This window comes from Lithobates pipiens, unplaced genomic scaffold (genome assembly GCF_037356315.1).
Source record: "Lithobates pipiens isolate NorthernLeopardFrog02 unplaced genomic scaffold, aLitPip1_a1.2 Scaffold_8, whole genome shotgun sequence".
Taxonomy (NCBI): Eukaryota; Metazoa; Chordata; class Amphibia; order Anura; family Ranidae; genus Lithobates; species Lithobates pipiens.
The window spans coordinates 615,250,783-615,372,678 of NW_027507903.1; the positions used below are offsets into that span (position 1 = coordinate 615,250,783).

At 47.2% G+C, this 121,896-nt stretch overlaps 1 protein-coding gene across 1 annotated transcript; it reads right to left on the reverse strand.

Moving 5' to 3' along the window:
- Positions 1 to 61,927: 61,927 nt before the first annotated feature.
- On the reverse strand, positions 61,928 to 120,916 carry LOC143961396 (protein mono-ADP-ribosyltransferase TIPARP-like). The gene is made up of 6 exons (XM_077470663.1): positions 120,854 to 120,916; positions 93,312 to 94,168; positions 88,944 to 89,115; positions 85,390 to 85,577; positions 65,528 to 65,782; positions 61,928 to 63,286 (listed from the first exon to the last, which is right to left on the reverse strand). The coding sequence occupies exons 2-6, from the start codon at positions 93,731 to 93,733 to the stop codon at positions 62,836 to 62,838; spliced, it is 1,488 nt and encodes a 495-aa protein (XP_077326789.1). The 5' UTR covers positions 93,734 to 94,168; positions 120,854 to 120,916; the 3' UTR covers positions 61,928 to 62,835.
- Positions 120,917 to 121,896: the final 980 nt, after the last annotated feature.

Below are 121,896 nucleotides of genomic sequence, written 5' to 3' on the forward strand. Positions count from 1 at the left end.
ACTTTCTGCTATTGGGTTAGAGGCTTAGTCCCCACATGGAACGAGAATGCGATCCACCCTACTTACATCTTTTTCCATTTCAGCATTATTGCTTCTCGGCCTTTTGACCATGATTAAGTGTCACATCGACTTTAGCCCTTAGGGGTGTCCCTGTTTCCCAGCTGGGACGTTGATAGGCATTTTGATCTACCCAAGTCACTTGGTCCCTGTGGGGTACCCTCTGCTCGGCCTTGTAGGATCGTCGATTCAATTCGGCTTCACCTACTTGCTGCTATTGGGTTAGAGGCTTAGTCCCCATATGGAACGAGAATGCGATCCACCCTACTTAAATCTTTTTCCATTTCAGCATTATTGCTTCTCGGCCTTTTGACCATGATCAAGTGTCACATCGACTTTAGCCCTTAGGGGTGTCCCTGTTTCCCAGCTGGGACGTTGATAGGCATTTTGATCTACCCAAGTCACTTGGTCCCTGTGGGGTACCCTCTGCTCGGCCTTGTAGGATCGTCGATTTAATTCGGCTTCACCTACTTGCTGCTATTGGGTTAGAGGCTTAATCCCCACATGGAACGAGAATGCGATCCACCCTACTTAAATCTTTTTCCATTTCAGCATTATTGCTTCTCGGCCTTTTGACCATGATCAAGTGTCACATCGACTTTAGCCCTTAGGGGTGTCCCTGTTTCCCAGCTGGGACGTTGATAGACATTTTGATCTACCCAAGTCACTTGGTCCCTGTGGGGTACCCTCTGCTCGGCCTTGTAGGATCGTCGATTCAATTCGGCTTCACCTACTTTCTGCTATTGGGTTAGAGGCTTAGTCCCCACATGGAACGAGAATGCGATCCACCCTACTTACATCTTTTTCCATTTCAGCATTATTGCTTCTCGGCCTTTTGACCATGATCAAGTGTCACATCGACTTTAGCCCTTAGGGGTGTCCCTGTTTCCCAGCTGGGACGTTGATAGGCATTTTGATCTACCCAAGTCACTTGGTCCCTGTGGGGTACCCTCTGCTCGGCCTTGTAGGATCGTCGATTCAATTCGGCTTCACCTACTTGCTGCTATTGGGTCAGAGGCTTAGTCCCCACATGGAACGAGAATGCGATCCACCCTACTTAAATCTTTTTCCATTTCAGCATTATTGCTTCTCGGCCTTTTGACCATGATCAAGTGTCACATCGACTTTAGCGCTTAGGGGTGTCCCTTTTTCCCAGCTGGGACGTTGATAGGCATTTTGATCTACCCAAGTCACTTGGTCCCTGTGGGGTACCCTCTGCTCGGCCTTGTAGGATCGTCGATTCAATTCGGCTTCACCTACTTGCTGCTATTGGGTTAGAGGCTTAGTCCCCACATGGAACGAGAATGCGATCCACCCTACTTACATCTTTTTCCATTTCAGCATTATTGCTTCTCGGCCTTTTGACCATGATCAAGTGTCACATCGACTTTAGCCCTTAGGGGTGTCCCTCTTTCCCAGCTGGGACGTTGATATGCATTTTGATCTACCCAAGCCACTTGATCGTCGATTCAATTCGGCTTCACCTACTTGCTGCTATTGGGTTAGAGGCTTAGTCCCCACATGGAACGAGAATGCGATCCACCCTACTTAAATCTTTTTCCATTTCAGCATTATTGCTTCTCGGCCTTTTGACCATGATCAAGTGTCACATCGACTTTAGCCCTTAGGGGTGTCCCTGTTTCCCAGCTGGGACGTTGATAGGCATTTTGATCTACCCAAGTCACTTGGTCCCTGTGGGGTACCCTCTGCTCGGCCTGGTAGGATCGTCGATTCAATTGGGCTTCACCTACTTGCTGCTATTGGGTTAGAGGCTTAGTCCCCACATGGAACGAGAATGCGATCCACCCTACTTAAATCTTTTTCCATTTCAGCATTATTGCTTCTCGGCCTTTTGACCATGATCAAGTGTCACATCGACTTTAGCCCTTAGGGGTGTCCCTGTTTCCCAGCTAGGACGTTGATAGACATTTTGATCTACCCAAGTCACTTGGTCCCTGTGGGGTACCCTCTGCTCGGCCTTGTAGGATCGTCGATTCAATTCGGCTTCACCTACTTGCTGCTATTGGGTTAGAGGCTTAGTCCCCACATGGAACGAGAATGCGATCCACCCTACTTAAATCTTTTTCCATTTCAGCATTATTGCTTCTCGGCCTTTTGACCATGATCAAGTGTCACATCGACTTTAACCCTTAGGGGTGTCCCTGTTTCCCAGCTGGGACGTTGATAGGCATTTTGATCTACCCAAGTCACTTGGTCCCTGTGGGGTACCCCCTGCTCGACCTTGTAGGATCGTCAATTCAATTCGGCTTCACCTACTTGCTGCTATTGGGTTAGAGGCTTAGTCCCCACATGGAACGAGAATGCGATCCACCCTACTTAAATCTTTTTCCATTTCAGCATTATTGCTTCTCGGCCTTTTGACCATGATCAAGTGTCACATCGACTTTAGCCCTTAGGGGTGTCCCTGTTTCCCATCTGGGACGTTGATAGGCATTTTGATCTACCCAAGTCACTTGGTCCCTGTGGGATACCCTCTGCTCGGCCTTGTAGGATCGTCGATTCAATTCGGCTTCACCTACTTGCTGCTATTGGGTTAGAGGCTTAGTCCCCACATGGAACGAGAATGCGATCCACCCTACTTAAATCTTTTTCCATTTCAGCATTATTGCTTCTCGGCCTTTTGACCATGATCAAGTGTCACATCGACTTTAGCCCTTAGGGGTGTCCCTGTTTCCCAGCTGGGACGTTGATAGGCATTTTGATCTACCCAAGTCACTTGGTCCCTGTGGGGGTACCCTCTGCTCGGCCTGGTAGGATCGTCGATTCAATTGGGCTTCACCTACTTGCTGCTATTGGGTTAGAGGCTTAGTCCCCAAATGGAACGAGAATGCGATCCACCCTACTTAAATCTTTTTCCATTTCAGCATTATTGCTTCTCGGCCTTTTGACCATGATCAAGTGTCACATCGACTTTAGCCCTTAGGGGTGTCCCTGTTTCCCAGCTAGGACGTTGATAGACATTTTGATCTACCCAAGTCACTTGGTCCCTGTGGGGTACCCTCTGCTCGGCCTTGTAGGATCGTCGATTCAATTCGGCTTCACCTACTTGCTGCTATTGGGTTAGAGGCTTAGTCCCCACATGGAACGAGAATACGATCCACCCTACTTACATCTTTTTCCATTTCAGCATTATTGCTTCTCGGCCTTTTGACCATGATCAAGTGTCACATCGACTTTAGCCCTTAGGGGTGTCCCTGTTTCCCAGCTGGGACGTTGATAGGCATTTTGATCTACCCAAGTCACTTGGTCCCTGTGGGGTACCCTCTGCTCGGCCTTGTAGGATCGTCGATTCAATTCGGCTTCACCTACTTGCTGCTATTGGGTTAGAGGCTTAGTCCCCACATGGAACGAAAATGCGATCCACCCTACTTAAATCTTTTTCCATTTCAGCATTATTGCTTCTCGGCCTTTTGACCATGATCAAGTGTCACATCGACTTTAGCCCTTAGGGGTGTCCCTGTTTCCCAGCTGGGACGTTGATAGGCATTTTGATCTACCCAAGCCACTTGGTCCCTGTGGGGTACCCTCTGCTCGGCCTTATGGGATCGTCGATTCAATTCGGCTTCACCTACTTGCTGCTATTGGGATAGAGGCTTAGTCCCCACATGGAACGAGAATGCGATCCACCCTACTTACATCTTTTTCCATTTCAGCATTATTGCTTCTCGGCCTTTTGACCATGATCAAGTGTCACATCGACTTTAGCCCTTAGGGGTGTCCCTGTTTCCCAGCTGGGACGTTGATAGGCAATTTGATCTACCCAAGTCACTTGGTCCCTGTGGGGTACCCTCTGCTCGGCCTTGTAGGATCGTCGATTCAATTCGGCTTCACCTACTTGCTGCTATTGGGTTAGAGGCTTAGTCCCCATATGGAACGAGAATGCGATCCACCCTACTTAAATCTTTTTCCATTTCAGCATTATTGCTTCTCGGCCTTTTGACCATGATCAAGTGTCACATCGACTTTAGCCCTTAGGGGTGTCCCTGTTTCCCAGCTGGGACGTTGATAGGCATTTTGATCTACCCAAGTCACTTGGTCCCTGTGGGGTACCCTCTGCTCGGCCTTGTAGGATCGTTGATTCAATTCGGCTTCACCTACTTGCTGCTATTGGGTTAGAGGCTTAGTCCCCACATGGAACGAGAATGCGATCCACCCTACTTAAATCTTTTTCCATTTCAGCATTATTGCTTCTCGGCCTTTTGACCATGATCAAGTGTCACATCGACTTTAGCCCTTAGGGGTGTCCCTGTTTCCCTGCTAGGACGTTGATAGACATTTTGATCTACCCAAGTCACTTGGTCCCTGTGGGGTACCCTCTGCTCGGCCTTGTAGGATCGTCGATTCAATTCGGCTTCACCTACTTTCTGCTATTGGGTTAGAGGCTTAGTCCCCACATGGAACGAGAATGCGATCCACCCTACTTACATCTTTTTCCATTTCAGCATTATTGCTTCTCGGCCTTTTGACCATGATTAAGTGTCACATCGACTTTAGCCCTTAGGGGTGTCCCTGTTTCCCAGCTGGGACGTTGATAGGCATTTTGATCTACCCAAGTCACTTGGTCCCTGTGGGGTACCCTCTGCTCGGCCTTGTAGGATCGTCGATTCAATTCGGCTTCACCTACTTGCTGCTATTGGGTTAGAGGCTTAGTCCCCATATGGAACGAGAATGCGATCCACCCTACTTAAATCTTTTTCCATTTCAGCATTATTGCTTCTCGGCCTTTTGACCATGATCAAGTGTCACATCGACTTTAGCCCTTAGGGGTGTCCCTGTTTCCCAGCTGGGACGTTGATAGGCATTTTGATCTACCCAAGTCACTTGGTCCCTGTGGGGTACCCTCTGCTCGGCCTTGTAGGATCGTTGATTCAATTCGGCTTCACCTACTTGCTGCTATTGGGTTAGAGGCTTAGTCCCCACATGGAACGAGAATGCGATCCACCCTACTTAAATCTTTTTCCATTTCAGCATTATTGCTTCTCGGCCTTTTGACCATGATCAAGTGTCACATCGACTTTAGCCCTTAGGGGTGTCCCTGTTTCCCTGCTAGGACGTTGATAGACATTTTGATCTACCCAAGTCACTTGGTCCCTGTGGGGTACCCTCTGCTCGGCCTTGTAGGATCGTCGATTCAATTCGGCTTCACCTACTTTCTGCTATTGGGTTAGAGGCTTAGTCCCCACATGGAACGAGAATGCGATCCACCCTACTTACATCTTTTTCCATTTCAGCATTATTGCTTCTCGGCCTTTTGACCATGATCAAGTGTCACATCGACTTTAGCCCTTAGGGGTGTCCCTGTTTCCCAGCTGGGACGTTGATAGGCATTTTGATCTACCCAAGTCACTTGGTCCCTGTGGGGTACCCTCTGCTCGGCCTTGTAGGATCGTCGATTCAATTCGGCTTCACCTACTTGCTGCTATTGGGTTAGAGGCTTAGTCCCCACATGGAACGAGAATGCGATCCACCCTACTTAAATCTTTTTCCATTTCAGCATTATTGCTTCTCGGCCTTTTGACCATGATCGAGTGTCACATCGACTTTAGCGCTTAGGGGTGTCCCTTTTTCCCAGCTGGGACGTTGATAGGCATTTTGATCTACCCAAGTCACTTGGTCCCTGTGGGGTACCCTCTGCTCGGCCTTGTAGGATCGTCGATTCAATTCGGCTTCACCTACTTGCTGCTATTGGGTTAGAGGCTTAGTCCCCACATGGAACGAGAATGCGATCCACCCTACTTACATTTTTTTCCATTTCAGCATTATTGCTTCTCGGCCTTTTGACCATGATCAAGTGTCACATCGACTTTAGCCCTTAGGGGTGTCCCTCTTTCCCAGCTGGGACGTTGATATGCATTTTGATCTACCCAAGCCACTTGATCGTCGATTCAATTCGGCTTCACCTACTTGCTGCTATTGGGTTAGAGGCTTAGTCCCCACATGGAACGAGAATGCGATCCACCCTACTTAAATCTTTTTCCATTTCAGCATTATTGCTTCTCGGCCTTTTGACCATGATCAAGTGTCACATCGACTTTAGCCCTTAGGGGTGTCCCTGTTTCCCAGCTAGGACGTTGATAGACATTTTGATCTACCCAAGTCACTTGGTCCCTGTGGGGTACCCTCTGCTCGGCCTTGTAGGATCGTCGATTCAATTCGGCTTCACCTACTTGCTGCTATTGGGTTAGAGGCTTAGTCCCCACATGGAACGAGAATGCGATCCACCCTACTTAAATCTTTTTCCATTTCAGCATTATTGCTTCTCGGCCTTTTGACCATGATCAAGTGTCACATCGACTTTAGCCCTTAGGGGTGTCCCTGTTTCCCATCTGGGACGTTGATAGGCATTTTGATCTACCCAAGTCACTTGGTCCCTGTGGGGTACCCTCTGCTCGGCCTTGTAGGATCGTCGATTCAATTCGGCTTCACCTACTTGCTGCTATTGGGTTAGAGGCTTAGTCCCCACATGGAACGAGAATGCGATCCACCCTACTTAAATCTTTTTCCATTTCAGCATTATTGCTTCTCGGCCTTTTGACCATGATCAAGTGTCACATCGACTTTAGCCCTTAGGGGTGTCCCTGTTTCCCAGCTGGGACGTTGATAGGCATTTTGATCTACCCAAGTCACTTGGTCCCTGTGGGGGTACCCTCTGCTCGGCCTGGTAGGATCGTCGATTCAATTGGGCTTCACCTACTTGCTGCTATTGGGTTAGAGGCTTAGTCCCCAAATGGAACGAGAATGCGATCCACCCTACTTAAATCTTTTTCCATTTCAGCATTATTGCTTCTCGGCCTTTTGACCATGATCAAGTGTCACATCGACTTTAGCCCTTAGGGGTGTCCCTGTTTCCCAGCTAGGACGTTGATAGACATTTTGATCTACCCAAGTCACTTGGTCCCTGTGGGGTACCCTCTGCTCGGCCTTGTAGGATCGTCGATTCAATTCGGCTTCACCTACTTGCTGCTATTGGGTTAGAGGCTTAGTCCCCACATGGAACGAGAATACGATCCACCCTACTTACATCTTTTTCCATTTCAGCATTATTGCTTCTCGGCCTTTTGACCATGATCAAGTGTCACATCGACTTTAGCCCTTAGGGGTGTCCCTGTTTCCCAGCTGGGACGTTGATAGGCATTTTGATCTACCCAAGTCACTTGGTCCCTGTGGGGTACCCTCTGCTCGGCCTTGTAGGATCGTCGATTCAATTCGGCTTCACCTACTTGCTGCTATTGGGTTAGAGGCTTAGTCCCCACATGGAACGAAAATGCGATCCACCCTACTTAAATCTTTTTCCATTTCAGCATTATTGCTTCTCGGCCTTTTGACCATGATCAAGTGTCACATCGACTTTAGCCCTTAGGGGTGTCCCTGTTTCCCAGCTGGGACGTTGATAGGCATTTTGATCTACCCAAGCCACTTGGTCCCTGTGGGGTACCCTCTGCTCGGCCTTATGGGATCGTCGATTCAATTCGGCTTCACCTACTTGCTGCTATTGGGATAGAGGCTTAGTCCCCACATGGAACGAGAATGCGATCCACCCTACTTACATCTTTTTCCATTTCAGCATTATTGCTTCTCGGCCTTTTGACCATGATCAAGTGTCACATCGACTTTAGCCCTTAGGGGTGTCCCTGTTTCCCAGCTGGGACGTTGATAGGCAATTTGATCTACCCAAGTCACTTGGTCCCTGTGGGGTACCCTCTGCTCGGCCTTGTAGGATCGTCGATTCAATTCAGCTTCACCTACTTGCTGCTATTGGGTTAGAGGCTTAGTCCCCATATGGAACGAGAATGCGATCCACCCTACTTAAATCTTTTTCCATTTCAGCATTATTGCTTCTCGGCCTTTTGACCATGATCAAGTGTCACATCGACTTTAGCCCTTAGGGGTGTCCCTGTTTCCCAGCTGGGACGTTGATAGGCATTTTGATCTACCCAAGTCACTTGGTCCCTGTGGGGTACCCTCTGCTCGGCCTTATGGGATCGTCGATTCAATTCGGCTTCACCTACTTGCTGCTATTGGGATAGAGGCTTAGTCCCCACATGGAACGAGAATGCGATCCACCCTACTTACATCTTTTTCCATTTCAGCATTATTGCTTCTCGGCCTTTTGACCATGATCAAGTGTCACATCGACTTTAGCCCTTAGGGGTGTCCCTGTTTCCCAGCTGGGACGTTGATAGGCAATTTGATCTACCCAAGTCACTTGGTCCCTGTGGGGTACCCTCTGCTCGGCCTTGTAGGATCGTCGATTCAATTCGGCTTCACCTACTTGCTGCTATTGGGTTAGAGGCTTAGTCCCCATATGGAACGAGAATGCGATCCACCCTACTTAAATCTTTTTCCATTTCAGCATTATTGCTTCTCGGCCTTTTGACCATGATCAAGTGTCACATCGACTTTAGCCCTTAGGGGTGTCCCTGTTTCCCAGCTGGGACGTTGATAGGCATTTTGATCTACCCAAGTCACTTGGTCCCTGTGGGGTACCCTCTGCTCGGCCTTGTAGGATCGTTGATTCAATTCGGCTTCACCTACTTGCTGCTATTGGGTTAGAGGCTTAGTCCCCACATGGAACGAGAATGCGATCCACCCTACTTAAATCTTTTTCCATTTCAGCATTATTGCTTCTCGGCCTTTTGACCATGATCAAGTGTCACATCGACTTTAGCCCTTAGGGGTGTCCCTGTTTCCCAGCTGGGACGTTGATAGGCATTTTGATCTACCCAAGTCACTTGGTCCCTGTGGGGTACCCTCTGCTCGGCCTTGTAGGATCGTTGATTCAATTCGGCTTCACCTACTTGCTGCTATTGGGTTAGAGGCTTAGTCCCCACATGGAACGAGAATGCGATCCACCCTACTTAAATCTTTTTCCATTTCAGCATTATTGCTTCTCGGCCTTTTGACCATGATCAAGTGTCACATCGACTTTAGCCCTTAGGGGTGTCCCTGTTTCCCAGCTGGGACGTTGATAGGCATTTTGATCTACCCAAGTCACTTGGTCCCTGTGGGGTACCCTCTGCTCGGCCTGGTAGGATCGTCGATTCAATTGGGCTTCACCTACTTGCTGCTATTGGGTTAGAGGCTTAGTCCCCACATGGAACGAGAATGCGATCCACCCTACTTAAATCTTTTTCCATTTCAGCATTATTGCTTCTCGGCCTTTTGACCATGATCAAGTGTCACATCGACTTTAGCCCTTAGGGGTGTCCCTGTTTCCCAGCTAGGACGTTGATAGACATTTTGATCTACCCAAGTCACTTGGTCCCTGTGGGGTACCCTCTGCTCGGCCTTGTAGGATCGTCGATTCAATTCGGCTTCACCTACTTGCTGCTATTGGGTTAGAGGCTTAGTCCCCACATGGAACGAGAATGCGATCCACCCTACTTAAATCTTTTTCCATTTCAGCATTATTGCTTCTCGGCCTTTTGACCATGATCAAGTGTCACATCGACTTTAACCCTTAGGGGTGTCCCTGTTTCCCAGCTGGGACGTTGATAGGCATTTTGATCTACCCAAGTCACTTGGTCCCTGTGGGGTACCCCCTGCTCGACCTTGTAGGATCGTCAATTCAATTCGGCTTCACCTACTTGCTGCTATTGGGTTAGAGGCTTAGTCCCCACATGGAACGAGAATGCGATCCACCCTACTTAAATCTTTTTCCATTTCAGCATTATTGCTTCTCGGCCTTTTGACCATGATCAAGTGTCACATCGACTTTAGCCCTTAGGGGTGTCCCTGTTTCCCATCTGGGACGTTGATAGGCATTTTGATCTACCCAAGTCACTTGGTCCCTGTGGGGTACCCTCTGCTCGGCCTTGTAGGATCGTCGATTCAATTCGGCTTCACCTACTTGCTGCTATTGGGTTAGAGGCTTAGTCCCCACATGGAACGAGAATGCGATCCACCCTACTTAAATCTTTTTCCATTTCAGCATTATTGCTTCTCGGCCTTTTGACCATGATCAAGTGTCACATCGACTTTAGCCCTTAGGGGTGTCCCTGTTTCCCAGCTGGGACGTTGATAGACATTTTGATCTACCCAAGTCACTTGGTCCCTGTGGGGGTACCCTCTGCTCGGCCTGGTAGGATCGTCGATTCAATTGGGCTTCACCTACTTGCTGCTATTGGGTTAGAGGCTTAGTCCCCAAATGGAACGAGAATGCGATCCACCCTACTTAAATCTTTTTCCATTTCAGCATTATTGCTTCTCGGCCTTTTGACCATGATCAAGTGTCACATCGACTTTAGCCCTTAGGGGTGTCCCTGTTTCCCAGCTAGGACGTTGATAGACATTTTGATCTACCCAAGTCACTTGGTCCCTGTGGGGTACCCTCTGCTCGGCCTTGTAGGATCGTCGATTCAATTCGGCTTCACCTACTTGCTGCTATTGGGTTAGAGGCTTAGTCCCCACATGGAACGAGAATACGATCCACCCTACTTACATCTTTTTCCATTTCAGCATTATTGCTTCTCGGCCTTTTGACCATGATCAAGTGTCACATCGACTTTAGCCCTTAGGGGTGTCCCTGTTTCCCAGCTGGGACGTTGATAGGCATTTTGATCTACCCAAGTCACTTGGTCCCTGTGGGGTACCCTCTGCTCGGCCTTATGGGATCGTCGATTCAATTCGGCTTCACCTACTTGCTGCTATTGGGATAGAGGCTTAGTCCCCACATGGAACGAGAATGCGATCCACCCTACTTACATCTTTTTCCATTTCAGCATTATTGCTTCTCGGCCTTTTGACCATGATCAAGTGTCACATCGACTTTAGCCCTTAGGGGTGTCCCTGTTTCCCAGCTGGGACGTTGATAGGCAATTTGATCTACCCAAGTCACTTGGTCCCTGTGGGGTACCCTCTGCTCGGCCTTGTAGGATCGTCGATTCAATTCGGCTTCACCTACTTGCTGCTATTGGGTTAGAGGCTTAGTCCCCATATGGAACGAGAATGCGATCCACCCTACTTAAATCTTTTTCCATTTCAGCATTATTGCTTCTCGGCCTTTTGACCATGATCAAGTGTCACATCGACTTTAGCCCTTAGGGGTGTCCCTGTTTCCCAGCTGGGACGTTGATAGGCATTTTGATCTACCCAAGTCACTTGGTCCCTGTGGGGTACCCTCTGCTCGGCCTTGTAGGATCGTTGATTCAATTCGGCTTCACCTACTTGCTGCTATTGGGTTAGAGGCTTAGTCCCCACATGGAACGAGAATGCGATCCACCCTACTTAAATCTTTTTCCATTTCAGCATTATTGCTTCTCGGCCTTTTGACCATGATCAAGTGTCACATCGACTTTAGCCCTTAGGGGTGTCCCTGTTTCCCTGCTAGGACGTTGATAGACATTTTGATCTACCCAAGTCACTTGGTCCCTGTGGGGTACCCTCTGCTCGGCCTTGTAGGATCGTCGATTCAATTCGGCTTCACCTACTTTCTGCTATTGGGTTAGAGGCTTAGTCCCCACATGGAACGAGAATGCGATCCACCCTACTTACATCTTTTTCCATTTCAGCATTATTGCTTCTCGGCCTTTTGACCATGATTAAGTGTCACATCGACTTTAGCCCTTAGGGGTGTCCCTGTTTCCCAGCTGGGACGTTGATAGGCATTTTGATCTACCCAAGTCACTTGGTCCCTGTGGGGTACCCTCTGCTCGGCCTTGTAGGATCGTCGATTCAATTCGGCTTCACCTACTTGCTGCTATTGGGTTAGAGGCTTAGTCCCCATATGGAACGAGAATGCGATCCACCCTACTTAAATCTTTTTCCATTTCAGCATTATTGCTTCTCGGCCTTTTGACCATGATCAAGTGTCACATCGACTTTAGCCCTTAGGGGTGTCCCTGTTTCCCAGCTGGGACGTTGATAGGCATTTTGATCTACCCAAGTCACTTGGTCCCTGTGGGGTACCCTCTGCTCGGCCTTGTAGGATCGTTGATTCAATTCGGCTTCACCTACTTGCTGCTATTGGGTTAGAGGCTTAGTCCCCACATGGAACGAGAATGCGATCCACCCTACTTAAATCTTTTTCCATTTCAGCATTATTGCTTCTCGGCCTTTTGACCATGATCAAGTGTCACATCGACTTTAGCCCTTAGGGGTGTCCCTGTTTCCCAGCTGGGACGTTGATAGGCATTTTGATCTACCCAAGTCACTTGGTCCCTGTGGGGTACCCTCTGCTCGGCCTGGTAGGATCGTCGATTCAATTGGGCTTCACCTACTTGCTGCTATTGGGTTAGAGGCTTAGTCCCCACATGGAACGAGAATGCGATCCACCCTACTTAAATCTTTTTCCATTTCAGCATTATTGCTTCTCGGCCTTTTGACCATGATCAAGTGTCACATCGACTTTAGCCCTTAGGGGTGTCCCTGTTTCCCAGCTAGGACGTTGATAGACATTTTGATCTACCCAAGTCACTTGGTCCCTGTGGGGTACCCTCTGCTCGGCCTTGTAGGATCGTCGATTCAATTCGGCTTCACCTACTTGCTGCTATTGGGTTAGAGGCTTAGTCCCCACATGGAACGAGAATGCGATCCACCCTACTTAAATCTTTTTCCATTTCAGCATTATTGCTTCTCGGCCTTTTGACCATGATCAAGTGTCACATCGACTTTAACCCTTAGGGGTGTCCCTGTTTCCCAGCTGGGACGTTGATAGGCATTTTGATCTACCCAAGTCACTTGGTCCCTGTGGGGTACCCCCTGCTCGACCTTGTAGGATCGTCAATTCAATTCGGCTTCACCTACTTGCTTTTATTGGGTTAGAGGCTTAGTCCCCACATGGAACGAGAATGCGATCCACCCTACTTAAATCTTTTTCCATTTCAGCATTATTGCTTCTCGGCCTTTTGACCATGATCAAGTGTCACATCGACTTTAGCCCTTAGGGGTGTCCCTGTTTCCCATCTGGGACGTTGATAGGCATTTTGATCTACCCAAGTCACTTGGTCCCTGTGGGGTACCCTCTGCTCGGCCTTGTAGGATCGTCGATTCAATTCGGCTTCACCTACTTGCTGCTATTGGGTTAGAGGCTTAGTCCCCACATGGAACGAGAATGCGATCCACCCTACTTAAATCTTTTTCCATTTCAGCATTATTGCTTCTCGGCCTTTTGACCATGATCAAGTGTCACATCGACTTTAGCCCTTAGGGGTGTCCCTGTTTCCCAGCTGGGACGTTGATAGGCATTTTGATCTACCCAAGTCACTTGGTCCCTGTGGGGGTACCCTCTGCTCGACCTGGTAGGATCGTCGATTCAATTGGGCTTCACCTACTTGCTGCTATTGGGTTAGAGGCTTAGTCCCCAAATGGAACGAGAATGCGATCCACCCTACTTAAATCTTTTTCCATTTCAGCATTATTGCTTCTCGGCCTTTTGACCATGATCAAGTGTCACATCGACTTTAGCCCTTAGGGGTGTCCCTGTTTCCCAGCTAGGACGTTGATAGACATTTTGATCTACCCAAGTCACTTGGTCCCTGTGGGGTACCCTCTGCTCGGCCTTGTAGGATCGTCGATTCAATTCGGCTTCACCTACTTGCTGCTATTGGGTTAGAGGCTTAGTCCCCACATGGAACGAGAATACGATCCACCCTACTTACATCTTTTTCCATTTCAGCATTATTGCTTCTCGGCCTTTTGACCATGATCAAGTGTCACATCGACTTTAGCCCTTAGGGGTGTCCCTGTTTCCCAGCTGGGACGTTGATAGGCATTTTGATCTACCCAAGTCACTTGGTCCCTGTGGGGTACCCTCTGCTCGGCCTTGTAGGATCGTCGATTCAATTCGGCTTCACCTACTTGCTGCTATTGGGTTAGAGGCTTAGTCCCCACATGGAACGAAAATGCGATCCACCCTACTTAAATCTTTTTCCATTTCAGCATTATTGCTTCTCGGCCTTTTGACCATGATCAAGTGTCACATCGACTTTAGCCCTTAGGGGTGTCCCTGTTTCCCAGCTGGGACGTTGATAGGCATTTTGATCTACCCAAGCCACTTGGTCCCTGTGGGGTACCCTCTGCTCGGCCTTATGGGATCGTCGATTCAATTCGGCTTCACCTACTTGCTGCTATTGGGATAGAGGCTTAGTCCCCACATGGAACGAGAATGCGATCCACCCTACTTACATCTTTTTCCATTTCAGCATTATTGCTTCTCGGCCTTTTGACCATGATCAAGTGTCACATCGACTTTAGCCCTTAGGGGTGTCCCTGTTTCCCAGCTGGGACGTTGATAGGCAATTTGATCTACCCAAGTCACTTGGTCCCTGTGGGGTACCCTCTGCTCGGCCTTGTAGGATCGTCGATTCAATTCGGCTTCACCTACTTGCTGCTATTGGGTTAGAGGCTTAGTCCCCATATGGAACGAGAATGCGATCCACCCTACTTAAATCTTTTTCCATTTCAGCATTATTGCTTCTCGGCCTTTTGACCATGATCAAGTGTCACATCGACTTTAGCCCTTAGGGGTGTCCCTGTTTCCCAGCTGGGACGTTGATAGGCATTTTGATCTACCCAAGTCACTTGGTCCCTGTGGGGTACCCTCTGCTCGGCCTTGTAGGATCGTTGATTCAATTCGGCTTCACCTACTTGCTGCTATTGGGTTAGAGGCTTAGTCCCCACATGGAACGAGAATGCGATCCACCCTACTTAAATCTTTTTCCATTTCAGCATTATTGCTTCTCGGCCTTTTGACCATGATCAAGTGTCACATCGACTTTAGCCCTTAGGGGTGTCCCTGTTTCCCTGCTAGGACGTTGATAGACATTTTGATCTACCCAAGTCACTTGGTCCCTGTGGGGTACCCTCTGCTCGGCCTTGTAGGATCGTCGATTCAATTCGGCTTCACCTACTTTCTGCTATTGGGTTAGAGGCTTAGTCCCCACATGGAACGAGAATGCGATCCACCCTACTTACATCTTTTTCCATTTCAGCATTATTGCTTCTCGGCCTTTTGACCATGATTAAGTGTTACATCGACTTTAGCCCTTAGGGGTGTCCCTGTTTCCCAGCTGGGACGTTGATAGGCATTTTGATCTACCCAAGTCACTTGGTCCCTGTGGGGTACCCTCTGCTCGGCCTTGTAGGATCGTCGATTCAATTCGGCTTCACCTACTTGCTGCTATTGGGTTAGAGGCTTAGTCCCCATATGGAACGAGAATGCGATCCACCCTACTTAAATCTTTTTCCATTTCAGCATTATTGCTTCTCGGCCTTTTGACCATGATCAAGTGTCACATCGACTTTAGCCCTTAGGGGTGTCCCTGTTTCCCAGCTGGGACGTTGATAGGCATTTTGATCTACCCAAGTCACTTGGTCCCTGTGGGGTACCCTCTGCTCGGCCTTGTAGGATCGTTGATTCAATTCGGCTTCACCTACTTGCTGCTATTGGGTTAGAGGCTTAGTCCCCACATGGAACGAGAATGCGATCCACCCTACTTAAATCTTTTTCCATTTCAGCATTATTGCTTCTCGGCCTTTTGACCATGATCAAGTGTCACATCGACTTTAGCCCTTAGGGGTGTCCCTGTTTCCCTGCTAGGACGTTGATAGACATTTTGATCTACCCAAGTCACTTGGTCCCTGTGGGGTACCCTCTGCTCGGCCTTGTAGGATCGTCGATTCAATTCGGCTTCACCTACTTTCTGCTATTGGGTTAGAGGCTTAGTCCCCACATGGAACGAGAATGCGATCCACCCTACTTACATCTTTTTCCATTTCAGCATTATTGCTTCTCGGCCTTTTGACCATGATCAAGTGTCACATCGACTTTAGCCCTTAGGGGTGTCCCTGTTTCCCAGCTGGGACGTTGATAGGCATTTTGATCTACCCAAGTCACTTGGTCCCTGTGGGGTACCCTCTGCTCGGCCTTGTAGGATCGTCGATTCAATTCGGCTTCACCTACTTGCTGCTATTGGGTTAGAGGCTTAGTCCCCACATGGAACGAGAATGCGATCCACCCTACTTAAATCTTTTTCCATTTCAGCATTATTGCTTCTCGGCCTTTTGACCATGATCAAGTGTCACATCGACTTTAGCGCTTAGGGGTGTCCCTTTTTCCCAGCTGGGACGTTGATAGGCATTTTGATCTACCCAAGTCACTTGGTCCCTGTGGGGTACCCTCTGCTCGGCCTTGTAGGATCGTCGATTCAATTCGGCTTCACCTACTTGCTGCTATTGGGTTAGAGGCTTAGTCCCCACATGGAACGAGAATGCGATCCACCCTACTTACATCTTTTTCCATTTCAGCATTATTGCTTCTCGGCCTTTTGACCATGATCAAGTGTCACATCGACTTTAGCCCTTAGGGGTGTCCCTCTTTCCCAGCTGGGACGTTGATATGCATTTTGATCTACCCAAGCCACTTGATCGTCGATTCAATTCGGCTTCACCTACTTGCTGCTATTGGGTTAGAGGCTTAGTCCCCACATGGAACGAGAATGCGATCCACCCTACTTAAATCTTTTTCCATTTCAGCATTATTGCTTCTCGGCCTTTTGACCATGATCAAGTGTCACATCGACTTTAGCCCTTAGGGGTGTCCCTGTTTCCCAGCTGGGACGTTGATAGGCATTTTGATCTACCCAAGTCACTTGGTCCCTGTGGGGTACCCTCTGCTCGGCCTGGTAGGATCGTCGATTCAATTGGGCTTCACCTACTTGCTGCTATTGGGTTAGAGGCTTAGTCCCCACATGGAACGAGAATGCGATCCACCCTACTTAAATCTTTTTCCATTTCAGCATTATTGCTTCTCGGCCTTTTGACCATGATCAAGTGTCACATCGACTTTAGCCCTTAGGGGTGTCCCTGTTTCCCTGCTAGGACGTTGATAGACATTTTGATCTACCCAAGTCACTTGGTCCCTGTGGGGTACCCTCTGCTCGGCCTTGTAGGATCGTCGATTCAATTCGGCTTCACCTACTTGCTCCTATTGGGTTAGAGGCTTAGTCCCCATATGGAACGAGAATGCGATCCACCCTACTTAAATCTTTTTAAATTTCAGCATTATTGCTTCTCGGCCTTTTGACCATGATCAAGTGTCACATCGACTTTAGCCCTTAGGGGTGTCCCTGTTTCCCAGCTGGGACGTTGATAGGCATTTTGATCTACCCAAGTCACTTGGTCCCTGTGGGGTACCCTCTGCTCGGCCTTCTGGGATCGTCGATTCAATTCGGCTTCACCTACTTGCTGCTATTGGGTTAGAGGCTTAGTCCCCACATGGAACGAGAATGCGATCCACCCTACTTACATCTTTTTCCATTTCAGCATTATTGCTTCTCGGCCTTTTGACCATGATCAAGTGTCACATCGACTTTAGCCCTTAGGGGTGTCCCTGTTTCCCAGCTGGGACGTTGATAGGCAATTTTATCTACCCAAGCCACTTGGTCCCTGTGGGGTACCCTCTGCTCGGCCTTGTAGGATCGTCGATTCAATTCGGCTTCACCTACTTGCTGCTATTGGGTTAGAGGCTTAGTCCCCACATGGAACGAAAATGCGATCCACCCTACTTAAATCTTTTTCCATTTCAGCATTATTGCTTCTCGGCCTTTTGACTATGATCAAGTGTCACATCGACTTTAGCCCTTAGGGGTGTCCCTATTTCCCAGCTGGGACGTTGATAGGCAATTTGATCTACCCAAGTCACTTGGTCCCTGTGGGGTACCCTCTGCTCTGCCTTGTAGGATCGTCGATTCAATTCGGCTTCACCTACTTGCTCCTATTGGGTTAGAGGCTTAGTCCCCATATGGAACGAGAATGCGATCCACCCTACTTAAATCTTTTTAAATTTCAGCATTATTGCTTCTCGGCCTTTTGACCATGATCAAGTGTCACATCGACTTTAGCCCTTAGAGGTGTCCCTGTTTCCCATCTGGGACGTTGATAGGCATTTTGATCTACCCAAGTCACTTGGTCCCTGTGGGGTAGCCTCTGCTCGGCCTTGTAGGATCGTAGATTCAATTCGGCTTCACCTACTTGCTGCTATTGGGTTAGAGGCTTAGTCCCCACATGGAACGAGAATGCGATCCACCCTACTTAAAACTTTTTCCATTTCATCATTATTGCTTCTCTGCCTTTTGACCATGATAAAGTGTCACTTCGACTTTAGTCCTTAGGGGTGTCCCTGTTTCCCAGCTTGGATGTTGATAGGGATTTTGATCTACCCAAGTCACTTGGTCCCTGTGGGGTACCCTCTGCTCGGCCTTGTAGGATCGTCGATTCAATTCGGCTTCACCTACTTGCTGCTATTGGTTTAGAGGCTTAGTCCCCACATGGAACGAGAATGCGATCCACCCTACTTAAATCTTTTTCCATTTCAGCATTATTGCTTCTCGGTCTTTTGACCATGATCAAGTGTCACTTCGACTTTAGTCCTTAGGGGTGTCCCTGTTTCCCAGCTTGGATGTTGATAGGCATTTTGATCTACCCAAGTCACTTGGTCCCTGTGGGGTACCCTCTGCTCGGCCTTGTAGGATCGTCGATTCAATTCGGCTTCACCTACTTGCTGCTATTTGGTTAGAGGCTTAGTCCCCACATGGAACGAGAATGCGATCCACCCCACTTAAATCTTTTTCCATTTCAGCATTATTGCTTCTCGGCCTTTTGACCATGATCAAGTGTCACATCGACTTTAACCCTTAGGGGTGTCCCTGTTTCCCAGCTGGGACGTTGATAGGCATTTTGATCTACCCAAGTCACTTGGTCCCTGTGGGGTACCCTCTGCTCGACCTTGTAGGATCGTCGATTCAATTCGGCTTCACCTACTTGCTGCTATTGGGTTAGAGGCTTAGTCCCCACATGGAACGAGAATGCGATCCACCCTACTTAAAACTTTTTCCATTTCAGCATTATTGCTTCTTGGCCTTTTGACCATGATCAAGTGTCACATCGACATAAGCCTTTAGGGGTGTCCCTGTTTCCCAGCTGGGACGTTGATAGGCATTTTGATCTACACAAGCCACTTGGTCCCTGTGGGGTACCCTCTGCTCGGCCTTGTAGGATCGTCGATTCAATTCGGCTTCACCTACTTGCTGCTATTGGTTTAGAGGCTTAGTCCCCACATGGAACGAGAATGCGATCCACCCTACTTAAATCTTTTTCCATTTCAGCATTATTGCTTCTCGGCCTTTTAACCATGATCAAGTGTCACTTCGACTTTAGTCCTTAGGGGTGTCCTTGTTTCCCAGCTTGGATGTTGATAGGCATTTTGATCTACCCAAGTCACTTGGTCCCTGTGGGGTACCCTCTGCTCGGCCTTGTAGGATCGTCGATTCAATTCGGCTTCACCTACTTGCTGCTATTTGGTTAGAGGCTTAGTCCCCACATGAAACGAGAATGCGATCCACCCCACTTAAATCTTTTTCCATTTCAGCATTATTGCTTCTCGGCCTTTTGACCATGATCAAGTGTCACATCGACTTTAGCCCTTAGAGGTGTCCCTGTTTCCCAGCTGGGACGTTGATAGGCATTTTGATCTACCCAAGTCACTTTGTCCCTGTGGGGTACCCTCTGCTCGACCTTGTAGGATCGTCGATTCAATTCGGCTTCACCTACTTGCTGCTATTTGGTTAGAGGCTTAGTCCCCACATGAAACGAGAATGCGATCCACCCCACTTAAATCTTTTTCCATTTCAGCATTATTGCTTCTCGGCCTTTTGACCATGATCAAGTGTTACATCGACTTTAACCCTTAGGGGTGTCCCTGTTTCCCAGCTGGGACGTTGATAGGCATTTTGATCTACCCAAGTCACTTGGTCCCTGTGGGGTACCCTCTGCTCGACCTTGTAGGATCGTCGATTCAATTCGGCTTCACCTACTTGCTGCTATTGGGTTAGAGGCTTAGTCCCCACATGGAACGAGAATGCGATCCACCCTACTTAAATCTTTTTCCATTTCAGCATTATTGCTTCTCGGCCTTTTGACCATGATCAAGTGTCACATCGACTTTAGCCCTTAGGGGTGTCACTGTTTCCCAGCTGGGACGTTGATAGGCATTTTGATCTACACAAGCCACTTGGTCCCTGTGGGGTACCCTCTGCTCGGCCTTGTAGGATCGTCGATTCAATTCGGCTTCACCTACTTGCTGCTATTGGGTTAGAGGCTTAGTCCCCATATGGAACGAGAATGCGATCCACCCTACTTAAATCTTTTTCCATTTCAGCATTATTGCTTCTCGGCCTTTTGACCATGATCAAGTGTCACATCGACTTTAGCCCTTAGGGGTGTCCCTGTTTCCCAGCTGGGACATTGATAGGCATTTTGATCTACCCAAGCCACTTGGTCCCTGTGGGGTACCCTCTGCTCGGCCTTGTAGGATCGTCGATTCAATTCGGCTTCACCTACTTGCTGCTATTGGGTTAGAGGCTTAGTCCCCATATGGAACGAGAATGCGATCCACCCTACTTAAATCTTTTTCCATTTCAGCATTATTGCTTCTCGGCCTTTTGACCATGATCAAGTGTCACATCGACTTTAGCCCTTGGGGGTGTCCCTGTTTCCCATCTGGGACGTTGATAGGCATTTTGATCTACCCAAGTCACTTGGTCCCTGTGGGGTACCCTCTGCTCGGCCTTATGGGATCGTCGATTCATTTCGGCTTCACCTACTTGCTGCTATTGGGTTAGAGGCTTAGTCCCCACATGGAACGAGAATGCGATCCACCCTACTTAAATCTTTTTCCATTTCAGCATTATTGCTTCTCGGCCTTTTGACCATGATCAAGTGTCACATCGACTTTAGCCCTAAGGGGTGTCCCTGTTTCCCAGCTGGGACGTTGATAGGCATTTTGATCTACCCAAGTCACTTAGTCCCTGTGGGGTACCCTCTGCTCGGCCTTATGGGATCGTCGATTCAATTCGGCTTCACCTACTTGCTGCTATTGGGTTAGAGGCTTAGTCCCCACATGGAACGAGAATGCGATCCACCCTACTTACATCTTTTTCCATTTCAGCATTATTGCTTCTCGGCCTTTTGACCATGATCAAGTGTCACATCGACTTTAGCCCTTGGGGGTGTCCCTGTTTCCCATCTGGGACGTTGATAGGCATTTTGATCTACCCAAGTCACTTGGTCCCTGTGGGGTACCCTCTGCTCGACCTTGTAGGATCGTCGATTCAATTCGGCTCCACCTACTTGCTGCTATTGGGTTAGAGGCTTAGTCCCCACATGGAACGAGAATGCGATCCACCCTACTTACACCTTTTTCCATTTCAGCATTATTGCTTCTCGGCCTTTTGACCATGATCAAGTGTCACATCGACTTTAACCCTTAGGGGTGTCCCTGTTTCCCAGCTGGGACGTTGATAGGCATTTTGATCTACCCAAGTCACTTGGTCCCTGTGGGGTACACCCTGCTCGACCTTGTAGGATCGTCGATTCAATTCGGCTTCACCTACTTGCTGCTATTGGGTTAGAGGCTTAGTCCCCACATGGAACGAGAATGCGATCCATCCTACTTAAATCTTTTTCCATTTCAGCATTATTGCTTCTCGGCCTTTTGACCATGATCAAGTGTCACATCGACTTTAGCCCTTAGTGGTGTCCCTGTTTCCCAGCTAGGACGTTGATAGACATTTTGATCTACCCAAGTCACTTGGTCCCTGTGGGGTACCCTCTGCTCGGCCTTGTAGGATCGTCGATTCAATTCGGCTTCACCTACTTGCTGCTATTGGGTTAGAGGCTTAGTCCCCACATGGAACGAGAATGCGATCCACCCTACTTACATCTTTTTCCATTTCAGCATTATTGCTTCTCGGCCTTTTGACCATGATCAAGTGTCACATCGACTTTAGCCCTTAGGGGTGTCCCTGTTTCCCAGCTGGGACGTTGATAGGCATTTTGATCTACCCAAGTCACTTGGTCCCTGTGGGGTACCCTCTGCTCGGCCTTGTAGGATCGTTGATTCAATTCGGCTTCACCTACTTGCTGCTATTGGGTTAGAGGCTTAGTCCCCATATGGAACGAGAATGCGATCCACCCTACTTAAATCTTTTTCCATTTCAGCATTATTGCTTCTCGGCCTTTTGACCATGATCAAGTGTCACATCGACTTTAGCCCTTAGGGGTGTCCCTGTTTCCCAGCTGGGACATTGATAGGCATTTTGATCTACCCAAGCCACTTGGTCCCTGTGGGGTACCCTCTGCTCGGCCTTGTAGGATCGTCGATTCAATTCGGCTTCACCTACTTGCTGCTATTGGGTTAGAGGCTTAGTCCCCATATGGAACGAGAATGCGATCCACCCTACTTAAATCTTTTTCCATTTCAGCATTATTGCTTCTCGGCCTTTTGACCATGATCAAGTGTCACATCGACTTTAGCCCTTGGGGGTGTCCCTGTTTCCCATCTGGGACGTTGATAGGCATTTTGATCTACCCAAGTCACTTGGTCCCTGTGGGGTACCCTCTGCTCGGCCTTATGGGATCGTCGATTCATTTCGGCTTCACCTACTTGCTGCTATTGGGTTAGAGGCTTAGTCCCCACATGGAACGAGAATGCGATCCACCCTACTTAAATCTTTTTCCATTTCAGCATTATTGCTTCTCGGCCTTTTGACCATGATCAAGTGTCACATCGACTTTAGCCCTAAGGGGTGTCCCTGTTTCCCAGCTGGGACGTTGATAGGCATTTTGATCTACCCAAGTCACTTAGTCCCTGTGGGGTACCCTCTGCTCGGCCTTATGGGATCGTCGATTCAATTCGGCTTCACCTACTTGCTGCTATTGGGTTAGAGGCTTAGTCCCCACATGGAACGAGAATGCGATCCACCCTACTTACATCTTTTTCCATTTCAGCATTATTGCTTCTCGGCCTTTTGACCATGATCAAGTGTCACATCGACTTTAGCCCTTGGGGGTGTCCCTGTTTCCCATCTGGGACGTTGATAGGCATTTTGATCTACCCAAGTCACTTGGTCCCTGTGGGGTACCCTCTGCTCGACCTTGTAGGATCGTCGATTCAATTCGGCTCCACCTACTTGCTGCTATTGGGTTAGAGGCTTAGTCCCCACATGGAACGAGAATGCGATCCACCCTACTTACACCTTTTTCCATTTCAGCATTATTGCTTCTCGGCCTTTTGACCATGATCAAGTGTCACATCGACTTTAACCCTTAGGGGTGTCCCTGTTTCCCAGCTGGGACGTTGATAGGCATTTTGATCTACCCAAGTCACTTGGTCCCTGTGGGGTACACCCTGCTCGACCTTGTAGGATCGTCGATTCAATTCGGCTTCACCTACTTGCTGCTATTGGGTTAGAGGCTTAGTCCCCACATGGAACGAGAATGCGATCCATCCTACTTAAATCTTTTTCCATTTCAGCATTATTGCTTCTCGGCCTTTTGACCATGATCAAGTGTCACATCGACTTTAGCCCTTAGTGGTGTCCCTGTTTCCCAGCTAGGACGTTGATAGACATTTTGATCTACCCAAGTCACTTGGTCCCTGTGGGGTACCCTCTGCTCGGCCTTGTAGGATCGTCGATTCAATTCGGCTTCACCTACTTGCTGCTATTGGGTTAGAGGCTTAGTCCCCACATGGAACGAGAATGCGATCCACCCTACTTACATCTTTTTCCATTTCAGCATTATTGCTTCTCGGCCTTTTGACCATGATCAAGTGTCACATCGACTTTAGCCCTTAGGGGTGTCCCTGTTTCCCAGCTGGGACGTTGATAGGCATTTTGATCTACCCAAGTCACTTGGTCCCTGTGGGGTACCCTCTGCTCGGCCTTGTAGGATCGTTGATTCAATTCGGCTTCACCTACTTGCTGCTATTGGGTTAGAGGCTTAGTCCCCACATGGAACGAGAATGCGATCCACCCTACTTAAATCTTTTTCCATTTCAGCATTATTGCTTCTCGGCCTTTTGACCATGATCAAGTGTCACATCGACTTTAGCCCTTAGAGGTGTCCCTTTTTCCCATCTGGGACATTGATAGGCATTTTGATCTACCCAAGTCACTTTGTCCCTGTGGGGTACCCTCTGCTCGGCCTTGTAGGATCGTCGATTCAATTTGGCTTCACCTACTTGCTGCTAGTGGGTTAGAGGCTTAGTCCCCACATGGAACGAGAATGCGATCCACCCTACTTACATCTTTTTCCATTTCAGCATTATTGCTTCTCGGCCTTTTGACCATGATCAAGTGTCACATCGACTTTAGCCCTTAGGGGTGTCCCTGTTTCCCAGCTGGGACATTGATAGGCATTTCGATCTACCCAAGTCACTTGGTCCCTGTGGGGTACCCTCTGCTCGGCCTTATGGCATCGTCGATTCAATTCGGCTTCACCTACTTGCTGCTATTGGGTTAGAGGCTTAGTCCCCACATGGAACGAGAATGCGATCCACCCTACTTACATCTTTTTCCATTTCAGCATTATTGCTTCTCGGCCTTTTGACCATGATCAAGTGTCACATCGACTTTAGCCCTTAGAGGTGTCCCTGTTTCCCAGCTGGGACGTTGATAGGCAATTTTATCTACCCAAGCCACTTGGTCCCTGTGGGGTACCCTCTGCTCGGCCTTGTAGGATCGTCGATTCAATTCGGCTTCACCTACTTGCTGCTATTGGGTTAGAGGCTTAGTCCCCACATGGAACGAAAATGCGATCCACCCTACTTAAATCTTTTTCCATTTCAGCATTATTGCTTCTCGGCCTTTTGACTATGATCAAGTGTCACATCGACTTTAGCCCTTAGGGGTGTCCCTATTTCCCAGCTGGGACGTTGATAGGCAATTTGATCTACCCAAGTCACTTGGTCCCTGTGGGGTACCCTCTGCTCTGCCTTGTAGGATCGTCGATTCAATTCGGCTTCACCTACTTGCTCCTATTGGGTTAGAGGCTTAGTCCCCATATGGAACGAGAATGCGATCCACCCTACTTAAATCTTTTTAAATTTCAGCATTATTGCTTCTCGGCCTTTTGACCATGATCAAGTGTCACATCGACTTTAGCCCTTAGAGGTGTCCCTGTTTCCCATCTGGGACGTTGATAGGCATTTTGATCTACCCAAGTCACTTGGTCCCTGTGGGGTAGCCTCTGCTCGGCCTTGTAGGATCGTAGATTCAATTCGGCTTCACCTACTTGCTGCTATTGGGTTAGAGGCTTAGTCCCCACATGGAACGAGAATGCGATCCACCCTACTTAAAACTTTTTCCATTTCATCATTATTGCTTCTCTGCCTTTTGACCATGATCAAGTGTCACTTCGACTTTAGTCCTTAGGGGTGTCCCTGTTTCCCAGCTTGGATGTTGATAGGGATTTTGATCTACCCAAGTCACTTGGTCCCTGTGGGGTACCCTCTGCTCGGCCTTGTAGGATCGTCGATTCAATTCGGCTTCACCTACTTGCTGCTATTGGTTTAGAGGCTTAGTCCCCACATGGAACGAGAATGCGATCCACCCTACTTAAATATTTTTCCATTTCAGCATTATTGCTTCTCGGTCTTTTGACCATGATCAAGTGTCACTTCGACTTTAGTCCTTAGGGGTGTCCCTGTTTCCCAGCTTGGATGTAGATAGGCATTTTGATCTACCCAAGTCACTTGGTCCCTGTGGGGTACCCTCTGCTCGGCCTTGTAGGATCGTCGATTCAATTCGGCTTCACCTACTTGCTGCTATTTGGTTAGAGGCTTAGTCCCCACATGGAACGAGAATGCGATCCACCCCACTTAAATCTTTTTCCATTTCAGCATTATTGCTTCTCGGCCTTTTGACCATGATCAAGTGTCACATCGACTTTAACCCTTAGGGGTGTCCCTGTTTCCCAGCTGGGACGTTGATAGGCATTTTGATCTACCCAAGTCACTTGGTCCCTGTGGGGTACCCTCTGCTCGACCTTGTAGGATCGTCGATTCAATTCGGCTTCACCTACTTGCTGCTATTGGGTTAGAGGCTTAGTCCCCACATGGAACGAGAATGCGATCCACCCTACTTAAATCTTTTTCCATTTCAGCATTATTGCTTCTCGGCCTTTTGACCATGATCAAGTGTCACATCGACTTTAGCCCTTAGGGGTGTCCCTGTTTCCCAGCTGGGACGTTGATAGGCATTTTGATCTACCCAAGTCACTTGGTCCCTTTTTGGTACCCTCTGCTCGGCCTTGTGGGATCGTCGATTTAATTCGGCTTCACCTACTTGCTGCAATTGGGTTAGAGGCTTAATCCCCACATGGAACGAGAATGCGATCCACCCTACTTAAATCTTTTTCCATTTCAGCATTATTGCTTCTCGGCCTTTTGACCATGATCAAGTGTCACATCGACTTTAGCCCTTAGGGGTGTCCCTGTTTCCCAGCTGGGACGTTGATAGGCATTTTGATCTACCCAAGCCACTTGGTCCCTGTGGGGTACCCTCTGCTCGGCCTTGTAGGATCGTCGATTCAATTCGGCTTCACCTACTTGCTGCTATTGGGTTAGAGGCTTAGTCCCCATATGGAACGAGAATGCAATCCACCCTACTTAAATCTTTTTCCATTTCAGCATTATTGCTTCTCGGCCTTTTGACCATGATCAAGTGTCACATCGACTTTAGCCCTTAGGGGTGTCCCAGTTTCCCATCTGGGACATTGATAGGCATTTTGATCTACCCAAGTCACTTTGTCCCTGTGGGGTACCCTCTGCTCGGCCTTGTAGGATCGTCGATTCAATTTGGCTTCACCTACTTGCTGCTAGTGGGTTAGAGGCTTAGTCCCCACATGGAACGAGAATGCGATCCACCCTACTTAAATCTTTTTCCATTTTAGCATTATTGCTTCTCGGCCTTTTGACCATGATCAAGTGTCACATCGACTTTAGCCCTTAGGGGTGTCCCTGTTTCCCAGCTGGGACATTGATAGGCATTTTGATCTACCCAAGTCACTTGGTCCCTGTGGGGTACCCTCTGCTCGGCCTTATGGGATCGTCGATTCAATTCGGCTTCACCTACTTGCTGCTATTGGGTTAGAGGCTTAGTCCCCACATGGAACGAGAATGCGATCCACCCTACTTACATCTTTTTCCATTTCAGCATTATTGCTTCTCGGCCTTTTGACCATAATCAAGTGTCACATCGACTTTAGCCCTTAGGGGTGTCCCTGTTTCCCAGCTGGGACGTTGATAGGCAATTTTATCTACCCAAGCCACTTGGTCCCTGTGGGGTACCCTCTGCTCGGCCTTGTAGGATCGTCGATTCAATTCGGCTTCACCTACTTGCTGCTATTGGGTTAGAGGCTTAGTCCCCACATGGAACGACAATGCGATCCACCCTACTTAAATCTTTTTCCATTTCAGCATTATTGCTTCTCGGCCTTTTGACTATGATCAAGTGTCACATCGACTTTAGCCCTTAGGGGTGTCCCTATTTCCCAGCTGGGACGTTGATAGGCAATTTGATCTACCCAAGTCACTTGGTCCCTGTGGGGTACCCTCTGCTCTGCCTTGTAGGATCGTCGATTCAATTCGGCTTCACCTACTTGCTCCTATTGGGTTAGAGGCTTAGTCCCCATATGGAACGAGAATGCGATCCACCCTACTTAAATCTTTTTAAATTTCAGCATTATTGCTTCTCGGCCTTTTGACCATGATCAAGTGTCACATCGACTTTAGCCCTTAGAGGTGTCCCTGTTTCCCATCTGGGACGTTGATAGGCATTTTGATCTACCCAAGTCACTTGGTCCCTGTGGGGTAGCCTCTGCTCGGCCTTGTAGGATCGTAGATTCAATTCGGCTTCACCTACTTGCTGCTATTGGGTTAGAGGCTTAGTCCCCACATGGAACGAGAATGCGATCCACCCTACTTAAAACTTTTTCCATTTCATCATTATTGCTTCTCTGCCTTTTGACCATGATCAAGTGTCACTTCGACTTTAGTCCTTAGGGGTGTCCCTGTTTCCCAGCTTGGATGTTGATAGGGATTTTGATCTACCCAAGTCACTTGGTCCCTGTGGGGTACCCTCTGCTCGGCCTTGTAGGATCGTCGATTCAATTCGGCTTCACCTACTTGCTGCTATTGGTTTAGAGGCTTAGTCCCCACATGGAACGAGAATGCGATCCACCCTACTTAAATCTTTTTCCATTTCAGCATTATTGCTTCTCGGTCTTTTGACCATGATCAAGTGTCACTTCGACTTTAGTCCTTAGGGGTGTCCCTGTTTCCCAGCTTGGATGTTGATAGGCATTTTGATCTACCCAAGTCACTTGGTCCCTGTGGGGTACCCTCTGCTCGGCCTTGTAGGATCGTCGATTCAATTCGGCTTCACCTACTTGCTGCTATTTGGTTAGAGGCTTAGTCCCCACATGGAACGAGAATGCGATCCACCCCACTTAAATCTTTTTCCATTTCAGCATTATTGCTTCTCGGCCTTTTGACCATGATCAAGTGTCACATCGACTTTAACCCTTAGGGGTGTCCCTGTTTCCCAGCTGGGACGTTGATAGGCATTTTGATCTACCCAAGTCACTTGGTCCCTGTGGGGTACCCTCTGCTCGACCTTGTAGGATCGTCGATTCAATTCGGCTTCACCTACTTGCTGCTATTGGGTTAGAGGCTTAGTCCCCACATGGAACGAGAATGCGATCCACCCTACTTAAAACTTTTTCCATTTCAGCATTATTGCTTCTTGGCCTTTTGACCATGATCAAGTGTCACATCGACATAAGCCTTTAGGGGTGTCCCTGTTTCCCAGCTGGGACGTTGATAGGCATTTTGATCTACACAAGCCACTTGGTCCCTGTGGGGTACCCTCTGCTCGGCCTTGTAGGATCGTCGATTCAATTCGGCTTCACCTACTTGCTGCTATTGGTTTAGAGGCTTAGTCCCCACATGGAACGAGAATGCGATCCACCCTACTTAAATCTTTTTCCATTTCAGCATTATTGCTTCTCGGCCTTTTAACCATGATCAAGTGTCACTTCGACTTTAGTCCTTAGGGGTGTCCTTGTTTCCCAGCTTGGATGTTGATAGGCATTTTGATCTACCCAAGTCACTTGGTCCCTGTGGGGTACCCTCTGCTCGGCCTTGTAGGATCGTCAATTCAATTCGGCTTCACCTACTTGCTGCTATTTGGTTAGAGGCTTAGTCCCCACATGAAACGAGAATGCGATCCACCCCACTTAAATCTTTTTCCATTTCAGCATTATTGCTTCTCGGCCTTTTGACCATGATCAAGTGTCACATCGACTTTAGCCCTTAGAGGTGTCCCTGTTTCCCAGCTGGGACGTTGATAGGCATTTTGATCTACCCAAGTCACTTTGTCCCTGTGGGGTACCCTCTGCTCGACCTTGTAGGATCGTCGATTCAATTCGGCTTCACCTACTTGCTACTATTGGGTTAGAGGCTTAGTCCCCACATGGAACGAGAATGCGATCCACCCTACTTAAATCTTTTTCCATTTCAGCATTATTGCTTCTCGGCCTTTTGACCATGATCAAGTGTCACATCGACTTTAGCCCTTAGGGGTGTCCCTGTTTCCCAGCTGGGACATTGATAGGCATTTTGATCTACCCAAGCCACTTGGTCCCTGTGGGGTACCCTCTGCTCGGCCTTGTAGGATCGTCGATTCAATTCGGCTTCACCTACTTGCTGCTATTTGGTTAGAGGCTTAGTCCCCACATGAAACGAGAATGCGATCCACCCCACTTAAATCTTTTTCCATTTCAGCATTATTGCTTCTCGGCCTTTTGACCATGATCAAGTGTTACATCGACTTTAACCCTTAGGGGTGTCCCTGTTTCCCAGCTGGGACGTTGATAGGCATTTTGATCTACCCAAGTCACTTGGTCCCTGTGGGGTACCCTCTGCTCGACCTTGTAGGATCGTCGATTCAATTCGGCTTCACCTACTTGCTGCTATTGGGTTAGAGGCTTAGTCCCCACATGGAACGAGAATGCGATCCACCCTACTTAAATCTTTTTCCATTTCAGCATTATTGCTTCTCGGCCTTTTGACCATGATCAAGTGTCACATCGACTTTAGCCCTTAGGGGTGTCACTGTTTCCCAGCTGGGACGTTGATAGGCATTTTGATCTACACAAGCCACTTGGTCCCTGTGGGGTACCCTCTGCTCGGCCTTGTAGGATCGTCGATTCAATTCGGCTTCACCTACTTGCTGCTATTGGGTTAGAGGCTTAGTCCCCATATGGAACGAGAATGCGATCCACCCTACTTAAATCTTTTTCCATTTCAGCATTATTGCTTCTCGGCCTTTTGACCATGATCAAGTGTCACATCGACTTTAGCCCTTGGGGGTGTCCCTGTTTCCCATCTGGGACGTTGATAGGCATTTTGATCTACCCAAGTCACTTGGTCCCTGTGGGGTACCCTCTGCTCGGCCTTATGGGATCGTCGATTCATTTCGGCTTCACCTACTTGCTGCTATTGGGTTAGAGGCTTAGTCCCCACATGGAACGAGAATGCGATCCACCCTACTTAAATCTTTTTCCATTTCAGCATTATTGCTTCTCGGCCTTTTGACCATGATCAAGTGTCACATCGACTTTAGCCCTAAGGGGTGTCCCTGTTTCCCAGCTGGGACGTTGATAGGCATTTTGATCTACCCAAGTCACTTAGTCCCTGTGGGGTACCCTCTGCTCGGCCTTATGGGATCGTCGATTCAATTCGGCTTCACCTACTTGCTGCTATTGGGTTAGAGGCTTAGTCCCCACATGGAACGAGAATGCGATCCACCCTACTTACATCTTTTTCCATTTCAGCATTATTGCTTCTCGGCCTTTTGACCATGATCAAGTGTCACATCGACTTTAGCCCTTGGGGGTGTCCCTGTTTCCCATCTGGGACGTTGATAGGCATTTTGATCTACCCAAGTCACTTGGTCCCTGTGGGGTACCCTCTGCTCGACCTTGTAGGATCGTCGATTCAATTCGGCTTCACCTACTTGCTGCTATTGGGTTAGAGGCTTAGTCCCCACATGGAACGAGAATGCGATCCACCCTACTTAAATCTTTTTCCATTTCAGCATTATTGCTTCTCGGCCTTTTGACCATGATCAAGTGTCACATCGACTTTAGCCCTGAGGGGTGTCCCTGTTTCCCATCTGGGACGTTGATAGGCATTTTGATCTACCCAAGTCACTTGGTCCCTGTGGGGTACCCTCTGCCCGGCCTTGTAGGATCGTCGATTCATTTCGGCTTCACCTACTTGCTGCTATTGGGTTAGAGGCTTAGTCCCCACATGGAACGAGAATGCGATCCACCCTACTTAAATCTTTTTCCATTTCAGCATTATTGCTTTGCGGCCTTTTGACCATGATCAAGTGTCACATCGACTTTAGCCCTTAGGGGTGTCCCTGTTTCCCAGCTGGGACGTTGATAGGCATTTTGATCTACCCAAGTCACTTGGTCCCTGTGGGGTACCCTCTGCTCGGCCTTGTAGGATCGTCGATTCAATTCGGCTTCACCTACTTGCTGCTATTGGGTTAGAGGCTTAGTCCCCACATGGAACGAGAATGCGATCCACCCTTCTTAAATCTTTTTCCATTTCAGCATTATTGCTTCTCGGCCTTTTGAACATGATCAAGTGTCATATCGACTTTAGCCCTTAGGGGTGTCCCTGTTTCCCAGCTAGGACGTTGATAGACATTTTGATCTACCCAAGTCACTTGGTCCCTGTGGGGTACCCTCTGCTCGGCCTTGTAGGATCGTCGATTCAATTCGGCTTCACCTACTTGCTGCTATTGGGTTAGAGGCTTAGTCCCCACATGGAACGAGAATGCGATCCACCCTACTTAAATCTTTTTCCATTTCAGCATTATTGCTTCTCGGTCTTTTGACCATGATCAAGTATCACATCGACTTTAGCCCTTAGGGGTGTCCCTGTTTCCCAGCTGGGACGTTGATAGGCATTTTGATCTACCCATTCCTCTTGGTCCCTGTGGGGTACCCTCTGCTCGGCCTTGTAGGATCGTCGATTCAATTCGGCTTCACCTACTTGCTGCTATTGGGTTAGAGGCTTAGTCCCCATATGGAACGAGAATGCGATCCACCCTACTTAAATCTTTTTCCATTTCAGCATTATTGCTTCTCGGCCTTTTGACCATGATCAAGTGTCACATCGACTTTAGCCCTTAGGGGTGTCCCTATTTCCCAGCTGGGACGTTGATAGGCATTTTGATCTACCCAAGTCACTTGGTCCCTGTGGGGTACCCTCTGCTCGGCCTTGTAGGATCGTCGATTCAATTCGGCTTCACCTACTTGCTGCTATTGGGTTAGAGGCTTAGTCCCCATATGGAACGAGAATGCGATCCACCCTATTTAAATCTTTTTCCATTTCAGCATTATTGCTTCTCGGCCTTTTGACTATGATCAAGTGTCACATCGACTTTAGCCCTTAGGGGTGTCCCTATTTCCTAGCTGGGACGTTGATAGGCATTTTGATGTACCCAAGTCACTTGGTCCCTGTGGGGTACCCTCTGCTCGGCCTTGTAGGATCGTCGATTCAATTCGGCTTCACCTACTTGCTGCTATTGGGTTAGAGGCTTAGTCCCCATATGGAACGAGAATGCGATCCACCCTACTTAAATCTTTTTCCATTTCAGCATTATTGCTTGTCAGCCTTTTGACCATGATCAAGTGTCACATCGACTTTAGCCCTTAGGAGTGTCCCTGTTTCCCAGCTGGGACGTTGATAGACATTTTGATCTACCCAAGTCACTTGGTCCCTGTGGGGTACCCTCTGCTCGGCCTTATGGGATCGTCGATTCAATTCGGCTTCACCTATTTGCTGCTATTGGGTTAGAGGCTTAGTCCCCACATGGAACGAGAATGCGATCCACCCTACTTAAATCTTTTTCCATTTCAGCATTATTGCTTCTCTGCCTTTTGACCATGATCAAGTGTCATATCGACTTTAGCCCTTAGGGGTGTCCCTGTTTCCCATCTGGGACGTTGATAGGCATTTTGATCTACCCAAGTCACTTGGTCCCTGTGGGGTACCCTCTGCTTGGCCTTGTAGGATCGTCGATTCATTTCGGCTTCACCTACTTGCTGCTATTGGGTTAGAGGCTTAGTCCCCACATGGAACGAGAATGCGATCCACCCTACTTACATCTTTTTCCATTTCAGCATTATTGCTTCTCGGCCTTTTGACCATGATCAAGTGTCACATCGACTTTAGCCCTTAGGGGTGTCCCTGTTTCCCAGCTGGGACGTTGATAGGCATTTTGATCTACCCAAGTCACTTGGTCCCTGTGGGGTACCCTCTGCTCGGCCTTGTAGGATCGTCGATTCAATTCGGCTTCACCTACTTGCTGCTATTGGGTTAGAGGCTTAGTCCCCACATGGAACGAGAATGCGATCCACCCTACTTACACCTTTTTCCATTTCAGCATTATTGCTTCTCGGCCTTTTGACCATGATCAAGTGTCACATCGACTTTAGCCCTTAGGGGTGTCCCTGTTTCCCAGCTGGGACGTTGATAGGCATTTTGATCTACCCAAGCCACTTGGTCCCTGTGGGGTACCCTCTGCTCGGCCTTGTAGGATCGTCGATTCAATTCGGCTTCACCTACTTGCTGTTATTGGGTTAGAGGCTTAGTCCCCATATGGAACGAGAATGCGATCCACCCTACTTAAATCTTTTTCCATTTCAGCATTATTGCTTCTCGGCCTTTTGACCATGATCAAGTGTCACATTGACTTTAGCCCTTAGGGGTGTCCCTGTTTCCCAGCTGGGACGTTGATAGGCATTTTGATCTACCCAAGCCACTTGGTCCCTGTGGGGTACCCTCTGCTCGGCCTTGTAGGATCGTCGATTCAATTCGGCATCACCTACTTGCTGCTATTGGGTTAGAGGCTTAGTCCCCACATGGAACGAGAATGCGATCCACCCTACTTAAATCTTTTTCCATTTCAGCATTATTGCTTCTCGGCCTTTTGACCATGATCAAGTGTCACATCGACTTTGTCCCTGTTTCCCAGCTGGGACGTTGTTAGGCATTTTGATCTACCCAAGCCACTTGGTCCCTGTGGGGTACCCTCTGCTCGGCCTTGTAGGATCGTTGATTCAATTCGGCTTCACCTACTTGCTGCTATTGGGTTAGAGGCTTAGTCCCCATATGGAACGAGAATGCAATCCACCCTACTTAAATCTTTTTCCATTTCAGAATTATTGTTTCTCGGCCTTTTGACCATGATCAAGTGTCACATCGACTTTAGCCCTTGGGGGTGTCCCTGTTTACCATCTGGGAGGTTGATAGGCATTTTGATCTACCCAAGTCACTTGGTCCCTGTGGGGTACCCTCTGCTCGGCCTTGTAGGATCGTCGATTAATTTCGGCTTCACCTACTTGCTGCTATTGGGTTAGAGGCTTAGTCCCCACATGGAACGAGAATGCGATCCACCCTTCTTAAATCTTTTTCCATTTCAGCATTATTGCTTCTCGGCCTTTTGAACATGATCAAGTGTCATATCGACTTTAGCCCTTAGGGGTGTCCCTGTTTCCCAGCTAGGACGTTGATAGACATTTTGATCTACCCAAGTCACTTGGTCCCTGTGGGGTACCCTCTGCTCGGCCTTGTAGGATCGTCGATTCATTTCGGCTTCACCTACTTGCTGCTATTTGGTTAGAGGCTTAGTCCCCACATGGAACGAGAATGCGATCCTCCCTACTTAAATCTTTTTCCATTTCAGCATTATTGCTTCTCGGCCTTTTGACCATGATCAACTGTCACATCGACTTTAGCCCTTAGGGGTGTCCCTGTTTCCCAGCTGGGACGTTGATAGGCATTTTGATCTACCCAAGCCACTTGGTCCCTGTGGGGTACCCTCTGCTCGGCCTTGTAGGATCGTCGATTCAATAAGGCTTCACCTACTTGCTGCTATTGGGTTAGAGGCTTAGTCCCCATATGGAACGAGAATGCAATCCACCCTATTTAAATCTTTTTCCATTTCAGCATTATTGCTTCTCGGCCTTTTGACCATGATCAAGTCTCACATCGACTTTAGCCCTTAGGGGTGTCCCTGTTTACCATCTGGGACGTTGATAGGCATTTTGATCTACCCAAGTCACTTGGTCCCTGTGGGGTACCCTCTGCTCGGCCTTGTAGGATCGTCGATTCAATTCGGCTTCACCTACTTGCTGCTATTGGGTTAGAGGCTTAGTCCCCACATGGAACGAGAATGCGATCCACCCTTCTTAAATCTTTTTCCATTTCAGCATTATTGCTTCTCGGCCTTTTGAACATGATCAAGTGTCATATCGACTTTAGCCCTTAGGGGTGTCCCTGTTTCCCAGCTAGGACGTTGATAGACATTTTGATCTACCCAAGTCACTTGGTCCCTGTGGGGTACCCTCTGCTCGGCCTTGTAGGATCGTCGATTCAATTCGGCTTCACCTACTTGCTGCTATTGGGTTAGAGGCTTAGTCCCCACATGGAACGAGAATGCGATCCACCCTACTTAAATCTTTTTCCATTTCAGCATTATTGCTTCTCGGCCTTTTGACCATGATCAAGTCTCACATCGACTTTAGCCCTTAGGGGTGTCCCTGTTTCCCAGCTGGGACGTTGATAGGCATTTTGATCTACCCAAGCCTCTTGGTCCCTGTGGGGTACCCTCTGCTCGGCCTTGTAGGATCGTCGATTCAATTCGGCTTCACCTACTTGCTGCTATTGGGTTAGAGGCTTAGTCCCCATATGGAACGAGAATGCGATCCACCCTACTTAAATCTTTTTCCATTTCAGCATTATTGCTTCTCGGCCTTTTGACCATGATCAAGTGTCACATCGACTTTAGCCCTTAGGGGTGTCCCTATTTCCCAGCTGGGACGTTGATAGGCATTTTGATCTACCCAAGTCACTTGGTCCCTGTGGGGTACCCTCTGCTCGGCCTTGTAGGATCGTCGATTCAATTCGGCTTCACCTACTTGCTTCTATTGGGTTAGAGGCTTAGTCCCCATATGGAACGAGAATGCGATCCACCCTATTTAAATCTTTTTCCATTTCAGCATTATTGCTTCTCGGCCTTTTGACTATGATCAAGTGTCACATCGACTTTAGCCCTTAGGGGTGTCCCTATTTCCCAGCTGGGACGTTGATAGGCATTTTGATGTACCCAAGTCACTTGGTCCCTGTGGGGTACCCTCTGCTCGGCCTTGTAGGATCGTCGATTCAATTCGGCTTCACCTACTTGCTGCTATTGGGTTAGAGGCTTAGTCCCCATATGGAACGAGAATGCGATCCACCCTACTTAAATCTTTTTCCATTTCAGCATTATTGCTTCTCAGCCTTTTGACCATGATCAAGTGTCACATCGACTTTAGCCCTTAGGAGTGTCCCTGTTTCCCAGCTGGGACGTTGATAGGCATTTTGATCTACCCAAGTCACTTGGTCCCTGTGGGGTACCCTCTGCTCGGCCTTATGGGATCGTCGATTCAATTCGGCTTCACCTATTTGCTGCTATTGGGTTAGAGGCTTAGTCCCCACATGGAACGAGAATGCGATCCACCCTACTTAAATCTTTTTCCATTTCAGCATTATTGCTTCTCTGCCTTTTGACCATGATCAAGTGTCATATCGACTTTAGCCCTTAGGGGTGTCCCTGTTTCCCATCTGGGACGTTGATAGGCATTTTGATCTACCCAAGTCACTTGGTCCCTGTGGGGTACCCTCTGCTCGGCCTTGTAGGATCGTCGATTCATTTCGGCTTCACCTACTTGCTGCTATTGGGTTAGAGGCTTAGTCCCCACATGGAACGAGAATGCGATCCACCCTACTTACATCTTTTTCCATTTCAGCATTATTGCTTCTCGGCCTTTTGACCATGATCAAGTGTCACATCGACTTTAGCCCTTAGGGGTGTCCCTGTTTCCCAGCTGGGACGTTGATAGGCATTTTGATCTACCCAAGCCACTTGGTCCCTGTGGGGTACCCTCTGCTCGGCCTTGTAGGATCGTCGATTCAATTCGGCTTCACCTACTTGCTGTTATTGGGTTAGAGGCTTAGTCCCCATATGGAACGAGAATGCGATCCACCCTACTTAAATCTTTTTCCATTTCAGCATTATTGCTTCTCGGCCTTTTGACCATGATCAAGTGTCACATTGACTTTAGCCCTTAGGGGTGTCCCTGTTTCCCAGCTGGGACGTTGATAGGCATTTTGATCTACCCAAGCCACTTGGTCCCTGTGGGGTACCCTCTGCTCGGCCTTGTAGGATCGTCGATTCAATTCGGCATCACCTACTTGCTGCTATTGGGTTAGAGGCTTAGTCCCCACATGGAACGAGAATGCGATCCACCCTACTTAAATCTTTTTCCATTTCAGCATTATTGCTTCTCGGCCTTTTGACCATGATCAAGTGTCACATCGACTTTGTCCCTGTTTCCCAGCTGGGACGTTGATAGGCATTTTGATCTACCCAAGCCACTTGGTCCCTGTGGGGTACCCTCTGCTCGGCCTTGTAGGATCGTTGATTCAATTCGGCTTCACCTACTTGCTGCTATTGGGTTAGAGGCTTAGTCCCCATATGGAACGAGAATGCAATCCACCCTACTTAAATCTTTTTCCATTTCAGAATTATTGTTTCTCGGCCTTTTGACCATGATCAAGTGTCACATCGACTTTAGCCCTTGGGGGTGTCCCTGTTTACCATCTGGGAGGTTGATAGGCATTTTGATCTACCCAAGTCACTTGGTCCCTGTGGGGTACCCTCTGCTCGGCCTTGTAGGATCGTCGATTAATTTCGGCTTCACCTACTTGCTGCTATTGGGTTAGAGGCTTAGTCCCCACATGGAACGAGAATGCGATCCACCCTACTTAAATCATTTTCCATTTCAGCATTATTGCTTCTCGGCCTTTTGACCATGATCAAGTGTCACATCGACTTTAGCCCTTAGGGGTGTCCCTGTTTCCCAGCTGGGACGTTGATAGGCATTTTGATCTACCCAAGTCACTTGGTCCCTGTGGGGTACCCTCTGCTCGGCCTTGTAGGATCGTCGATTCATTTCGGCTTCACCTACTTGCTGCTATTTGGTTAGAGGCTTAGTCCCCACATGGAACGAGAATGCGATCCTCCCTACTTAAATCTTTTTCCATTTCAGCATTATTGCTTCTCGGCCTTTTGACCATGATCAACTGTCACATCGACTTTAGCCCTTAGGGGTGTCCCTGTTTCCCAGCTGGGACGTTGATAGGCATTTTGATCTACCCAAGCCACTTGGTCCCTGTGGGGTACCCTCTGCTCGGCCTTGTAGGATCGTCGATTCAATAAGGCTTCACCTACTTGCTGCTATTGGGTTAGAGGCTTAGTCCCCATATGGAACGAGAATGCAATCCACCCTATTTAAATCTTTTTCCATTTCAGCATTATTGCTTCTCGGCCTTTTGACCATGATCAAGTCTCACATCGACTTTAGCCCTTAGGGGTGTCCCTGTTTACCATCTGGGACGTTGATAGGCATTTTGATCTACCCAAGTCACTTGGTCCCTGTGGGGTACCCTCTGCTCGGCCTTGTAGGATCGTCGATTCAATTCGGCTTCACCTACTTGCTGCTATTGGGTTAGAGGCTTAGTCCCCACATGGAACGAGAATGCGATCCACCCTTCTTAAATCTTTTTCCATTTCAGCATTATTGCTTCTCGGCCTTTTGAACATGATCAAGTGTCATATCGACTTTAGCCCTTAGGGGTGTCCCTGTTTCCCAGCTAGGACGTTGATAGACATTTTGATCTACCCAAGTCACTTGGTCCCTGTGGGGTACCCTCTGCTCGGCCTTGTAGGATCGTCGATTCAATTCGGCTTCACCTACTTGCTGCTATTGGGTTAGAGGCTTAGTCCCCACATGGAACGAGAATGCGATCCACCCTACTTAAATCTTTTTCCATTTCAGCATTATTGCTTCTCGGCCTTTTGACCATGATCAAGTCTCACATCGACTTTAGCCCTTAGGGGTGTCCCTGTTTCCCAGCTGGGACGTTGATAGGCATTTTGATCTACCCAAGCCTCTTGGTCCCTGTGGGGTACCCTCTGCTTGGCCTTGTAGGATCGTCGATTCAATTCGGCTTCACCTACTTGCTGCTATTGGGTTAGAGGCTTAGTCCCCATATGGAACGAGAATGCGATCCACCCTACTTAAATCTTTTTCCATTTCAGCATTATTGCTTCTCGGCCTTTTGACCATGATCAAGTGTCACATCGACTTTAGCCCTTAGGGGTGTCCCTATTTCCCAGCTGGGACGTTGATAGGCATTTTGATCTACCCAAGTCACTTGGTCCCTGTGGGGTACCCTCTGCTCGGCCTTGTAGGATCGTCGATTCAATTCGGCTTCACCTACTTGCTGCTATTGGGTTAGAGGCTTAGTCCCCATATGGAACGAGAATGCGATCCACCCTATTTAAATCTTTTTCCATTTCAGCATTATTGCTTCTCGGCCTTTTGACTATGATCAAGTGTCACATCGACTTTAGCCCTTAGGGGTGTCCCTATTTCCCAGCTGGGACGTTGATAGGCATTTTGATGTACCCAAGTCACTTGGTCCCTGTGGGGTACCCTCTGCTCGGCCTTGTAGGATCGTCGATTCAATTCGGCTTCACCTACTTGCTGCTATTGGGTTAGAGGCTTAGTCCCCATATGGAACGAGAATGCGATCCACCCTACTTAAATCTTTTTCCATTTCAGCATTATTGCTTCTCAGCCTTTTGACCATGATCAAGTGTCACATCGACTTTAGCCCTTAGGAGTGTCCCTGTTTCCCAGCTGGGACGTTGATAGGCATTTTGATCTACCCAAGTCACTTGGTCCCTGTGGGGTACCCTCTGCTCGGCCTTATGGGATCGTCGATTCAATTCGGCTTCACCTATTTGCTGCTATTGGGTTAGAGGCTTAGTCCCCACATGGAACGAGAATGCGATCCACCCTACTTAAATCTTTTTCCATTTCAGCATTATTGCTTCTCTGCCTTTTGACCATGATCAAGTGTCATATCGACTTTAGCCCTTAGGGGTGTCCCTGTTTCCCATCTGGTACGTTGATAGGCATTTTGATCTACCCAAGTCACTTGGTCCCTGTGGGGTACCCTCTGCTCGGCCTTGTAGGATCGTCGATTCATTTCGGCTTCACCTACTTGCTGCTATTGGGTTAGAGGCTTAGTCCCCACATGGAACGAGAATGCGATCCACCCTACTTACATCTTTTTCCATTTCAGCATTATTGCTTCTCGGCCTTTTGACCATGATCAAGTGTCACATCGACTTTAGCCCTTAGGGGTGTCCCTGTTTCCCAGCTGGGACGTTGATAGGCATTTTGATCTACCCAAGCCACTTGGTCCCTGTGGGGTACCCTCTGCTCGGCCTTGTAGGATCGTCGATTCAATTCGGCTTCACCTACTTGCTGTTATTGGGTTAGAGGCTTAGTCCCCATATGGAACGAGAATGCGATCCACCCTACTTAAATCTTTTTCCATTTCAGCATTATTGCTTCTCGGCCTTTTGACCATGATCAAGTGTCACATTGACTTTAGCCCTTAGGGGTGTCCCTGTTTCCCAGCTGGGACGTTGATAGGCATTTTGATCTACCCAAGCCACTTGGTCCCTGTGGGGTACCCTCTGCTCGGCCTTGTAGGATCGTCGATTCAATTCGGCATCACCTACTTGCTGCTATTGGGTTAGAGGCTTAGTCCCCACATGGAACGAGAATGCGATCCACCCTACTTAAATCTTTTTCCATTTCAGCATTATTGCTTCTCGGCCTTTTGACCATGATCAAGTGTCACATCGACTTTGTCCCTGTTTCCCAGCTGGGACGTTGATAGGCATTTTGATCTACCCAAGCCACTTGGTCCCTGTGGGGTACCCTCTGCTCGGCCTTGTAGGATCGTTGATTCAATTCGGCTTCACCTACTTGCTGCTATTGGGTTAGAGGCTTAGTCCCCATATGGAACGAGAATGCAATCCACCCTACTTAAATCTTTTTCCATTTCAGAATTATTGTTTCTCGGCCTTTTGACCATGATCAAGTGTCACATCGACTTTAGCCCTTGGGGGTGTCCCTGTTTACCATCTGGGAGGTTGATAGGCATTTTGATCTACCCAAGTCACTTGGTCCCTGTGGGGTACCCTCTGCTCGGCCTTGTAGGATCGTCGATTAATTTCGGCTTCACCTACTTGCTGCTATTGGGTTAGAGGCTTAGTCCCCACATGGAACGAGAATGCGATCCACCCTACTTAAATCTTTTTCCATTTCAGCATTATTGCTTCTCGGCCTTTTGACCATGATCAAGTGTCACATCGACTTTAGCCCTTAGGGGTGTCCCTGTTTCCCAGCTGGGACGTTGATAGGCATTTTGATCTACCCAAGTCACTTGGTCCCTGTGGGGTACCCTCTGCTCGGCCTTGTAGGATCGTCGATTCATTTCGGCTTCACCTACTTGCTGCTATTTGGTTAGAGGCTTAGTCCCCACATGGAACGAGAATGCGATCCTCCCTACTTAAATCTTTTTCCATTTCAGCATTATTGCTTCTCGGCCTTTTGACCATGATCAACTGTCACATCGACTTTAGCCCTTAGGGGTGTCCCTGTTTCCCAGCTGGGACGTTGATAGGCATTTTGATCTACCCAAGCCACTTGGTCCCTGTGGGGTACCCTCTGCTCGGCCTTGTAGGATCGTCGATTCAATAAGGCTTCACCTACTTGCTGCTATTGGGTTAGAGGCTTAGTCCCCATATGGAACGAGAATGCAATCCACCCTATTTAAATCTTTTTCCATTTCAGCATTATTGCTTCTCGGCCTTTTGACCATGATCAAGTCTCACATCGACTTTAGCCCTTAGGGGTGTCCCTGTTTACCATCTGGGACGTTGATAGGCATTTTGATCTACCCAAGTCACTTGGTCCCTGTGGGGTACCCTCTGCTCGGCCTTGTAGGATCGTCGATTCAATTCGGCTTCACCTACTTGCTGCTATTGGGTTAGAGGCTTAGTCCCCACATGGAACGAGAATGCGATCCACCCTTCTTAAATCTTTTTCCATTTCAGCATTATTGCTTCTCGGCCTTTTGAACATGATCAAGTGTCATATCGACTTTAGCCCTTAGGGGTGTCCCTGTTTCCCAGCTAGGACGTTGATAGACATTTTGATCTACCCAAGTCACTTGGTCCCTGTGGGGTACCCTCTGCTCGGCCTTGTAGGATCGTCGATTCAATTCGGCTTCACCTACTTGCTGCTATTGGGTTAGAGGCTTAGTCCCCACATGGAACGAGAATGCGATCCACCCTACTTAAATCTTTTTCCATTTCAGCATTATTGCTTCTCGGCCTTTTGACCATGATCAAGTCTCACATCGACTTTAGCCCTTAGGGGTGTCCCTGTTTCCCAGCTGGGACGTTGATAGGCATTTTGATCTACCCAAGCCTCTTGGTCCCTGTGGGGTACCCTCTGCTCGGCCTTGTAGGATCGTCGATTCAATTCGGCTTCACCTACTTGCTGCTATTGGGTTAGAGGCTTAGTCCCCATATGGAACGAGAATGCGATCCACCCTACTTAAATCTTTTTCCATTTCAGCATTATTGCTTCTCGGCCTTTTGACCATGATCAAGTGTCACATCGACTTTAGCCCTTAGGGGTGTCCCTATTTCCCAGCTGGGACGTTGATAGGCATTTTGATGTACCCAAGTCACTTGGTCCCTGTGGGGTACCCTCTGCTCGGCCTTGTAGGATCGTCGATTCAATTCGGCTTCACCTACTTGCTGCTATTGGGTTAGAGGCTTAGTCCCCAGATCTTACACCCAAATCATAAGCCCGCAACCAAAACCTCCTGGTCTCCACCAACCGTCTTTGGGCAGACTATCTCCCCAAAGACCAAAGCCAAGAGTCTTGGGGTTATTTTAGACGCACAAATGTCAATGGATGCGCAAATAGGAGCAGTAGTCAGTCGATCTCACCATCTGCTGCGCATGCTTCGCAGACTCATCCCTTTTATCCCAAAGAATGACAAAGCAGTGGTAGTTGGAACAATCATTAATTCACGACTGGACTACGCAAACTCGCTTTACATAGGATTACCACAATATCAACTTGCGCGATTACAACTGATCCAAAACACGGCGGCAAGGCTGATAACAGGAAAAAAACCCTGGGAATCCATTTCTCCTTCACTGAGGAGCTTACATTGGCTAACCGTGAAAAATCGGATCACGTTCAAGACCCTTTGCCTCACCCACAAATGCGTGCATAGAGAAGCTCCGCAATACCTAATGGAGAAAATAAATCATTACACACCAAACCGCAGTCTTCGATCAGCCAACAAAAACCTCCTCCTCGTGCCCAAAGCCCGGTATAAATCCAAGGGGGATCGGAGATTCGCTGTCCAAGGGCCTCGGCTATGGAATGCTCTACCAATCAACATCCGCCTGGAAGAAAATCACCTGGCTTTTAGGAAAAAACTCAAGACCTTCCTCTTTTAGCAGATGATCAAAGCTCGCCACAGCGCCTAGAGGCGATTCAGTTCGCATTGTGCGCTATATAAGTATTTCATTCATTCATTCATTCATTCATTCATTCATTCATTCATTCATATGGAACGAGAATGCGATCCACCCTACTTAAATCTTTTTCCATTTCAGCATTATTGCTTCTCAGCCTTTTGACCATGATCAAGTGTCACATCGACTTTAGCCCTTAGGAGTGTCCCTGTTTCCCAGCTGGGACGTTGATAGGCATTTTGATCTACCCAAGCCACTTGGTCCCTGTGGGGTACCCTCTGCTCGGCCTTGTAGGATCGTCGATTCAATTCGGCATCACCTACTTGCTGCTATTGGGTTAGAGGCTTAGTCCCCACATGGAACGAGAATGCGATCCACCCTACTTAAATCTTTTTCCATTTCAGCATTATTGCTTCTCGGCCTTTTGACCATGATCAAGTGTCACATCGACTTTGTCCCTGTTTCCCAGCTGGGACGTTGATAGGCATTTTGATCTACCCAAGCCACTTGGTCCCTGTGGGGTACCCTCTGCTCGGCCTTGTAGGATCGTTGATTCAATTCGGCTTCACCTACTTGCTGCTATTGGGTTAGAGGCTTAGTCCCCATATGGAACGAGAATGCAATCCACCCTACTTAAATCTTTTTCCATTTCAGCATTATTGTTTCTCGGCCTTTTGACCATGATCAAGTGTCACATCGACTTTAGCCCTTGGGGGTGTCCCTGTTTACCATCTGGGAGGTTGATAGGCATTTTGATCTACCCAAGTCACTTGGTCCCTGTGGGGTACCCTCTGCTCGGCCTTGTAGGATCGTCGATTAATTTCGGCTTCACCTACTTGCTGCTATTGGGTTAGAGGCTTAGTCCCCACATGGAACGAGAATGCGATCCACCCTACTTAAATCTTTTTCCATTTCAGCATTATTGCTTCTCGGCCTTTTGACCATGATCAAGTGTCACATCGACTTTAGCCCTTAGGGGTGTCCCTGTTTCCCAGCTGGGACGTTGATAGGCATTTTGATCTACCCAAGTCACTTGGTCCCTGTGGGGTACCCTCTGCTCGGCCTTGTAGGATCGTCGATTCATTTCGGCTTCACCTACTTGCTGCTATTTGGTTAGAGGCTTAGTCCCCACATGGAACGAGAATGCGATCCTCCCTACTTAAATCTTTTTCCATTTCAGCATTATTGCTTCTCGGCCTTTTGACCATGATCAACTGTCACATCGACTTTAGCCCTTAGGGGTGTCCCTGTTTCCCAGCTGGGACGTTGATAGGCATTTTGATCTACCCAAGCCACTTGGTCCCTGTGGGGTACCCTCTGCTCGGCCTTGTAGGATCGTCGATTCAATAAGGCTTCACCTACTTGCTGCTATTGGGTTAGAGGCTTAGTCCCCATATGGAACGAGAATGCAATCCACCCTATTTAAATCTTTTTCCATTTCAGCATTATTGCTTCTCGGCCTTTTGACCATGATCAAGTCTCACATCGACTTTAGCCCTTAGGGGTGTCCCTGTTTACCATCTGGGACGTTGATAGGCATTTTGATCTACCCAAGTCACTTGGTCCCTGGGGGGTACCCTCTGCTCGGCCTTGTAGGATCATCGATTCATTTCGGCTTCACCTACTTGCTGCTATTGGGTTAGAGGCTTAGTCCCCACATGGAACGAGAATGCGATCCACCCTACTTAAATCTTTTTCCATTTCAGCATTATTGCTTCTCAGCCTTTTGACCATGATCAAGTGTCACATCGACTTTAGCCCTTAGGGGTGTCCCTGTTTCCCAACTGGGACGTTGATAGGCATTTTGATCTACCCAAGTCACTTGGTCCCTGTGGGGTACCCTCTGCTCGGCCTTATGGGATCGTCGATTCAATTCGGCTTCACCTACTTGCTGCTATTGGGTTAGAGGCTTAGTCCCCACATGGAACGAGAGTGCGATCCACCCTACTTACATCTTTTTCCATTTCAGCATTATTGCTTCTCGGCCTTTTGACCATGATCAAGTGTCACATCGACTTTAGCCCTTAGGGGTGTACCTGTTTCCCAGCTGGGACGTTGATAGGCATTTTGATCTACCCAAGCCACTTGGTCCCTGTGGGGTACCCTCTGCTCGGCCTTGTAGGATCGTCGATTCAATTCGGCTTTACCTACTTGCTGCTATTGGGTTAGAGGCTTAGTCCCCATATGGAACGAGAATGCGATCCTCCCTACTTAAATCTTTTTCCATTTCAGCATTATTGCTTCTCGGCCTTTTGACCATGATCAAGTGTCACATCGACTTTAGCCCTTAGGGGTGTCCCTGTTTCCCAGCTGGGACGTTGATAGGCATTTTGATCTACCCAAGTCACTTGGTCCCTGTGGGGTACCCTCTGCTCGGCCTTGTAGGATCGTCGATTCATTTCGGCTTCACCTACTTGCTGCTATTTGGTTAGAGGCTTAGTCCCCACATGGAACGAGAATGCGATCCTCCCTACTTAAATCTTTTTCCATTTCAGCATTATTGCTTCTCGGCATTTTGACCATGATCAAGTGTCACATCGACTTTAGCCCTTAGGGGTGTCCCTGTTTCCCAGCTGGGACGTTGATAGGCATTTTGATCTACCCAAGCCACTCGGTCCCTGTGGGGTACCCTCTGCTCGGCCTTGTAGGATCGTCGATTCAATAAGGCTTCACCTACTTGCTGCTATTGGGTTAGAGGCTTAGTCCCCATATGGAACGAGAATGCAATCCACCCTACTTAAATCTTTTTCCATTTCAGCATTATTGCTTCTCGGCCTTTTGACCATGATCAAGTCTCACATCGACTTTAGCCCTTAGGGGTGTCCCTGTTTCCCAGCTGGGACGTTGATAGGCATTTTGATCTACCCAAGTCACTTGGTCCCTGTGGGGTACCCTCTGCTCGGCCTTGTAGGATCGTCGATTCAATTCGGCTTCACCTATTTGCTGCTATTTGGTTAGAGGCTTAGTCCCCATATGGAACGAGAATGCGATCCACCCTACTTAAATCTTTTTCCATTTCAGCATTATTGCTTCTCGGCCTTTTGACCATGATCAAGTGTCACATCGACTTTGTCCCTGTTTCCCAGCTGGGACGTTGATAGGCATTTTGATCTACCCAAGCCACTTGGTCCCTGTGGGGTACCCTCTGCTCGGCCTTGTAGGATCGTCGATTCAATTCGGCTTTACCTACTTGCTGCTATTGGGTTAGAGGCTTAGTCCCCATATGGAACGAGAATGCGATCCTCCCTACTTAAATCTTTTTCCATTTCAGCATTATTGCTTCTCGGCATTTTGACCATGATCAAGTGTCACATCGACTTTAGCCCTTAGGGGTGTCCCTGTTTCCCAGCTGGGACGTTGATAGGCATTTTGATCTACCCAAGCCACTCGGTCCCTGTGGGGTACCCTCTGCTCGGCCTTGTAGGATCGTCGATTCAATAAGGCTTCACCTACTTGCTGCTATTGGGTTAGAGGCTTAGTCCCCATATGGAACGAGAATGCAATCCACCCTACTTAAATCTTTTTCCATTTCAGCATTATTGCTTCTCGGCCTTTTGACCATGATCAAGTCTCACATCGACTTTAGCCCTTAGGGGTGTCCCTGTTTCCCAGCTGGGACGTTGATAGGCATTTTGATCTACCCAAGTCACTTGGTCCCTGTGGGGTACCCTCTGCTCGGCCTTGTAGGATCGTCGATTCAATTCGGCTTCACCTATTTGCTGCTATTTGGTTAGAGGCTTAGTCCCCATATGGAACGAGAATGCGATCCACCCTACTTAAATCTTTTTCCATTTCAGCATTATTGCTTCTCGGCCTTTTGACCATGATCAAGTGTCACATCGACTTTGTCCCTGTTTCCCAGCTGGGACGTTGATAGGCATTTTGATCTACCCAAGCCACTTGGTCCCTGTGGGGTACCCTCTGCTCGGCCTTGTAGGATCGTTGATTCAATTCGGCTTCACCTACTTGCTGCTATTGGGTTAGAGGCTTAGTCCCCATATGGAACGAGAATGCAATCCACCCTACTTAAATCTTTTTCCATTTCAACATTATTGCTTCTCTGCCTTTTGACCATGATCAAGTGTCACATCGACTTTAGCCCTTGGGGGTGTCCCTGTTTACCATCTGGGAGGTTGATAGGCATTTTGATCTACCCAAGTCACTTGGTCCCTCTGGGGTACCCTCTGCTCGGCCTTGTAGGATCGTCGATTCATTTCGGCTTCACCTACTTGCTGATATTGGGTTAGAGGCTTAGTCCCCACATGGAACGAGAATGCGATCCACCCTACTTAAATCTTTTTCCATTTCAGCATTATTGCTTCTCGGCCTTTTGACCATGATCAAGTGTCACATCGACTTTAGCCCTTAGGGGTGTCCCTGTTTCCCAGCTGGGACGTTGATAGGCATTTTGATCTACCCAAGTCACTTGGTCCCTGTGGGGTACCCTCTGCTCGGCCTTGTAGGATCGTCAATTCATTTCGGCTTCACCTACTTGCTGCTATTTGGTTAGAGGCTTAGTCCCCACATGGAACGAGAATGCGATCCTCCCTACTTAAATCTTTTTCCATTTCAGCATTATTGCTTCTCGGCCTTTTGACCATGATCAACTGTCACATCGACTTTAGCCCTTAGGGGTGTCCCTGTTTCCCAGCTGGGACGTTGATAGGTATTTTGATCTACCCAAGCCACTTGGTCCCTGTGGGGTACCCTCTGCTCGGCCTTGTAGGATCGTCGATTCAATAAGGCTTCACCTACTTGCTGCTATTGGGTTAGAGGCTTAGTCCCCATATGGAACGAGAATGCAATCCACCCTACTTAAATCTTTTTCCATTTCAGCATTATTGCTTCTCGGCCTTTTGACCATGATCAAGTCTCACATCGACTTTAGCCCTTAGGGGTGTCCCTGTTTCCCATCTGGGACGTTGATAGGCATTTTGATCTACCCAAGTCACTTGGTCCCTGGGGGGTACCCTCTGCTCGGCCTTGTAGGATCGTCGATTCATTTCGGCTTCACCTACTTGCTGCTATTGGGTTAGAGGCTTAGTCCCCACATGGAACGAGAATGCGATCCACCCTACTTAAATCTTTTTCCATTTCAGCATTATTGCTTCTCGGCCTTTTGACCATGATCAAGTGTCACATCGACTTTAGCCCTTAGGGGTGTCCCTTTTTCCCAGCTGGGACGTTGATAGGCATTTTGATCTACCCAAGTCACTTGGTCCCTGTGGGGTACCCTCTGCTCGGCCTTATGGGATCGTCGATTCAATTCGGCTTCACCTACTTGCTGCTATTGGGTTAGAGGCTTAGTCCCCACATGGAACGAGAATGCGATCCACCCTACTTAAATCTTTTTCCATTTCAGCATTATTGCTTCTCGGCCTTTTGACGATGATCAAGTGTCACATCGACTTTAGCCCTTAGGGGTGTCCCTGTTTCCCAGCTGGGACGTTGATAGGCATTTTGATCTACCCAAGCCACTTGGTCCCTGTGGGGTACCCTCTGCTCGGCCTTGTAGGATCGTCGATTCAATTCGGCTTCACCTACTTGCTGCTATTGGGTTAGAGGCTTAGTCCCCATATGGAACGAGAATGCAATCCACCCTACTTAAATCTTTTTCCATTTCAGCATTATTGCTTCTCGGCCTTTTGACCATGATCAAGTGTCACATCGACTTTAGCCCTTAGGGGTGTCCCTGTTTCCCATCTGGGACGTTGATAGGCATTTTGATCCACCCAAGTCACTTGTTCCCTGTGGGGTATCCTCTGCTCGGCCTTGTAGGATCGTCGATTCATTTCGGCTTCACCTACTTGCTGCTATTGGGTTAGAGGCTTAGTCCCCACATGGAACGAGAATGCGATCCACCCTACTTAAATCTTTTTCCATTTCAGCATTATTGCTTCTCGGCCTTTTGACCATGATCAAGTGACACATCGACTTTAGCCCTTAGGGGTGTCCCTGTTTCCCAGCTGGGACGTTGATAGGCATTTTGATCTACCCAAGTCACTTGGTCCCTGTGGGGTACCCTCTGCTCGGCCTTGTAGGATCGACGATTCAATTCGGCTTCACCTACTTGCTGCTATTGGGTTAGAGGCTTAGTCCCCACATGGAACGAGAATGCGATCCACCCTACTTAAATCTTTTTCCATTTCAGCATTATTGCTTCTCGGCCTTTTGACCATGATCAAGTGTCACATCGACTTTAGCCCTTAGGGGTGTCCCTGTTTCCCATCTGGGACGTTGATAGGCATTTTGATCTACCGAAGTCACTTGGTCCCTGGGGGGTACCCTCTGCTCGGCCTTGTAGGATCGTCGATTCATTTCGGCTTCACCTACTTGCTGCTATTGGGTTAGAGGCTTAGTCCCCACATGGAACGAGAATGCGATCCACCCTACTTAAATCTTTTTCCATTTCAGCATTATTGCTTCTCGGCCTTTTGACCATGATCAAGTGTCACATCGACTTTAGCCCTTCGGGGTGTCCCTGTTTCCCAGCTGGGACGTTGATAGGCATTTTGATCTACCCAAGTCACTTGGTCCCTGTGGGGTACCCTCTGCTCGGCCTTGTAGGATCGTCGATTCAATTCGGCTTCACCTATTTGCTGCTATTTGGTTAGAGGCTTAGTCCCCATATGGAACGAGAATGCGATCCACCCTACTTAAATCTTTTTCCATTTCAGCATTATTGCTTCTCGGCCTTTTGACCATGATCAAGTGTCACATCGACTTTGTCCCTGTTTCCCAGCTGGGACGTTGATAGGCATTTTGATCTACCCAAGCCACTTGGTCCCTGTGGGGTACCCTCTGCTCGGCCTTGTAGGATCGTTGATTCAATTCGGCTTCACCTACTTGCTGCTATTGGGTTAGAGGCTTAGTCCCCATATGGAACGAGAATGCAATCCACCCTACTTAAATCTTTTTCCATTTCAGCATTATTGCTTCTCGGCCTTTTGACCATGATCAAGTGTCACATCGACTTTAGCCCTTAGAGGTGTCCCTGTTTCCCAGCTGGGACGTTGATAGGCATTTTGATCTACCCAAGTCACTTGGTCCCTGTGGGGTACCCTCTGCTCGGCCTTGTAGGATCGTCGATTCAATTCGGCTTCACCTACTTGCTGCTATTGGGTTAGAGGCTTAGTCCCCACATGGAACGAGAATGCGATCCACCCTACTTAAATCTTTTTCCATTTCAGCATTATTGTTTCTCGGCCTTTTGACCATGATCAAGTGTCACTTCGACTTTAGTCCTTAGGGGTGTCCCTGTTTCCCAGCTTGGATGTTGATAGGCATTTTGATCTACCCAAGTCACTTGGTCCCTGTGGGGTACCCTCTGCTCAGCCTTGTAGGATCGTCGATTCAATTCGGCTTCACCTACTTGCTGCTTTTGTGTTATAGGCTTAGTCCCCACATGGAACGAGACTGATATCCACCCTACTAACTTCTTTTTCCATTTCAGCATTATCGCTTCTCGGCCTTTTGGCCATGATCAAGTGTCACGTCGACTTTAGCTAGGCATGTACTGGCCATTGGGACTACAGGGAGTTTCCCGGTGGGCCGATGGCTCAGTGGGCCGGTTTCAATGACAAAGTAATGGCTGCGCGGCTCGCCCTCAACTTCACGCAGTGATGTGAGAAAGATGAGAAAAATACAGAGAAGAATAAGTGAAATAATATAAGAGGTTAGTGAGGACTCCTTATGTTATGCTACTTATGTTATTTTGCACAATAGCGTATAGTTTTATATAAAGTTTTTGCGCTTGGTTGAAAAATTAAAGTGGGCTGGTCTGGATGAAGCCCAGGGCCAAATTTTTGTCCCAGTTCAGCCCTGACTTTAGCCCTTAGGGGTGTCCCTGTTTCCCAGCTGGGACGTTGATAGGCATTTTGATCTTCCCAAGCCACTTTGTCCCTGTGGGGTACCCTCTGCTCGGCCTTGTAGGATCGTCGATTCAATTTGGCTTCACCTACTTGCTGCTATTGGGTTAGAGGCTTAGTCCCCACATGGAACGAGAATGCGATCCACCCTACTTAAATCTTTTTCCATTTCAGCATTATTGCTTCTCGGCCTTTTGACCATGATCAAGTGTCACATCGACTTTAGCCCTTAGGGGTGTCCCTGTTTCCCAGCTGGGACGTTGATAGGCATTTTGATCTACCCAAGTCACTTGGTCCCTGTGGGGTACCCTCTGCTCGGCCTTGTAGGATCGTCGATTCAATTTGGCTTCACCTACTTGCTGCTATTCGGTTAGAGGCTTAGTCCCCACATGGAACGAGAATGCGATCCACCCTACTTAAATCTTTTTCCATTTCAGCATTATTGCTTCTCGGCCTTTTGACCATGATCAAGTGTCACATTGACTTTAGCCCTTAGGGGTGTCCCTGTTTCCCAGCTGGGACGTTGATAGGCACTTTGATCTACCCAAGCCACTTGGTCCCTGTGGGGTACCCTCTGCTCGGCCTTGTAGGATCGTCGATTCAATTCGGCTTCACCTACTTGCTTCTATTGGGTTAGAGGCTTAGTCCCCACATGGAACGAGAATGCGATCCACCCTACTTAAATTTTTTTCCATTTCAGCATTATTGCTTCTCGGCCTTTTGACCATGATCAAGTGTCACTTCGACTTTAGCCCTTAGTGGTGTCCCTGTTTCCCAGCTGGGACGTTGATAGGCATTTTGATCTACCCAAGTCACTTGGTCCCTGTGGGGTACCCTCTGCTCGGCCTTGTAGGATCGTCTATTCAGTTCGGCTTCACCTACTTGTTGCTATTGGGTTAGAGGCTTAGTCCCCACATGGAACGAGAATGCGATCCACCCTACTTAAATCTTTTTCCATTTCAGCATTATTGCTTCTCTGCCTTTTGACCATGATCAAGTGTCACATCGACTTTAGCCCTTAGGGGTGTCTCTGTTTCCCAGCTGGGACGTTGATAGGCATTTTGATCTACCCAAGCCACTTGGTCCCTCTGGGGTACCCTCAGGCCGCGTACACACGCGCGGACTGTTCGCCCAACCTTGTTCGGCAAACAGTTTCGGCAAACAGTCCGCTCAAAATTTGCATGAGCGGACGTGCCCACACACGAGCGGACTGTTTCAGCGAACTGTTTGCCAAACAGTCCGCTCAACTTTTGAAATGAACGGACTCGCCCACGTAAGGCGGAGGCAAATCCGCCCATTTCGAGCGCGTGTACAGGTAGGCGGGGCCCGCGAAGGAGACGTCGCGGGCTCCGCCGCCTGGAATGGGCTTAAAGGGGAACCCCAACGCCGAAAAAAATCGGCGTGGGGGTTCCCCCAAAGTCCACACCAGACCCTTGTCCGAGCACGCTACCCGGCCGGCCAGGAAAGGGGGGCGAGCGAGCGCGCCCCCCCTCCTGAGCCGTACCAGGCCACGTGCCCTCAACATGGGGGGGTGCCTTGGGGAAGGGGGGGCCGCGCGGCCCCCCCACCCCAAAGCACCTTGTCCCCATGTTGATGAGGACAAGGGCCTCTTCCCGACAACCCTGTCCGTTGGTTGTCGGGGTCTGCGGGCGGGGGGCTTATCGGAATCCGGGAGCCCCCTTTAAGAAGGGGGCCCCCGGATACCGGCCCCCCACCCTATGTGAATGAGTATGGGGTACAATGTACCCCTACCCATTCACCTGTGAAATAAAGTACAAAAAAAAACACAACACAGGGAAAAAATATTTTATTGCACAGCTCCGGGGGTCTTCCGTCTTCGGGGGTCTTCTCGCCGGACTCCTCCGCTATGTGTGTGTAGCTCTTTTGCTAGCGGAGGAGTCTGGCTTTCTTCCTCCCCGCCGCCGGCCTCTTCTCCCGACTTCGGGGGTCTTGTCCCCCTCTTCGGTTCTTCTGCCGGGCCACCGCGCCTTCTTGTAGCTCTTTTGCAGGCGGTGGCCCGGTCTTCTGTCGCCGCTGCCTTCCGTTCTTCTGTCGCCGCCTTCGGTTCTTCTGCCGGGCCACCGCGCCTTCTTGTAGCTCTTTTACAGGCGGTGGCCCGGTCTTCTGTCGCCGCTGTCGCCGCCGACTTCCGTTCTTGTTCTTCTTGTTCTTCTCCAGGAGATGTTGACACGTCGCTCCCTCCGGCAGGAATGCCAGAGCCGCGCTGTGCGGTCACTTATATAGTGACAATGGGGCGGGGTCACATGGTATATGTCACATGGGTTGGTCACATGGGTTGATGTCACATGGGGACTATGACATCGTAAGGGGGTGGGGTCACCATGTGACCAACCCATGTGACATATACCATGTGACCCCGCCCCATTGTCACTATATAAGTGACCGCACAGCGCGGCTCTGGCATTCCGGCCGGAGGGAGCGACGTGTCAACATCTCCTGGAGAAGAACAAGAAGAACAAGAAGAACAAGAACGGAAGTCGGCGGCGACAGCGGCGACAGAAGACCGGGCCACCGCCTGTAAAAGAGCTACAAGAAGGCGCGGTGGCCCGGCAGAAGAACCGAAGGCGGCGACAGAAGAACGGAAGGCAGCGGCGACAGAAGACCGGGCCACCGCCTGCAAAAGAGCTACAAGAAGGCGCGGTGGCCCGGCAGAAGAACCGAAGAGGGGGACAAGACCCCCGAAGTCGGGAGAAGAGGCCGGCGGCGGGGAGGAAGAAAACCGGACTCCTCCGCTAGCAAAAGAGCTACACACACATAGCGGAGGAGTCCGGCGAGAAGACCCCCGAAGACGGAAGACCCCCGGAGCTGTGCAATAAAATATTTTTTCCCTGTGTTGTGTTTTTTTTTGTACTTTATTTCACAGGTGAATGGGTAGGGGTACATTGTACCCCATACTCATTCACATAGGGTGGGGGGCCGGTATCCGGGGGCCCCCTTCTTAAAGGGGGCTCCCGGATTCCGATAAGCCCCCCGCCCGCAGACCCCGACAACCAACGGCCAGGGTTGTCGGGAAGAGGCCCTTGTCCTCATCAACATGGGGACAAGGTGCTTTGGGGTGGGGGGGCCGCGCGGCCCCCCCTTCCCCAAGGCACCCCCCCATGTTGAGGGCACGCGGCCTGGTACGGCTCAGGAGGGGGGCGCGCTCGCTCGCCCCCCTTTCCTGGCCGGCCGGGTAGCGTGCTCGGACAAGGGTCTGGTGTGGACTTTGGGGGAACCCCCACGCCGATTTTTTTCGGCGTTGGGGTTCCCCTTTAAGCCCATTCCAGGCGGCGGAGCCCGCGACGTCTCCTTCGCGGGCCCCGCCTACCTGTACACGCGCTCGAAATGGGCAGACTTTCCGAGCGGGAACAGTCCGCTCATTTCGAAAGTACAGCGGACTGGCCCACACACGGGCGGACTGTTCGCTCAAACACAGTTTCAGCGGACAGTTTTTCGGAATTTCCGAAAGACTTTGTCCGTCCAACTGTCCGCTGAAACTGTCCGCTGAAAGCCCACACACGAGCGGACTGTCCGCCCAAACACTGTTCAGCGGACAAGGTTGGGCGAACAGTCCGCCCGTGTGTACGCGGCCTCAGCCTTGTAGGATGGTCGATTAAATTCGGGTTCATCTACTTGCTGCTATTGTGTTATAGGCTTAGTCCCCACATGGAACGAGACTGAGATCCACCCTACTAACTTCTTTTTCCATTTCAGCATTATCGCTTCTCGGCCTTTTGGCCATGATCAAGTGTCACGTCGACTTTAGCCAGGCATGTACTGGCCATTGGGACTACAGGGAGTTTCCCGGTGGGCCGATGGCTCAGTGGGCCGGTTTCAATGACAAAGTAATGGCTGCGCGGCTCGCCCTCAACTTCACGCAGTGATGTGAGAAAGATGAGAAAAATACAGAGAAGAATAAGTGAAATAATATAAGAGGTTAGTGAGGACTCCTTATGTTATGCTACTTATGTTATTTTGCACAATAGCGTATAGTTTTATATAAAGTTTTTGCGCTTGTTTGAAAAATTAAAGTGGGCTGGTCTGGATGAAGCCCAGGGCCAAATTTTTGTCCCAGTTCAGCCCTGTATAACAACAAAACAATGTGTCAATAAACTAGTGAAGACACCCTGTGAATGACAAGTGACAATATTCCAGTCTCTTATTGAAAAATTAAATATGAAAAACTATTATAAACAGTCCGATGAATGGCGTAGCGAAAAAAAACAGGTGATTGATCTGATTGTAATCTTCCACTACACAAACTGTGCTTGTGCTTCCACTCCCCTTATCCAAAAGAGAAAATTGAAAAAACTATGGGTACTGATAGGTGGCACTGATGAGGAGACACTGATGAGGTTGCACTGATAGGATTACTGATGGGTACTGATAGGTGGCACTGATAGGTGGCATTGATAGGTGGCACTGATGAAGAGGCACTGATGAGGCTACACTGATAGGGGACACTGACGGCCACTGATAGGTGGTTTTGATAGGCAGCACTGATTTACACTGGTAGGTGGCCCTGATGGGCAGGGCAGGACTTATCATTGGGCTTGACTGGGCTCAAGCCCATGGGCCCCACCCAATAGGGGGCCCAGCTGAGATTCATAGCCGAGTGTACTCGGCTTGACTCCACTCACAGTCACGCCCAGTCCCACCCTATGATGGACATAACACAGGGACTGGGCGTGACTGTGAGCCGCGTACACTTGGCCACTCTTGGCTCTGCTCGGGTCTGCGAGAGGACCCGAGAGCCCCCGAGAGCTGCCGAGATACACAGGACTCTGTATCTCATCTGCACCATTTTTAAACTTCAATACTGCAATGACAAGGCGGCAAATGACACTGGGGCAAAGCTGCAAATGATAAGGCTACACTGACAAGGCTGCAGTGACACTGGACAAGGCTGCAGATGGACACTGATAAGGGTGTATTGATGGGCATTTAAATGTAAGTTTTTTTCCTTAAAATTCCCTCCTAAACTTGGGGTGCGTGTTATACATCGGCGCATGTTATACGCCGATAAATACGGTAATGTATAGTAGGTAGGGCCCGAAAGTGACTCAAGCCCAGGGGCCCCCACCACCCTAAGTCCTGCCCTGCTGATGGGCAATGGTAGGTGGCACTGATAGGTGACACTGATGAGGAGGCACTGATGGGCACTGATTGACGCACTGGTGGGCACTGATGGGCAATGGTAGACAGCACCCATGGGCACTGGTAGGCAGCACTGATAGGTGACACTGATGAAGAGGCACCGATAGGAACTGATTGGCAGTACTGGTGGGCACTGATAGGTGGCACTGATGGGCACTAGTAGGTGTCACTGATGGGCAATGGTAGGCAGCACTGATGGGCACTGGTAGGCGGTACTGATAGGTGATGCTGATGAAGAGGCACTGATGGGCACTGATAGGTGACATTGATAGGTGACACTCATGAGGAGGCACTGATGGGCACTAATTAGCAGCACTGGTGGGTACTGTACTGATAATCAGGACACTGATAATCAGTGTACATGTCCCTTTTACACAAGCTGGTTATCAGCTCTCCTCTCCTCACACTGTCAGTGTGAGAAATGGAATGCCCATAACCAGCTTCGGTTTACATCGTGATCAGATGTGATCGGACACAGCTGATCATGTTGTAAGGAGCCGCCGATTGGCTCTTTACCTCAATCTGTGATCAGCAGTGTCTGGAGGACAGGACATATGATGCCCTCCCAGGAACTGAACTGTAGCCATCATTGGGCAAGTGGTTAAAGTGAAAAAAAAAAGTTTAAACATGTATACATTAAAAAAAATAAAAAATAAAAAACGGATCTAAAACCAGCATAGTTTAATTCAGAATACAAACAGCAGTAAATATAAATAACCTTCAGATTTTCTCCCATAAATAGATAGATTTTATATTTCATATAAAAATATAAAGCAACTTTTAAGTAATTCCAGACGACGGATCAACAAAACACCCTTGGCAGTTCATTAGCAGGCTTCTTATAAAGCAGGTTAAAATTCCAAACATGACCATTACGAGAAAGTCTCACTCCTTTTCCTGCAGTTTCATTTTAGTACAACGTATTTAATTTCACAAAGAATATATTCAAAACAATGTCCAGTCTCGTCTTGTTGGTTACAAGAAAATGATAACAGTTATGGGATTTCCCGCTGCTGGTAAACATCTAAAGCAGTCACAAAACAGTTATTTGAAGCGGATCTAAACCGAAGAACAGAAATGCAGTACAGTACAGTAGAGCAGGTCATTAGTCCCTGGATGTGATGGCTGCATTTATTTTCTTTTTTTTCCAGGCATTTCCACCTTGAATTTCACTTGGTGATTCTTCCAGAAACACACTTCATGTCCCAAGGTGACAATGCTAACTTGTTTCTACTGCATTTATGCAATGTTGTCTTCCTAGGACAGGATGCGTTTAAGCCCTTGTACACACGGTCGGACATTCCGACAACAAAATCCGTCGGATTTTGTCCGAAATTGGTGTTGCATACACACGGTCGGACAAAGTTGTCGGAAAATCCGATCGTACGTAACGTGATGACATTATTTCGTTACGACGGGACTGCGTTCAGGCTAGTAGCCAATAGCTTTGGTCTAGGAATTTGATCTGAGCATGCGTGGCACTTTGTCCGATCGGAATTTTCTACAAACGATCGGATCATGTTGTCAGAAAATTTTATAGCCCAGCTCTAAAACTTTGTCGGCCGGATGTTCCGACGGAAAAAGTCAGATTGAGCCCACACACGGTCGGATTATCTGACAACACGGTCCGATCGGACATTTTCCGTCGGTGTACAAGGGCTAAGACTTCAGAACACCACTATAGCCATGAAAGCCTTGTTGGGGGACTTCCTTCAACTGGTTGACAACTTCCTAAAAATGAAGCTCCTGGGGTGACTACAAGCGGCTTTGATGTCACACACTTGTCACAGATATGGTCCACTTTTTAGTGAAGTGCAGCGGACCCTGGAGCAAGTGTATGTAGACAGTAAGTGCTGAAAGAAGCCTCCAAGTGAAGCAGTGGTAATGAGAGTGTAGAAGGAGTATGAGCCATATCAGAACATCAGGAGTTACTACAAGAACATAGCTACTACTAAATGTTATCCAGTAATGCCGCGTACACACGATCGGAAATTCGGCCAGCAAAAGACCAACGAGATTTGGATTTTTGCTGAATTCTCACCAGTAAAAGATTGAGAGCATGTTCTCAATTTTTTGGTCGGAAAAAGTTTCGATCAGAAATTCCGATCGTCTGTAGCAAGCTCGTAAACGATTCTACGCATGCTCGGGAGCATTGAACTTCATTTTCTCGGCTTGTCGTAGTGTTGTGCATCACCACGTTCTTGACGGTCAAAAGTTCAGCGAACTTTTGTGTGACTGTGTGTATGCAAGCCGGGCTTGAGTGGAATTCTGTCAGAAAAACCATTCAAGTTTTTCAAATGTAAAATCCGCTCGTGTGCACGGAGCAAAATGTAAATGACCACAAATGGCATTTTCTATTCACAAAATGTCAGTTTTTGCTGCAATACACTAAACACATGATAGGGGGTGCACCACTTCACTGGCAGGTTTAGTGCATCCCCCCAATCATCTTTATTAAAAGAATTTTGCTTTTTTAATGTTTCACTTGAAACATTATTAAAATCGCTTCATCCTGTTGAACGGAATGTTTTTTTTTTTTATTGCATTGGCACATATCCCTTTTGGCAGTGCCCAGTTCCCTATGCTTTTTTTAAAAAAAACCCTTGACTTGAAAATGGCCAGAATTGATTCAGCCCCCATTGACGTCCCGCTAAACAATCCTGGGCCCATTGTATTATTCAGAACCAAAATGTCTCCCAAATAAAAAATGCTCGGTACATTACAGAGAGAAAAAGGCGCAGGCGGTTAAATTATATTAATGCCCCTTGTGCCCCTATCCCTTCCCCCAAAACCTATGAGTTCCTTTGAAAATGTTTGTTGTGGAGCTGTCATAATTGAAGGACAATGCCTTTGGAGGCAGACAGAAATGTGCAGCAACGGCTTGGGATGGAACGGGGTTGACTCTCATATGGCCACCAACGTTGAACAATCCAAGAAGAAGTCGGTTTTAGAAGTTTAGCAAGCTCTATAATGCCAAAATGAAGTGGGTGGGGAATCAGTGTGACAAAGGTCAAGTTGTAAACCCTCTACTTACTTCACAAAAGAACTAAAAACGTAAAGTAGATCTACCAAGAAATAATAGAAAAAAGCCACCACCCACCAGAATTTAGACCTCAAGCAGAACTTCAGGCAGATAACCAGTTTCCTTTGGCACCTAGCCCATCGAACAACAAATAGAAGATGGTTAGCTGCTACCGGAGATGAAGAGGCGACACAGGATGCCACAAGGCATCACCATGAAACAGCAGTGTCACCTCAGCAGTAGTGATGAATTTTGATGCTTCAGATTAAGCACCAAAATTCCCTTTGAAATTTTCAACTCTTTTAAACTGTTTTTATTTTCTGAAACTCCATTTAATTATCTTTCTTTAGGTTTTCCAATAACTCAAAGAGGGGAAGGAGCTTTGTTCGGTGATATTCAGCTCTATAACTTTCATAAAAGAAGTCCAAACTCCTAAACTAAGAGTGGCCAAAAGTGCAAAGAAGTTGGCGGAACTCAGTCCCTAACCTAACAATAAAGCAAGAGGAAAAATGTGCCCATGGGACTTTTCAGAGTTGCACCAAGAAAAAAAAGTTAATACCTTTACACAAAATTCTACATCTTAAGTTAACAAATTAACCAGGACATACACTATATTGTCAAAAGTATTGGGATGCCTGTCTTTACGCGCACATGAACTTGCTTTGTGCGCTGGTCGCAGTCATGTTGGAACAGGAAGGCATACCTCCCAACTTTTTGAGATGGGAATGAGGGACACCTATCAGAAAAAGCATGCAGGCATAGGACACACCCCTTGCCACGCCCCTTTAAAAGGAGAATTGTAAAAAAAAAAGTCAAGATTTGTTAAACCCACAATTGCTTTTTTTACCACTACTATTCCTTTAGAAATTAGATGAAAGGTTTAGCGCTGGAAAACACTTTTTAACAGATAAAAAGTAACTGTTATATACATCTTTATAGATCAGACCAAAATGAGGGACAAATGAGGGACAGAGGGACATTGCTCCAAATCAGGGATAGTCCCTCGAAATCAGGGACAGCTGGGAGCTATGCAGGAAGGGGCCATCCCTAAACTATTCCGACAAAGTTGGGAGCATGAAATTGTCCAAAATGTCTTGGTATGCTGATGCCTTAAGGCCCCTTTCATACGAGGCTCTCCATTTTTGATGGACTCTGATTGCTCAGCAGGGGGATTGATCCGTTGATCCCCTCTGAGCCGGCGGATGACAGGTCCGTCTCTGAGACGGACCTGTTAGAGCTCCGCTCTCCTCTATGGGGGATCGGATGAATACGGAGCGCGCTGTAATCACTGAGTCACTGAGACTCAGGTGATCACCGATCCGAGTAAGGGGCTGGTCCCGGCCCCTTACCATGTGATCAGCTGTCACCCAATGACAGCTGATCACATGATGTAAACAAAAGCTTGGTAATTGTTTTTTTTTCTCTTCACGCTGACAGTGTGATGAGAAAAAAAAGCAGATCACCGGCTTATCTGCAAGGGACATTGGTCCCGAAGAGGTAGAGGCAATTATGCCTCATCGGTGTCCATCACTACCCCCTGCCAGTGCCACCTGCCAGTGCCCACCGGTGCCACCTATCAATGTCCATGAGTCCCACCTATCAGTGCCCACAAGTGCCACCTATCAATGCCCACCAGTGCTGCCAATCAGTGCCACCTAGCAGTGCTGCCTATCAGTGTAATCGATCCGTGCCCATCACTGCCACCCATCAGTGTCCATCACTGCCACCTATCGGTGCCCATCAGTGCTGTCTCATCAGCGTACATCAATGGAGGAGGAAAATTACCTGTTTTAAAATTTTAGAACAAAATATAATAAAAAATATATATATATTTTAAAAAAATTCTGTCTGTTTTTAACAAAAAAGAAAAACCGCAGAGGTGAACAAATACCACCAAAAGAAAGCTCTATTTGTGGGGAAAAAAATTATAAAAATTTTAATTTGGGTACAGTTTAGTATGACCACGCAATTGTCATTCAAAGTGCATCAGCTCTGAAAGCTGAAAATTGTTCTGGACAGGAGGGGGGTTTAAGTGCCCAATAAGCAAGTGGTGAAAAACGTACATATAAACTTGGATGTATATTTTCAAATATAAGCAGCATTTCAGAGATAAGCAGGTTGGACTATATTTCAACATATTTCGTAAAGCAATGCTCACTTCTTCAGGAGATAGTCAAATCCAGTATATACACCAACATAGGAATCAAGGGGGAAACAAGATCCATAGGATTGTTCCCAGATAGGGCAGAGGCATAGAGGGGCACCCAAGGACACGCTCAGTTCGGGAGTTGAAGATGGGCCAGCCAGTTCGGGCGCACAGGGGGACCCAAGAAGACAGGACTGAAGTAGATAAAGGGCTGTGTAAAAGCCTGTAGTACAAGTAACAATTGAGAAGTGACATCAGAATAGTGTGTCAGCAGCCCAAAGTAAAATTTTTAATATCATGACATATGTTATGTTCATTGTGTCAATTTTTAACTTGAGTATTGAATATTTAGAATTTTATGGAAAGTGGTATTAACTTTATTTTTTTTTCCTAGGCGCAACTCTAAAAAGTCCCATGGGCACATTTTTTCCTCTTGCTATTTTGAAGTCTAAACTCATCTCTAGAATAAACTGTGCTGAGAAAAAAAAAACATTGGGGGATATCTCCCGGACTGCCTATTCAGTTCAATGAGCATCAAGGCCATACCTTCTCTAATAACCAGTTTGTCTCAGATAAAACCTCAAACTTTAAACATTTCCATAGCTCTTTCATAAAGGTTGAGGAGCTAAGTCCCATAAACCAGTGGTTTGCAACCTCAGTTCTCAAGTACCCGCAACGGGCCATGTTTTCAGGTATTTCTTTACTTTGCACGGCTGTTTTAAATCAATATCAATGACATGGTATTGATAAGAGCTATTTTATCTAAGGGAAGTTCCCAAAACTTGGGGGTACTTGAGGACTGAGGTTAAGAAGCACCCCCGTAAACCGCAGTGTGTAAATGGAAAGAAAATAAGTAATTACATTGAGGCCTTTATAATTCGAAAAAACGTTTTGCACTTTTAGATATAAGACAATTAAATATTAGTACCCCTGGTCATTGTCAAAAATAATGAGTTACGTATAGTGCTGGTGATTTTCACTAGGAACTATTTTCAGACAATACTTTAGGTTTTATTCATACTACAGCTCATCCATGAAAGGTAAGAACCAGTCTGTCCTGGATAAGACCTCAAACTATACACATTTTCACAGCTCTTCCATAAAAGTTGACAAGCCGAGTCCTGTAATTCACTATGAGTCTACAGAAAAGAAGTATTCGTGTTAAGGTCTTCTTTAATCCAGAAGGATTACATCATGCAACTTCTGGTATTTAATGATAAAATATGGGTAGAACTGGTCATTGTCAAAAATAATGAATATTGTTGGGTCTTTAGCTTTGTTCACGCAAGAGTCATAGAGAAGGCTTGAAGCACACTCTTCATCTAACGGTGGTGGTCGGGTGTAAGAGTTATTACCCAATGTTGTACGCCCCACCAATACCTTGGCAAGAAACATAAAGTGGTGACCTTCGGGGGAGGCGGGAGCATAAGTGTGAGAGTAACTGGCATCCTTGGCAAAGTAGCTCCCTTTACCGTAAAGGGTTCCGTTCTTGCCTGACACACGTGGATCGAAGTTCTGATTAAAAATGGCCTCTATGTGGTTTGATTTTGTGCCGTGGAACAGGTAGCGCTCCAAGCAACCGTCTTTGGTTTCTCTAAGCATGCTTTGCATGAATTTTTTCTTCCTGTAAAATTTAAAAAGATAAACATATGACTGTTTGTATTAATGAATTTTACAAACAATGTATTCTCTAACGAAACTGCCCAAAAACTACATTTCAGTTTTTGGTAGATGCTGTGGATTTTAATTACGGCAGACATTTCTATGTTAGTGTTGTTTCTGGTGGTAAGGTTTTAAATTGCTATCTTTATCCTCCTGCCGATAGAGAAGCACTTTCACTTTTGCTCACTTCATTAGCTGAGTTAACTGTGTTTTGTGTACTATTTTCTCCACTGCAGTGTATGGAATAAAAAGAACCTTTTTCTTGTTATCAATTTGTACTCACTGTCTCATCTGAAAGGTCTTGATTGAAGACTCCCTAACATGATTAGCCGCTTGCCAACCAGCCGCCGTATAGCGTTCGTTATACGGCAGCAGGCCGACACTCCTGTGAAAATCGCCGCAATATACACCTATTGCAATTTTTTTTTACCATAAATATGTACAAGAATTAATATCGGCATAAACTGATGAATACATTTGTTTTTTTATTTGTTTTTTTTAGATGTGTATTATAGCAAAAAGGAAAAAAAAAGTATTTGCTTGTTTATAGCGCAAAAAATAAAAACCGCAGAGGTGATCAAATACCACCAAAAGAAAGCTCTACATGTGAGGAAAAAAGTACATCAATTTTGATTGGGTACAGCGTCGCACGAATGCGCAATTCTCAGTTAAAGCGACGCAGTGCTGAACTGCAAAAAATGGCCTGCCCATTAAGGGGGCAAATCTTTCCGGGGCTGAAGTGGTTAAACAATACCAATTACCGATACCTACCGACACTTTTTTGTTTACACTTCAGCTGTCAACAATGGAGAAAAGCGTTGAAAACTTATTTACAATTTAAATAAATTAAATTTTTTGTTTATTTTGCACTTTTTACATGTGAAACATGTAAATATATGTTAAAAAGGAAGTAAGTAAAGACAACAAAAACATAATGAGCTAGTATGCATAGCTCATTGTGTATTTCTTACCTCAGATTGAAGCCCCCAAAGCTGTCCTCGTCTCCCCCTCCTGCTGCTGACATGTCACCCCGGAGTTACTTCCGGCCAATCACAGCGCTGGAGCCACAATGATGTCACTCCTGTACATGCGTGTGGGAGACACCGGTAACGGCACGCAGACTGATGCAGCGGCACGTAGGTGCCATTGTGTAACTTTGCTCTAGTGCACATGTGCCGATGTCATCGGCACATGCAGGGGACAGAGGATATCTCCTAAACCGTGCAGGTATAGGAGATATCCTGGTTAGCTACAGGTAAGCCTTATTATAGGTTTACCTGTAGCATAAAGATTAAAAATAGGTTTTACAGCCACTTTAAAGGTTTAAAAATATTAACAAAGCAAACAAAAAAATACATTATTATTAATTATTAATAGTTTATGAAATAGAAGTGAACAAAAAATAAATCAGCAGCAAAATAATAATTAAATGGAGAAGGAGAATAAGGAGTTAATTTGGCTAATTCAAGTAAATTAAGTGTTAATAAGGGGTTAAACAAAGGAACAATTTAAGAAAAAAATAAGAAAAAAAATATTTTTTTAATTGGCATGTTGCTTTAACTGCTTGCCGACCACCCCATGCATGTGTACTGTGGGGCGGCAGCTCCTACAGGCGAAATCACGTACCTATACATTATCTATAAGAGGTTCTTTCACACAGACCGTGACCTCTTTTATTCATATTTATTTCATGAAACACTGCAGTCAATTCTATTTATGTGATTTATGTGCACTATTGCCTCTTGTTAAATAGTCCAATACCTCCTTTACCCACTCCCACACCCTATTTTCCCGTATAGCGCAGCACTATTCTATTCGTTGTGCGATCGGATCGTGTTGTCGGAAAATCCGATCGTGTGTGGGCTCCATCTGACTTTTTCTGTCGGAATTTCTGACACACAAAGTTTAAGAGCTGGATCTAAAATTGTTTGACAACAAAATCCAATCGTTTAAATTCCGATCGTGTGTAGACAATTCCGACGGACAAAGGGCCACGCATGCTCAGAATAAATTACGAGACGAAAGCTATTGGCTACTGGCCTGTTTATAGTCCCGACATACTTGGTTTACGTCACCTTGTTCTGAACGATCTGACGGATTTTGTCGTCGGAATGTCCGACCGTGTGTACAAGGCATAATAGTTCTCCTTGTATAGTGACCAAGCATCTTCACAGACTGATAAGAAATGATAAGACGGACATACTGTGAGTATTTTATCCACTGGAAGTAGTTCTGTATTCGGAAGACCTCCAGGATGACGTACTTGGATTCTGCCATGGTCTTGTGGAAGTAGGTGTAGATGTATGCGTACTCGCTATCTGTGTGGGTTACAAGGCTCTTTTCGTAGATAATGTTTCGATTGGTAATGATCCAGGTCTTGGGGTAGTCATTAGCTTCATCAGGATGGCTTCTAAACATTTCCAGCGGTTTCTGAGGCCAGAGAGAATGAGATAAGTTTCTATAAAAGAACAATAAAAAAAACGTGCTGAGACATGGAAATACCTGTTTTCTTCTTCGTTCAGCTGGTCATATTATAGGACCAAAAAAAGAAACCAACCTGAATAATCTTTTTATGAGCAATATACAGTGCCTTAAAAAAAGTATTCATACCCTTGATATTTTCCACATTTTGTCATATTACCACCAAAAACGTAAATGTATTTTATTGGGATTTTATGTGATAGTCCAACACATATTGAATAATAACACTATACCAGTCCCCTTGTATTTCTACATGCTCACGAGTAATGAGGAGATTATGCTAGAGAGCGGAGGAGTAAGGAGCATTGAAGAATCAGTCATACTGAAAGACCCAGTATATACAGGTCCATTTGCAGAGGCGTTCTGGTAAGCGGCCATCTATGTGGGAACGCACGCTGGTGGAAACGGTGATGGTGTAGGACAGTCATCTACTGCTTCTGATATATAATCTCATGGGGAAAGACGTTGCTCTATTTATATTACCGTATATACTTGAGTATAAGCCGAGATTTTCAGCCCCTTTTTTTAGGCTGAAAGTGCCCCCCTCGGCTTATACTCGAGTCACCGCCGTCTGCCTACCCGATCTGTGTGTCGTGCAGACAGACGGCGGCCATTCCACTATTCAAAAGCCGCGCCTCCCTGTCTGTGATAGGCGGAACACTCAATTTCCCAGCAGTCAGTGTTCCGCCTATCACGGACATCCGCTCATTCTCATACTACGGACGAGGATGAGAGGATGTCCGTGATAGGCGGAACACTGACTGCTGGGAAATTGAGTGTTCCGCCTATCACAGACAGGGAGGCGCGGCTTTTGAATAGTGGAATGGCCGCCGTCTGTCACAGATGAGGTGCAGATCGGTGCAAAATGGCACACAGAGGCGGCAGAAGGACAAAGAGGCTGCAGATTGGCACAGGTAGGCTGCGATGGACACAGGCATGGATGGACACAGGCATGGATGGACACAGGCATGGTTGGACACAGGCATGGATGGACACAGGCAGGGATGGACACAGGCAGGGATGGACACAGGCAGGGATGGACACAGGCATGGATGGACACAGGCAGGGATGGACACAGGCATGGATGGACACAGGCAGGGATGGACACAGGCAGGGATGGACACAGGGATGGACACTGTAACAGTAGCTGTTGCATGTCTCACCCTCGGCTTATACACGAGTCAATAAGTTTTCCCAGTTTTTTTGTGATAAATTAGGGGCCTCGGCTTATATTTGGATCGACCTATACTCGAGTATATATGGTACTTTCCGCTAGAAGGACTCTTTTTAATTGAAATATGATAATCATGTTTGGCATGTGATGTATATTGGTATAACAAGAGTTTTTTAGTTGTAAGCTCTTTTAAAGATCTGAGTAACCACTCGGATTGTGTAATGGAGCGCTGTTAGGCCGCGTACACACGGACGGACTGTTCGCCCAACCTTGTCCGCTGAACAGTGTTTGGGCGGACAGTCCGCCCGTGTGTTGGCTTTCAGCGGACAGTTTCAGCGGACAGTTGGACGGACAAAGTCTTTCGGAAATTCCGAAAAACTGTCCGCTGAAACTGTGTTTGAGCGAACAGTCCGCCCGTGTGTAGGCTACTTTCGAAATGAGCAAACTGTTCCCGCTCGGAAAGTCCGCCCATTTCGAGCGCGTGTACAGGTAGGCGGGGCCCGCGAAGGAGACGTCGCGGGCTCCGCCGCCTGGAATGGGCTTAAAGGGGAACCCCAACGCCGAAAAAAATCGGCGTGGGGGTTCCCCCAAAGTCCACAACAGACCCTTGTCCGAGCACGCTACCCGGCCGGCCAGGAAAGGGGGGCGAGCGAGCGCGCCCCCCCTCCTGAGCCGTACCAGGCCGCGTGCCCTCAACATGGGGGGTGCCTTGGGGAAGGGGGGGCCGCGCGGCCCCCCCACCCCAAAGCACCTTGTCCCCATGTTGATGAGGACAAGGGCCTCTTCCCGACAACCCTGGCCGTTGGTTGTCGGGGTCTGCGGGCGGGGGGCTTATCGGAATCCGGGAGCCCCCTTTAAGAAGGGGGCCCCCGGATACCGGCCCCCCACCCTATGTGAATGAGTATGGGGTACAATGTACCCCTACCCATTCACCTGTGAAATAAAGTACAAAAAAAAAACACAACACAGGGAAAAAATATTTTATTGCACAGCTCCGGGGGTCTTCCGTCTTCGGGGGTCTTGTCCCCCTCTTCGGTTCTTCTGCCGGGCCACCGCGCCTTCTTATAGCTCTTTTTGAGGCGGTGGCCCGGTCTTCTGTCGCCGCCGCCGCCTTCCGTTCTTCTTCTTGTTCTTCTTCTTCTTCTCCTGGAGATGTTGACTTGACGAGCTCTCCGGCCGGAATGCCAGGGACGCGCTCCGCTGCCACTTATATAGTGACAATGGGGCGGTGTCACATGGTATATCTCACATGGGTTGGTCACATGGGTTGATGTCACATGGGGACTATGACATCGTAAGGGGGCGGGGTCACCATGTGACCAACCCATGTGACATATACCATGTGACCCCGCCTCATTGTCACTATATAAGTGACCGCACAGCGCGGCTCTGGCATTCCGGCCGGAGAGAGCGACGTGTCAACATCTCCTGGAGAAGAAGAAGAACAACAAGAAGAAGAAGAAGAACGGAAGGCGGCGGCGACAGAAGACCGGGCCACCGCCTGTAAAAGAGCTACAAGAAGGCGCGGTGGCCCGGCAGAAGAACCGAAGGCGGCGACAGAAGAACGGAAGGCAGCGGCGACAGAAGACCGGGCCACCGCCTGCAAAAGAGCTACAAGAAGGCGCGGTGGCCCGGCAGAAGAACCGAAGAGGGGGACAAGACCCCCGAAGTCGGGAGAAGAGGCCGGCGGCGGGGAGGAAGAAAGCCGGACTCCTCCGCTAGCAAAAGAGCTACACGAAGATAGCGGAGGAGTCCGGCGAGAAGACCCCCGAAGACGGAAGACCCCCGGAGCTGTGCAATAAAATATTTTTTCCCTGTGTTGTGTTTTTTATTGTACTTTATTTTACAGGTGAATGGGTAGGGGTACATTGTACCCCATACTCATTCACATAGGGTGGGGGGCCGGTATCCGGGGGCCCCCTTATTAAAGGGGGCTCCCGGATTCCGATAAGCCCCCCGCCCGCAGACCCCGACAACCAACGGCCAGGGTTGTCGGGAAGAGGCCCTTGTCCTCATCAACATGGGGACAAGGTGCTTTGGGGTGGGGGGGGGCCGCGCGGCCCCCCCCTTCCCCAAGGCACCCCCCATGTTGAGGGCACGCAGCCTGGTACGGCTCAGGAGGGGGGGCGCGCTCGCTCGCCCCCCTTTCCTGGCCGGCCGGGTAGCGTGCTCGGACAAGGGTCTGGTGTGGACTTTGGGGGAACCCCCACGCCGATTTTTTTCGGGGTTGGGGTTCCCCTTTAAGCCCATTCCAGGCGGCGGAGCCCGCGACGTCTCCGTCGCGGGCCCCGCCTACCTGTACACGCGCTCGAAATGGGCGGATTTGCCTCCGCCTTACGTGGGCGAGTCCGTTCATTTCAAAAGTTGAGCGAACTGTTTGTCAAACAGTTCGCTGAAACAGTCCGCTCGTGTGTGGGCAAGTCCGCTCATGCAAATTTTGAGCGGACTGTTTGCCGAAACTGTTGGACGGACAAAGTTGGGCGAACAGTCCGCCCGTGTGTACGCGGCCTTAGTGTTTGACTCATAGGGTCAACCACATTGTATAGTATTGTCTTTGTATTTATAACAGCTGCTAAGCACTAAAGAGGAGAGAGCACCTTATGGTGCTAATTGTTTAGAGTTTGCAAGTTCATCTGAACCCATAGGTGCGCTGGGTTTAGGTTTATATTTTATATATTATATTTTATATTTTAGAAATCCCTGAAATTGTGTTTAGCACTAACAACAACTTACTAAGCCATCCACAACTCGGCCCCCAGCTACAACACTAACCGTGTCTCAAAATATCAACCTACTTGTTCTCTTTGTTTCTCCCAAGACCCTCTGCTCTCTAGTTCCCTCATCACCACCTCCCATGCCCGCCTCCAAGACTTCTCCAGAGCCTCTCCTATCCTATGGAACTCCCTACCCCAATCTGTCAGACTATCTCCTACTCTGTTTACTTTTAGACGATCCCTCAAAACCCCTCTGTTCAGCCTATTCTGCCTTCACCTAACAATTATACTTTAATTTTCTCCATCAACTCACCCCCCCCCAACTACCTTTTGTATCACTTGGGGGGGGGGGGTGTTGTGCTCGAAGAGGAAATGTGGTAGAGGATAGGAGGGAGGATGAGGGAAATTTGTGCTGGGGGGTAGGGGAGGATTTGTGCTAGGAAGGAGGATGGGGGGAAATTTGTGCTGGGGGGGATTTGGAGTTCATGCTAGAAGGAGTGATTTGTTTTTTTTTGGAGGGGGGGGTGAAATTTGTGCTGGGGGGATTTGAGGAGAGAGAAGATTTAAGCTGGAAGCGGGGATGGGGGGGGCAAAAAATTTTGCTGAGAGGGGGGATTTCAGCATGCGGGCGGATTTGTCCTTGGAAGTGGTATAATGCCCATACATCTTGAGGGGGGTGGCAGTTTCACATGTTCTCCCTGGGCTCTAGATGACCTTGTCCTAGCACTGAGTACATTGTAGCCGATAACGGTCAGTACAGGAGGTTATTAGCTGACAAGATGTCGGGCAGGATCAACAGGTATTTTTTTGCATTTATTAAACAAACATAACAAAATGCTTTCAGTGGTATATTTAACAGACCAAAAGGAAGCAAATAAGGGAAGCTCTTTTTTTAGCGTTTACATATAGTGGAACCTTGGATTACGAGCATAATCCATTCCAGGAGAATGCTTGTAATCCAAAGCACTCACATATCAAAGCAAGTTTCCCCATAGAAGTCAATGGAAACGTTCCGCATTGACTTCTATTGCATGCAATACCACATGTGGCCAGAGGTGGGGGGAATCAGAGAGCCTCGGAAATACTCGGGGACAGCTCAGCTGAACTCGGAAACCCTTGGAAAGGCTCGGAAACACTCGGGAATGGAGCATTTCCGAACGGCTCCGAACTGCCCCCGCACCTCTGGCCAAATGCATAACTGCACACCACATTAGCTTGAATTCTGCTCGTTTTGCGAGACAACACTCGCAAACTGAGTCAGAATTAAAAAAAAAAAAGTTGCTCGTCTTTCAAAATGCTTGTTAACCACATTACTCATTAACCAAGGTTCCACTGTACATTGTGAAGTTTGTATGTTACAAAAGGAGACACTATCAAGGAAAAAATTGTTTTGATGTGTGTTTTCACCCTAAGGGCTCATTTACACTTGCTTCAACTTTAACACGCATTGACAACTTCCCACCCAAGGCCATCATATGATGTTTGGAAATTTGAGTGGAGATATCGGTATGATGGGTGCAGCTGTAGGCATCATACAGATATCTTCTTTTTTCTGCCGGCGATTCCCTACACGGTAAAAACAATCATAGTAGCTGTTTAGCCGGTTGCTTGTTTTTACAGGCGGCGGGAGGGGACTCCCCCCCTACCACCACCCTCCAGTGCTTCTACCATCTCGACCGTGCAATCGGTGAGCCGGAAAATGAATCAGCTGGCAGGGGCCGTTTACCATAGAGAAGACTGAGGACCAGATGGTGCCCGGCAGTCTCTATGACCTTCGGGGGTCAGCGTGATGTTATAATATCACACATAGCTCCCAACTGTCCCTGATTTTGAGGGACTGTCCCTGGTTTGGAACAAAGTCCCTCTTTCCTCTTCATTTGACCCTCATTTTGGTCTGATCTATATAGTTGTATATGAAAGTATATAAAATGCACTTTTTATCATTCAAAAAGGGTTTCCCAGTGCTAAACCTTTCATTTAATTTCTAAATTGTTGCATTTGTAAAACCCAGTATAAAGGAATAGCAGTGGTAAAAAAAAAATACATTTGTGGGTATAACTAAGAATTTTTATTTTTATTATTCCCCTTTAAGGGGCCGTGGCAAGGGATGTGTCCTATCCTATGTCTACATACAGTACTTTTTCTCAGGGCCGAGACGGGGGGGGGGGGGGGGCGGAGGGGTGGCTGCCCTGGGCACTGTAGTATCATATAAGGAGGGGAGGTGCCACAAGGAGATTGGGGGGATTGTGCTGGGAGGGAGATTTTAGGGGCAACAGGGGGTATGTATTGTTGTAGGAAAAGGAAAGGATGATGGGAGAAAGAAGATTTGTGCTAGGAGGGGGGATTTGAAGTGGGGGAGAAGATATGTCCTAGGAGGGGACATGTTAAGGGTAGAAGTTTTATGCTAGGAAGTTTTATGCTAGGAGGAGATACACCTGTATCTACCCTTTATTGCTGGTGTTCTTTAATACAGGCATCTGCAGGAGTTAAAGTGGGTGTTGTGTGCCTCCAGCACAGTATACACCTCTATCTACCCTTTATTGCTGGTGTTCTCTAATACAGGCATCTGCAGGAGTTAGTGGGTGTTGTGTGCCTCCAGCACAGTACAGTATACACTTGTATCTACCCTTTATTGCTTGTGTTCTCTAATACAGGCATCTGCAGGAGTTAAAGTGGGTGTTGTGTGCCTCCAGCACAGTATACACCTGGATCTACCCTTTATTGCTGGTGTTCTCTAATACAGGCATCTGCGGGAGTTAATGGGTGTTGTGTGCCTCCAGCACAGCACAGTATACACCTGTATCTACCCTTTATTGCCGGTGTTCTCTAATACAGGCATCTGCAGGAGTTAAAGTGGGTGTTGTGTGCCTCCAGCACAGTATACACCTTTATCTACCCTTTATTGCTGGTGTTCTCTAATATAGGCATCTGCAGGAGTTAGTGGGTGTTGTGTTCCTCCAGCACAGCACAGTATATACCTGTATCTGCCCTTTATTGCTGGTGTTCTCTAATACAGTCATCTGCAGGAGTTAATTTCGGTGTTGTGTGCCTCCAGCACAGTATACACCTGTAGCTACCCTTTATTGCTTGTGTTCTCTAATACAGGCATATGCAGGAGTTAGTGGGTGTTGTGTGCCTCCATATCAGGGAAGTAATTTGAATCAAACTCACCATCTACCTGCGCATAGACGCACACAAATTTGCCATGGATCGGCGCTCCGGTGCACGCACATTCGTAGCCCTACTGAGAGGCGTGCGCAAGTGCGCTCAAGCACACGCATAACGTGAATTCCCTGACCAGCCTATAAAAGGATCCTTAGCACACAGACAAGTTGCTGGTTTGTCTCAGCTCACCTGTGTTTCCCTGCTTCCTGTTCCTGTTTGCCGCTTCCTGTTCCTGTTTGCCACTTCCTGCTTTGACCCGGATTGCCTGAAGACTATGCTGATTCTCTCCTGACCTGACCCCTGGCTTGTTTAAACGGACTTCCTACTCTTAACCTTGCTGCGCACTGGATTGATACTTGTGTTTGACCCTCGGCCTGCCTCTGGATTATTCTCTGTCTGCTGCACTTAGCCTTGCTGGCTCCAGGACTGATCACCTGTGTTTGACCCACGGCCTGCCTCCGGATTATCCTCTGCACTCAGCCTTGCTGGCTCCAGCACTGATTACTGGTGTTTGACCCTCGGCCTGTTTCTGCACTTTCTTTACTTGTTTTACAGACCTGCTGGCTGCTTACCTTCTGGTCCGGTCCATCCTGCACAAGCCTTCCTCCAGACCTTCACTCAAGTCAGGTATCCCGCTGGAGGCTTGTGCCTCTTGGTGCAACCCATTCCCTGTATCACCTCCAGGGGTGGTGTGCGCTGAGTCGCAACAGCCACCGCTCTCTGCATCTTGGCCTCGGTGAGTACCTCATTGCTGATAGTACAAACCAGCCATGACAGAGGCCAACAGAGCGGGTTCACCTTTGGAGATGTTGTGCCAGCAAGTTACAGCCCTTGCAGACGCTGTGCAGAAATTGCAAGATGGGTACACCCAAATCGACAGCCGTCTTCAGCAATTAGCAGGAACACCTTCACCAGTTAACGCAGCACCAGCGCCCCCTGGCAGGGCCTCCCTACCACAGGCCCATTCACCGCCTGCCCTGGTGATGGCGACTCCTGAACCAAGGGTACCTATGCCTGAGCGATTTTCGGGCGACCGAAAAAAATTCAGGGCATTTAAAAATGCCTGCTCCTTATATCTGGCCCTGCAACCAAGGACTTTTTCTTCTGAAATAGTGAAAGTTGGATTTATCATCTCCTTACTATCTGAAGAACCCCAGGCATGGGCACATAGCCTTATGGAACAAAGAAGTCCTCTCCTGAACTCGGTGGAAACCTTCTTTAACTCTATGGGTCAGTTATATGATGACCCACAACGTACTGCTACAGCTGAAGCCACTCTGCACACCTTAACACAAGGAAAGAGACCAGTGGAGGACTATACCGTCGAGTTCCGTAAGTGGTCAGCTGACATCGGCTGGAATGAGGCCGCCCTCAGGTACCAATACCGACAAGGCCTTTCCGAAACTTTGAAGGACGAATTAGCTAGAGTGGAGACCCCCGCTTCTTTGGAGGACCTGATTCAATTAGCCACCAAGTTGGACAGGCGCATGCGGGAGCGTCGCTCTGAGCGCCTTCAGACCCCTCGGCCCAGCTGGATGCTCCCCAAGTCGACCACTCCTTACCCTCCAATTCCGGTCCCTGCTGGCCCCATGGCCACGGAAGGGGAACCCATGCAGCTAGGACTTGTTCGCCCTCGTCTCACCCCAGATGAAAGGCAACGAAGACGACAGGCTAACCTATGTCTGTACTGCGGAGGGGTTGGCCATTACCTTCGCAACTGCCCAGTGAGACCTTGTAAGCCACCTCTGCAATTTGTTATGAACTATCAAGCCACAAACCTCACCCAGTCTTATGTTACTCTTTCTGTTTCTCTGCAGCTGGCGGAAGAGAGGATTCAACTACCGGCCATAATTGACTCCGGAGCGTGCAGTTGTTTCCTGGACATCTCTGTGGCTCAAAAACTTCACATCCCTCTCCAAGACAAAAAACAAAATCTTCTTGTCCACTTGGCTGATGGGTCTTTACCTCGCTCCGGACCAGTTACACAAGAGACCCAGCCGATTCTCACCATCACGGACTCGGGCCACAAGGAGCTCCTACGCTTTGATTTGATTTCTTCTCCCATGTTCCCTATTATTTTAGGACTCCCTTGGTTGCAGGCCCATGACCCCCAAGTTAACTGGAGCAGAAAGAAGGTCTCTTTTACATCCTCTTACTGTTCTCAACACTGTTTTCCTCCAGTTCCAGCTACCTGTATGGCAGTCGTTCCTGCATCCGACAGTCTTCAGCATGTCCCTCCAGTATACCTTGAGTTTAAGGATGTTTTTGATAAAAAGAAGGCTGATTGTCTACCACCTCATCGGTCTTACGACTGCCCCATCGAATTGTTACCTGGATCTGAAATTCCGTTCGGGCGCATATTCCCTCTATCCGAGACTGAGCTAAAGGCTCTCAAAGCCTACATCGATGAGAACCTGGAAAAAGGCTTCATTCGGCCCTCTTCATCTCCAGCCGGGGCGGGTATTTTCTTCGTTGAGAAAAAAGATGGCTCCCTCAGACCCTGTATTGATTATAGGGAACTCAATAAAATAACTGTCAAAAACCGATACCCACTCCCGCTCATCCCAGAACTATTTCAGCGCTTTCGGACTGCCAAGATCTTCTCCAAACTTGACCTACGAGGCGCTTATAACCTTGTTCGGATTCGTACCAATGACAAATGGAAAACAGCCTTCAGGTCCAGGTTTGGGCATTTTGAGTATTTAGTGATGCCCTTCGGTCTGTGCAATGCCCCGGCCACCTTTCAACACCTGGTGAATGACATTTTCAGAGAATACCTTGACGACTTTGTAGTCGTATATTTAGACGACATTCTCATTTTTTCTGCCACCATTGAACTACACCGAGACCATGTGAGAAAGGTCCTTACCATTCTGAGGAAACATAAACTATACCTTAAGGCAGAAAAATGCAAATTCGAGAAGACCGTTGTCCAATTTCTTGGATTCATCATTTCCACTCAGCGGATCGCCATGGACCCCCAAAAGGTCAAGGCGATTCTTGATTGGCCCGCTCCAGGGGACAAAAAAGCTGTGCAAAGATTCATAGGCTTTGCTAACTTCTATCGAAGATTCATTGCCGGCTTCTCATCCATTGTTTCTCCGATTACGCAGCTGACCCGTCAACATGGACGCTTCCAGTGGTCCCAGGAAGCTCAGGAAGCCTTTATTAAACTGAAATCTTTGTTCACTTCAGCACCCATTCTACAGCATCCAGACCCACTTTTGCCATTTGTGTTGGAAGTTGAGGCTTCTGAAACCGCCACTGGAGCCATTCTTTCACAAAGACGGGGCCCCAAGGCCCTTTTGCATCCAGTAGCTTTTGCCTCCCGAAAGCTAAATCCTCCGGAAAAGAATTATGATGTCGGTGACCGAGAGCTATTGGCCATTAAGTTTGCCTTAGAAGAATGGAGGTATCTCTTAGAGGGTGCAACTCATCCTATTACAATTTTTACGGACCATAAGAACCTGGAATATCTCAGAACAGCCAAGCGCTTAAGACCACGACAAGCCCGTTGGGCACTTTTTTTTTCTAGGTTCAACTTCCACATTTCCTACCGTCCCGGGTCCAAAAATGGCAAAGCGGATGCACTCTCCCGGATGTTCCCTGAATCCCCCCAGTTTACTGAACCCAGCACCATTCTGTCACCGCAAAATTTTCTCCTGCTTACACAATCCGACCTGGTAACCGCCATTAAAACAGCCTCAAGCCACTGTACCGATCCCGTAGTGTCTTCCTTAAAGAAACGCAATGATCTACTTTGGGCACATGATAAGATCTTTGTCCCTCAGGAAGTAAGGCCAGCAATCTTAAAGACTTTTCATGACCACAAGTTGGCCGGCCACTTCGGAATACGGAAGACGTCAGAATTGATTTCCCGTTCCTTCTGGTGGCCTGGTTGGAGGCGGGACTGTCAGACATTTGTCTCCTCATGCATTCCGTGCCAACGCAACAAAGGATTTAAAGCCAAACCCTGGGGATTACTGAGACCCCTACCTATCCCTGAACGGCCATGGGCAGACATTTCTATGGACTTTATTGTGGACCTGCCACCCTCAGAAGGGTTTACCACCATCTTGGTCGTGGTTGACCGTCTTTCAAAAATGGCCCACTTCTTGCCCATGATTGGTACTCCCTCTGCCTTGGACACTGCCAATACTTTTATTAAGGAAATAGTCAGACTCCATGGAGTACCTAACAGCATCGTCTCAGATAGGGGCGCTCAGTTTACTTCTAAATTCTGGAAAGAACTCTGTAAGGCCTTGGAAATCAAGGTCTGTCTCTCGTCCGCTTACCATCCTCAGAGCAACGGTCAGACAGAAAGGACAAACCAATCTCTAGAACAATATCTCCGCTGTTTCTGTTCCGGCTCCCAGGATGACTGGTCTTCCCTTCTGTCTTATGCAGAATTTGCATACAACAATTCTGTACACACGGCTACTAACCAAACACCGTTTTGGTCGAATTTTGGATTCCATCCCTCCTTCCTCCCCAACTCCATCCCTGAAACGTCAGTCCCTGCTGTTCAGGATCGGATAGTCTCTATCCAATCAAATTTTCAAAAGATTCGAGCAACCATGCAAAGAGCTCAAGACGACTACAGGAAGTACTACGACAAAGGGAGAAAGGAGAATCCAGCTTTTGGAATTGGCGAGAAGGTCTGGCTAGCCTCTACTCATCTCAAACTACCCTGCCCTTCACGTAAGTTAGGTCCTAGGTTCATAGGCCCATTCACAATCAAGAGAATGGTGAATCCTGTGGCCTTTGAGTTAGACTTACCCAGATCATACAGAATACACCCAGTTTTTCATGCATCTCTCTTAAAGCCAGTAGTTCCTAGTCCATTTCCCGGAAGAGAGGAGCCTCCCCCGCCTCCAGTTGTAATAGATGGGGAGGACGAATTTGAAGTGGAAGCCATACTTAGCTGCAGAAAGTCGGGCAGACAACTTCAGTACCTAGTAAAATGGAAAGGGTACCCATCAGAAGACAACTCCTGGGAACCTTCTGGTAATCTTCATGCTCCAAGATTGATTAGAGCTTTTCATCAGGAACATCCGGAGTTGATGGCCAGCTTGGGCGTCCGGAGGCCGCCCCTTGGGGGGGGGCACTATCAGGGAAGTAATTTGAATCAAACTCACCATCTACCTGCGCATAGACGCACACAAATTTGCCATGGATCGGCGCTCCGGTGCACGCACATTCGTAGCCCTACTGAGAGGCGTGCGCGAGTGCGCTCAAGCACACGCATAACGTGAATTCCCTGACCAGCCTATAAAAGGATCCTTAGCACACAGACAAGTTGCTGGTTTGTCTCAGCTCACCTGTGTTTCCCTGCTTCCTGTTCCTGTTTGCCGCTTCCTGTTCCTGTTTGCCACTTCCTGCTTTGACCCGGATTGCCTGAAGACTATGCTGATTCTCTCCTGACCTGACCCCTGGCTTGTTTAAACGGACTTCCTACTCTTAACCTTGCTGCGCACTGGATTGATACTTGTGTTTGACCCTCGGCCTGCCTCTGGATTATTCTCTGTCTGCTGCACTTAGCCTTGCTGGCTCCAGGACTGATCACCTGTGTTTGACCCACGGCCTGCCTCTGGATTATCCTCTGCACTCAGCCTTGCTGGCTCCAGGACTGATTACTGGTGTTTGACCCTCGGCCTGTTTCTGCACTTTCTTTACTTGTTTTACAGACCTGTTGGCTGCTTACCTTCTGGTCCGGTCCATCCAGCACAAGCCTTCCTCCAGACCTTCACTCAAGTCAGGTATCCCGCTGGAGGCTTGTGCCTCTTGGTGCAACCCATTCCCTGTATCACCTCCAGGGGTGGTGTGCGCTGAGTCGCAACAGCCACCGCTCTCTGCATCTTGGCCTCGGTGAGTACCTCATTGCTGATACTCCAGCACAGTATATACCTGTATCTACCCTTTATTGCTGGTGTTCTCTAATACAGGCATCTGCAGGAGTTAGTGGGTGTTGTGTGCCTCCAGCACAGCACAGTATACACCTGTATCTACACTTTATTGCTGGTGTTCTCTAATACAGGCATCTGCAGGTGTTAAAGTGGGCGTTGTGTTCCTCCAGCACAGTATACACCTGTAGCTACCCTTTATTGCTGGTGTTCTCTAATACAGGCATCTACAGGAGTTAGTGTGTGTTGTGTGCCTCCAGCACAGCACAGTGTACACCTGTATCTACCCTTTATTTCTGGTGTTCGCTAATACAGGCATCTGCGGGAGTTAGTGGGTGTTGTGTACCTCCAGCACAGCACAGTATACACCTGTATCTACCCTTTATTGCTGGTGTTCTCTAATACAGGCATCTGCAGGAGTTAAAGTGGGTGTTGTGTGCCTCTGGCACAGTATACACCTGTATCTTCCCTTTATTGCTGGGGTTCTCTAATGCAGGCATCTGCGGGAGTTAGTGGGTGTTGTGTGCCTCTAGCACAACACAGTGTACACCTGTATCTACCCTTTATTGCTGGTGTTCTCTAATACAGGCATCTGCAGGAGTTAGTGGGTGTTGTGTGCCTCCAGCACAGCACAGTATACACCTGTATCTACCCTTTATTGCTGGTCTTCTCTAATACAGGCATCTGCAGGAGTTAGTGGGTGTTGTGTGCCTCCAGCACAGCACAGTATACACCTGTATCTACCCTTTATTGCTGGTGTTCTCTAATACAGGCATCTGCAGGAGTTAAAGTGGGTGTCGTGTGCCTCTAGCACAGTATACACCTGTAGCTACCCTTTATTGCTGGTGTTCTATAATATAGGCATCTGCAGGAGTTAGTGGGTGTTGTGTGCCTCCAGCACAGCACAGTATACACCTGCATCTACCCTTTATTGCTTGTGTTCTCTAATACAGGCATCTGCAGGAGTTAGTGGGTGTTGTGTGCCTCCAGCAAAGCACAGTATACACCTGGATCTACCCTTTATTGCTGGTGTTCTCTAATACAGGCATCTGCAGGAGTTAAAGTGGGTGTTGTGTGCCTCCAGCACAGTATACACCTGTAGCTACCCTTTATTGCTGGTGTTCTCTAATATAGGCATCTTCAGGAGTTAGTGGGTGTTGTGTGCCTCCAGCACAGTATACACCTGTATCTACCCTTTTTTGCTGGTGTTCTCTAATACAGGCATCTGCAGCCTTTACAGTGGGTGTTGTGTGCCTCCAGCACAATATACACTACCCAATTGCTGGTTTTCCTATCTCCCTGAAGGCCATTACTATGTCTGGAAGACCAACAAGGAGAGGCAGACAGTCATGAGCCAATAAAAGAGGGCAAGCAGGCTCTGTGTCTAGAGAAAACAGTGCTGGTCGTGGACGCGGTGCATCGTCATCAGCACGTGGCCATGGGACACGCTTGTCCTTATTTTCGGCAGCTGGACATGTTGAGCCGCATCATGCTGAAGACTTGGTAGAGTGGATGACCAAGCCCTCCTCATCCTCTCTCACCCAGGCTCAGGGTTCTAGCAAAGCAGCTGCCAACGCGTCCTCTTCCCTCGTATCAATGTCATCAGTCACTCCTTCCCTAGACCCACCATGTCCTCCTGAGGAGTCCCCCAAACTGTTTGAGCACAGTGTTGGGTTCATGCTCCAGGAGGATGCCCAGCATTTTGAAGGCTCTGATGATGATACCCAGCTAGAGGAAGGCAGTAGCGTGAGTGCAGAGAGAGGGGATGCTCAAGAAGGACAGCAGTCTGCAAGTCATGTTCCACCAGCTGCATCATACTGCCAGGTTTTCTCCAGTGATGAAGAGGGAACGGATGATGAGGTCACTGACTCCACGTGGGTGCCTGATAGGAGAGAGGAGGAGGCACATCTCCAACTAGGCAGGATGCCCTCCGGGGGCCAGCCTAGGGGCAGCACACCGACTGAATCACACCACAGAGCTCTGCCTGTGCAGGGCGCTGCCTCTGCTTGTTATTCCAAAAGTTCTTTGGTGTGGGCCTTTTTTGAGACCAGTGCATCAGATCGCACATTGCTATTTGCAACATATGTCTCAAGCGTATCTCTTGTGGCCAAAATATCAGCCGCTTGGACACCACATGCCTGACCAGACATATGTTGACCTGCCATGCAGCTCGTTGGCAAGCGTACCTTAAAGACCCACATCAAAGAACAAAGCGGACCTCTCCTTGCTCCTCATCAGCTGGGATCTCCACCCCACTAGACCTTCAGTCCTCTCTGAAACCTGCACTGAGAGGAATGAAGGTGTAAAATTAGGTGTGTCACAGCCAAGTACTTGTGGGCACTCTGCTAGCAGTACACCCACGTCCGATTGTAGCAGGCAAATTTCCCTGCCCAAGCTGCTGGACCATCGAAAGAAGTTCACTGCTAGCCATCCACATGCCCAGCGGTTGAATGCTAGCTTGGCTAAATGGCTAGCACTTCAACTGCTGCCTTCTCAGTTGGTAGACTCAGCCCCCTTCCGTGAGTTTGTGCAATGTGCGGTTCCTCAGTGGCAGGTCCCCAAATGCCACTTTTTCTCGTGGAAGGCAATGTCCTTGCCTCGCTGGACAGGGCAGTCAGCGCTAAGGTGCATATTACCGCTAACTCATGGTCCAGCAGGCATGGACAGGGACCTTACCTACCTTTCACGGCTCATTGGGTCACTCTTCTCGCAGCTGGGAAGGATGCAGGACAAGGTGCAGTAGTGTTGGAGGTTGTTCCGCCACCACGCCTCCAAAGTGCTACTGCTGGTTATGACACACCTCTCTCCTCCACCCCCTCCCCTTCTTCTTCCTCCCCGGCCTTTTCCAGTGCTCTGTCCTCGGAACCAGAGGTGCTCCTTAGGCGTTCAAGGGGCTATGCAAGTATGCAGGCAAAAAGATGACATGCCGTGCTTGCGCTAGTTTGTTTGGGGGACAGGAGCCACACTGGGGCAGAAATTTTGTCAGCTCTGCAGGGGCAGGCCAAGAGGTGGTTGACCCCACGCCAGCTTAAGCCAGGAATGGTGGTTTGCGACAATGGCACCAACCTCCTCTCCGCCCTCCGACAGGGACAACTGACTCATGTGCCCTGTGTGGCTCATGTCCTTAACCTGGTGGTGCAGCAGTTCTTGGGCAGGTACCCGGGCTTACAGGATGTCCTGAGGCAGGCCAGGAAAGTCTGTGTGCATTTCTGCCGATCATTTAATGCCTGTGCTCGGCTGGCTGAGCTCCAAAAGGAGTTGAACCTGCCCAAGAACCGCCTTATATGTGGCATGCCCACCAGGTGGAACTCAACGTTAGCCATGCTGCAGCGGCTGCACATGCAGCAGAGGGCCATCAATGAGTACCTGTGCGACTACAGCACCAGGACAAGGTCAGGGGAGCTCAGTTTTTTCACCACGCCAGTGGGGCATGATCAGGGATGCATGCACTGTATTGTCACCATTTGAGGAGGCCACGAGGATGGTGAGCATTGACAGTGCATGCATCAGAGACACTGTACCTCTTGTCCACCTGTTGGAGTATACGCTGCGTGGAATAATGGACAGGGCACCTGAGGCAGAACAGAGGCAGGAAGAGGAGGACTTCCTTGCCTCTCAAGGTCCCCTTTATCCAGACAGTGTTCCTGCTGTCCCACCCATCACACAGGAAGAGGACGAGGAGGAGGAGGAGGAGGAGGCTTGTGTCAGCATGGAGGTGGAGCCTTATATGTGGCATGCCCACCAGGTGGAACTCAACGTTGGCCATGCTGCAGCGGCTGCACATGCAGCAGAGGGCCATCAATGAGTTCTTGTGCGACTATGGCACCAGGACAATGTCAGGGGAGCTTGTTTTTTTTTCACCACGCCAGTGGGGCATGATCAGGGATGCATACACTGTATTGTCACCATTTGAGGAGGCCACGAGGATGGTGAGCAGTGACAGTGCATGCATCAGTGACACTGTACCTCTTGTCCACCTCTTGGAGCATACACTGCGTGGAATAATGGACAGGGCACCTGAGGAAGAACAGAGGCAGGAAGAGGAGGACTTCCTTGCCTCTCAAGGCCCCCTTTATCCAGACAGTGTTCCTTCTGTCCCACCAATCACACAGGAAGAGGAGGAGGAGGAGGAGGCTTGTGTTAGCATGGAGGTGGAGCCTGGCACTCATCATCAGCAGCAGCAGTCTTTTAGGGATGATTTACAGTCCCAAGAAACATGTGGACTTGTACGTGGCTGGGAGGAGGTGGCTGCGGATCATGTTGTCCTTAGTGACCCAGAGGACTCCGGACCGAATGCCTCAGGTAACCTACGCTGCATGGCCTTCCTGATCCTGCAAAGCCTGCGGAAGGATCCTCGTATTCTTTGGATCAAGGATCCACGGTACAAGGGTAAGGTTGTGGACCTTATCTTGCCACCGCAGAGGGAGCAGAGGATGAGACATCTCCGAGAGGCCTTGCAGAAAGGTCTGTGCAACGTTTTCCCAGAGACTGGGAGGTTACAAACTCCTGGTCCTGGACAACGTTTTGCTGAGACTTCGGTCAGTCAGAGAAGGAGCGATGGAGAAGGTGGCCGTCTGACCGATGCGTTCAGACAATTATTTACTCCACAGCCCCAAGGTATGATTGGTTCCAGCAACCATCGCCAGCGTCTGATTTACATGGTGCAGGAATACCTAGGGACAAGGTCAGACTTGGACACCTTTCCCACCGAAAATCCTCTGGCTTACTGGCTCTTGAGGATGGATCACTGGCCAGAGCTTGCACAGTATGCAATCGAGCTACCAGCCTGTCCTGCATCCAGCATTCTATGGGAATGCACCTTCAGTGCTGCTGGTGCGTCTGTCCACTGCCTCGGTTGATCGACTGACCTTCATAAAGATGAATCAGCCTTGGATCACCACCAGCTACCAAGCACCTGAAGCTGATGTAACCGAATAATTTTTTTTGAAATGTCACATCTCTTCAAGACTGCCTATGCTGATGTTGAGTGACTGTCCTGTTATGTTGACTGACTATCCTCTTCCTCCTCAATGATCCTGCTGATATCTTGGAAGAACACTTTTGGTTCTGGGTGATGCCACCAGCCCAATTTTTCAGCCCCTGTTTAACAAGGGCATGTAATTACAATTTTTGATGCAATGCTATGCAGCAGGGCTCATTCCTGCACTACAACTAGAGTATATGGGAGAGGTTGCAGTGTTATGGCACCAGCACCAGTGCCTAAGGACCAATTTTTCAGCCCTTGTTTATCAGGGGCATGTAATACAATTTTTGATGCAATGCTTGTCAGCAGGGCTTATTCCTGCACTTCAACCAGAGTATATGGGAGAGGTTGCAGTGTCGTGGCACCAGCACCAGCGCCTAAAGCCCAATTTTTCTGACCCTATTTCACAGGGGCATATAATTACAATTCTTGGTATAATATTTCACAGCAGGGCCCGTTCCTGCGCCCACCGAGAGTAACTGTGAGGACTTATAGTGTTGTGGCACCAACACCGCAACCACCAAAGGCCCAATTTTTCTACCACTGTTCAACAATGGCATGTAATTACAATTCTTGATATAATCGTTCACAGCAGGGCGCTCCAGCGCCCACCAAGAGTCACTTTGAGGGCTTACAGTGTTGTTGCAACACCAACACCTTAGGCCCCCATTTCTGCAGAGCATATAGGGCAGGCCCCTACTTTCAAACATCCAACTTACAAACGTCTCCTACTTGCAAACGGAAGGAGACAACAGGAAGTGAGATGAAAAAAGGCGGACGGCCAAAAACATTATACAGGGATGATAACCCGTCCCTATGGACGGGTTAAAAAAAGCTTAAAAATAGATTTTTTTTGACTGGAGCTACACTTTAAAAATGTACCAGTTCAAAATTACAAACAGATTCTACTTAACACAACAAACCTACACAGTCCCTGTCTTGTTTGCAACGCCTGTATACTGCTGTTCTGAGTATATAGGGCCTGGGAGCCCCACGCCTTTCTTTTTTTTTAATTTGGGTACGGGGTTCCCCTTAATATCCGTACAAGACCCAAAGGGGCTGGTAATGGGCAGGGGGGGGGGGGGGCTACCCATGCCATTTTTCTCAATGATTTTCATCTGTATTGCCGGAACCAGATATTACATTAAAACCGCAAGCAGTTTCAAATTATTTTTTTACGCTAAATGTCATTTTGTGCAGGGATTGTTCTAAACATGGGAAACACGTAGCACTTCACAGGCATACTATAGACACCCCCCAGGCACGATATTTAAAGGAATATTTCACTTTTTGTTCACTTTAATCGTCATTAAAATCAGTGCTCCTGAAAAAACAGAAGTTTAAAAAACAATATAGGCATTGACCCATGTCCCCTGGGGCAGGAGCCAGGTCCGCAAACACTTTTTAGGACAATATTTTGCATATTAGCCATTAAAATTAGCACTTTTTATTTTGAACGTTTGAGTCCCATAGACTTTAAAGGGATTCTAAAGTTCGCACAAAAGTTCTGGTGCGAACCGAACCAAGGGGGTGTTTGGCTCATCCCTAGCTGGCAATGCTGTTGAGAATTTAATATTTCTCTTTGTTGTTCATCACCACTATATACTTTACTGAAGTCTGCTACATCATGTGTGATCCTCTTACCGCAGCTTATGACCGATTACGATGGGAGATTGAAACACTGGCCGTTTTCTCATCCTCCTCTTGGTTTTGGTATCCATGTTAGTTTGCACCATGTTGACCAGGTGAAGGGAATAAACAAACTTGGCGTTTTTGCAAAAGACCTCTTCTTGATGCTCCTGGAGGCCTTCTTCTATGCATTTCACAAACTCCTGCATGGAAACAGTGAAAAAAAAAAAAAAAAAACGCTCAACCAAATCCCAGTAATTTTTTTATGTTCACGATATTTAAATGAGCTTTTCATTCTTTTATTTAATATAATCTTTTAATAATATTTTTAATTTTCACAGTTGCACTTCTTATTTAACGATTTGCTGTACCAAAATGTAAGCATTAAACATTAGCCGCCTTAACCAGTTGTAGACGTCTGAAGCTGGGCATTCAAGTTTGTTGTGATGCCCAAGGCCAGTAGCAGGGTCTTTTGATTAGTGCTGACATCATCGGTAGCCCATCCTGTGTCCTCCCCATTGTTGAAAGTTGTCTGCAAGTTGGAGACAAGTTGGTCATGGTTCTAGGAGTGCTGATGGAGCACATTCTAGAACAACGCAGCATTGTATATACACTAGATTACCAAAAGTATTGTGACGCCTGCCTTTACACACACATGAACTGTAATGGCCTCCCAGTCTTAGTCCGTAGTGTTCAATATTGAGTTGGCCCACCCTTTGCAGCTATAACAGCTTCAACTCTTCTGGGAAGGCTGTCCATAAAGTTTTGCTTTGTGCACTGGTCCAAAACATTTGGTGGAGGGGGGGATTATGGTGTGGGGTTGTTTTTTCAGGAGTTGGGCTTGGCCCCTTAGTTCCAGTGAAAGGAACTCTTAACAATTTCATGCTCCCAACCTTGTGGTAACAGTTTGGGGACGGCCCCTTCCTGTTCAAACATGACTGCGCACTAGTGCACAAAGCAAGGTTCATAAAGACATGGATGAGCGGGTTTGGGGTGGTGAAACTTGACTGGCCTGCACAGAGTCCTAACCTCAACCCGACAGAACATCTTTGGGATGAATTCGAGTGGAGACTGCGAGCCAGGCCTTCACGTCCACAATAGTGCCTGACCACACAAATGCGGTTCTGGAAGAATGGTCAAACATTCCCATAGATACTCCTAAACCTTGTGGACAGCCTTCCCAGAAGAGTTGAAGCTGTTTGAGCTGCAAAGGGTGGCCCAACTCAATATTGAACCCTACGGACTAAGACTGGGATGCCATTAAAGTTCATGTGTATGTGTAAAGGCAAGTGTCTCAATATTTCTGACACTGGCTACTAATGTTTAGTGGGGTCATCAGCTGTCTTTGAGAGCAAGGTCTCTGTGCTGGGAATGCACATTAAACACATTCTCAGCACAGAAACATCAGCCACCTTTTGGCGTGTGGACATTAAAGCCCGCCCCTTTTCTGCTGCACATATGTGTTACACAGGCAGCAACAGGGTAAACTCATGGAAACTCATTAATAGAAGGTTTCGAAAAATCTTGGGCTTTTAATTGGGCTGTAATGCCAGAGGCCGTTAGCAGGGGCTTCTGATCATGCAGGACTGTTATTGGCTGAAGAGCGCTGATGTCATCGGGAGCCTATTGCTACCAGCTTCCCATCATCAAAAGTTAACTATGAGTTATAGGTGACAGCTTGGCCCCAGTTCTGGGGGTGCCGATGGAGTGCATCTTAGAACAATACAGCGATGCATATGAAGCCGGGTAAAGCCCCATCCTGGGAAGAGAGAGAGATGGTGGCATGGGAGCATGTGAGGGCTAACTGATCACCAATGCAGTGGGAGTTAACATTTTCAACAATACAGGAGAGGGGGGTGGGTTAACACTTTTTTCTGCCATGACCACCAATATGGGGGTGGTTGTTAACACTTTTACTGCCATGACCACCAATACAGAGATGGGAGGTGGGGTTAACACTTTCACTGCCATGGCCACCAATACTGGGAAGGGATGGAGGGGGTTAACACTTTAATTGCCATGACCGCCATAATAGAGGGTTGGGGAGTGGTAACACTGTCACTGGCATGACCACCAAAATAGGGGGGGGGGGGTTAACTTACCCTGCCATGACCACCAAATTACAGGTGGTAAAATATTACTGTCTTGACCATGAATACGGGGAGGGTGGGAGAGGGGGGTTAACACTTTCACTGTCACGACCACCAATACGGGGGGGGGGTTAACATTTTTACCGCCATGACCACAAATATAGGGGGAATGGGAGAGTTAACTGCCATGACCACCAGTGTGGGGGAGGCTTAACTTTCACTGCCATTGACTATCAATGTAGGGTGAGTGTGGTTAAATTTTTCTGTCACTGACCACCAATGCAAGATAGGGATGGGGGGGGGGTGTACCTTTCACTGCCACCCAATGTGTGGTCATTTTATTAGTACTGACACCAATGCTGGGGGTTATTATTACTATATCCACTGACATCAGTGCTGGGGGTTATTATTACTGTATCCACTGACATCAGTGCTGAGAGTTATTATTACTGTATCCACTGACATCGGTGCTGGGGGTTATTATTACTGTATCCACTGACATCAGTGCTGGGGGTTATTATTACTGTATCCACTGACATCAGTGCTGGGTGTTATTATTACTGTATCCACTGACATCAGTGCTGGGGGTTTTTATTAATGTATCCACTGACATCAGTACTGAGGGTTATTATTACTGTATCCACTGACATCAGTGCTGGGGGTTATTATTACTGTATCCACTGACATCAGTGCTGGGGGTTATTATTACTGTATCCACTGACATCAGTGCTGGGGGTTATTGTTACTGTATCCACTGACATCAGTGCTGGGGGGTATTATTACTGTATCCACTGACAACAGTGCTGGGGGTTATTGTTACCGTATCCACTGACATCAGTGCTGGGGGTTATTATTACTGTATCCACTGACAACAGTGCTGGGGGTTATTGTTACTGTATCCACTGACATTAGTGCTGGGGGTTATTATTACTGTGTCTACTGACATCATTGCTGGGGGTTATTGTACTTCAAGTGATATAAAAGGCTTGTGTTTTTTTCTTTAAATAACAAAAATGTTATACTCACCTGCTCTTTGTAATGGTTTTTGCACAGAGCAGCCCCAATCCTCCTCTTCTCGTGTCCCCCGCAGGCGCTCCTGGCTCCTCCTTGTTAGCGAGTGGCCTTATAGCAAGCTGCTTGCTATGGGAGCACTCATGTGCGCAGCTCACTATAGAACGGGCTCTGGGAGTCCATAAGACACACAAAGAGCGGCTCCGCCCCGCCCCCACTCCCTTCTCACTGGCCACAATTGACAGTAGCAAAAGCCAATGGCACCCACTGCTGTGTCTCAGCCAATTAGGAGGGAGAGACCCAGGAGAGAAATTGCTCTTGTGTACATTGCTGGATAGAGATGGGTCTCGGGTAAGTATTGGGGGAGTCTGGGGTTGATGCTGCACACAGAAGGTACATAGAATGCATGTAGGTAAAAAAACCTTCAGCCTTTACAACCATTTTTAACCATTTTCCAGTCTCCCTTACCGGACTATATTCCACCCATTTGTTCTCTCCTTCTTCATAGTAATATTTGTAGTTAGTGTGGAACTCGGTGGTGGGACAGGCTGAGGTAGAGAGGCGTCGGATACGATCAAACGCTTGGCTGTTTTGGATGGACATGGTGGTGAAGTCAATTCGAATTGGTATTTCAAAACCACTGCCAGGAGAAAGAAGATCAGCGTGAGATTAACAAGAGAGCAGACAAAAATGAAATCAAAGTAAAAAGTAGATGTGATCCCAATCGTATAATTATATAAAAGCTATAAAGCTGAAATTTAATCTGCTTCTTTTTTTTGCCTTCCGTGCTTTCATTCCCCTCCCTCAATGAGCAAATTTTTATTTTTTTATTTTAGGCCCATTGATGTCACGTAAAGACTGTGCATCATCCCAACAAGGACACAGGCCGCAATAAAATATTTTTTTTAGTTCATCTTCTATGCCCCTATTGAATGAACCTCACTTTCTGTCCCACTGATGGTGGTCAATAGGTCAGGAAGTGAAGGTAAATCTCCCCAGTAGATATACGCAAACAGCATTAAAAAGAAATTGCAAGCAGTCTGGCCTCTATCATAGGAGGATGTAGCTGAGGGCCGGTGCTTCCACGAGGCAAACTAGGCAGCCGCCTAGGGCGCACTGCTGCCTAGGGTGCCTGGGCACTGGTGTTCCTACTCTCTTCTCTCTGCAGCAAGCAACTAAGTCTCAGCATCAGCAGGCTCCGTTCGCACATAGTGTCAGAGGCGCAGCAGAGAACTGTGCCTGGGTCCCGACTCCTGAATGAATGGAAGCCAGCAAACATTCATTGATGGGCGCTGGTGAGGCTGCATTTGATGGACACTGGTGAGGCTTCATTTGATGAGCACTGGTGAGGCTGCATTTGATGCACACTGGTGAGGCTGCATTGAGGGGTGCTGGTAAACTGCATCTGATGTGTGTTGGTGAGGCTGCATTTGATGGACACTGGTGAGGCTGCATTGAGGGGTGCTGGTAGGCTGCATTTGATGGACACTGGTGATGCTGCATGGATGGATGCTGGTGAGGCTGCATTGAGGGGTGCTGGTAGGCTGCATTTGATGGACACTGGTGATGCTGCATTGAGGGGCGCTGGTAGGATGCAATTGAGGGGTGCTGGTGAGGCTGCATTTGATGGACACTGGTGAGGCTGCATGGATGGATGCTGGTGAGGCTGCATTTGATGGACACTGGTGAGGCTGCATTGAGGGGTGCTGGTGAGGCTGCATTTGATGGGCACTTCATTAAAAAAGTGGGGTATACATGGGCAGGGCAAAGGGAGTGGAGTCAGGGGTGGAGCCAGTTGGGGGGGGGGGGCGGCAAAATTCTTGCACCAGCCCTGGATGTAGTTCACAGAAAGGGAGAACAGGGCGCTAACAATATGCTGGGCTGGAAGGCTTAAGTGGCCACGCCTTTGTTCCCTATTAATTGTAGTCCCCTCCCACCAGATGACATCTGTGGAATACAAATAGGCCCCCCCCCAAGCCTTTAGCCTGGGCTGGTAGTATAAATATAGCAGCGGGAAAGGGCAGGGGGTAATTGTCCTTTCCTACAGGAAAAAAATGAGGGGTTATTTCAAAATGAGTGACTCAAAAGATAAGGCAGCAGCAAAGAGGGCTTCCACAGAGGAGATTGAGAAGTACGGTAGAGGTCGTCCATGAAAGAGGCCACAAGCACAAACTAATGCAAGAGCCAAGTGGTTTTCCCACCACCACACAAAACGTCCAGGTGGTTGCCCTAAAGGCAGTACAAAGAAAGGCAGCAATGAGACCCCAAATAGTAAGAAATCTAAAAGTGGGAAAACCAGTGGTATAAACGAAATTGCTAAGAAACAAGGAGAGGAGGATGAGGAGGAAGAAAAAGAGGGGGCACAGCAGAGTCATCAGAAGACCAGAGACCTCAAGGCAAAAGCCTACTATGTGAATATGAATAGTGTAACAATACAAACGATTCTATTGTATCTCCAACCAAATGGAAAAAATAAACCAAAATGCATAAACAAATAATGTAAAATTCTTTCTATCCTACCCTTAAGTGGGCAGGAGACCACCTAAGTGAAGAGTGATACAAACAGCGTGTTTTAATAAATTCAATTGGGAAAACACCCCGTGAAACACAAAAAAGTCTCTATAAAAAATTGATAAACAGAAAAATTGATGAACAGTAAAAAAGTCCTGCTGTAATAGATTACACAAAATCCTCCATAGAGGAACAATATTCAATCCACCACCATATATCTGAATTCACTTCTTACCAGAAATTCATGACCTCCCACTACAGAGGGTCACAATGAGCATCTAGGTATGTGATCGTCCCCCACTCCAAAGGAATCCTTTATTGATCATCTGGATCACCGTTTTCAGGTATAAAAATTAATCCCTCTGATTAATTATCCGTCCAGTTCTTCTCTCTCTGGTGATGTCTTCCTCCTTCAGGTCTTCTCGCTGCACTGATGTCTTCTTCCTCTGATTCTTCCCCCAGTTCTTCTTGCTGCACTGATGTCTTCTTCCATTGGTTCTTCCTCCTGGTTCTTCTCTCTCCGCTGTCTTCTTCCTCTGCGGTTCTTCCTCCAGTTCTTCTCCCAACACTAGCTCCCGCTGTAGTGTTAGCTCCGCCGTGTGCCATTACTTATATAGCCATGGGATGTGGCCATCCGGTGATGGCATCTTGTGACCCCACCTCTTGTGACATCACTGCCCCATCATGGGAAGTCACAAGAGGTGGGACCATCTGATTACGTCACCAAGTGGCCATGCCCCATGGCTATATAAGTAATGGCACATACTGGAGGAAGAACCAGCAGAGGAAGAAGACTGCGGAGAGAGAAGCACCAGAGGAAAAAACAGCAGAAGAAGACAGCAGCGCAGCGAGAAGAACTAAAGGATGTATACATGATCGGAGGGAGAAGACACGTTGGAGTTACTTTAATAAAGGACTTTGTCAAAAACCTGTGTACTGGTTTGATTTATTTCTGACACTTTTTTTTTTGGGGTGAATGAGTAGGGGTACTATGTACCCCATACTCTTTCACATAGGGTGAGAGGGCCGGGATATGGGGGAGCCCTTGTTAAAGGGGCTTTCAGATTCCAATAAGCCACCCGCACGTAGACCCCCACAACCACCACCCAAGGTTGGACAGGTTTGTATTTAAGGCTGGTGGACTTTAATGGTGCAGTAACAATTACGATACACGTATATAAACAAATAATGTTTTATTGAATTTACATTAACAAATTTAAAACAAACACATTAAGAGAGCAGCTCTGTCTATCTAAACATAAGAGGTGCAACTGAAAGAGGTGGTAATTCCAGTTGACCAAATCTCAATTATGCTGACAAGCTCGACATGTTTTGCGGAAATTCACTGCTTCTTCAGGAACTTTCGTTTGCATAATAATGTATTAAAGGAACAGAGACAGCGTATAATGGAAACGAAAGCTCCTGAAGAAGCGGTGGATTTCCACATAACATGTCGAGCATGTCAGCATAATTGAGATTTGGTCAACCTCACTCAGTCAGCCTCAAATACAAACCTTTCCATTTTGATAGGACGTATGTTCTCCCTTTTTACTGCTTATATATTGGCACTGTATCTAAACACCACCCAGGGTTTTTCAGGAAGAGCCCTTGTCCCCATCCACATGGGGACACGGTGCTTTGGGGGTGGGTGCATGGCGCAAAGCCTCCCCTGCCCCAAAGCACCCACCACCCCATGTTGAGGGCATGTGGCCTGGTATGGTCCAGGAAGGTGGGACGCTCGCTCCTCCTCCCCCTTTCCTGACCTGCTGGGCTGGATGCTCAGATATGGGTCTGATATTGATTTTGGTGTGGGCCACACACAATTTTTTTTTATTTTGGCGTGGGGTTTGCCCTCAAGATCCATACTAGACCCAAAGGGCCTGGTATGGAATTGGAGAGGAGGGGCTGAACGACGTTTTTTTAATTTAATTTTAGCGTGATGTCCCCCTTTAAGGTCCTCAGCGCACAAGTCGTTTGCCAAAGTCAGATAAGTTAGGATGATGATCTGACTTCAATGATATTGAATGGGCTGAAGTTGGACCAAAGTAGTGCAGGAACCTTTTTTTAACGTCGGACCGACTTGTGTCAGACCAGTTAAGACGGCTCTCGTAGGGAACCATTCATTTATACACGTCATGTGCTCCAAAAGTCGGAGCGTATGTTGTACCAGTGTAAAGACTATCAGTATTTTAAAAAGGCTTTTGGCACAAATACTTGAGATCTGGATAAGAAAACACTGTGCCTAAGTTCTTTACGTAGAATTGACAATAAAGTTTGCAGTATTAATGTAAAAATGTATTGCTTTTCTTTGCTTCTCCTACTTACTGGTGGAATCCGGTGACTTGGCACGTAGCTGGGTCACTGTATAGCCTCTCCAGGACCAGTTGAGCTCCTAAGTCAATGTTAAACCAAACCGGTGTGGCTTTATACCTCAGCTGCCATACATAGGGCCATGCAGTGTGGTGCTTTGGGCACAACAAACCCTGAAAGCATTGACCAATCAAAAAGTTTGAACATATATCTATGTCATCGTCTAGGTGGATATAGTAGATATTGTAGTTATTATAATTTAATGGCACCAGTTCTCCATTATACAGTGTGACCTCACTGGGCAAGTTAACTGTTCTAAAAGTATTCTCAGTGCAAAATTCCAGTTTTTCTAAAGCTATTTCTTCTTGTATGGGATCTAGTCCAATGATCTCTTCTGATGATGATGTCTTCCTCCTCTTCCCTTTAATTAGATACATGTCCCATTGAACAGCTGGTGGCCTACTTTGGAACTACTATTTATTCTGAGTTAAATATATAGAGGGTGATGCATCCTCTTGATTGTATATTGATACATATCCAAGAAACTTTTCTGGAAATGTTGTGGTGAGCTAGTTGCATAGAGCGTTTCTTTCTAATGCTCCTAAGTTTGGTGAGGTAGATCTTTAAGGGCATAGGGGTTGTCCTTTGGCTCCATCACAATCACTTTTAGCGGATACCATTTATCCAGAAACCTTTGCTAGCAAGCTTGGACACAGTGGATGTGACAATGAGCATCTGGTATGGCTCTTTCCACTTGAGAAGATGAGTTCTTGGGGTTCTGTTTTTTTTTTTTCTACCATAACCCAGTCTTCAGGCTGAAGTCCATGCATCTTTGGATCAGCTGCAGGGTCTTGCTAGGTGGGCTTTGATTTCTGTGAAAAAGAAAAAGACTTTGGTCAATTTGGTAACATAAGTGATTAGTTGGTCTTGGCCTTTTTGTAACAAACATTATTTTCTTCACTAAGGGAATCTTATGAAAAAGGGGACTAATAAGAAAATAGACCTTGTTTAGTGATGGGGAGCAGGGATGGACCAAACACCTCCCGTTCAGTTCGCAGAAGAACTTCCAAACAGGGCAAGTGTTCTTACCCGCACAGCGAACCCAAATGAAGTGCCCATTTTGAAGGCTTATATGCAACTAATAGGCCATAAAAAAGGTATGGGGGTCTGGGTACTGCCCTGGGGGACATGTATGAATACATTTTTTTTTTATAAAAAGATATATTTTTTGCTTAAAATTAAACAATTTATATTTTTTCCTTAAAGTGAAACAATAAAAATGAAAAATTCCTTTAAATACAGTGTGTGGTAGGTCTCCTTAGTCTGCCTGTAAAGTGGCTCATCTGTGCGATGTGTAGAACATTGCCGCAGCAATAGTGACATTCCTAAACGAAAAAATTGAATCTAGACTTGCTTGCAGCTGTAATGTATTCCTGGCTCTGAAAATCCGTTTATAAGTAGGAGTCGTTTGTAAGTCAGAGGTATGAAAGTAGGGGACCGCCTGTATATACTATACGGCCTGCCCTATATACTCTGCAGAAAATTTTGCCTTAGGTGTTGGTGGTACCAGAACACTGTAAGCCCTCACAGTTACTCTTGGTGGGCGCTGGAACGGGCCCTGCTGAGAACTATTAGATCAAAAATCATAATTACATGCCCCTGTTAAACAGGGGCAGAAGAATTGGGTCTTAGGCAGTGGTGGTGGTGCCACAACACTGTAAACCCTCACAGATACTCTTGTTGAGTGCAGGAACGGCCCCTGCTGTGAAATATTAAACCAAAAATTTTTATTACACGCCCCTGTTAAAGAGGAGCAGAAAAATTGTGCCTTAGGCAGTGGTGGTGGTGGCACAACACTGTAAAGCCTCACAGTTACTCTTGGTGGGCGCAGGGATGTGCCCCGTTGTGAACTATTAGACCAAAAATTGTAATTATATGCCCCTGTTAAACAGGGGCAGAAAAATTGGGTCTTAGGTGGTGGTGGTGGCACAACACTGTAAAGCCTCACAGTTACTCTTGGTGGGCACAGGAACGGGCCCTGCTGTGGAATATTAGATCAAAAATTTTAATTACACGCCCCTGTTAAACAGGGGCAGAAAAATTGGGCCTTTGGTGGTGGTCGAATAATTCGGGGGACTCCTCTGTGCATGATGGTGGGGCTAGGGAAGGAGTGACTGTTGACAAGGACCCGGTGAAATAGGCCGCTTTGGCAGCTACATTGGCAGGCAAACTACTCTGAGCCTGGGTGACAGAGGATGAGGATGGCTTTGTTATCCATTCCACTAGGGCCAAAACAACTAATCGATTAATTGACAACGAATCGATTATGAAATTAATCGATTGCTATTTTCATAATCGATTAATCGGCCAGTAACATAATGGGGTTAAAAAAAACTAAAATTAGCCCTTTATAGTACAAAAAGAGCAAATCGCTACTGTAAATATTACTTTGACTGTTGCACAGTAAAACAAATGAACCCCTTACAGTAGCGATTATTTGATTATTTGATTTTTTTTGTACTATGAAGGGCTCATTTTTTTTTTTAACCACATTTTAACCACATTATGTTACTAAACGTCTTAGATCTGGTTCCCACCCTTGTGTTTTTTTATTCTTTTTGCAGAAATGCACTGCCGTTCATTTAACGTTCACATCTATGCTTTTTTCAGCTGCTGGAAAGGGTCCAGCAATGCAATTTTGCATTTTTCAATGCAAAACGGTGCTTGTTTGGTTAAATATACTTCAATGGAGAAGCTGTAGAAAATGATGTAGTGTGTTTTTGCGTTTTTTAAATCATCCCAACAACAAATTGGCCAAAAAAAAAGTAAAAAACAAAACAAACGCAAATCGCAGCGAAATCATGTGCACAAAAATCAACATGCACAGCAAAAAGCACTGCATAAATTGATCAAAAGCAAACTGCATAGGTGTGTACCGAGCATTATGCTGGCCACACATCAATTTTCAGACAAGAATATTCATGCTAAAAATCTTTGTACATTTGCTGAATGAAAGAATCTATTAACCGATTAATCGAAACAATAATCGGCCAACTAATCGATTATGAAATAATCGTTAGTAGCAGCCCTACATTCCACCAACTCTTCTGCATGTTGTGGCTCAATAACACGGCCAGCTGCATAAAAAAAGGACAAGCGTGCCTCACGGCCACATGCAGAGGATGCACAGTGTACACAACCAGCACTGTTAACTGTAGACACAGAGCCTGCTTGCCCTCTTTTAGTGGCCTGTGAGTGTGTTAATCTCCTTGGTGACCTTCCAGACATGATGTAAATTTTGTTTAGCAAAACCACACTACACTGTATTGTGTACTGTGTACACCGCCAGAAAAGTAATAGCAACTGCACTAGGGGGTGCACTGTTTTGTGTACTGTGTACACTGCCAGAAGTATATTAAAAAAAGTATACCAGGAATGGCCTGCAGTCAGATATAGGCTACACTGGATGCAGTATATATATATATATATATATATATATATATTCGGGTGGAAGATGGAGTGAGGAAACTGTGTCGTGTGGCCTAGGTGGGGACTCCAGGCTGAGGGGGACTCTGCCTCCAGGCTGGCAGCTGAGAGAGGAGGAAGTACTGAGGAATCCGCACTATCCCATGGTCTTGGTTGGGCGACACCCTGGCTTGTGGAGAAGGACCTTTACAGTAGAAGGCCTGAACAGTCGTCTGTTCTGGGTAACAGGATTTCCAAGGACAATGTGAATACTTCTGATTTTCCCAAGGCCAGAAAGGGTTAAAGCTGCCAGATGTAATATCAAGCAAGCTTTCTGGAGCTTTGCTAGCAAGCTATGACCCAATCTCTTGTTCTGGGACAATTCAATAAGCAAGTTCTTAGACACTGTTGCGGTTCCAGAGGGAATATAGTCAAGTGTATGTTACGTTTTTGGATTCCATAGAGAAGGAAGTTGCCCTCATCGTTGTTGATCAAGTCAAGTTGGGCATCATAAATCCCACACCCTATCCAAGTTGTTTTCCCCAATAAAACAACAGAGACAAGTTCTCGGACTGTTTCCTTGTCTTTGAATGGGAGTCAAAAATGCATGTTGCCTGGCTGTGCAGGAATAGGAGGACCAGATATCTGGCAGCTCCTGCAGGGGTAGTAATATACTAGTATGTACAGTACAAAGAGAAATCATTTTAGGAGATGCTTCTCTGGTACCAGAGATGAACTTCCTGGATTGCATCCCTGAAAAATCCTAGAAACCAGCTGACCAGAACTATGAACTCCCCTCTCTCATTTTCTTAAAATATGGCAAGGCCCATGGGGCAAGGAAAGAGGGATTTGGAGGTAACTTGTCTGTTACCCTTCATTGACAGATGAGAATCAGAGGAGGCACTTTTTGTTATTCTGAACCCCTCCAACTGTCACTTTTGTTGGAAAGCTCAGCCTGTACACATGTTTCCATTAGGCTTCCTATCCACTAAGAGTGAGCTGGTGACACATCACAATGGAACAAAAAACATGCATGACTCTTTTTAACAATACAGCGAGCTGTATACATGTTGTGGTTTGCTGCAGTGCATTGTTCATTGGGGTCTACCGTAAAATGCTTTGGGGTGTCATTCACAAAGAATGGTCCCTCGCATGGAGCAGCTGTGTTGCCATCTGCTGTGGTGTGTGTTTTAAGGCCCGTACACACGGTCGGACTTTTTGACAATAAACATGCAAATTAGCTGTTTTGGAGCAACATCCGACTGTGTGTACGCTCCATCGGACAAACTTTTTCTGTTTTCATCTGACTTTTGTTGGCTGTGCGAACGGACAAACTTTCTGGCAACAAAAGTCCGATGGAGCAAAGTCCGACCGTGTGTACGCAAAAGCATCGGACTTTTGTGCAAGGTACAAACACGCATGCTCAGAACCAATGCAAAAGATCAGACTACAATACAGAAGTTCACCAAAGGTGGCGCTGGAGTCATTGAACGTCCTCTTTTGAAGCGGCGTCAGTACATTGTGACGTCATTACGTTCGTGTTTGTTGTCAAAAAGTCCGACCGTGTGTATGCAATACAAACTTGTGGACCACGCCCTTTGTACAAAAGTCCACGGAAAAGTTTGTACAAAGTCCGACCGTGTGTATGAGGCTTAAGTGTGCATTGCCACAACACACAAATGTAAATGGGCTCTTCAGAATTATCAGGTTGCAAGCACCTAGTGCAGACAGTGACCAGCTCTAAACCACCCTCCTATATCCAGTATGAGAACTAGCATCAAAGATAAAACTTTAAGGACTCAGCCACTTACTTCTCCTTTTAAAGGGCTTTTCTTACCCAATTTTATTAAAAGAAAGTTCAGAAAAAACATCATAACATAAGTTTCCCACGCAGCATTGTTTAGTATTTGTCTTCCATCCAAAACAAACATTCTGACCTGCTGCACCTGCAGCACTGCTACTCTGGGTTTACAATCCAGGCCCTTGTCTGCCTGCTACAGACTGTTCGCTTACCAACACTTGGACCATACACTTAAGCCTCATACACACAGTCGGATTTTCTGTGGACAAAGCGTAGAACTTTTGTCCGAAGGGCATCGGCCAGGAACTTGTCTTGCATACAAGTGGCAAAGAATTGTCGGCCAACAAACACGAAACTACGTGGCTTTTCAGCTCTTTAGTGTCACCCTTTGGGCAACTTCTGCTAATGTTGTGTAATAGGGAGCATTGCTTCTGAGCATGCGTGTTTGTACTTGTGTACACACGATCGGAAAATCAGACAACCCACAATTGCATGCTATCCCACATTTGTCTGCGGAAAATCCGACAACAGTTGTCCGATGGATCGTACAGTCAGATTTTCCGACATCAGGCTGTCATCACACAATTCCCGTTGGATAATTCTATCATGTGTACGAGGTTTTAGCAGCCCCTTGCTGCTCTGGTTTCCGCCTCTCTCCTAGCTGGCACCCTCCTGACTCCTTGGCAAAGACCTCCTGTCTGCCGGGGTGGAGCCCAGAAATGTGGTCAGATCACTACTAAAAGCCCAGCCAATTGGTGTGCTGGCTGTTCACAAAATCTGGATCCAGGATTGGAGATTTCACCACTCCCGGATCGCTTAGAAATTTCCAGGCTCCAGGTCCCAAAACTGACTTTACAAGACAATTAGGAAACTGAAAAGCCAGTTTCCTCTAATAAGCAAACCCCCTGGTGCCCCTCAACCTGCCTGATTGAGAATCAGGATCTGGGGGTCTCCATGTTAAAGGGGGCTTCCAGATTCCGATAAGCCCCCGCCCGCAGACCCCCACAACCACCAAGCAAGGGTTGTGGGGATGAGGCCCTTGTCCCCATCAACATAGGGACAAGGTGCTTTGGGGGGCTACCCCCATGTTGGCGGTATGTGGCCTGGTACGGTTCAGGAGGGGGGCGCTATCTCCCCCCCCCCCTCTTTTCCTGGCAGGTTGGGTCTGGTATGGATTTTTGGGGGGACCCCCACTCCATTTGTTTTTTATTTTGGTGCAGGGTTCCCCTTAAAATCCATACCAGATCTTAAGGGTCTGGTAAGGATTTTGAGGGGGACCCCTACGCCATTTAAAAAAAAAAAATGGTGCAGGGTTTTCCTTAATATCCATACCAGACCTGAAGGGCCTGGTAATGGACTGGGGGAGATCCCATGCCGTTTTTTTTAATGACTTTTATCTGTATTGCCAGGATACAACAATTCATTATAGCCGCTAGTAGTTTTAAATTACTTTTCTTCCTTTAGAAATGTCATTTTGTGCAGGAACTGTTTTAAACACGGGAAAAATGTGCCACTCTACAGGCATACTATAGACACCCCCCAGGTAAAAAATTTAAAGGAATATTTCACTTTCATTGTTTCACTTTAAGCATTATTAAAATCACTGCTCCCGAAAAAATGGCAGTTTTTACAACTTTTTTTTTTGCATTGATACATTTCCCCTGGGGCAGGACCCAGGTCCCCAAACACTTTTTATCACAATAACTAGCATATTAACCCTTAAAATTAGCACTTTTGATTTTTCAAGTTCGTGTCCTATAGACTTTTTTTTTTTTAATCAAAACGGATTTTATTAACACACAAATAAACACACAGGTCATCACAGAAACCACAAAAAAAAAAAAAAAATTGCATAGTCAAATAACACACACAGAAAGACATCTATGACATAGCAGAGTCACATATCGCAGGAGGCAGTAAACATCCCATTAATCAATCATGATACCACAAATATAGATCAAAATTTTAACTAAGCAGCCGTCCCATAACCAGCTCCAGGGGCGATAGCCCGGGGGTATCAAGCCATGGTCCCCACAATCTCTCAAAGCGTCCCGACCGGCCTCGGTGTTGGTAAATGTACTTTTCCATACTCAATACATTCCCCATCTGAGTTATCCATTCCTTCAACCTCAGAGGGTCACTCGCTCTCCAGTGTTGAAGTATGAGTTTGCGCGCCTGAAAAAGAGCTCTCCCCAGGGCCTCCCTAACCGGCGCCCCCAACAAGAGATCGTCCAGCACACCCAAAAGGCACACCTTCGGATCCTGTGGAATCCGCACCTGGAAGGCCCCGTTAAGAGTAGCAATGACCCCCGACCAATATAAATGTAATTTGGGGCAACGCCAAAGTAAATGTATGAGATCCCCCCTATCCCTGGCACATCTGGTACAAAGGTCACCCTCCCCAATCCCCATCCTATACAGTCTAGCTGGTGTTCGGTGCACCCTCATAACAATATATAGTTGCGATAAGCGCTGTGCCGTGTTTAATGAGCAGCCTTGTATTACCTGTAAGGCTTCCGCCCATTGGTCCTCCTCAAACACTCCCACATCCCTCTCCCAGGAGGCAATCACCCTAGCGGGAAAACCCGGCATAGATGCATTCAGTAACATGCTATAAGAACTGGATATAAAACCTTTAAAGCTGGTAACTTCAGTCACAAACCGAAAAATTGGGGTAGGGGATTGCCTCCAGGGATTGTTTCCAGCTTGAGCCCTGACAGCGTGGCTCAATTGCAAATAGTAGAAGTACATACCCTGAGGGACGCCATATCTTTCCCTTAATTCTGCAAAAGAAAGTAGTGATCCCCCAGAAAAAATTTGAGACATAAGAGTCACTCCACAGCGCCTCCATCGTTCAGCACAAGTCAAACCGACCATCTCCCCATAGTACCGATTATGCCATATCGGGCTATACTCCGTAAAGCCCTCCACATTCTGCAATTGACGTGTTTTATTCCATATTTTTTGAATTAGGGCAAACGTTGGAAAGAGTCTGTTAGACTTGGCGAACGAAAGAGTTTCCAAACCCGCCACCACGCCATCCGAACCCGTACCATGGCTCAGAAGGGCAGCGGCTGGATTCTCCACCCCCACCCCCGCCTCCCGGCCATCTACCACGGAGCGGGCAATATGCTGCAACTGAGCCGCTATGTAATACAACCATGGGTTGGGCAGAGCTAGCCCCCCCGCCTCCTTTGGCTTCTGAAGCTGCTCCAAACGTATCCTAGGGGGTTTGTTAAGCCAGATAAATGATCTAAACAAGGAGTTAATAATTCTAAACAATTTAAGCGGGATCACCATGGGCGTGTTATGTAAGATATACAGTAATTGTGGCATGAAAATCATTTTAATAAGGTTCACCCTACCCACCAGTGACATCTTCAATTTAGCCCACACTTTCGCTTTATCTCTGATCCTGCTCAGCAACGGGGAAAGGTTCAGTGATAAATAGTCACAAGTTCGCGGGGTGACCCAGATCCCCAAGTATTTAAATTTATCAGCGACTGGAATATCATACCGCGTAAGATCCCGAGGGGAGGGGGCATCTAGCAACATAAGATGTGATTTGGTCCAATTAATCACCAGACCCGAAAAAGACCCGAAGTGCCGAACCACTCTCATAGCCTCAACTAAAGAACCAGAAGTATCCCCTAGGAACAACATAGCATCATCTGCATATAACATCAGTTTTTCATGTAACTGCCCATATTTAAAACCCGTTATCAAGGGGTTGCTTCTCACCAGAACAGCCATAGGTTCTATGGCAAGAGCAAACAGCAGAGGTGACAGAGGGCACCCCTGCCTGGTTCCCCTAAATAAAGGAAAAGGAGTTGACACCCTCCCCGCCTCCCTGATGACCGCCGATGGCGAGTTATATAGTAGCTGTACCCAAGACAAAAAGCCAGGCCCAAACCCAAACCTCTCGAGAGTCGCCCACAAATATCCCCATTCAATGCTATCGAAAGCCCTATGGGCGTCGAGCGACAGCAATGCCCTGTCCCCCATATTATCAGCCCGGGACTGCACATTAAGAAACAAACGACGAAGGTTAATTGCCGTAGACCGCTCAGGTATAAAGCCCGATTGGTCCGGGTGAATGAGAGAGGCGATCACCGTGTTCAATCTCCGAGCTAGCACTTTAGCAAGGATCTTGATATCATTCTGTAACAACGAGATCGGCCTATACGAACCGGGATCCAGCGGATCTTTCCCTGGCTTAAGAAGCAGCACAATACTGGCTCTTCTCATGGACTCTGGAAGACAGCGGGAGTCCCTGGCCAAATTCAGGGTACGGAGCAGTGGAGGCATAAGCACTTCCCCAAACTGTTTGTACACCTCTATTGGGATGCCGTCATCCCCCGGGGCTTTAGAGTTAGGGAACGAGTTGGCAGCCAACAACATCTCCTCTAGTGTAATAGGCTCCTCAAGAAACTCCACCTGGGAATCCGCCAAACTCGGTAGCTCTATCCCCTGTAGAAATTCCCGAACTTCAGCCACATCACAGGTCGACTTGGACTCATAGAGTTCAGAGTAGAAACCTACCAACTCGCTCATCACCAAATCCGGAGTGTTAACCAACCTGCCCAACCTGCCACGCACAGCCCCAATAGACGGGGAGGACCGTTGAGAGTGCACCAACGTCGCCAGCAGCTTGCCCGTCTGCTCCCCCTCCTCAAAAAAAGCCAGCCTATTAAAAAATCTCTTTTGGTTCGCTTTGGAGGCGTCCATCCTATTAATAGCATCCTGCGCAGCTACCCAGGCCTCCCGAATGGTCCCTCCCGAGCCAGCAATATATTCCGCCTCCAGTCGTCTAACCAACTGGTCCGCCTGATCCCTCTGGGTAGACGTAGCACGTTTAATGGCATTGACCTCAGTTATGAACAGCCCCCGTAGGAAGGCTTTAAAAGCATCCCAGGCAGCGTTCGTGTCTACATATGCCTCATGTCTCTGCCAGTAGGCCTCTATATCCGCTTCAATAGTGTTAGTGGGAGGAAGAAGATGTAACCAAAAAGCATTAAGTTTCCATGGGGCCCTCTGTAAAGTAGAAGCCGGGGCAACCGTTATGTGAACTAGCAAAGGGGAATGATCAGAGATACTTCTAGTCAAATACTGCACTCTTTCCACATGTTGGAACGCTGCAGCCGAGCACAAACACATGTCAATCCTAGACAAAGAAAAGTGCGTCTTGGAAAAGCATGAGAACTGCCGCTCGGTAGGGTTCCTGAGCCTCCACGGATCCATCCAGCCCACCTCCCCCAGGAATCTAGCCAAGGATGTGGAATGCACACCCCCTCCCCCCGGAGGAGGAGGGTGTCTATCCAGGCCAAGGTCTAGGACACCATTAAGATCACCCACCAACACCATAGGGGTCCCCGGGTTAGTTAACAAGAAAGTCAATAGGGCACGGAGAACCGGGGGACTAAACGGAGGGGGCACATAAACCGCAGCAAGAATGAATTGCAAACGTGACACTCTACACATCAAAAATACATATTTCCCCTCCTGATCAACCTCCAATGCCAGCAGCTGAAAATCTAGGGCACGATGCACCAGCACACTCACCCCCCTGGAGTAGGAGGTGTGGGTGGAGTGATGCGCCCATCCCACCCATGCAAACCCCAGGCACGACACCGTACCCGGGGTCAGGTGGGTCTCCTGCAGCACACAGATACCCGGCATATGTTTTCTAATGGCCGTGGAAACCATAGTATGTTTCAGGGGATCCCCAAGGCCCCTCACATTCCAGGACAATATAGGAATAGATGTCATCCCGGCACATCAGTTAAATGAACTATACAGAATAACTCTTCCATAAATACATTATACAGCATTCGGCATACCCAGTTCCCACACCTCCCAAAACCACCCACACCTCCAGAGAAGGAATACCACAATATACAGTCCCGAAGAAGTGCAAAAATCAGGCAGCATCCCCAATGAAAAAAACCAACTAGGCCCCCACTCCCCCACCCAGGGTCCACGCGGCAGTCTGTCTGCTGGGCTTGACTCGGTGCACTCCTCTGTGTGTTCCTTCCAGAATAATACAGTGATGACCCCTCGCCCCCCTCAGGAGCGAGAATAACGCTAGAAAGAAAAAAAACAACCTGAGAAAACAACAAAAAAAGTCTAAGGGTATAAACATAACCCCTCACCGGTCCATGTTGCAACAGGCATACCACGGCCAGTGGTTCCGTATCGACAGTGCGCTCCTTCAGCGAAGGCACCCTCTTCAATATCATCAATAGCGCTTCCAAGTGCTCAGTCCTGTATAAACTGCTCCCGGCCGATCATGTTACCGGCCACTAAACAGCCAATAATTGCAAAAGTCCTCAAGCATGATAGTCACTGGTTTGTAATCCACAAAGGTGTCCAGCTCGGGCCATAGCCAAAAAATGTCACAGGATCAATCCACCCCCTCCTCGTTCACTCCCTCCTGACGAAAAAGATGCTCATTCACCTCAAGCCATGCAGAGGCCTCTGTAGCAGACTCAAAGAATTGAGCCTGCCCTCCTGCAATCACACGGAGCTTGGCGGGATATAGCATGGCGTACTTGGCACCTAAACGTTGCAGCCTCCTTTTCACATCCCCAAATTTCGCTCTGCGCCTCTGAACTTCCGCTGAAAAGTCAGGGTAAAAGGAGACCCTTGTCCCGTTGTATTGAACACCCCTCTTCTCCCTGGCCAAACGCAATATAATTTCCTTGTCCTTGTAATGAAGCAACTTAGCCAGCATGGTGCGGGGGGGATTGCCCGGAGGTAAGGGCCTAGGAGGGACCCGATGAGCCCGTTCGATGGAATAGAAAGGGGAAAACGCCTCACGGCCGAAAACTTCCACCAACCAGTTCTCTACAAAGTCAGTAGGATCCCTACCCTCCGTTTTTTCTGGTAACCCAACAATGCGGATATTACTCCTTCTCAAACGGTTCTCAATGTCCTCATGCTTAAGCTCATTAGCATTCGCGGTTCTGGCCGTGATCTGTAATTCTCTGACCATGGGCACCATTCTATCCTCCACTTCGCTGATCCGGCCCTCCACCGCCGTTGTGCGCTCCCTAACTTTCTGCATGTCATGTCTGATCAGCCCAACCTCCTCTTTCAGGCTTCCAAAGTGTTCCTGCAGAGTTTGTACCGTTGCTGTGCATTTCTGCACCGCTCGCAAAATATCAGCCAGCGTGGGTTGTTCCGCAGTGTCTTCCTCCTCCATCGCAGGGGTATAGTGCTCCCCCTCAGCCTGCTGGGCCCGCTCAGAGGATTCCCCCGTCTGTTGTACCCGAAAAGCTGCGGGGGTGGCATCCAGCTCAGCATCTTCCCGGGGCCTCTCCGCCCCCTTCAACTTCTGGGCATAATAAAGGATATCTTTCCCCTGGGTCTTAGGAGTCTTAGGGAGCGCCTTACCCTTCTCCTTGCTGTCCCCTCGTGCGCGCTGTGATGACGCAGCGCCATCTTGAATATCCAGCGCAGGGCCTTCGTCTCCCCTCGGCGGCTTGCGGGCCGGCATGGCAGCTCCGGAGCCAGCAACTGAGCCAGATGATGCCCGCAGGATTCCCCGAGGAGGTGGAACGGTTCCGCGCCCGGTACGAGCCCCGGTTCGGCCGGGAGAAGGATCGTATTCAGGATGTGTTTAGGGAGCTCTGTGAGACACGTCCGCTCACATGCCGCTCTTGGCCACGCCCCCCGTCCTATAGACTTTAACGGTGTTCGAACAAATTTTTTGCCAGTTCGCATGTTCTGCTGCAAACCGAACCGGGGATGTTCAGCTCATCCCTAGATACAACCTCTATTTAGACCTTGGCAATGCACTGCACTGCCACAACAGACACATATCATTCAGAGACCAGAAATAGTCTCTCTACACAAATAATGTAATAAGAGAACTACTGAAAATCCTTATCAGTGTAATCATTAATAATCATTCACAAGCAAAAATATCAAAATAGAGGTTTCATAAAGTTTTTGATCAAGAGAAGCAATCATATCCCTAGGCTGAACCCCCCGGATGGTGCCAAAGACCACAAGACAGAAGACCATGTGAGATCAAAGTGTCTTACCTGGCACCAGTAGGTACATTCCTGGCTCTAGTTCCCTGGGCACTCCTCAGTGTCTACACAGCCCTGCAATCACATTGAGATCATTACCCAGAAGCCTTAACCTGTAAATGAACAAGGAACTTCCTTCTATTCAGCGGTTGTTTATTATATAATCCGTGCATGAGTCTGGTCAGCGAGTAACGGAAGACTTTAAACAAAAAAACAGTATTATCGCTACAGACAAAGTTCTAGGGAAAGGAATTTCCCGAAGTAACACAACTCTAGAGGATGATGCGGCACAGGTTGACTCACAATGTGATTCACATTTCAAGTCACGTCCTTTCATTTCCCTAAAATAAAAGTGAAAAACAGGTTTGAGATAAAATTTACATATTATTCTTAACTTTTCTCAGCTTTTTCAAAGCAGTGCCTAGGGGAGGATGACAGCATCCACCTTCCCGCCAGGCCTTGGAGAATGTTTGCCTTTGTGCTGTGGCATCTTCTCACATGGTGTGACCTACTCAACATTCCCTGGGAGGTGATATCACTTGGGTATGGCACATAATATACTGGCCTTTCCCCAACTTCTGTAGTTGGGGAAAGGTCAGTATATTATGTGCCATACCCAGATGAACTCTGTGAACGCTGGAAATCACTGCAGTAGCCACCACTACTACAGTGATGACAGCTAGCTTCTGTCCTTCTGCATAGTTGAAGTGGGTCTCTTGCTCGGCACTGTAAAGTGTTCTCTGATTGGATAAGGAGGAGGGGCGCAAGGCAGTGACATCAGGATCTCCACCTCGTCCAATCAGATGAGAGAATGCATTCTTTGATAAAAATTCAAGGCATTTCATAGTTGCCCCTCATGCAACGCAGGACCTGGAAGCTCGTGGAGATCATAGCAGTAGTGGTGCCTAATATAGTCCTTTTTAGCATGCACAGGGATCGGCCAGGAATGGCACATGGTCCAAGCTGCACCAATGTAACTTAGTAAAAAAAGACTTCTCAATAAATAGAACCTGACACACCAGCGTAGTATCTGCATAGAGGACTTTTTGTCCCCTATGCCAGGGGTCTCCAAACTGTGGCCTGGGGGCCAGATGCAGCTCTTTGCTTGCCTTTATCTGGCCCTTGGGGCACTATTCCTCTCACTTATATGAGACACTATTCTGCCCTCTGACACCAAAAATGGGGCATAATTCATGCCACTGGCACTAACAATGGGGCAAATATCAAAGATGGGGCACTGTTTACTCCCACTGATGCCTGGAAAATGTTCTATTCAAGCTGGCCACAGTCCGGTCTCCCTAAAGTATAAAAGGACAATAGACTGGCCATTTGTTTAAAAAGTTTGGAGACCCCTGCCCAATGTATAATAAAGTTTAGTGTATAAAAATCAAAAAAACACCCAACCACCTAACCCATCCCCCTCCCCCCAAAAAAATGTCAGATTCTTCCAACCCCATGCACATACGAACATACACGTGCGTCTGGTGTGCCTAGGTGTGGAGTGTGATAGATCTGATGCAGAGTTGAGTATGTTTCTTAGTGTGGGATATACAGTAGACATTATAGGTATCACTGACAGGGTGTCAGATCATTCTGTATCTGGTAACAAACCTACTTCTGCCTCCCATCCCTTCCTACATGACAAGGAGAAACTTTTTATGTTCTGAATAGCGGGATTTTATGGGACTGTTTCTAGATTACATTTCTTCTGAATAGAAAAAATTTATGGGACTGTTTTTAGATTACATTAACTGTATGTGGTAATAATGGGGTGGCAATAGTTGATTTGAGATGATTGATAGGGATGACAATGTCTTTTTACTGATGATACAAAGGTGTGTATTAGGGTGATATCCCTGGAGGTGTGTGTAACATGGAACAGAATTTGGCATTGCTGGGAAAATTGGTCAAAGCATTGGAAACTGCAGTTCAATATTTCTAAAATATGTAAAATAATGCACCTAGGGAAAAAGAATCCCCTGAGAGAGTACAACATTGGGGGTACAGTGTTAGCCAGCACTACAGAAGAAAAATATTTGGGGGTGCTTATTTCAGATGATTGCAAAATGAGCAAACAGTGTGACCAGGCAATGGAAAAAGCAAATAGGATACTAGGATGCATCACTGGAGGGATCACCAGCAGGAGGAAGGAGGTCCTGATTCCCCTAAATAGACCTTTATATCACTAAAGGGACCCCTTGCAGGAGGAAGGAGGTCCTAATTCCTCTATATAGATCTTTAAATCACTAGAGGGGTCACCAGCAGGTGGAAGGGGGTCCTAATTCCTCTATATAGATCTTTAAATCACTATTGAACTCTCTTTTACATGATCTGGGACTTTATGATGTATGGAGATGCACCCATTCATATGAAAAGGACTTCACTTTTTTTTCCCCCTGCCATAATTCGTATTCCTGAATTGATCTCTTCCTCACAGACCAATGGACTTTACAAAAAATCTCTGCTTCTACTATACATCTAACATCGTGGTCTGACCACTCCCCTGTAAGTATAATTGTTGAGGACACTGTCAGAAGTGCTCCGACCTACCTGTGGAGAGTGAACACTAAAATTCTGCAATTTTTGCCTTATGCCCAAATACTAGAGGACAGTCCAATTTCTTTTTTTGAACATAATGAAAATTCAGTCAATGATCCATCTGTTTTATGGTCCGCACATAAGGCATTTATGCGTGGACTCTTTATACAATTGGGAGCTCGGGATAGGAGGCAGAGGAGGCAGCGAATGAACGAGCTACTGGCAGAAATACACTCTACTGATCTCCTTAACAAGCAGAATCCTACACAAACGCTTAAGTCAAAACTTATTGCTCTCAGACTGGACCTTAGATCTCTACTCTTAGCCCTTTTACACACGGTCAGAGAATCCGTCGGAATGTGTCCTATCGGACCGTGTTGTCGGATAATCTGACTGTGTGTGGTATGCATCGGACTGATTCCGTCGGAATATCCGTCGGACCCAATTTTCCAACTTGTTGGAAATATTTTCCGACCAACTGGTTCGATAGGACATACTCCGATCATGTGTAGAGAATTTTGATCGGACCAAGTGCCCTGCATGCTCAGATCAAATTCCTACATCAAAGCTATTGGCTACTAGTCCCATCGTAACAAAATTACGTCATCACGTTCTGAATGATCGGATTTTTCGACAACTTAGTCCAACCGTGTGTATGCAACAGTTTCGGACAAGATCCGACGGACAAAATCCGACGGATTTGGTTGTCGAAATCTCCGACAGCGTGTACAGGGGCTTAGAATCCCATGACAAATAACAAAGGCGGCTTAAAATGAAGTTCTATGCAGAGAAAAATAAACCAGGTAGATTACTCTCCCACTGGATCAAGGGGTACTCCTCTAAAACCCAACCGCCCTTCATTTATTATCCTCATACTAATGCTAAATTGACCAACCCACAAGCCATTGCCAATGCTTTTAGTGCATACTACAGCTCACTATAACTTGAAGTCCGATCCGACTCAACCCCAACCCTCGTCAGGGCAAATTAAAGTGTTCCTAGACTCAATTAGTCTACCTAGCTTAACCTCCTTTCAACTAGACAAACTAAATGCGCCATTCACATCGGCAGAAATCACGAGGGCTATCCAATCGCTACCCAACAACAAAGCACCAGGCCCTGATGGTTTTGTGCCTCCTTCTGCCTCTTTCCCCCAGGAAATGTTGAAAGCACTAATTGTCACTATACCGAAGCCAGGGAAGGAACCCACTTTGACACAAAATTTCCGACCTATTTCCTTGCTCAACCATGACGTAAAACTATATGCCAAAGTTATAGCACATAGACTAAATGACATAATGCCACTATTGATACACTCTGACCAATCCGGTTTTATTAAAGGACGCCAACATCTGATGCGACCCGTCGAAAGATTAATATCATTCACTATACAGGGACCCATCGAGTGCCTTCTCTGCTTCTATCTTTGGATGGGGAGAAAGGCATTCGATAGGGTTCACTGGCAATATCTTAAACAAACATTGGAATAATTTGAATTCCAAGGCCATATTCTATTAGCAATCTTAGCCCTTTACTCCTCCCCATCAGCACAGGTATACTGCTCATCCATGTTATCCAATGAATTTAGTATAACAAATGGCACTCGTCAGGGCGATTCCCCCTCTCCACCCTAATCTTTGATTTACTAATAGAACCCCTTGCAGCTAAAGTCAGATCCCAACCAAATATCTCAGGTATTAGCATTGGAGACAGAGAGCATAAAATTAGTCTTTTTGCCGATGACGAGATCCTCTCATTGACCAACCCTTCCTCTTCCCTGGCTTCGGTACAAAATTTATTAAATGAATTTGGTTGTGTATCCTACTATAAAATCAATGCATCCAAGTCTTACATATTGCCCTTAGCATTACCTCCAAACCAGCAACAGCACCTATGCGACCACTACCCCTATACATGGTCTGCAAACTCCATCACTTATCTGGGCATTAACCTAAAGCCGCGTACACACGGGAGGACTGTATGGCCAACTTAGTCCGTCAGACAATCCGACGGACAGTCCGTCATACTTTCGAATGAACGGACTTGACCACACACGGATGAACAAACAGTCCGTCGAAAGCTTGCGCGATGACGTGTACAGCACGTACGACGGGACTAGAAATCGGAATTCCAATACACAGCAATGCAACCTTTCGCCGTGTAAATCCTTTCTGAGCATGCGCCATACTTAGTCCGTCGAACTAGCCTACTGACAAGCGGATTGTCCGCTGAAACCAGCGGATTGTCCGCTGAAACCAAAGTAGGACGGACAGTATTTCGAAAATTCCGAAATACTTAGTCCATCAGACTGCACGCTGAAAAAGTCCGCTGAAGCCCACACACGAGTGGACTGTCCGCTGAAATGTGTTTCGACGGACTAAGTTGGCCAGACAGTCCGCCCGTGTGTACGCGGCTTATCAAGCACTACCAAAGATCTATACAAATCGAATTTCATTCCTTTCCTCACCACACTTTCCACTGATCTAGCGAATATCTCCAAACTCACACTGTCCAGCTCAGGTAGACTTGCAGCATTCAAAATGCTCAAGCTTCCCCAGCTGCTATACTTATTCCGAGCATTACCCATACCTATACCGACTTTCTTCTTCAAACAGATTCAATCAATACTTCACAAATTTATATGGCAAGGGAAGAAATCTAGAGTGGCGCGACACATACTCATGAAACACAGAAAAGTAGGTGGCCTGGGATATATCATAATTAGAGACTACTACATTGCGGCTCACTTGGCTCAGCTCAAGGCCTGGTTTACTCCTGACCCTCACACTCACTGATGTGCCATGGAAGCTTCTCAGGTATTAGGTAATAATTTACATAATTGGCTAATATCTACTCCCAGACTTAAGTCATCTGACCATCTACTATCACCAACCATAAAGGAATCGGTAACAGCATTCACTTACTTATCGACGCACTTTCATACTTCGGTTCCCACTTGCACAATCCCCCTCCCCATTGAAGCACTTTCCCTTCTGACCCAAGACATACAACTTTCCTCTTGGAAAAATAAGGGTATTAGACATATCAATGACCTATACGATAATAACTTTGTTCCTTCTTTCACCTCCTTGCAAAATAAATTCTCGCTCCCTGCTAAGAAATACTTTAATTATATCAGAATATCACACTGCCTAATTTGAACCCCCTCCTTACGCCGTACTATACCTAAAATGTCTTGGGCATACTTTTCCAACGCTTCAACATCTACCAAAGGAATTTCCCTCTTCTATACATTACTAGATGGTAAAGACATCTTTGAGAAATTACCCCCTATGCTTAAGTGGGAAAGAGAGCTAGGTACCTCATATTCCTCACAGCAATGGCGTACTGCACTGCGAGCCACTTTTCTAGCAACAAAATCGGTGAATTTATGGGACCTCTCCTTCAAGATAAATCTTAGGTGGTACATCACCCCAACGCAGATTCACAGATATAGCCCCACAACAGATCCTGCCTGTTGGAGACTTTGTATCTTTCCCTCTCGCCATTCTCCTCCTCTCCCCTCTTCTTAAATATAGAACCCGCACGATAGCCAAATGGCTATCATTCGGGTATCTCTTCCTTGTCCTTATCCCTTGGGTTTACTGTTGCTGTTTCCTGTTTCATATCCATATGCCGATTTACCTTTCTCATAACAATTACAGAATATACCAGGGATGGTACAACGATAGACGTTATTGTTTCCCTCCGAGCGGAGGTGTTGCCTTGCTCTTGCGTACAGTGTGTTCCCATTTGGGGTACCTGGGGCAAAGGGTTGATCTCCTTTAATGCTTATATTCTGTCATGTTGATTTTATGACTTTATTGACATCGTGCTATGTTTACTCTATGTTTTATAGCAAGTTGTTATCTTGTTATCACATGTTGTATTATTATGGACACTTTGCGAATGTAACTTCCATGTCCTGTAACATGCATATTTACTTTCAATAAAAAACTATTGAACAAAAAAAGCCACGCAGTGCCGAATCGCCAAAAAGTGCTCTGGTCTTGTCTTTGGCCTGCAAAATGGCTGAAGTGTAAACACAGCTGATTGATAATAAATGGCTTCAGCCAAACACTAACCATAAATGAAAGAAACGTTTTTGTGGTTAGCGTGTCTTTCTTGGTGTAATATCATTCATATTCTCTGAAAAATGGGCAAGAAAAAAATGCAATCTTAATGCGCACTCATGTCTAAACTGAAACTGAAGTGTATTTATATCTAAAACTGTCTCAGTGCTGCATGATGGCAAGATTTTCTTGTTCACTATTTTTATTTAACCACTTCAAGACCAAGGCTATTTCTGACACTTGTATTTTTTGCTAGAAAATTACTTAGACTCCCTGAAACATTATGTATACATTTTTTTAACAAAGACCCTAGAGAATAAAATTGCGGTCGTTGCAAAATTGTATGTCAGATGGTATTTGCGCAGCGGCCTTTCAAACGCAATTTTTTGGGGGAAAAATACACTTCACTGAATAAAAAAAAAAAAAAATGAAAACAGGTTAGCCCAATTTTTTTTTAATATTATTATATTTTTTTATATTGTGAAAGATGATGTTACACTGAACAAATAGATACCTAACATGTCACGCTTTAAAATTGCGCACACTCGTGGAATGGCGTCAAATTAGGGTACATAAAAATCTCCATAGGCGAGTTACCAGCCCGTGGTACAGTTAATGCCCTGTACACACGGTCGGAAATTGCGATGGAAAAAGCCCGATAAGATTATGTTGTCGGAAAATCCGATCGTGTGTGGGCTCTATCGGGCTTTTTCTGTCTGAATTTCCGACGGAAAAAGTTTGAGCGCTGGATCTAAAATTTTCCAACAACAAAATCCGATCAGACTTTTTCCGATCGCGTGTAGAAAATTCCGACGCACAAAGTGTCACGCATGCTCAGAAAAGATTTGGAGATGAAAGCTACTGGCCTCTACATAGTCCCGTCGTACGTTTTGTACATCACCTCGTTCCGAACAATCGGATTTTCCGACAACTTTGTGCGACCGTGTGTATGCAAGACAAGTTTTGGCCAAAATCCGTCAGAAAAAATCCAACGGATTTTGTGGTCGGAATGTCCGACTGTGTATACAGGGCATTACAGAGATGGGCTTTTGCTTGAATTATTGCTCTCACTCTAACGATCGCAGTGATAACTCACGTTTTTTGAACACTGTTTACATTCGAGGGCGCAACTTACGTATGTGTTTTCTTTGGTGTGTGAACACGCAGGGACTGGGACGCGTTAAAATTGTAGTTTTTTTTAGCATTTTTTTTAATATATTTTTTTATATTATTTTTACACTGTTGCTTCTGATCACTTTTATTATGCAGCATACACACGACCGGACTTTCCGGTATACACCGCTCCTAAAGCGCCTCAAAGAAGCTGCTTGTAGGATTTTTTTTTTACATCCTGCCAGCGCACTGCTCCAGTATGAAAGCACTTGGGCTTTCACACCGGGATTGCAAATGAGACTTTTTTCAAGCGTTATTTTTAGCGCTAAAGCGCCTGAAAAATGCCTCCAGTGTGAAAGGGGTCTAAATCCCTGTCAGCAAGTGCTTATTACAAGATCGCATCTGCAGTTGCATGGTATTTTTTTTTTTTTCAGCCAGCGATAGGCTGTTTTATAAAAGTAATCCAGGTGGTTCCTTGGCTCTTCCATTTCTCGGGGGAGCCTGGGACTGCAGTAAGCGGCTGGGACAGCTTTCGACTAGGGTTGCCACCTGTCCGGGATTCACCCGGACAGTCTGGGTTTTGGAATCATGTGTCCGGGTTCTGGTGGACTGAAACCCGGACACATTATTCATACTGGGCTGTAACCAAGATAGTCACATACACATATCAATTGTCATCCCGGTGCTGCGGGCAGCTGTCTGGGGGCAGGTTTCGGGTGATGGTGTCAGCAAGATCAATTTGGCCACACCCACCGTTTGCTGCAGCACACTATGGGCACCGCATTACTACTCTCCTTGGGGCATTCAAAGGTGTCCCAGGCCACTAACGTTTTCAGGTTTGGCTTATAAAAAAGATAGCAACCCTACTTCCCATTCTCCAATCTCTGTGACAAATGAACCCGGAAGTGATGATTACTTTGTCACTTCCGGTTTCAGAGCTGTTACAACCAGGAAAGCAGCAAACCAAGCATGATCTGTGCTTGATTAGTTGCTTTAGAAACCAGGGGAGACATCAGCGGTCTGATATCTCAATAAAGAGGACTTGTCACTGCCCAAAGCTTGAGAGCACTTGTTAGCAATCAAGTTACATGAAAAAAAAAAATTTAAAAGTGTAAAAAAAAATTGAAATAAAATAAATAAAAATAATTTAAAAAAATGTAAAACCATCTCAGTCCCCCAGTGCATACACACAAATGCAAACACACCGCAGTTGGTTCCCATTTCATAAGCATGCACAGCTTTATGCCCCGTACATACGGTCGGAAATTGAGACGGAAAAGGTCCGATCGGATTATATTGTCGGAAAGATCATGTGTGGGCTCTATTGGACTTTTTCCGTCGGAAACTCAGACGGAAAAAATTTGAGAGCTGGATCTAAAATTTTCCGCCAAAAAAATCCAATCAGACTTTTTCTGATCGTTTGTAGAGAATTCCGACAGACAAAGTGCCACGCATTATCTGATCAAATTACGAGACCAAAGCTATTGGCTACTAGCCTCTACGTAGTCCCGTCGCACGCAACGAATGTCACCTTGTTCCGAACAATCGGATTTTCCGACAACTTTGTCCGACCGTGTATATGCAACATCAGTTTCGGCCAAAATCCGTTGGAAAAAATGTGACGGATTTTGTGGTCGGAATGTCCGCCCGTGTGTATGGGGCATTAGTCTTGACTTGTTTGGTATCCATTTAATCAATGCAATATCATAATTAATATCTTGCCATTGTATTATATTGTGTTTCGGTGTACTAAAATTCATTTTCGTTTTTTTTGTTACTCAAACTTTGCAGTACATAACATTGTCCATAGGGGATGCTTTGAAAAGCCTTCTACGAGCTATTAGTTTAGAGATAAATGGGCTCATGAAAATAAGATAAAAATATGAAATATGTGAATGTGAAATGTGAAATAAAAAAATTGCAAAAGCTGCCATTTTATTCTTCAGGGCCTCCGCTTTAATATATCATGTTTGGGGGGGGTTTAACCACTTACAGACCGGACCATTTTGCTGGTCAAAGACCAGACCACTTTTTGCGATTCGGCACTGCGTCGCTTTAACTGACAATTGCGCGGTTGTGCGACGTGGCTCCCAAACAAAATTGACGTCCTTTTTTTCCCACAAATAGAGCTTTCTTTTGGTGGTATTTGTTCACCCCTGCGGTTTTTATTTTTTGCGCTATAAACAAAAATAGAGCGACAATTTTGAAAAAAACGCATTATTTTTTACTTTTTGTTATAATAAATATCCCCCAAAAATATATAAAAAAACATTTTTTTCCCTCAGTTTAGGCCAATACGTATTCTTCTACATATTTTTGGTAAACAAAATCGCAATAAGTGATTATTGATTGGTTTGCGCAAAAGTTATAGCGTTTACAAAATAGGGATAGTTTTATGGCATTTTTATTAATAATTTTTTTTTTTTTACTAGTAATGGCGGCGATCAGCGATTTTAATTGTGACTGCGACATTGTGGCGGACACATCAGACATTTTTGACACATTTTTGGGACCATTGTCATTTATACAATAATCACTGCTATATAAATGCAGCGATTCCTGTGTAAATGACACTGGCAGTGAAGGGGTTAACCAGTGGGTGGCAGTGTAGGGGTTTAGTGTTCCTAGGGGTGTGTTACTAACTGTGGGGGGGTTGGGCTTTCATTTAGTGAACACTGATCTCTGCTCCAATCACATGGAGCAGAGATCAGCGTCACTAGTTGCTAGGCAGAATGGAGAAATGTTGTTTACACTGGATTTCCTCCATTCAGCCGTCCCGTGAGACGATCGCGGGTATGCCCGCGGCGATCGAGTCTGCGGCACCTGCGACCGGACTTACGGGGGTCCCGACCGGCACGCGAGCGCGCCGCTGGCGGCGTGCTCGCGATGGCAGGGCGGCATTGAAGATTGGACATACCTGTATGCCAATATGCCTGCCCGTGCCATTCTGCCGACGTACATCGGCGTGCGCTGGTGGGGAACCGGTTAAGTAAAAATAAATAAATAAATGCAGATTTTTAACATGTGTGTGAACATTTTAAAAACTGCCCCAGACAGCAAGTAGGTAAAATATATCTAAGGCCCCCATACACACTATTAGATTTTCTGCAGATTTTTGTCTTCATATTTACCAAAACCATGTAGTGCAGGGGCCTGCCTGACTGCAAACAAATTAAAACTCTAAGGCCCCATTCACACCTGAGCATTTTGTAGCTTGAAGCCTGAAGCTGCAAAACGCTGGAGGGGAAAAAATCCATTATTCTCTATGGAGATGGTTCACATCTCTACTCCAAGTTGCCTGAAGCTTAACGCCTGAAGCTCAAACTAGTTCTGGACCCTTTTTTGTCCATCGAATCGGGCAGATTTGGGAGTTTTTCTTCTTTTTACATTGTGACCTTTTGTCCTGCACAAAATCAAGGCAAAAAACGCTGCAAAATCGTGGTAAAAACGCTGCAAAAACCGCGGTAAAATCACGCGATTTTCTGCCTGAAAACGCTATGCTCAGGTGTGAATGGGGCCTTATGCCGCGTACACATGACCGGACTTTCCAGCAGAAAAGGTCCGACGTAATCATTTAATCGGATATTCCGATCGTGCGTGGGCTTCAGCGGACGATATTCTGATGGACCTAGAAATAGAACATGTTTTAAATCTTTCCGACGGACTCAATTCCTATCGGGAAAACCGTTCTTCTGTGTGCTGGTCCAACGGACCAAATACGACACAAAGGCAGCTATTGGCTACTGGCTATTGAACTTCCTTTTCTAGTCCCGTGGTACGTCATCACGTTCGAAACGAACGGACTTTGGTGTGATTGTGTGGGCAAGTCCGTTCGGTCAGAGTTTATTCTGCCAGAAAGTACGGTCGTGTGCACGCGGCATAAAGGTTTGACCTCATATTATATGGTTTTGGTAAAATCTGCAGACAAAAATCTGCAGAAAATCTAATAGTGTGTATGGGGCTTTTAAGGCCATTTTTTTTTTTTTTTGTGATTGGACAACACGAGTTTGTCAGCAGGTTACATCCAATGATTTTGGCTGTATACTTGCTGAACGGCTGTGGCCAATAGCAGCACAGAAATGTGTGTGTTTGTAAACACAACACCCAGATTCTAGCTGCATTTCTCTCTGCTTTCAGTTACTGTTCAGAACTGAAAGCAAGGAGAGGCCCAACAAGATCTTCCAGTAAAAGCAGCACACATACACTTGCATACACTTGTTAGGCACACAGTTAACCCCTTGATTGCCCTCCTAATCACTCCTTTGTGTCTCACAAGACGCTTGCAGCATGGCTCTGCACACGTCACTACTGGAATTCTTTTTGAATATATCCATGTGTGTGATTGGTTCTTTTGAAAGAATACAAGTGTCTGATTCTGAAGCCTCCACCTTTCTTTGTAATCCATATTTACAGTATAAATAAAGGGAGCTGTCTATCCTAGGGAGGATTATGAGGAGATATGAACCATCTCCATTGAGAATAATAGATTTTTTTCCCCTCCAGCTTTTTGTAGCTTCAGGCTTCAAGCTACAGGTGTGAATGGGGCCTAAAAGCCGAGTCCGGCGGACAAATTTGAAGCCAATCTTATTTCTAGGTCCGCCGGACTTTTGGGAAGAAAAAGTCCGCTGGAGCCCACTCACGACCGAATTGTCCGACGGACTCTGGTCCGCCGGAAAGTCCGATCGCGTGTGTATGCGGCATTAGATTGTAAGTTCTAATGAGCAAGGCCCTTCGGATTCCTATTGTATTGCATTTGTACTGTCTAGCAAGGGAAAACAAAGAAGATACCAAATAAAAATGATAGAATTTGTAGATTGAGCCCTTGACGCAACGCAGCAAGGGCTCAATGTACAAATTATATCATTTCATATCATTTTTATATTGTTTTGAACACTGTTATGATATTGTATTTTTCAATAAAATAAATATTTTTTTTCTACTCTCCTATTTGCTTCCATGCCTTAAAGCGGGAGTCCGCCGGGACTCCGCGTTTTTTTTTTTTTTTAAAGTCAGCAGCTACAAATACTGCAGCTGCTGACTTTTAAAATAGTGACACTTACCTGTCCAGCGTGCCCGCGATGTCGGCACCCGAAGCCGATCTCTAGATCGACACTCGGGTGCTGCCGCCGCCATCTTGGGTATGGGAATCAGGAAATGGAGCCTTTCGGCTTCATTTCCCGGTTCCCTACTGCGCATGCGCGAGTCGCGTGGCGCAATCAGGACGGTCCCCGCTGCCTCTGGGATCTGTGTGTTTCCCAGCAGGCAGCGGGGCACTTGCGCAAAGGGGCGGGCACTTGCGGAAAGGGGCGTAATCTACGCCCCTTTCCGCAGACAGCTATCCCGGAAGTGGGTGCAGTTACCTGGATTATCCAGGTAACTGCACCCCCCTCCCCCCTGAAAGGTGCCAATTGTGGCGCTGGAGGGGGGGAGGATTCTGATGAGCGGAAGGTCCATTTTAGGGTGGACCTCCGCTTTAAAAGTCCGACCTGTTGATATCTATTTGGTATCTTCTTTGTTTTCCCCTGGTATCTTCTTTGTGCTCCCATCTTCCTATTTCTTGTACTGTCTACCCTCATGTTGTAAAGCATTGCGTAAACTGTGGGCGCAATATAAAACCTGTATAATAATAATAATGAGTGTGCGTGTAAAGTAGGTGTCCCAATACTTTTGATAATATAGTGCAGGGATATGCAATTAGCGGACCTCCAGCTGCTGCAAAACTACAAGTCCCATCATGCCTCTGCCTCTAGGTGTCATGCTTGTGGCTGTTAGAGTCTTGCTATGCCTCATGGGACTTGTAGTTTTGTAAGAGCTGGAGGTCCGCTAATTGCATATCCCTGATATAGTGCATATAACATATGCACACAAGTAATTTGTTTTATATTTCTACTTTAAACTGAATGGGTTGTTTTACAAGGTAAGAGCCCGTTCACACTAATGCAGCACGACTTGCAGCGCGACTACCTCAGGCGCCCGGGATCCGACTTTAGCGGCAGCTTGCGAAATGACTTCTGTATAGAAGTCAATGCAAGTCGCCCAAAAAGTCGTACAGGAACCTTATTCTAAGTCGGAGCGACTTGAGTGGCTCTGATTAGAACAGTTCCATTGCATAGAGCGGGACGCGAATTGTCAGGCGGCTAAGTCGCCTGACGGGTCGCCCCTGTGTGAAGCGACCCTAAGGGTTCACATATACTAAAAAAATTAAATAAATAAAAACAACCCTTCCCTACTTCCCCATCCAAAATGAAAGGGATATGTGTTGCCTTTCTTTAGACTTCTAACAGTGTGACGTAGAGCTGTGCCCTCTCTCCTACGTTCTTCTGGGTGCCCAGACCCTTCTACCGATACTGATGTCTCCTCTAAGTCCACCTAACCACCCCCCCCCCCCTCCCCTCTCCTGCCCACTACACCAGACACAGTAACGACTATATGGACTCGGCAGAAACCCCCCGAAAAGAATATTTGAAGGATAATGTGGATAATTATGTTTTCTCAACGTTTAATAATTTGTAGGCAAAGCTGATGACTTACCAGAATGGGAGCAACAGGAACAGAGACGACAGCAGCAGCAGCAGCAGCAGCGTGGCTACTTTTACTTTCACTTTATGTAAATGATTGTTAGTTCTCATCATAAACCGTCCTAACAAAACAAAGGGAAGTTCCAGAGATGAATCATAGAATACTGGGGGCAGGGCACGGAGCAGGAGGACGTTGAGTCATCGTACGGCATAAAACCCAAACAAGGACCAGCGGCGACCGGATCGTGTCACGTGACCTCGGATACATAGCATAGCTCCCAACTGTCCCTGATTTCGAGGGACTGTCCCTGATTTTGGAGCAATGTCCCCCATTCCTCCCCATTTGGGTCTGAAACATATAATTCTAGATTGTAAGCTCGAGCAGGGCCCTCTGATCCCTCCTGTATTGATTTGTATTGTAATGCCCCGTACACACGAGAGGGATTAAGTCTGACAGACTTCCGACGGAGTTCTAGCGGAGTTCCGCCGGAGTTCTGGCGGACTTTTCGACCGAACGGACTTGACCACACACCATCACACCAAACTCCGACGGAGTCGAACGTGATGACGTACGACTGGATTCGACGTAGGAAGTTCATAGACAGTAGCCAATAGCTGCCCTAGCGTCGGTTTTAGTCCGTCGGAGTAGCACACACACGAGCGAATTTTTCGAAGGGGACCGGGTCCGGCGGAGTTCCGTCGGGAAAATTTGAAGCATGCTTCATTTCTAAAGTCCGTCAGACTTTTGCGAAGCTAAAGTCCGTTGCAGCCCACACACGAGCGGATAGTCCGCCGGACTCAGTCCGTCGGAGTTTGGATGTCGAAAAGTCCGCTCGTGTGTACGGGGCATAAGTGTACTGTCTGCCCTCATATTGTAAAGCGCTGCACAAACTGTTGGCGCTATATAAATCCTGAATAATAATAATAATATAGTTGTATATAAAATGCACTTTTTATCTTTCAAAAAGTGTTTCCCGGTGCTGAACCTTTCAATTCTAAATTGCTGAATTGTTACATTTTAAAAGCCAATATAAAGGAATAGTAGTGGTAAAAAAA

Excerpts from the sequence above, each read along its gene's own strand:
- LOC143961396 (XM_077470663.1), bottom strand. The coding sequence starts at position 93,733 with ATGTATCTAATTAAAGGGAAGAGGAGGAAGACATCATCATCAGAAGAG. Across the intron at positions 85,578-88,943 it reads AATGGGTGGAATATAGTCCG|GAGTTTGTGAAATGCATAGA; the intron begins GTAAGGGAGACT and ends GTTTCCATGCAG. Across the intron at positions 65,783-85,389 it reads GTAATCGGTCATAAGCTGCG|AAACTTATCTCATTCTCTCT; the intron begins GTAAGAGGATCA and ends GTTCTTTTATAG.